Source organism: Siniperca chuatsi, linkage group LG3 (genome assembly GCF_020085105.1).
Source record: "Siniperca chuatsi isolate FFG_IHB_CAS linkage group LG3, ASM2008510v1, whole genome shotgun sequence".
In the NCBI taxonomy this organism is placed as follows: domain Eukaryota; kingdom Metazoa; phylum Chordata; class Actinopteri; order Centrarchiformes; family Sinipercidae; genus Siniperca; species Siniperca chuatsi.
The window spans coordinates 24,665,898-24,797,283 of record NC_058044.1 but is presented as its reverse complement, the minus strand read 5'-3'; the positions used below and the strand labels follow the sequence as shown (position 1 = coordinate 24,797,283).

The following is a 131,386-nucleotide window of genomic DNA, read 5'->3' as shown; positions in this document are numbered from 1 at the left end:
CTCCTGATACCAATGTTTGTGCTAAGCTAGGCTAAACACTTCCTGCACAGAGAGGAGAGGATCTTCTCATGTAATTCCCAGTAAGACAACAAATATTCTTCTCAAACTGTCAGTGTATTCCTTTATAGGTGTGTTAAAACATTTTCAACTTGTGCAGACGCTTCACCTCAGTTGATACCTCCCTGGGCACATTTGTGTGTATTCACGCCTCTCTATTGACCTTACATGCAATCATGCCGTATCTAAAATTCACCTCGCGTTTTGTCTGAACTCACCTTAAGACTTGAAGAAGCTTAGGCAAAGATTAAAAAACAAATGTGACTATCTCCCTCATTCAGGGAGTAGCATCTTTCTGCCCTTTTTGGTTTCTGTTAGTGTGATAAGTGTCTTTGTGTGTATGTAAAGTCACACACATTCACATTTTAATAAGTCTGCAGAGCCGACGCCTCAGTCCAGTGAAGAGGAATGGCTTTGATCCCGAGACCCAAACAGCCATGGCCTCCTCGCTCCACCGTCTGATTCTCATTTCCACCCACACCAGTACAGCCCCACACAGACACTTATTACCAGACAGAACATAAAACATGCTTCTCCCTCAACACGGTCTCCTTTATCCCTCAAGATAGCAAAGGGGACATGAAAAAGAGGGATTGCACATGTACAGATTGTACAGATGATATTTATTAGCCTCTCAGACCTCTCATACTGTGCACCCAAACATTGTTGAAACCTACAGAATATGTCCAGATATTTCAGGCTAAATTTGGGGAAGATGTGTATAAAATGATGCATGAGACATCTAGAATATCTCCATTTGACAGAATGATGTAGCCATAAAAAAACATCCCAAATTCCCTATTAGTGGGTGAACAATCCAACACTTGGTGAATTCTGCTTCACAATGTTAGGAAGAGCCGGTTGATCAAAAAGCAACGTTGCTATGAACGCTTGGCCACCACAAGTGGTAACGTTTCTGACACCTCCTGCTTAAAACCCAAAAAGTCAAAAGGATCGTGAGGCCCCGCTTTCACAGTCTGTATTCGTACTGAAAATCAAGAGCTTTTGCCCTTCTGCTCCACGGGAGGTTTCTGTCCTCCTTGAGCTCGCCTTAGGACACCTGCGTTACTGTTTGACAGGTGTACCGAACCAGTCAAACTCCCACCTGCAACTGTCCCCGGAGCGGGTCACACCAGCAGAGCCGGGTTAGGGTTAGGGTTTGAATATTTCACTCAGAATAACTGTATTAGAGCTTCAATGAAGAGCTGAAACAAGTCGATACATATGCGACACTGTCAGACTGTGTGGATTTAGATGATTTTTCCAACCTTAAAGCTACTTAAGGGGAAATAAAAAGGGGGAAACTGAATGTTAATATAATGACACGTCAAAGTGAGAAATCAATAGAGGGAATGTGAAAATGTGTTTATCGATGAACTGGCAGGCTCAGTTTGTTCTTAGCTCTTTCTATAACAGCATAAAAACTAGTTTTTACACAACACTGCGAGTATTTTAAGACAAGCATGTGTGCAATAATAATTGAATGGCACACTTGAGAAATCTGCTATTTATGCTGATTGGATTGGGACTAACGGCTAAACACCCTCTGATAGCTTTTAGCTATAAATTTCAAATTAATCCCAGAGTTTCTTATAGGAGGCAACATCGTATGCATGGTAGCAGTCACTATTGTTTTTCATATGTTTTTATAGCCTCATAATACTCTCATGTGTTTTCTATGGTTATGAAGAAAGGACAGGGTGGCTAAGGTGAGACTTAAAATAGAAAGTTGAAGCCCTCTTCAAGTTTGAAGCAAAAGGAGGGAGGGCTGTTTCATAACAGGGCTTTTACAGTGGCATTTCAATGGATGCCTCTCACCACACCTTCTACTCAGCAGCATTGCAGAGGTATAAATCTTTGAAGAACTGCAACCTGCGTCACACATGCACACCCAGTGTCGAGGCCGTCCCACCCAGTCAGTGGGCGAGGGGACATGGGCTAATCAGAGACAATCCATGAAGCCCAAGGTCTCAAGGTCTAGGACTGTGGGTGTGTGTAAGTGTGTGGAGCAGCTGCGGGGGTACAAAGATCAACAGACAGTACATCAGCAATTAATCCATCATATCCCTTTAATACACATCTGCACTGTGGCCCTGAGAAGCAAAAGAAAAACATCTCCAAGGAAGAGGTTGAGGTGGCATAACTTTCCGGCCCGTATTGGTCCGGGTTGATCTGTTGATCATGCTACAGAAGAGTCCTCCCCTCATATACCACTACAGAAATCTGTGAATATTCTCTCTTCCATCCTATTACAAATCACAGTGGCTCATCATCATTAATCAGTGGTGGAGGAAGTACTCAGATATTTTACTTAAGTAGAAATGGCAATACCACAACACCACCATTGTATTATTAATCTGCATCTGCATGTTAATAGTAACTATGAATGAGTAAAAAATACGATCTTTTCTACATTTTCCAATAGGGGATCCTTGCCCAAAAAGTGGGCGTTGCCTATAAAATAAACACAATGAAATCATATGCAGCCTCAATAATGTCAAGTCTTTATTGATATGGTGTCATACAGCAATGCATAAGTAGTAATAACAGTAAAGAGAATAGCATGTCAGCTACATTCAATCCCTATGCTTTTATAGTCACGGTAGCTCTAATAAACGCTAATAAATACATGATAATGATTAAACACACAACTAAACAGAATCATACACATCACACACATGGCCAGAAAAAAGTTGCTGGTGTTTTAAGGCATTTTACATCCTACAGTATTTGCTCTATGGGTAAATCTTGATTGTTGCTTTTGGATTGGTGATGTACTTTATTGTCAGAAAATACTTGATGTTTTCCCCATGAAGTGGTGTTGCGTGTGCACTTAGAAAAGTTTGGCAGTGCTGTAGAAGTAGTAGTGACATTTTTTCTTCAGACACCAATGAAAACTCTTGGTTTACAGTGTAAAGATAAAGGCTTGAAATTTGCAACCATGAACCATTCATCCATTGTTATAGCTGTATACTATAAAATGCTGCTTATATTTCTAAGTTCTTGTACATCTGAGATTTTCCCTCTGCTTTTACATTGGAATTCAGTAATTCATTAGACAAAATGCCCAACTTTCAGATTTGCTGCCCCCCAAAATACTTCCAGTTATGATAGGCCACTGTGTAGAGATACAAACACACTCGCTACAGTACTAAGATACTTATTACAAGCCTCAAGTAAAACAACAGGAACCCAATCCAGAACAGTCTGCCATACAGCCAGTCGTTGTTTTTTTGTTTTCATTGTGAGTGCAGTTTGTCAGGGCATCGATCGCCATGACCAGCAGCAGCAGCGGAATAAGATAGCTGTGTTAATGTTGGCGGTGCACAAGCAGAAAGACAAGCTATAAGTCTGTCATACCGAAGGATTTCTAGCAGTGAGGTCATACTACAACAGACATTTTCTCCAGTCATGGCCACAGTTAGAAATAGAGAGGTCAAGTTGTTTTAAACACAGCGTGGTCTGGCAGCTTCTGACTGAATGTGTGATGTACTTTTGAGTGTTGATGGCATGGTTTTCCTCTGGCTTAGTGACATGATATGGTTTCTGGGGCGCAAATGTGCTCCAATCATCATCAATGGCACATGGGAAACGGTGTTAAATGGATGGATCATACAGAATCTTATACATTTGTGCTAAAGCGTAATTTACAATTCAGTCTCTAATTGACTGGACTGTATCAGGGGAAAAAAATATTTCCTCTTTCTTATCATATTAGCTGCATTTTGCCCCTTTTACAGCAACTTTGTATAACTTTTCCTTTTCCCTGTATCAAACTGTTCATCATTACCAAATTAGGTAGTTTTGACATTCCTATATAAGTGCCTTAAAGAGGATCTTTCCTTTTCATCTTCATAGCATCAACAGCAGAGATCTATAGCCTACATAATAGTCTCAGATCTAGCATACAGCTTGTTAGCCTGTAACTGCCTGTAACAGCATGTTAACTGAACATGTCTATTACAGTTATTAATGAGTGTTGTGCGTGATGATGCTCAACAAGGTAGATGGTGAAAAGGAAGGTATGAGCCGACCTTTTAACCCCGACCAACGGAATCGTGCTGAATGAGCAATGGGCTAATGGATTCCATGCAAGCATGACATCTACATACACCATGCAAAATCTATGCGATTAATACATTTGTTTTCTTGTTTGCTTCGAATCCCATTTAAATAGCTACAGCAATCCACTTTTGAGAATGAAACTTCACCGGAAAGCACCGACTGTGATCAAAGAAATTGTGCAGGAAGAGATTTAAGCAGACATTTTGCTTATGAACTCCATTTTTAGTAAAGAGACTCACAATAATGGCTCAGCAAGACACAGTCATATATTATTGTTTATTTTGGCTGGTTTCCTATAACCGTAGACTTTGTGCTTCCTTACTAATCTGCCGTTATTATGTCAGGAATAACTGTATTTGTATTGTTTAAGTGGATGCAGACAGAATAACCGACACCAGCTGATGTGTTTTGAATCTTTTGTCCTTTAAATGTGCACAGTAAAACTCGCACACACACATGCTTCCATTGTAATGTGGAGATTATCTCACAGCTTGTGGTAGAAGGGAATGATGATTATGAGAAAGTTATTATCTACTGTGTTTCAGTATCACATATCGATATAACATTAGCCCAAAGTGTGAAAGACCAGTTGAATATTATATTTAAGACCATACTTCCGTAAGAGATGCTACCTTAGTGCTTGTTATTGTTTGCTGTTGAGTGTGTGAAAAAGACAGAGAGAGAACAACTGTACTGTGGTTTTGAATAGAGTGATGGTTACAGTAGAGTTATAATGGATTTCCTTTGCGGAACACATGTGGGGGATAAAGGGGACAAAGGAAGAACAAACCCACGTAAAACAAACATCTAGCTCCCGCACTCTACACACTTGTGGACATCCAACACAGACTAGTTCAGATAGAAACCATGACAATCTTACTATGCTTATAATAATAAGAAAAAGCAGAGCTATCATCTTAGATCCCCACAAGTGCTTAAGTATAAAGGATGAGGGTTTGTTTTACAATGGGAAATGAAGAGAGGAATGGGTTTGCAGGGTCACGAGAAGCTTCAAGGGTCAAAAGCAGGCTTACAGTAGGCTCTTAGTTTTTCTGATTGGTGGGAATATCGCTGGGGTCTTGCTGCTTCTCCATCTTCTTGGTGGTGACCACTGTCTCCTCATAAACTTCACGCTGGGAGACCTTGGCTCCAGACTTGCTCTGCTGCTCCTGGTCCTCGTCCTTGCTCTCCTTCTTGGAGCCCTTGCTGGAGCTGGTGTACATACGGGCCTGGTAGTTGTAGCCTTGCCCAACACCGGAGCTCATAGATGGATAGGTGATCCCTGTCCCGATGCGGGTCTCCTCCCCTTCCAGCAGTTTCCTGCAGACAGGATGACAGAGGGAAAGGATAAACGGTGAGGTATAGGGCACAGCAATTAAACAAGGGAGAGAATGACAATTTCCCCACTAAAAATCTGCATCTTGGGTTTTTTTGATATTCTGCTCTTTCACTTCCATGTTACAGAGGTTATCATAACTGATAATGTGTGAGTTGTCTTTGAAAGAAGAGCCTACCTGTAAGCTGCAATTTCAATATCCAGTGCCATCTTGACATTCAGCAGATCCTGGTACTCCCTCAGGTGACGAGCCATCTCGCTCTTAGTGGTCCTCAGCTCATTCTCCAGCTCTGCCATGCTGTCCTGATGAAAAATACAACAAGAAAACATTACAACAAAAGTAGGCCATGATTATTATTTTTTTTAAGTCAGAAATAATAGTCTGTGACCACATTGCTTGCAGGGGAATAATCAGTGCCCAAACAAAGACCTCTGTCAGTCCTATTGTTAACCTGTGCCTTGTGTAGCTGGAAATTAGAGTCCTTTATGAGTAAAATGGGTTGGAAATGTTTGTCCTAAAAACATATTCTCTGTTGAGAGTGCTCAATCAAAAACAAGGCTTGTGTGAAATTACTCATTTAGCGCATATACAGTCAGTGGGCGTTGTCAGATGCAGCTGCTGAGCGCGCTGTCCCGTGGGAGTGACTTTCAGCACCACGGACAGAGCCCGAGCGACAACAGCTGCTCCTGATGTTGTTATTGCTCTGACATTCACTTCTTAAGAGAAGAAAACTACAGTGTAGTCACTTCAATGTAAATAAACTTTTATTAGGCTAAAAATAAATGGCTGATTTTCTATTTGTCTATAACCCGTAACAAGTCATGAAAATGTGCTTACCTGGTAGTTTCCAATCTCCGCATTGTGCCTATCCTCCATCTCCCGAAGCTGCTTTTCCAGAGACTCGTTGGTTCCCCTCAGACTCTCTATCTCGATGGTCTTGGACTGCAGCTGCCTCCTGAACTCGTTCATTTCCTCCCTGCTGGCGCGGATGGCCTCATTGCTCCGGTTGGCCTGCTCGGACAAGTCGGCGAACTTGGTCTTGTACCACTCCTCGGCGGACTGCATGTTCTTGGACGCCATAGATTCGTACTGGCCTCGGATCTCTTTGAGGGCAGAGGTGAGATCCGGCTTGGACACCTCCATCTCCACAGACACCTGGGCAGCCTGGATCATGTCCATCAGCTCGGCCACCTCCTCCTCGTGCACCTTCCTGAGGAAGTTGATCTCGTCCAGCAGAGATTCCACCTTCTTCTCCAGGTCCAGGCGCACCATGGTGGCATCATCCACATCTTTCTTAAAAGCCTTGAGGGTGGCCTCCGCCTCCTCTCGGGCACGGAACTCCTCTTCGTATCTCCCCCTGAGCTTCTGCAGCTCGTCTTCAATACTGTCCCTCTCAAGCATGAACTGGGACTTCTCCCCGTTCAGCTCTTCCAGCTGGGAGCGCAGTTCACGGATCTCTTGTTGGTAAAGCTCGGCCAAGCGGGACGGCTCGGTCTGCCGCTGGCGCAAGGTGGTCAGCTCCGTCTCCAGCACTTTGTTGTGCTGCTCCAAGTTGCGCACTTTATCGATGAACATTGCAAAGCGGTCATTAAGACCCTGCATTTGTTCCTTCTCATTGGTGCGGATGATTTTGAACTCATTGTTGAGGACGCTGCTCTGTGTCAGGTCGAAGGTCTCCAGTGGCATGGACGAGAAGGAGCGGCCGGACTTTCTGCTGTACGAGCCCAGGGATGGAACGTTGCTCCGGGATAGAGAGGAGGACCGGTAACCTCCCCGTGATGACACGTTCACCCCAGTCCGCGATGGAGAGGACGCATAACGGGGAGAATCCCCGAAAATCTTCCGGTAGGAGGAGGAGGAAAATACTTCAGATCCGTAGCTCATCTTGGCGTGTATGGAGACAGAACAGAGCAGTGGGCGCGTCCCCTTTATATAGGGGGACCAACCCAATCACAAATGAATGCCCGATGGCAACATCCGAACTCATTCGTTCCACATGCGTCAGGTAGCCCAGTGTATGTGCTGAATATTGTGCCGGAGATGAATTTCCTTTGCTCATAATTACTTCTACAATAATCCTGACATTAGTCCAGATGTGCGCAGCTGACACTGTTTTGTTTTCTGTGGCGCAGATGGAGCTGTCCTTTTTGGTTATGCGTCAGTGTATGATCGCTTGTTGCACATTACACTCAAAACCAAAAAATAACATTGAAATGTTCTTCCAGAACATTGCAAATCTTTAGCTTTTGATATTAAGGTGACCTCCAGCCTACTTTCAGTGTTTCTGTAGCTGAGAACAAATATTGAAAACATTTCCTATAGGATAGCACCCTAAACCAAATTCCCACCAGGTCGACACGTGCGCAAGTGTGTTTTATGCAGAACTACGATGGTGCACTTACTTTCAAAACAGTCTTTCTATTGTAAATAGTCGCAACTGGTAGCTAACAGTACTACTGTGGCAGTGACACTAGCAGCCACAAAATGGCTTCTACATCTGCATTTTCTTCTGATGACATATGAACTTTAAACTTGAAATTTAAAATCGAGCCTACCTTATATAAACCATGTACTGTAATTCCTCAAGTGTCCAACAACATTTTGGACAAATCAGTGTGTTTTTACAGGTTTAAAATGACGCGATCTCGAAGGAACATGTGCGTTTAGTACCGCTTCTTCTCAAACGTCTGAAGTGAGAATGAGGCTAAAATGGATGAATGAAGAGATGCTGAAAATGGTCTTTGTGAGTGGCAGAACAAGACTTTCACTTGAAACATCAACAGTGTAGCTCTTAAATGAGGACTTTCCATTTGAAGATGAGTTTGTTCACACAGCTGTAAGCAACAAACTGCACGTTGTGTCCTGGGGTTGGCCTTGAGGTTGCTCTTTAAGAGTTGAATCTTCAATAAGAAAAAGTTTAAGATCTTAATTTATATTTAAAGTTACTGCTTGAATATACATTAAAGTGGTTTGGTGATTATTTGTTTTGTTTGGTGTATTTTATATAGACCAAACAAAGGTATAGTTCGTTTTAGTTTTCACTGACAGGCCTTTGCTGCCCTCTGTTGTCAAATTGCAGCACACTGAAAGCAAACATGAATATTCAGAATATATGTTAGGACCACTTGTTACTACTTGTTTAAGTACATTAACTATAATAGTGAATGCAGCCTACTGGCTACTGGATGCTCCGATGAATTGATGATGGATGAACTGATAGTGATTTTCCCCATCAAGGAAGCATGGGGCAAAGACAAGCCATCCCTACCAAAACACACTATATGCAGCACCATGGGGCTTCAACAGTCCAGGTTAACACAGGGATCAAACCTGATTGGGTTACTCTCACCCTTTTCCGGTGCCATTTTCAGGCCGACACGAGAAGATCTCATTGCTCATTCTGTTCACCTGAGGAGCTGCAAGCTGAAAGAACACAATATATTTATGCAGAAAATTTAAACCTGAGCCACTGAGATGCCCTCCAAGTGCCCTGGAGATCTTTTTTTTTTTTGCCTTTCTGTACAAATCTGTGCTGATATCAAACAATGTTGTAAAGTCTGTGAAACAATAAAATGACGCCCTGCAAGCCAAAGTAAATCAGCTTGTGGCAGGGGAGGCACGTAGTTATAATGACAATGTCAATAGAAAAGCTTTTTTTCCCAAAAGTTTCCAGAGAAATGCATTTCTGACTTTGTGCTGTGGAGAAGAACCGTGTGATTCTCTTCACATGTTGGTCTCGGTCAAATCGAATCAAATAAGGATAAGTGGTAACCCACACCCTAACCTAAATGAATGGAAGCAAAATACATTTTGCATTTTGTCCTTAAACTGTAACTGAGTATATTTTTGTATTATTTTGGTATTTTTCAAAAACCCTAATTTTACTTACAAGTATTTGGACTAACACAGTTTCTATAGTTTTGCCTCTGTACTCCAGCAGAGGGTATCTGCAATGAAACTATGACTGAGGTCAATGCACTGACTTTTAACTTTAAGGGTGTTTGAGGTTGTACAAATCCATAAGGTAAACAGACTCATAGCCCTTTTTATAGTCCACTTAAGTTTAGAACAGTGTGGCAGGACAATGTAAATACTCTTACTCAAATGGCTTACTGTCACAGTTTAATATCCAGTGGTGGAATATAACAAGCACATTTACTCAAGCACTGTATATAAGTACAATTTTGAGGTTTGTGTTTCCATTTTATGCTACTTTATACTTCTACTCCACTACATTTCATAGAGTAATGTTGTACTTTTTACTCCACTGTCTGACAGCTATATGATAAACCTATAAGATACAATACATTGTTAAAGATAAAACCAGTGCTTCCCAACCCTTTTGGCTTGTGACCCCTTACAAAAAAAAAAACAGCGTGTAGTTTGGGCCTCTTGTCCCATTTCAGATGTCGATGAGTTGTTAGCAGTTTCACCAAGGAGGCATTTCCCCTTTAAACTTCTCAGATGGTTTCATTTAAATAACTGTTTGACGGACAAACAGGTACAATTCTACAATTTCACTAAAAAGCAGAGATAGATAGAGAAATGAATTCAAATTTGTGTAGCAGAACTTCTTCTTTCCGGCCCTATTAATCATCTCACAACCCCTCAGATTCATCTGGTGACCCGTTGGAGGGGATGGGAACCACTGGACTAAACTACCTAACTGCATATGAAGTAGATGAAGGAGCTCCACCTCCAGCAGCTACAACAGTAACATTCTGCTTATTGATTGTTGCATATTAACAATCTAATAATGTCATATATAGGCTATATATATATCAGTCACAGGGGCATTTTTCTGCAGGAGTACTTAGATACTTTATACTTCAGATAGTTTAAGTACATTTGCTCATAATACTTTTGTACCTTTACTTAAGTAGCACTTTGAATGCAGTACTTTGACTGTGTGCACTTTCAATTTTCCATCTTTGTTGTTTTAGTTAAGTTGACCAAATAAATGTCTGCAATGTAACGGCATTTCAGCTTGAGAAGATCACTGAAGTACTCTTTCCACTGCTGCAGGCCAGCTACAAACAAATGAAATCGTGCAACAAGACAATCGGATCCACTTCATCTAGATGTGTCTATGTGCCTTGATGTAGTCAACTGATAAAAGATGCGAGCCCGTGGTGTCACGTGTCTGTACCGTGACTACAGATAGTCCCGCCTCCTCTTGATAGACAGGATCAAACACCGCCCCCTGAATGTCTCATAACAACAGCTGGCAGCAGAAAGAGTGAGAGATAGATACAGAGAGAGAGAGAGAGAGAGAGAGCAGGACCACTCATCTGCCGCCTGGCTTCAGTGTAGACATCACCGCTTTGACAGCTGCTTTCTGTAAGAAAATACACGTTAGCGACTTTCACGCAGTTCAAGGCGCATGCTCAGAGTAACTGACGGTGCAGTTGTTTTATTCAGGAAATCAGAGGTGAGTACAGTAATGCACCGATACTTTGTGGCTTTTGTTTTTGCATCAAAGCCAGCTAACGCGTTAGCTTTGCCCGACTGACGTCTTGGCTGTCCTTCTCATCAATGTCAAATAAAAAGAGCAGAGCAGTGGCTGTTTGAGCGAACTGTTAGCTAGCTTTTACAGTTCAGCAAATAGCTGGAGGTTGTTTTGTAACCCTGCGAACAAGGGGTTTTCTTTGCTGTTAGCTTGTAAAGATACTTTTACAGTAGCTTAAGCTAATCTCTCAGCGTTCGCTGTCGGTTTCGTTGAATAGCCCTTTATATTTATATAGCCAAAGATAACGCTTTAACAAAAATGACAGTTAACGTTACGTGTAGTATTGTTGAGATAAACGTCGACACACTCTCTCAAGACTGACGCATCAAAGTTACGTTCAGCCTTTCTTTCAGTCGCTGTTCGCACTGCAGTTGTGCAGGTTTGCTCACTGCTTGGGAATCTTTCCAAGCCAGAGCTCCCCTCAGACCCCAGTGGACCCGGTTCACACCGTGGGCCAAGGTGTCACAAAGACATTAGCTGGAAAAAAAATAAACATGCAATAGAGTGACTGAAAATAGTCTCCAGTGACAGCAGGAGAATAGAGTTGACACTCTATTAGGAAAACAAACTTACAACTCTGGCCATTAAAACGACAAGGCCAAGACTAGGCTTACATTCCACTAAGGCAGAAATTCATGAGACTTTTCCCAGACTCACAGATGTGCTTATATGGTTGTTTTTCTTGTTTGGCCTCTAAGCTTGTTTGTGTGTGAGCCGATGCATTAACCAAACAAAGATTTAATTCTGTGTTATTTCTGTAACAGCAGCTTACTAGTATGACCCCATGTTAAAGTGGTTTAACAGCTTTCAATTCAGTCTTGTTTGACGTAGTTATTTGACTTTGATGTGTGAGTGAGACGGAATGTCTTTGTGCCAGGCTGTAAGTTTCTACCATAACATGGTCTCAATAATTTCATCTGTCTCTTAAATGAACACACTGAACCCATTGTTCTGACCTCTTATAAATAACCCTCCTGCCTCGCTAAACTGGATCTATTCCGGTGTGATTTGCTTAACAGTTCATATCTCCTTACTGTCAACGTTGAGCACATCACAGCACACACATATTTGAATAATAAGTGCAACCTCTTTAAAGTTATTAAACATTCATAGTTTTTACGGTGTAATGAAAAACACTAAAATTCAGTTTCTTGTAATAAGTAAAAGTCTTCTTAAGGGATAGCATTGGCATTAGCATTTTCAAATTGAGCCCCTCCATATGTGTTACTTTCCTTCTCCACAGACGCTGAAAGGTTTTAAAGATGACAACTTCATGGAGCGATAGACTGCAGAACTATGCAGACTTGCCTGCCAACATGGATGGCCTGACAATGAAAAAATACAGAAGAGAACCATATCACAGGTAAGAAACATGTGTGGAGGTAAAAGGTACACACATCTGAAACTACATCTGGATAGCTAAGCATTTTATGACATAAATTGAGCAGCCAGACTAAATAATTTACCCTTCTGTTGCCATAAACATAAATTACAGTGAAACGCAACTACTGGGGTGGGCAAAATAACAGAAACACCTAGACTTTAACTTTTGAAGGAATTTACAATTACAAAAGTCAGTTCACACAAGTGGGTCATATTTCAAAAAGCTCAATTGTCATAACAAGAAACAAATATATTTTTTGTAACAGTTACAACAAATCAGTACAACAAATTAGACACGTGGACGAACTGCATCAGCAGCAGGAATAGTTTTTTGGAAGTTAAAACTTATTTACATGGTTTGGCGGACTCAGAACAAAATAACTGCTGAACATCAAACTGTCATGTGAATCAACCCCTTTGCAACACAGCCTCAACAAAAAACATAATAAAGATAGTATTCATGATACAATTGTCATTCAGAGAATGATTTTATCTAATTCCTAGACGTAATAAGAACACACAACCTGGTGTAAGGGCATAAAGTATTATCCTCGAAGAAAAAGTTGTTCGATTTGAGTAGTTGTCTTTTTTCATGCTGTTAGATTATGTTTGGAGAAATATACATAGGCCATAAATCCATAGAGTCTGATCCATCCATTTAGCAACGTTTTGGATATGTAATTGTATGAATACCCATCTCATTGGGGTTTAATGAATGATCAGTAACCATCAAGGAAAAAAGGGCCATTCTATGCACAAACATAAGTAAACCAAGACGGCGGTCATTAATGCCTGGATGGAGTCAGGTCCACTGCTCTCCATGGCTTCCCTAATCACAGATCTAACCATCACTGAGCAGTTAGATAAATGGGAGGAGGATTCTCTTCTCTTGGCTTGCCCTTATGTAGAACTGAGTAACAAAGACCAAAAGTTATGTCGCATAATTGTATTTGCTGTCTCACATCGTCTGTCATTAAGTGGAGCAGAACCCTTACTAGGTCATGCCACTTAGGTTTGTGAACTTGAATTGGGATATAAGGGAGGTTTTGCTGGCTGAGATGTCACATACAATCGATTTGTGTCTTGGGTTTGGTTTTCTGGCTGTTATGGCAAAATTCCTCTCTGCCTCATGACAAAATGTCACTGGACTTTTGAGGTCCTGGGAGTGGGTGCATGAATCCAAAGGTTGTAGTTGGCTTAAAGGCAAAATGATGCCCTCCACATTTACTGTATATCAATTGCATTGTTGTGACACACAGTTGTTTTATTAACTCGCACAATAGGTGAGTCTTACCATAGATAGACACCCTAGTTTGTGTACCTGTTGAAATGCCCTGTAGTCATACTGGCTGAAAAGCTGATGTAAGGAGGAATTTCTTGTCAGGTACTTCTTGTCAGAGTAATAAAATGTGTGTTGCTGTTCACTGTTTAACTCAGCCTAAGACATACGTGTCCACTGGGCACTGCTGTTCTTTCACACCCTTATAATGCAATGCAATGCTCACATGGTTTATGAAACTGTCACTCATCTGTTAGCTCTTGTATTTGCTGTGCTGACATAGCCCCCCCCCCCATGCAGACACGCACACACAGACACACAATCACATGTGCAAAGATAACAAAGATGGGGTTGAGCTTGCTAAAACAATATACCTGTGATGGTAGTTCTGTTTAATTTAATTTACCAGGGCTGCTTGATCTTTTCGGTCATTTACTTTTTAAATGTAAGAGACCATTGACGGTGACCTTTTGTTTCTCACAGACAGACAAAGTCCATTCTTCAAAGTAAGTGCTCAGCTGAAACAATGCAGCCTGATAATGAGCTGTGTATCACATAGCAGAGGGCTGACGACTCTGCCCAGCACAGATAAACTTTCTATCACAGGGAGTCCAATCACTGTCTTTGTGAGATTAGAGGGCATTGGAAAAAGTCTGGCAGATTGTCGCACAGCTGTGCTCAGATGGAGTAAAGTTATTAAAGGATTCTGATGTAGGTGTGGTGTGGGCTATATATATAATTTTTTTAGTTTGTTTTGATTGTTTAGTAGTAGCTCTGCTTTAGACAAGTCTATATTCTACGGTTCTACGGAAGCAGAATGAGGCCCTAATAATTACAATTTTATAAGCAACTGAATACCTACATAAATAACCAGTACTGAATATCACTGAAATTATAGCATTGAAAATTCAAGTGTTTGGGGTTTAAAGTCACTCGTCTGAACATGCTTTTCTTGGATCATACGACTGACAGAACATAACGTTATTTCTGGTTCAGGCTTGATTGCTTATCCTCGCTAGCCTGAATGTTCAAGTTCAGAATTTTTCATCTTAAATTTTGGTGTCTGAATGTAATCAATTTAAGCAATTTAAATGTTTAATTTGACTTGAGTTTTATATTAAAAAATGACCAATTGAATTTGAGCAACTTGAACATAATTGCTTTGAATATTGGGCACAATGTTCACTTAAATTATCCAAATTTGTGAACCCTAGTAAAAAAAAAAAAAATTATTTACTAGTGATTACATTTCACAATCAGGTATTCAGTTGCCTATTTTTGCCTTCATAAAATACATCCATGTATAATAAAAGATAAAATGAGAAAAATCTGCTGCCCCTGTGAGATTCTTCTAAAAAACAAGTCAACTTATTCTGCAAGTGTTTACATTGAACCAAATCTCAGTATGTTAAGCAGCTGTCGTTCGGGGCCGGGGCTTGCTTGATTCTACCTGACTTGTGATTGTTCTGGATGTCTTTGAGGGCCCACAAACATCACGCTGCACAACAACAACCCTGACTGACAGCACACAACAACAGAGAATGACGCGGAATGGCCACAATCATTTTTGCAACAAGTCAGAAAATTTTTGAATGGCAAGAAAGCAAAGAGAGGGGGCATTGTTTGTGGGCCAGAGCTACCCATGTGAGCAGGTCGGACTAACGGAGAGTCAAACTGAGGTTTAATTTCGCACAGAATGCATCGCCAGTCGTCTACTGGACTGAGATCTAAATGGGAACTTGTTCACTATGGATCTGCTGCCAGGTATTTCACAACTGATTTAGAGATTGGTGAAGACGAGAAGGTCATTGTCAAAGATTAATGACAAGATAACTTGTCAGAGTCAGTTTTGAGCTTGTGTAGATCAGACTATTGTGCTAGTTAATAGTGACGTAACCTGGTTTTTATTTCAGTGTGACCTTTTTGATTTCCCTATAGCAGATTTAAATCTATTTCCAACAAGAATAAATATTGAGTTGTGTGGAAATAGGCTACCTAGGAACACATCTACAGTCACAGATGTTTAAGATAAGCTATGTAGGTCTGTGCCAGCAGTCAGAGTTAAGCTAGCTGTGTATGATGGTCTTTTCTGTGGAAACCATGTCAGCCAGGCTATGTAAACCTTGTCTCTGTGGCCGCTGTGGACCCCCACTCTCCTGATTGATTTATGAGACAGCACAGTAGAGCTGTTTCCTGGAAGATTGTCAGGCTCAGAGCTAATTCTGTAGAGTTTTACCCCATCCCCTGGTTTACAGTTTTGTAAACTTCCTGTGGTTTAACCAGCCACTGGACTAAAGACATGTAATTTTAGATTACTCAACAATTTTAAGTTCTTGTTACTTAAGTTCCTTTTAGTGCTGCACAATTGATTAATCATATGGTGCAATTCTAGTGAGACTTCGTAGTTTGTGATACATGATTAATTGAAACATTTAATTTAGAATGTGGTCAGCACTGTATGTTGATGTAAAATGCAAAAAGATATTTTGTCTTGTGATATTCAGCGTTTCACTGTACTTTATGTTCCAGTATTTTCGGATATTATTACAACTGATTATCTTTGCCGCAATATCTATCATTTTTCTTTTCCTAAGCTAAGTTTGTTAGTCACTGAGAAGTACCACCCAAATTATAACACATCTTTAAAAAAACATACTAGCAAGAAAAAAAAAAAAACATCCTCTGCAACTGTGTAGAACGATGTGTACAATTAGTCATCATGGCAGAATATTTTGGTGTTGCTTTAAATTGGCCTTATGACAAATGCACTTGCAAAATATTTGTTTCAGGAAAAAAAATGTGTTGGGCATTTTATGAGCATTCAGTCCTAATTTTGATATCAACAAGCTAACCGCAGCTAGGTATTTGTTAACACATGCCAGTGTTTGCTTTTCTTTTTATATGGAGTGGTTCTCTGGGTAGCTTCCCGCAAGTACTACTCATAAGCTGCCTCATGGTACCTCATGCAGTTGTTCCTTTCTTTAACAGTAACAGTAAGAGTAAGTAACTTGGCTATCTTTCTTCAATGGTTGCTGTAAATTTTTTGAATTCTAGCAATCTAATGCAACGTAATTGTTTTCATTATTTAAAACAAAAAGTTGATATGATAAAAACACTGGTGAAAACCAAACTTCAATACTAATTTGATATAATTGATGCCAGATTATTAAATTATGTATGCTTGACATGCCACCTTGTTGGGTTCATGTAGGCTCAGCTTGTGACACAGTGTGCCGTCAAGCCAGACATTAAATGCCACTGTTATTGTCAATAGCAGAAAAATAACTCGAGAGGCTGACTTGGATACATTTTTGATAAAAGCACGTAATGTCAACATAGTTACAACAAAGTTATGAATGCAAATGACACATAGCTTGAGGGCTATATTAATATGTCAGGATGTCCACAACCTCCCTGTGTCCACACACTGACAAAATTATATAGTTACAATATAGGGTATTCAAATTGCTTAATTCTGCTAATAGTTAAAGTACTTTTACTACCAAAGTAAAAATTGACAAAATTACAGAAAAAGAATAACCTTTTATTTCTTCAAGTTTGAACATGTGCACATTTCATTGTGTGTGTAATTGACTTGTTGAGGTGTAGCAGTATTTTGGTACGTTTTCACATTACCATCTTTTTAGGGATACTGAATAGACCCACTATAGTCCACAATCTGGGTTATAGTAGGTCTGTTCTGTTAGTGAAACAGTTTAAATAAATATTTTCACCAGACAATAGTGTCCTCTTTTGAGTCAGAATAAATGCTAATCTTATTGTTGATTGCATTGCAACTAAAACATTTATCTCAACTTGTTTTCTCTAGAGTGTTTGTCAACAGAAGCTTGGCAATGGAGAAGATTAAGTGCTTTGGCTTTGATATGGATTACACTTTAGCAGGTAAGTTGAATACACATTCACCTGACTAATCACCACTGGTGCGGAAACAGTGCAGTTGCTTTGTCGTTTAGTTTCTTTTTATGAAAATTAGGATTGAGGAAAAATACAAATAATTCGCTGGTTACAGTCTCTTAACTGTGAGGATTTAAATGCTTTTATCACTTCCTCATTGTTAGTTGAATGTCTTTGGTTTGAGTTTCAGTTTTACACTTTGGCCTCTGGCAAACATTTGGACAGACATTTGACATTATTTCGAACATTTAGTAGCCTTAACAAATGTTTTTTAAACTAAAAAGACAAATACATGAATTGGTAATTAACATAATTATCAGTTCCAGCCGTAAGCGCTACTATTGGCACTTTCAAATGTTCGGTATTAAGTCCCAGTTGGGTAGAGGGTTGTATTCATATTATATTCAGGGTGAATTTGAGGGAGTATGTATTTTCTGATCATCCTTTTGAATCTGAAAAACAAATCCCTAATTTTTTAATCTCCTTCGTGTGTTTTGTGTAGATGTTAAAGCCTACAGTGTCGCGACTTTTCAACTCTATATTTGGCTACCCTACCATCCCCCCAGAATTGCAGCTTGTTGTCTACAAAATATTATTTAGGTCAATGCCGGTGACACATTGAACACTCTGATAACAAAATGTTAAGCATAGGTCCCTGGTACATATGGAGATGTTCTTTTTTCTACTGACCAGTAACCGGGCCAAAAATATCCTGATTTTTCATGCCACTTTGTTCTGTGACTCGGCTCCAGTTTTTGGTCTCTCCGTCTCTAAAAATAAATCCTCCCTGACTTTGAAAAGCAGGTCACATTTGTTTGTTGAGTTCACTAGTGATGGGTCTCTTGAGAACGGGGATCACTCGTAGTCCCTCGCTGGCTCTGTACCTCTATGCCTGTTCAAAATGCAGGAGATTTTACAGACGCTCAGCTGTTGACATGACTCTCTTTATGGGAGCTCATAACCAAGTGTTAATGCTTGCTAGAAGCGTGGCTATCATGTATCTTTGGAGGGTGTTCAGGTTTTCACCACAGAAGTACTTCATCAAGTCCAGGGAGCTGGTTGTGTCACAGAACGGCTGCTGCTTCACCACAGCACCCTGACTGACTGCAGTATTTGTTTTTAGGGGGTGTTAAAGGCAGTTCAGATGTGCAAAGGTTTTTTTTTTTTCTAATGGTTTTCCTTAGGACTTACTTTCTGGATGAAACTGTCATTATTAAATGTTCACAGAGCTTCTACAAAGTATGGCAATGTGCTGAAAACAAATTTGATGATTTTTTTACATTTTGAAAATTTGTGTGAGGCATGGGAAAAATGTACCATGGTTTCTGATTGACTGGCAGGCATACATTTAAGTTGTGTATCATGACGCCTCAAACATAGTTCCTGTCAACACTTTAATAACTGTTGTCAATCAATACATATGGTAGCCTAGCCTATATTAGACTGTACAATCGATGCTAATGCCTTTACACTATGCCAGTGCTCATACCCAGTATGTAACAGTTCAACTAACTGATGTTTAACCCAAAGAATGCCATATTAGTCAAAAGAAGTTAAGGAAAAGATTCCCAGTTTTTCTTTGATGTTTCCTTTAAAGTGGTCATGATAGAAGCATGATGATGCCTGTGCTAGTGCTAGTGCCTCATCTGTTATTTTTCTGCAGTATTTCTGGACATATTGTTAGGCAGGGTTGAGTAATATGACGATATATACAGTAAGACAAAACATATGCCAACCTTCAGGGATTCTTGTTTTTTTCCCAAAACATCACAAATAACAAGGTTAAAGGGACCGTTCACCCCAAAATCAAAAATACATATTTGTTCTCTTACCTGTAGTGCTATTTATCCATCTTGATTGATGGCATATCATCATCTTGCATCAGTACAAAGGTATACCTTAATTTGTTGGAACAACAGACATTCCTGTGTATTTATTTTATCCAATAAACAGTTTCTCAATAGATTTTTCAAATAATTTACTATGTAACCACACATATTGGTATCACATATTACATATACTGTGATAGAGGATTTTCTCTAAACCGCCCACTCCTATTGCTCAGTCACGATACACAGTTCATGCAGTTTTACACCTTTTGTCATTTTGCACATGACCGTGATGGTGGTGTTGTAAAGCAACACAAAAGAAAAAGAAAAAAACCTAAGCATGAATCTTATTAAACATTAACTTTTTGAGCAATATGTTTATTCGCCACCTTTATCAAGTGTAAGAGGTGAAGCTTAATATCGGTGTATGAAGGTAGGTAGAACATGGCCCAAGACGCTTTTAGTTTACTCCTGTTGTTTCATGGTGCAGTGATGCACTTCCGGTAAATCTATTGATCTTAATTCATCAACCCAAGCATATGAAGATCAAAAGTTGGGCTTTTCAATTGTAAGTCCCTAGTTCTGAAACATGTACAACTCTTACAGTGCGTGCATATACGTCACATGTTTGCTAATATTTTGTAAGGCTTTGTAAACTAAATCAGCATTGTATGTGACAACATTGCCTCATCTGTTCTTTGTGCTCCAAACAGGAGCACAAGATAGCCTGCAGAAAATGTTGCTCAAACACACAATTAGGCCCACATTGTGTTGAGAGATACACACAGTTTTGTCCTAGTTTTCCAACAGACTTTTGGCTTAAATGTAGGGCCCCGGGGCTGTGCTTAGGTTTTCTAATTTTTCCACAATATGCTTGATAGTGTCATAAATCTGTGACAAAGGCCTACATTTGCATATTAGTGGCTACAGATAAATTAAGACGTATTAAGTAAGTAAGGCGTTGGCTTCTAATATAGATTGCTATGTGACATAGTTCAGATAAAGTCTCTGTGTGGGACACTTTATATGACTTGGATTTAGAGGTCTATTAGTTGTAGATTGTGGGTTGTTAATTTTGTGTGTGAGGGGTGTACATTACAGGCCTAAGGTGACCTGGCCTATAAATTCTGGAGAGACACCACACACCTCAGCAATGGGAGCAGTGGGAATATAATTAACTGGCAACAATCTCATCAGAAATACAAAGTAACAGATCCCTGAAGCTAAGGCTGCTTTTCCCCTCCACTCTAAGTAGATGGTCGTGTGTGTGTGTGTGTGTGTGTGCGTGTGCGTGCGTGCACGTGTACATTTGCATACTGAGAGCGGGGGAGCAACGACCCCTATAAACCAGAAATGCGAAAGAGTTAAGGATGCTGCAAGTGACAATAACACAACTTCCGGTCTGCACAAAAAGGCTGTAAACATTCCAGTGTGGCTTTCGTGGAAAAACAGATCTACAAATCTCTCCACAGACTGCTGCTCAAGCCTTCAAACATGTGACATAGTGGGGGCCGTCTAGAATTACTTTTGGAAAGGATACAATGTAAGCCATGGGTGTCATGTGTCTGTGTGGAGTTTTTTAAAGAGGGCTTGTTGTTCAAGTTTTTCAGAAGTAAAATGGTTTTAGTGTCATTAAAGTCACCTCTAATAAATTGATTAATTGTGATTATGGTCTGTGTTGGATTCGGCAGAGTGTTTTTTTTTAAGGCCTGTCAAAGTTAGAACAGTTTTGGTTATGTCACATGAGAGATTTTCTGTATTTGTGTTTTTCTCTGAGCTCTTCTCACTGGTCTGAAGTAGGCGGGGCTCAGATGGAAAAAGGTGATGTCGCATATATCTGTGCACCAATTGGACCTAGCAAGATTTGAATCACAATTGGATGACATTTGGGGGATTGTTTGCAATCTTTTGCCAGCACTGTTGATCAAATCTGATCAAACCATACCCACAGAGTCCTGATAAAGCATATAAGCTGAGTTTTTAATAAATAACTGAAGATGAGTTTTTTCCCCCTCAAATACCTTTTTAATTTTTGCTTATTTTTGACTGTTAAACTCTCAATATGTAAAAACCTAATAATGTTTTTTTTTCCAAAGTTAATTTTATTTTAGTACAGTGTTTAGTGTCATAATTGTGGTCAATAAAGCCTCACAATAGTCCTAAATGACTATCCTGACTCACTTTTATACATGCTACATTGAGATGTGATTTTATTCATTCTACAGTAAGTGTGTAGGGCTGTTTGAAGCTTTGAAGCTTCGTTCATAGCATTGACATTCGAATTCTAAATCAACATTCGAATGCTGCGCAGCTTTTTTTCCCATGTCTATTCATTCTGCAGTGCGCAGGCTGTGAGGTCGGGACTCTATAAAAACGACCAGGTTACATCGCTGTCTCCGTCTCTCTCCTCTGCTCCCTGTCAGGTGTGTGTGTCTGTTTGACTGAGGGCGGGACTGGGTTACACACACACGCAAGCACGCAAGCACAGGAGACAGGATGAACCATGGCTTCGGCTGCAATCATTCACACAAAATCTGGCAATGTGGCTCCTTCCTGCAGGGTTTTGCGGAGTTGTGGCCGTGTTTATTTGCGCTTTAGAATGTAACTGCCATGAAACAATCAGAAAATAACTTTTTATTCCTCTGATTCACTGCTTTGTTCTCTCTCTGTCTCTGTCTGTGTGTGTTTGTGCATGGTGCCAGCTTTGAATCATGTGTTTGCAATTGACAAATTCTAGTCACTCTGCCTGTACTTAACAATAAAAGACTAACTCATTTAGTCCGATGATTCACTTTATTTAAATTGAGGAATTTTTTTTTTGGGAGGGGGGGTGAATTGCAACGTGATTATAATGCAGAAACAGTCTCAGGCTTACAAAGTAGGGGTATCAACAAAAGGACAAAGCTTTAATGAAGATTTTACTGTAACTCGGTGCATGCTCATTATGCTTCTGTGTGTAACCTAGCATTAGACACATGTGCATACTCACATTTTGCAGAGTAGGGCACAGATGTTTTCCTGTTTGTCCTGCAGTGCTGTTCCCCCACGAACTGTCCTCTATCCAAGGATCATCAGCCAATATTTCTTCCCGTCCAGGGGCCTTGCACCACCCCACTGGGAGTGTAGAAAGCAGGCAACAACATAAGCGCATTCTCCGTTTCGTATTTATAACATCTTCTTTTCCCAGTGTCACATAGCATTTTAATCCTCTGCCAGCCTTTTCTTAGCCTAGCATCAATCTCTGTTTTTATTTTCAGAGCCCTCCCCTGCCTCGGTTTTAGTTTGGCCCCAGGGTAAATATCTGGCTCTGGCAGTGACAGGGCGGGGGCTTGTCGGTCTCAGCAGGGCTCATTAGAGCTGCTGCTGAAAGTTGAGAGACTGTTCATTTTCACGCCTGATCCTGTTTCTTTTTGGATTTACGTGCAGAACATCGAGGCCCTTATTGATAGCGAGGAGAGAGAAGGGCAATGACTGTGTGTGTCGGGGAGGAGGGGGGTTTACTGTAGAGTGAGAACATGTTGTTATCAAAATACTGAGGCAACACCACAGACTCTCAAGTGGATGAGGTAGCCTTAGAAAAGTCACATATACGTGTTGCGTAACATGAGTGAGTTCCTCGGACTATATATGTCACCTCTAATGAAACCTTGCTGTAATCGCAGCTTCACCCACAGGCCAGTTTTTATGTAAATTTTACATGTATGCCACATGCTCTACGTGCTCTCCTCTCAGCAGAATACCAGTTTAATAGCTGATTAAGCAGGTAGCGTTATCGTCCACACAGCAAAAAAATGTGTCACTGTGGACTTGAGTTCACCTTTTTTTTAAAGTTTCAACCGTCTGGACAAAATCTCGACATATGTAGTTTGTCATGTTGCCATTATTTGATTTGTATTTATATAAATTCGTTCTCGGTTACCAGAGCCCAAAGTCATATTTTGAAAAATGCTTAAGGTTTTTCTGACCAACATTAGAGATATTCAGCTTATTGCTTCAACTAACAATTATTTTCATTATGATTAATATGTCGGTTATTTTTTAGATTTAGAATAGTGACATCACAAGTTTCCAGAGCACAAGGAGAGGTCCTCAGATTGTTTTTGTCCGACTAACATCCCAAAACATAAAGATATTCAAATTACAATGACATAAGACAGAGAAAAACAGAAAACGCTCACTTTTAAAAGGCTGAAATCAGAGAATGTTTGTCATTTTTGCTTGCTTAGATGATAATAATTCGATTATCAAAATTATTGTATATTAATTGGCTGACGATCGACAAATTTGTTAATGGAATAAATGTTTCTGTTCAAATTCAGTTCACAATTACTAACAACGACTAATGATAAAGCAGTTATCATAATTATTGTCGTCAATAAGCTAGGACTGAAACAATTTAAGAACCTGCACATAGCATTGAACAATTGTTTTAAATGTCTACACCAAAATCTGTGGCTTCTTACAAGAGATTAGACACCAAATTGCACTGTGGCACTATGTGTATTGTGATCTTCTATTGCGGTAAAATTGTTTGTACGTGTGTTTCATTTCTAGTGTACAAGTCACCAGAGTATGAGTCACTAGGTTTTGAGCTCACAGTGGAGCGGCTGGTTTCCATCGGTTACCCCCAGGAGCTGCTCAGCTTCGTCTACGACCCATCCTTTCCCACCAGGTCAGACCAATCGCACCCCACCACACAGACATGATGATGATGATGATGATGATGATGATGATGACCATCAGGTTAATGGTTTAGTCCCTTTAACCTTCTAAACTCAGTGGACATAGCTAGTATATTTAGCAGGGCTATGGGACTGGGTGGAAAAACCCCCATCACCTGTTCAAAGTTCAGTTCTACACTGAACTTATTTGGTGGGACTACCTCTCAGTCAGTCCTGATAGCTTTAATCATATCACAAATGAGAACAGTTAAAATGCCAGTTAGTATGATCAAGAGATAAGTTGAGAAAAGTTAGTTTAATTCTGTATTGTAGACGATTTCCTCCTACTTTCAGGGGCCTTGTGTTTGATACCATGTATGGAAACCTGTTGAAAGTTGACGCCTATGGTAATATCCTGGTCTGTGTCCATGGATTCAATTTCCTCCGAGGGTGAGTGTTTCCAACATTTTCCCCCCTACGATGCATGGATCTCTGAAAAAGATTGTAAATTATACTCTATGTCAAATTAGTATTTTTTTCTGACATTGTCTACATATGTGTATATTTAGTCTTGTGTTTTCTCTTTTCCCAGCCCTGAGATCCGTGAACGGTACCCAAACAAGTTCATCCAGAGAGATGATACAGAGCGCTTTTATATCCTTAACACACTCTTCAACCTGCCAGGTAAGGTCTCTGAACACTGAGGAGAATACCATGGGACTGTCAAAGAGAAATTAAATGAGCAAGAAAGAGCTCTTAACGCTGAATATTACTTTATGGGAGGTTCAAGGTGAACCCATTCCCTGCAGGTTAAAGACAAGTTTGCAAGCTGCTTCATCACTGATGACTTCTCCGTGCCTTTCTGTTTGCTTCACAGAGACCTACCTCTTTGCTTGCCTAGTAGATTTCTTCACCAACTGTGACAGATACACAAGGTAAGGAACTGTTAGTAACATTATCTGTCATGCAACAAGTTTCTGGGCACCGCATGGTGACACAAAGACAGTTACAAGCCAAACTGGGTCAAGAGCAAGCCCTACAGCATGGGAGGGTCCAGGTGTCTTGACTGCTAATCTAAGATTATTGTTTTAAAATGGAAATCAAATGGGAGTTGAGCCAAAGAATCCTTCTTTTTCTATAACAAAGATGTATTAATCTGTTCTACTAATTGTAGAAAAGCATGCATTCTTATCAGAATGAGATAGGAATGAGAAATGTTCTCACTAACTATTTACAGGGAATTAAATCATGGTATAACTATAAGATAATCTTTTAAATGTTACTGTAAAGAGATACAATGACCTGTAAATTTGTTGAGAATGTAATCTGGAATGGCTGCATGTCCTTTGTCCTCTGAAACCTGGTTGTTGGTCTTTTAGGGGGAGAATGCTTTCCTGTTTGGCTGGGGACCCCTCCAACAAGGGAAGGCTATCCCATTTAAAAGCAAACAAAAACCAAATGTCATGTTTTTGAAAACCTTCTGTAAAGATGTGGCCTGTCCGACGGCTGTGTACGTGTGTGTCTCTGCTCCTTTTCCCCAGCTGTGAAACTGGCTTCAAAAATGGCGACCTCTTCATGTCCTATAAGAGCATGTTCCAGGACATCCGTGACGCTGTCGACTGGGTCCACTTCAAGGTAAGACACCTTTTGATTGTTGTGACTTTAATTTTCAGTATGTCAGTCACACATCATGTGTGCTTCACATTCATGCGTGAATGCTACTCAGTGTAACCACAGTCTGTAATGCTCCTGTCTGGACTTGAATATGCTAAGTGCTGATGGCAATCTGGCCTTTAGACTTTGATATTTCTTGCACAAGCAACATCAAGGGCGTTTTCACACCTGTAGTTTGGTTCTTTTGGTCCGTATCAAGGAAAAACTATACATTTATCAAGAGCTGTAAGTTTGGAGTAATACGGGCCAACAGGTACTGATTGGACAGTTTTGATAATGTCATCTTGCATCATCAGCGCTACATGGACCCACAGGGGAAATCAAATTCTGCTGACTGACCGCAAGTCATGCAGCAGTTAGCTAACTCTTACTTCCTCATGTTTGTTTATCTTCTCTGGTGTCACAAGGTGCTTATGAAGAAATAACTGATTATGAACACTACTCACCTCATATATCGTACTGTATTGTAACTAGTGATGAACAGTTAGAAATGGAGAGGTACTATCTATGTTTTACTCATTCTTCACCCTTTTTTGGGGGGGGGGGCACTGCTAAAATAAACTAGTAGGACACAAGCTCAACACACCTCTGTCTTTAAGGAGCAGTGTGTAGGATTTAGTGGTATCTAGTGGTGAAATTGCAGTTTGCAACCATTTTAATACCGCTCGCCTCACCCTCCCCTTTCAAGCATGTAGCAGAAACTACGGTGGCCATGAAACTCGCGAAAAACTGCCCTATCTAGAGCCAGTGTTTGGTTTGTCTGTTCTGGGCTACTGTAGGAACATGGTGGTGCAATATGGCGACCTCCGTGGAAGGGGACCCGCTCCCTCTGTAGATACAAATGGCTTATTCTACGGTAATGAAAACACAACGATTCTTATTTTCAGGTGATTATACACTAATGAAAACATACTTATAAATATGTCTTCCTAAATGTTACACAGACGACCTTTAACTCACTTTCACTTTGTTATGTATCAGACAAAATCCCTGTACTCACGTGCTTTCACGCATATGTATTACTATGGTTACCAAATGATCTTGCATAAATATAAGCTATACAGTACCTTGCCTATAGCCTACAGATCAGGAGGTCGCTTTCTTAACAGTTTACGTTTGTACTCATAGCAGAGTCCGCTTGAAGGCGGTCTCGGTCTGGTTGGAAACACCAGGTTCAATTGAACCAAACGCAACAGGTCAGGTGTGAAAGCAAGCTATGATTTATCTAATGGGGCCATGATCAGCCAATATCAAGACAACTTGTCAAGGGGAAGGCTAACCAGATGGTGGCAATAGACCAAAGGCCAGGGAGTCATCAGAATCATAAATAATCGCTTTCTGGGGCTCTTAATATCCAAGATGGTCAAAACAGCATTGTAAAAAAAATTGCCATCTAAAACATCTGTGGTGGACATACATTAAGTTGTTGTTGTCAGGCCCATAGAATCAAAGAGCAAGGGTTTCAGGATGTCCTGGTGGGCCTAGTGGTTGGGAGGCATACAGTGTGTGCATGAGACATCCCCAGTTCAATTCTGTACAGGGACCTTTGTTGCAATGCATGATATTTTATTCTACATGTACTGGATGCACTTGTGTAAATATATTTTCTGTTATATTGCAATTATGTAGGTAATCACCTTCACATTTCCATTTTTGCAACACTTGAAAAGTTGTGTTTAGAGTTGTGGTTTTTTTAGCTGACCAAAAATCTAGCTTTGCTGTCACTGCTGTTCTCTCCACTTGCACATCCTGTATAACCCACAGCGGAACGCCACAAGTCGTCACGTGTTCTGCGTGGGTTGTCACTGATGACTGTTACTAAACTGTTAACGAACAAAATGACTGGTATTGATGCTTCTAACTTAAGAAGGTGATATTTGTGCAGACTGTGTAATTCATTTATATCTAGATTTTCAGTGTTTAGTCTGACTCCCCCTGTCTCACATGTGCAGGGTACTCTGAAGGAGAAGACGGTTGAGAACTTGGAGAAGTATGTAGTGAAAGATGTAAGTAGTTTGTATTCATCAAGGACGCTACAAGTGTACTGTGTTAGAGAATGCACACACAGTGCCACACATTTTTGTTTGACTCTGAAGAGGCTGGTTTGTAAAGAGCTTCAGTCTTTTCCTTTCTTTTCTTCTTCTTCGTTCCCACCAGGGGAAGCTGCCTCTTCTCCTCAGCCGAATGAATGAAGTCGCCAAGGTTTTCTTGGCTACCAACAGTGACTACAAATACACTTATGTAAGTATAGGCATGCAGTCGTGGTAGACGCTTCACTTCTTAGAGGAACACAGTAATAAGAACATTTAAAAATTGCAGTGATAAGACAGATGATGATGATGAATTAATGTTGAGATCCATTTCTTAGAATTTCTACCAATCTGTTGGCAGCACTAACGGCTGTATTAACTCTGAACAATGATGCGTTTGATTTGACTGCTAGTCTGTGTGTTGTTACAGAAAATCATGAACTACCTGTTTGACTTCCCCCATGGCCCGAAGGTACAATATAGCTTTTTCTTTCCCTTCCCTTTGATCACACTTTGAAATGTGTTAAATATGCAGGTAAAGGTGAAAAACATGCTTTATGTTCATATGTGTATATGTGACTTTATTGCATGTGTGTGTGTTTGTATCCAAAAAAGCCTGGTACCCCCCACCGGCCCTGGCAGTCCTACTTTGATCTGATCCTGGTGGATGCCAGGAAGCCGCTGTTCTTCGGAGAGGGTACGGTGCTCAGACAAGTCGACACGGTGAGCAAACACCAGCCGGGACAGAGAAAACATTACTAATTGCTGCACTGCATGTGAACGCTGACGTATCCGGACATGTTGCAGCCCAGCGGCATGTCAGCTTGTTAAGCTGCTGGCAGTCTCCTGATATATGCATGCATATAGAAGAATCAATTTATTACACGTTCAAAAGGTGACAAAATGTGAACAAATATGACAACAAAATGCATGTTTTGGAATGTCTCTAGAATTACATGTCGTGCCCACAATGACTGAAACATTCATTTGTCACATTATTTCACATTTTGACGTCTTTTGTAATAAATGTATTCTTTTTTTCATTTGAATAGCCTCTTCTGTTTTTTTTTTTCTGTCAGTGTGCAGGCATTTTTTCATATGTTATGGGACTGTTTACCTTGGCTACACACACCTGACACTACTTCTTGAAAAACCTGGATTCAAGACTGGATTTCACATTTGTTTGTCATGACTTATAATTCAAATACACAATAATAACTGCACAGTCTGACAAAAGTAGAGGACTTTTTTTTTTGACATAGTGACATATGGAAAACCAGTTTGACTGTGTGTACATTTCTATTTACATGTGTATGCAATTGCATTCAGACTTTTCCAAGTTTTTTCCAAGTACTGCAGTAGAAAACAGTCTCAACAGGGACCTGACCTAGAACAGCAGCTGCAATGACAGACCTGCAAGTTTTAGAAAAATACATGAGTAGCACATAAGCTAAATGTGATAACAGCTGCACAGTCTGACAAAAGTAGAGGACATATGTTTTTGAGATTTTGACAACTCCTCTGATTCAGCTTCACTTGTGATTGAAGTCAGAGTGGAGAAGGCTACACAGATGTAAAATGGCAAAAATCTCTTGTCTCATTATGGGTTTGTCTTTGTTTGCCAGGACAATGACAATAGTATGTGTAAAAAGTAATTGCGTATGGCGCGAACTGCTAAACAATTGGAGAAATTGTAGCAGTTTACAGGTGGTAAATATGTTTTGACTTAATGACAGGTATTCTCTTTAAGTTAAAGATGAGCTTTCATGCAACTACAGAGCTTGTAACTATTTGAAAAAAAAAAAAGGAAAAGTCTACATGCTGGTCAACAGCTTTCAAGGTTTACCAAATCTAAGCGAATTCCTCAGTTTTTAAAAATACACTCTCTGCATGTGAAAATGTGTTCTAGCATATGGAGTCATTCGTGTCCATGAAACTGACTCTGTTAGTGGTTTACCTCTGTGATTGTGCCAAGGTTCCTCTCGCTAATATGATGTACTGTAACTTTTCCTCATTTCAGACAACAGGGCGTTTAAAGATAGGAACCTACACAGGACCTCTGCAGCATGGTATAGTCTACTCTGGAGGTAAGATTCTATTTTCCTTCAGTGATTCATTCTTTGACCTAGTGTTTAGTTGTCTGTAGTTGTGAAAGATTTTTCAGAGATTTTAATGTCACATCATTCTCCTTTAGGTTCCTCAGACATTGTGTGTGACCTGCTGGGGGCAAAGGGGAAGGACATAGTCTACATTGGGGACCATATCTTTGGAGATATCCTCAAGTCCAAGAAACGTCAAGGCTGGAGGACGTTCCTAGTTATACCTGAGCTGGCCCAGGAGCTGCACGTGTGGACTGACAAGAGCTGTGAGTCTGTAGACAAACACATAAACACAGGCCTACGTACATAGTGACATATGGAAATACCAGTTTGACTGTGTGTGCATTTCTATTTACATGTGTATGCAGTTGCATTCAGACTTATGTTTTTTTCCAAGTACTGCAGTAGAAAACAGTCTCAACAGGGACCTGACCTAGAACAGCAGCTGCAATGACAGTCCTGCAAGTTTTAGAAAAATACATGAGTAGCACATAAGCTAAATGTGATAGACATATAATCAGTAGGTACCAAGTCAAAACACTGACTCGGGATAGTTACATTCTCTCTCACAAAGCGCTCATTCACAGAATCATGAACATTTATACTAGAGCTAACTAATGCTACTACACTGCATATGTACTATTCAGTCTTGTAACAACATGCACATAGTAGTGCAGTAGTGAGCAGACCAATATTAACCCTCTCCTTGTGTTGTCCAGCGTTATTCGAGGAACTGCAAAATGTGAACAAATGTGACAACAAAATGCATGTTTTGGAATGTCTCTAGAATTACATGTCGTGCCCAAAATGACTGAAACGTTCATTTGTCACATTATTTCACATTTCTGCATATGCACTATTCAGTCTTGTAACAACATGCTCATAGTAGTGCAGTAGTGAGCAGACCAATATTAACCCTCTCCTTGTGTTGTCCAGCGTTATTCGAGGAACTGCAGGGCCTGGACATTTTCTTGGCAGAACTCTACAAGTAAGTTATGACCTTTAGCTTCTTTTGTCCCCTCCCTTCACCATATCCCACCTCCCTCCCCTTGCACCAGTTCTGTTGCTCTTTGCTCTCTGCAGTAACAGCGTCTGTTTGCATGCATGTGAGCGTGTGTTTGAGAGAGTTTCAGGGTCAATAGGGTAAAGTCTAAAGGGTCGACTCTTGCTGGCCTCCCTGATAACTGTCTTCACCAACGTTATTCATAGCCTGGCATGACTCGCTGTTGCACCACCTCTTCATTACCTTTCAGCAGACTATCACTGTCCTCCCCCTCCCCCTCCCTCTCTCGTCCTCACCGTCTTTCTCCCTGTCTTTTCTCAGACATCTGGACAGCAGCAGTAATGAGAGGCCAGACATCAGCACTATTCAGAGAAGAGTCAAGGTACGGCCTTAATCACCTCCGTTTCTATGACAACAAGAAACCTGCCCACATGCTTTTAACACTGGTTGCCATAGACGGCCTAGTTATCAATGACCTTATTTCGAGTATGTTTGATACAGTTTATGTGTCTACAATAGTCTAGTTATTAACAATAATCCACCTCCTCATTGTTCTCTCAGTGCCTGCTGGTAATATCTGATTCAGTTGCATCAATGAACAACCACAGCAACATCCCTGATAAAGATACTATACTAGGGTCAGGATAGTAAATCCTTTTAGAAGTAGGTAAATATATCTTCTTTTTTTTGGCATGATTTTTGCAGGCTCACCAGTGTCTTCTCTTCTCCTTCTTGCCTTTTTAGAAAGTGACACACGACATGGACATGTGCTATGGCATGATGGGTAGCCTTTTCCGCAGTGGCTCCAGGCAGACCTTGTTCGCCTCTCAAGTGATGCGTTACGCCGACTTGTACGCAGCCTCCTTCATCAACCTGCTGTACTACCCCTTCAGCTACCTCTTCAGAGCTGCACATGTACTGGTGAGTATCTGAGTGTAAACCACACACCCTCAAAGGTTAGAGCCAACACCACTTCTTTATTTTAGTGGCACAGATATGAAAGTCTTGTCTCATAACAAAGAATTCTAAAAAGTTACAAGACTTTTGGATCTGTAGACATTTCTCTCAGGTCATCTGTGCTTTAACTAATTGAGAGGTCAAGTTTAAAAATGAAAAAAATCTGGGGATGTGGAGTTAGAAAGAAGTGAGCTTACCAGACCTCTATAGCCCGCTACATTAGCTGCTACTAGCATAACACACCCGAATCTCCAACCCAACTGTCGGCGGTTGAGTTGCATTGTAGGTAATGTAGGTGCCAGGTTTTGACAAGGAAGGAGAATGTGTAGAATAAAAAAGATATCTCCATCGTGAATCTGACAATGTTACAGGAGTGCAATGGTAAGACACAGTAGGCTTTTTTTGGAGGCTTAGCAGACAATGATGGATATATCTGCTATTGGAATTGATAAAGTCTGTCTGACACTGAGGGGGAGTGATTAACTTCCTTAGGAAACAGAGACAGACTTTCTGGATTTATAATCTCTGAAGTTTACATCTGAGGGGCGTGAATGAAGATTTTAGCATTTACACCCTGACAAAAGCCCTGTGCCGAAAACCCGCCGGTTTAATAAAGAGCAGACTCTTCCAGTAAGTCGGCTAGTGTTGCCAAGTTGTTCTCTTACAGTTTGTCCTTCCTCTTCCACAGATGCCCCACGAGTCGACGGTGGAGCACGCCCATGTAGACATTGACACAGAGTCGCCACTGGCCACACGCAACCGCACCCACTGCAGCGACTGCAAGGACCTGGAGTGCAAACGCAACCAGCTGACCCGCTCCTTCAGCGAGATCAAACCTCCCAACCTGTTCCCCCAGACTCCCCAGGAGATCACTCACTGCCACGATGAGGATGATGATGAAGAGGAGGAGGAGGAGGAAGAGGAGGAGGAGTAACAAGCTGGACATAGAGAGAGAGGAGAGCCACGTTCCTGTTCCTGCCTTCTTATGTTTCCCAGTAGAGTCAGGTAGTTACCTCTCTCAAAGTGGGGCAGGGAGGAATAACCTCTCCAGTCATTGTGTGTGTATATATACTATATCAATACTGTATGCACACAGACACACACACACACACACACACACACATATACACACACACACACACTGACTGGAGAGGGACAAGGACCAGTATGGAGACAGATCAAATGACTGTTAGAAGACTGTATGCATGTTTGGTCCTCTAAAACCCTCTAAAACCCAACTTTTCCTAACTTAATTTTATTATATATTTTATTACATATATATATATATATATATATATATATATACACTAACCCTAACCCTTAAACTCTGTATGTCAGACAGACATAATATCACACACTTATTATGTTTTATAAGCTGACTTTTAAGATCTGCTGGTGGATGAAATAGATGTAGTCACATTTACACTTACACTTCAGATATTGCCAATAAACTAACAGACTAGCCTTTCTGATATAGTTTGCACATTATAATCAAACGAAAAACCCTTTTCAGTTACGGTGTCAAAAAAAGATGCACATCCTGTATTGTAACATACTTTTTTTTATGCAACATGGGAACAACATACAGTTTTTCATCTGTTTTGTTTCATTTTGTCTGCTTTCTTGTCATTATAGAGGAGTACTTTGTTTTAACTTGTATGTAAGTGTGTGTTTCTGTGTGTGAATCTCCCAAAATAGAATCACTCAGGCTGCAGCATCCTGAGTGACGGATAAGCTAAAAATCCATTGTATTAAACTGAAGCACAGGAGCACTGAAGCACAAGCCGGCGTTAAACCAGTCAATAACCAGATGCATTTTTGTTTGAAGTTTGGTTAAGAGAACATGTTGTGGTACACAAGTGGCTCTTGAACTGATATTTTGTTACCAAGCAACAATGAGGAACTGCACCGTATTTTATGCCGATGACAACCCTGAACAGAAGTGTTTCTGTAAATATCAGGTTGAATGGTTTAACGCCACCAGCAGTATTTTTTCACTTTTATTTAAGGAGATAAAACTTGAGTATTGTACTTGACTATTTCAGAGGGTTTTATTTTGGCAGAGGAGATGTACAATACAAGACTGTTTTGATCAGTTCAAGCTACTTAGAGGTGTGTGAAGTGATCTTTGTCAAGTTTGTAATAGGAGCTTGAAAGTGGCCTCAGTATGCAAGGAAATAAGGTTTTTTAGGACAGTTCAGTTCAGTAGTTCTACCTAGCTACAGACCGTGATTAGCTTGCTTTGTTTATCTCCCTGTTTTTGGGGCTTTGTTGGGCATTTTTTAAAATCTGACTCTGAATTGTTGGCGTCATCCTCTGGGGAAACATGTTGACAAGAGTGTGGGGTGGAGTGTGTACAGTATTCTTCTGTTGGGCCTCTGAACACTGTGAAGTGACCTTTTCATTATAATGTTGATCTTCATCCAGTTCTGAACTAGTAACACAGTTAAAACTGTGTTTCTAGTTCAAAACTGGATGAAACTTGACTTTGCATGTGCTGTGAACTTTAAGGTCAACAAAAGACGAGCATGTTGAACTTAAATGTTGGTAAATCCTGATTGGTAAACGGCAATATGTGACAGCAGCTTTTTCCAACGGAGCCCCGCCCACTTCAAACTAGTGAGAAGAGCACAGAGAAAAACAAAAACTCTCTTGTGCAATAACAAATACTGTTCAAACTTTGTCAGAAAAACAGTGTGTTCATGTAAGACCCTGTCGCCCATAGTGAGTGTGAGCTTTCAGGACCTTTCGCCCAGGTAGCACTGGCATGTCCACTTGTGTCCGTTTAACACGTGTCCAAATGCATAAGGGTTAGTATGCAAAACACCAAGAGAGATGCCTGAATTTCAAACATGGTGACTTGATCTTTTTTTTTCCTTTCCTTTTTGAACATCCAGGGTATTCTGTATGTTCACTTTCCTCACCTTTATATTTAGTCTCGACATGTTGTATCAGTCCTGTAAGTGTTGGATTGGCCTGTTGATTTAGGTCACAAAAGGGAAGGAACATGCCGTCTACTTTTTGCATAATTTTCGGTTTGGCTTGATGTGGTGTGGTGAGAGGTGAATTTGTTTAACTGCAACTCTGTGATCATTCACTGGATAAAACCTTGTAGGATATCAAGAAACATATTACAGCTCTTTTATTCTTTTTTTTTTCTATTCTGTTTTTTTTTTTTTTTACAAATGAAATATTCGTATTCTCAATTTTGATTTTGTTTGTTGAACATAGAATAACTGGATATGCTACAAGGGACAGCTGCATTGCTAACAGGAAATAGTCTACTGTCTTTTCTTTGCATAATTTGCATATGCATGTGAAAATAACAAGCACATCCGATCTGCCAAGGTGGTTATGGTGGCATTGGTTTTACTTCTGTGTGGACTGCATCGTTTTAGGAAAAGCTTTTTTGCCATTTGCCATTGTAGTTTACACAGGGTCAAAACAAAAAAACTGCAAACCTGTAAAAAAAGAAAAACTTACAATGAAGGGAAATGTGAATAGCATGTACCGTAACAAAAATGGTCCTTGTAATCAACACCACTGGGTTATCTTTATTTTTCTAAGCTAGTGTTTTTAAATGGTCTTGGTTTACAGAACTGTAAATAGGCATTTCCATTTCCTTTTCTTATAATTTTTTTTCCAAATACCTTTTTTTTTTCTTTTTTTTTGGTTAACTTTTATACAGTACCACAGACTTTGAACTAACTAAAGCCTGACAAACAGGTTACACAAGATTTTTATCCATTGTTGTGATGCCCCAAATGCATCCACATTAACAAAAGGTGCCAAAACAGTCACCTTTCATTTTCTAAACTATAGTAATCTTCTTCTGTTTTTATGGATATCAATTCATGTTCTCCCAAACAGTGTTTTGTTTGTTTGTTTCCAGATATTATCCTACAGACTGTACATTGAGATAAATTACATAAAAATGTAGAATAAAGATACTAGATAAATAAAGATAGTTTTTCATAATTTTCTTGTTCTGTTTTTTATATCTTACTACTGTGCGAGGCTGGATTACCAAGCGGGCACGGTGGGCAATTAACAGGCTCCAGGTTCACCTTGTGGCAGTTAGTTTGTGGTAATTTAATTAATTGCTCATTTGTTTGTTAATAATATATTCACTACTAAAACACAATATAAACTGAAGTAATAGGGTACTTAAGGCGACACCTGCATTATTACCTAACATGGTACGCTTGAATAAATGTGTGATTAATCAAAAGACCACAAACAAATTGCTACTTTCTAATACACAATGCATGGAAATTGTGAGAAACAGGAGGTCACTAGGGGCCCACGGCTCATTTTAGACCCAAGGTTAATCTTTGCTCTGCGGCCATGGATCGAGAAACATTTGTAATATGGTAAAGCAGTCATGCTGACTAAACGAAAATACAAAGGGGGAGAGGCTGTGGATACTTCTAGAAGGTGATCTTTTCATTGTCCAGAGACTTGTGTAATGTGACTGATGGTGGACATGCATCTCATGGTGGTTCACACACAGGCTAAGATCAAGGACTGTAATGACAAATCACTGTAACTCAGTACAAATTCATGCTGTGCAGCCAAACGCTGTTCAAACCTAAAGAATCTACCTTCTTATTTCTCTCACAGTGTGGAATAAGAATATGTAACTTTTGTTGAAAAGCATCCACTTTGGTCAGAATTCACAATAATAGGATAGTTGTATGCTAAAATGGAAATGCTAGCTTTACAGTAGCACAAGTAGCGAAAAAGTCTTAGTCAGCAAACTGACTGTAATGTCTGTTATATAGCAATATCTACCTAAAGTTTGCTAACATTAGCCACTGTAAACGACTGGTCATAGCAGACCAAGTAAGACCGTAGCAGTGTTTTGTATTGAGTAAGGGTGCATTTTATTGCTAATGAGTTCAACGTATTGTTTGTAAGAGGAAGAGCTACACTGCAGATTGGATTGTTAGAAGCAAGTCATAATCAAAGGAAACAGTCTCCTGGGCTCAATGCTTGGACCTGTAAACTTCTATGGGTTTCATTAACTCACTGCTGCTGCTGCATTTCCTGACTCAGCAATTTTTTTCTCAGTCAGCACAGCAAAGTTACTATCCCCAATAAATGATGACCAACACATCCTGAAAATATGCATAGATCTTTATGTTGCATAAATGTATGTTGGATTAAAATAATGTTATTACTAGTGAATACAACATATTTCATTTATATTCCCTGGCCCATCAGCAGTCTCTTCATGTCATGTCTTCAGTCATGCTTCACTGCGTTGTTGCTTTTCTGTAGGTTTTAAAGCAGGACTATGTAGCTTTAGCTGAACAGCAGCTACTGTAGCCAAACGTGACAATTATGGGATAATAGTGAATGTTAAAACACAGTCTAACAGTAGCACAAGTACAGAAGAGTCATAAAGTCAGCAAACTGACTCAGTGATAGCTATACAGCAATATCTCAAGTTTTCTAACATCAGCTAAAATTAGCCACCACTAGCTACTGGTCATACCAGACCAAGTAAGGCTGTAGCAACAAATCCCCTGAGTACTGAATTGAGTAAGAGTGCATTTTATTTGCTATGAACTCAGCTTTGTAAGAGGAGTTATTTCTTCACTCAAAAGTTACATACTCTTACTTTAATTGCTATATTTGAACGACAAAAAAGTGTGCATATTTTAGTCAGAAGAAACTCATATTCACATTTGTTTTTATTGCTAAAGCAAACCATAAGCCTCATAAGAAAACATTTAGAAGCAGCAGAGCTTTAGATTGAGTACATTGAGCCACCAACTTTCTGTCTGTTAATCATTCACTTTTTTATTAAACCACCAGCTGGTGGAGGCAATGGGAATGTTGTCTTCAGGTAGAAGAAGCATTATGGACAGCACATAGATACAGTAGCAGCATTGGGATGGACAAAGGACCAGTTAAACACAGGCCTGCAAAGCATTCACATAATGGAAGGATGATAATCTCTGTTCAGCAGAGGATGGAGTGTGTGAGAGAAAAAGATCTGTGTGTAAGTGGTAACAGAATATTGAAATAACCCAGTCCCAGATGATGCTTCCCCCAGTGTTTCCTGTTGTGCGTTTGGACTTTTTGAATTGTTATCATGCTTCTTGTTCTCCCGTCAGGCACTGAGATCCACCGGCTTGTAAAGCAAAGCAGAGTATGAATGTCACAAGCACAATTTTACAATCTGATCGTCATTCATTGCTTTATCTCTGGAGTGATTGTCCCTGCAGAGCAGAGTGGGCCTGCTGCATAGGAGCACTTTCAAGTAAACAATAAACAACAGCGGACACAGCTGCAAACAATGCAGAGTACTCTATGTATGGTTATACAACTGAGACGCCCCTCATGGCTAAACAGATGGAAGGGCTGTTTGTCCATGTGTGCTGTTTTCAGAGGCTGTTACACACACACACACACACACACACACACAGACACACACATTGAATTACATGTGGAAACAGCGACCATCAGTGGTTACAAACTGCAAATGAATATTAAAAGAATGGCATTCAGCTTTAGGACACTGATGTTGCCTGTAAGGTGGCAAGAAAATTGCCAGCATACAGTACATATAATGTTTATGTACAGGACTGAAAGTGGAATCAAAGTAATTTTATAGTTAAAGAGTTAAAAATCTACGCCCCTACAGATATGAAGTAAACAATTATTCTACACTAAGACTTATGTAGGAAAAAATTCAAGCACACATACAGTATCTTAAAACTCTTTCCTGTCTTTATGAGGTAAAACAATAAGGGCAAAAAAACATAAACAAACAAAAAAAACACAGACATTTACACTTATATGCTTTCTTGCCGAGAGTAATATGAGAAGATTGATACCATACTTGAATGCTAAATATGAAGTTGGAGCTAGGCGACGTTAGCTTAGCTTAGCATAAAGACTGAAAACCAATGAAGACACAGCTAGCTTGACTCTGTCCAAAAAATAAATAAAGCTTACTAATTACTCACTATTAATCATATAAGGCATATACAGGCATATAACCAACTGTAAAAATCACAACTGTCTTTTTTACACTTCTTTTTTGTATGGATTACAGACAAGATATAACGTGTAAAAACGGTTGTGGTTTTACAGAGGTTATTTTTTGCCCAGAACAGTGACTTCCAGGAGTAATAATGAGCTTTAGGGGTGATGGTAGGCTTTTTTTTTTAACCTTTGGAAAGAGCCAGGCTAGCTAGCTAGCTAGCTGTTTCCCCCTGTTTAGGCTAAGCTAACTAGCTACTGGCTGTAGCTTCATATTTAGCGTAGACATATGAGTGGTATCGACCTTCTTGTCTAACTCGCAGCAAGAATGCAAATTAGCGTATTTCCCAAAATGTCAAACTATTCTTTTATTGTGTGTTCTTGAAATTGTGAAAGAAATAAACATATATGGCTACAGTGTTTCTAAGATAAAATTAAATCAATATAAATATCTCTATTTGATAGCAGCCAACATTTGTGAAGAATATTTTAGATTTTGATCTGAGTTAACTCAATAATTATTAAACATGGATAATAAATCTACATTGTGTGGGGAGCCAAAACAAGTAAAGTCTAGTCTCTTTCACATTCACTGCTGTCAAAAAAGCCTCCATGAACTGAATCACCGGGCTATATTTTGCAGACACAAACATGCACGTACCACATGTGTGAAAAAACAACAACAAACAAACAAACAAAACAAAAAAACACGTTCACACACATAAACAGTGGAAAAGCATAGCTGTGTATCATTCATGGACATGTTTAATGTCGAGGTTACTTTTTGTGACGTTGATGATGCTCAACATGTTAGATGAGGTCATTAATACTGTGCAATTATCAAGTTTGATTATGCGTAAAATTGGCAAAAAAAATATAAGACACATAACCTCAGCATGCATACAGTAGGTGCCGTGTTGGCACTTTCACACACCCCCTGCACCCGGTAAACCCCTCCACCGTAGTGAATAATCTAGGCATCATGACTCCCATATGAACGTATAGTAGACGTTGTGTTGAGGTCAAAGGATGCAAAAACATGAAAGAGACAAAGAGAAAGAGAGACGGACTAAGGATAATTTTGCTTGTGGATGGCTGCAGTTTAGCATTTTTCAAAAACAAATATACATATACATACAGTACATACATACAAATATATCTGTCAATTTATAATACAGTGATTTTTTTTATTCATAATCATCTCTTAAATAAATTGCGGTTCATTGCACTTTGTTAAAATAATTAATTATATGATTTCTCTTAAAGGCAATAGTGTGATTTTTTTAAAAGGTGAAAAAGATAGTGTACCATAAGCCTGATTTAGGATAATAGTAAAAATAACAAGATCTGTAATATACATCCTGTATCTGTAAAAGACCTTCACCTCCTCATATACATGAATGGATGTTCGTCTCCATATATGTAGCATGTCCTTTCTGATATGACACGTGTGCCCCACGCACACCTTTGTGTACATGCTCGTATGCCAGTTTATGTCATATCATGTCTCCACGCATACATATATACACACACAATATTATAAAATAAATAAATACAGGAAAACATTCTTGGTTCATGGTTTAACGGTTTCTTTCAAAGCGGTTTTTGGTGCAGTCTTTGACTAACCGTTGCTCTCTGCTTGTTTGGGTTTGAGTCCTCGCTGATGGGATCAACAGTCGACTGAGCCTCCCTGAAAGATGCATGGGTGGGGGAGTTGCATTTGTGTGTGTGGAAATTAGCCTGTGTTTGTGTATGTGTGCAAAACAGTCTGTGTCCAGTGTAAGAAGGGGGGACCAAAGTCTTTGGCCTGAGGAGAAAATACATTGAGTGTTGTGTTAAGTGTGTGTGTGTGTGTGTGTGTGTGTGTGTGTGTGTGTGTGTGTGTGTGTGTGGGGAAGGGACACGGTTTGCATGCACTCTGTCGTCCTCTGTCGTCCAAGTCACCGCTATGAAAGTGTCAAATTGTCCCAAAAAAGAAGCTGTCACAGGTACTGTCCCAGTGCACCCTCTGTAAGAGGGTGTAGTACAGCAGGGATTCTGACAGCGTTCAGGTGGGGGCGTTCAGGGTGACGCAGCACCCGTCTTCCCCACTGCCCCTCCATGAAAGGGTCTCACTGACTGACTCACTGGGGGCTACTGGTTGGAGCAGAACCCTCACTCCACCCGCCTCCGCTTCCCCACTTTCCCTCATCTCCATCAACGCCACCGCTCCGCGTGTGTCCACGAGACAGGGTGGAGGGTCTGGGTTCGGCGGGGGCTAGATGGGTCCCTCGTTGTGGGTGCTGTGGTTGCTCCTGCTGAGGCCCACACAGTTCTGCTGCTGGTTGAGCAGGTGGGACGTCTCGTTGGCCACAACTACGGACACGGCAGGGGTGGTGCTTGTGGTGCTGCTGGCTGTGGTGGTGACAACGGCGGGGGTCTCCACTCCGTCATGGAGCTCTGTCAGCGTGAGCTCGATCTTAGTGAACTCACTGTCTGTGGATTGGGGCGTTTTGTCCATCCGTGATGCCATTACGGCGTTCTGGTACTGTTGGCGTGTTACCTAGGAAACAGAGAGGATGGAGCCATGATGAGGTCAAATGTCACAGCAGAGGGTTGTGACTGATTGGGCTTGTAGGGCTGGTAGGTACCCACAAAACGTATTTTTATCAAAAGGCTTTTTTTATAACCTCTTTAAAATCTTTTTCCCTCTTTTATATTGCTTCTGAAAACACATTTGCATCTTTAGCCTTTTTATAACCTTTTTTAAATTTGGGTAACTTTGTATGCATGTGTGTATTTATGTGTATATGCAGGTTGGTTTATGTGTGAAATACATATGTAACATGTATGTTTTTCTTTTTTCCATTTTCAACTGTCCAATTAATTTATTAATAAATTGCATAGTAACCATATGCAAGAATCTTCAAGACATCAATAACATGCAGCTTCAATACCTGCATCTGTGTTGGTATTAAACATACATACTGATCAAACCGTTAAGGTTATGTATACACATGTGAGCCTCAGTGTGCCTTTCTTGCTCACCTGTGTGTGTTCTCACCTTTATAAACTGCAGGTCCGAGCGCGCTCTGACTGAGTAGTCAGGCATGTAGATCTGCAGGAAGGAGTTGAGCTGGTTGTTGCTGCTGCCAAGAGTCGGGGTGATAGCGTCTATACGATCGCTCCTGTTCAGAGAGTCTGAGTGGTTGAGACCAAACGGCCGTGGAGGAGATTTGTTTTCTGTAAGGATGTGAGAGGAGAATATATTTAAACCCCCAAAACACGTGAAATACACATGAAAGTCTAGATAAAGAGCAACATAGATATATTACATATTTATTCCTTAAAGGAAAGACAAGGGGAAATAGGAAAAATAAAATAAGACTCTATAATATTGAGATATCACAGATTTGTCTTGCTGCAGGTTATCTCTCATTAGGATTGGTATAGAGCTACTAATGGTGGGATTATCTTTCTGAGATACTCCTTTATTCCTCCACAGTACTGTTGTGTTTCTGTGCCTGTCAGGGATTTTTTTGTCATTGACTGTTTGCTTCTTTCACAACCACAAATGATAAAGACATGCAAAAACAAAACTACATTCATACAACAACAAAGACCTTCTGTCACAGTCTACTCTCTACTAAAACTCATTATTAGGGTGCAGGGTTAACTTAATCTCGTTTGGCTGTGAGAATTTACAGCTCTCATTTTAGAATCATTTTAAGCACGCCAGCAGCTCTAGGGATGGCAATGTCGGCCTGCTGGACTGTCAGTTGGCTGGTCCACCACTTTGTTCCTGACTAAAATATGTCATTAACTGTTGGATGGATTGCCATGAAATTTTGTACAAACATTTGTGGTGACCGGAGGATGAATCATAATCACTTCGGTAATCTCCTGACTTTTCTTCTAGCGCCACCATGAGGTTCAAATTTGGGGTTTTGCAATTAATGTCTTGCTGGATTGCCATGTCCTCCTCAGGATGAATTGTAATAAACTTTGGATATCCTAGCGCTGTCAGAATTTTAATTTGTCCAATACTTTGGCTCATAACCAAATGCCTGCAAAAATAAAGACATTCCCATCAGCCTCAGCGGTACTTTGAGTTTAGTGCTAATTAGCTACTATTTGCATGCTAACATGCTAAACTAAGACTGTGAACATGGTAAACGTTATACCTTCTTAGCATCATATTGTTAGCATTGTCATTGTGAGCATGTTAGCATTAGCTCAAAGCACCGCTGTGCCTAAGTACAGCCAGTACAGAGCCGCTAGCATTGCTGTAGACTCTTCAATCACTCCATATTGTTATTTTGTCTGGCTAGGTGTTCTCTATAGCCTGAACCTATTCATCATCACAGTTATAAGTACAGTACGTTGTGTATTTGGACATATTTTGCAGATTTTGATAGCTATAGATGTGTTTCAGTCGTAGTCATCTGGACACTGTTCAGAATCAAGACGTTTCGGCTCCCATCCGGAAGTCATTCTCAATTGTGAAAAAATTGGACGGGAACTGGAAATTTAAGCTAATCTGAGTTACATAAACCCTGCCCTCAGGAGGGAATCTGCCTGAGTATCTGTTAATAGCTAGTTTCACCTGAAACTGACCTAATAGTTTCAAGATGGCCCAGTGATCGGTAATCAGGCCTATTGTTCTCTGGCTGCATCTACTTCATCACTGTTAAGTGCCTGATTAGCATGTGATAGGCGTGACCAAGGTGATAATACACTCTGATAGACTTTGGGCAGATTAAATCTCAGACCACCATTTCTGTTCAAAGAGGGGTTCTCTTTCTTCACAAAAATGGCTTCCTTGACGCCCCGTTCAAACCAACTCTTCTCTCTACTAAGAATCTTCACCTCGCTGTCTTCAAATGTGTGGTTCCGGATGGGAGCCGAAACGTCTTGATTCTGAAAAACAGTGTCCAGATGACTACGACTGAAACCTTTTCTACGATAGAACACTCCTGGACGAATGAGGGACTACACCGTCATAGCTACAGATGCAAAAACTCTTGTGTTGTACCTGCTCTAACTCACAATTTTCTCTGAAACTACTTGAGCTGCTCAACAGCTTCAGCAGCACTTCCTGTGTGTTGGTGTAATTTTTCCAGGTCAAGTTTTAGATATTAGCACAGATGCTTGTTGAGATGTATGGAAATCTAATTTCTACATAAGTCTTTAGGTGAGGGGGAGTTTCATACAGCAGGTATTGAGTCGGTGGTCTCCAGTGACGCTGCTTCCGTCTATGTGCTACCACATTTAAGACTTGTTCTGTTTTTTTTGTTTTATTACATTTTTAATTAAAGCCAGATTATGTTTTCCACTTCTTAAAGAAGCCTAGTGAAAATCACACACAACAAAGTGGAAACGGCTTGGCCAACGCTAATGCTACTACGCAGACTGGAATGTATGTAATCCCATGTAGGAATATGTGTGTGCATGTGTGTGTGTGTGTGTTTGCAGACCAAGCACAGTGGGCCAAAGACCTGGCATGTGAACTCTTGCGGATTAGTACTCCACTTTCTAGGGCCTGCAGGGGCCAGGTCAATACAGAAAACGGCGGTGTGTGTCACGAATATACACATATTGCATTTATGTACGCGCAGACACACACTCAAACGTGTGCGCAGCGGTGTGCCAAACCGGGTGAAAAAAACATGTTAAGAGGTGCACTGTAGGTCACTGCTAAAGAAAGAAAGAGAGTATTTGTTCAACTGCATTTCCGGATACATGGGTGTGTTTGTGTTCCTGGCAGCATGTCCGTAGTTATGTGTGGAGTGTGTGCGCTCTGTGTACATGTGTCTGTGCATGTGAACATATGTGTACGTGCGTGTCTTTGTATGTGCACTCAGTGGTGTCCGGCAGGGGGCTGTAGCTGTAGGTCTTGTTTATGTAGTCAGAGGGTTAAAGGTTAGGGGCGAGCGGGGCGGAGCCTGGGTCTGCTCTGGGGCCTCCAGTTTCCAACACCATTCAGCCACTTGACTAATGGCTCAGGGGATGAGGGTATTAAGTCTCAATCTGAATCTGTTTTCCTCTCTTTCTCCTTCACTTTGACACATGCATGTACAGTACATGCTGCATTCAGGTACAAACAGACTTTTAGACATCAACACCTTTTTGGTCACAAAGTCACACAAAACAAAAAAACTACTCATGCAGATGATGAAGATCAAAACAACCAAAATTTACACAAAGCATGCGGTTTAAACTTTGAAGAGAATCTTCTATGCAACTTTTTAATTTCAGCAAAAAATTGTATTTTATTTTTTTTCAAACTCACACATATAATTAGTCAATGGGATGATATTATTGTGCTATTACATGTGAAGATAGGTGTATGTATAGACAGAAAAGGCCACTGTACCTGGAGATCCTGCTAATGATTCAGCCCTACTGACCACAAATGTACGAGACAGGGACAGAGGCACTTGAGGGAGAGAGGACAGATACAAGAGAAGGACAAAAGGAGAAGAAAAGGAGAAGGAGAAAAAGAAAAAAGATGGAGTCAAAGAAAATGCACTAGTGGTACACAATCATGTCTAATCATATAGTCTCTGATTTGATTTCTGATTTCTGACTGCTGAGTGCCAGCACATGACAGGAAGGTTATTCTGCTATTTCACCAGTAGGTGTCTCTCAGATCCCACCACCACATGTGAATCAGAATAGTTGAAAAAGGTTTTTGAGTTTATGAATGAAGTGAGCGGATCAGTAGGTGACGCTTTCTCATGATGTCACTGCAGGACAGCCTTGTCAGTCTTACAATCATTGTTCATAAACATTCATCAAAGGAAATGTAGGCTTTTAATCACATCCTAAACTGATCGGTACTTTGCTGGTTTGGTGACACAACCTGGTTACTAACACAAATCAGGAGAGGCAGACAGTGGACAGGTCCATTTCCAAACGATTTGGGACATGGAGTCGACACTGATTTCAGACTGAAATAGCTTTCTCCAACACAATTTACAACAACAAGGCAAATTTGATGTATCTTCACATCAAGCAATGTGTACTGATCTTGAATTTAAAAATATGTAATATTTAATGTGTGTAATATAAGTACAATGACTGGGGCTGAATATCGCTTAAAATTTTTCGATACTAGTGTCGATACAACACCAAAAAAAATACGATAGCTTGAATATCCGCGATCATCCTCTGAATTAAAGCATCTCATCTTCGTAATGGCAACCGTTTCTGGTTTTAAACTTTTGATATTATACTTTGAGGAATATAAACGTGTTTCTCTACAAAACCGTTTTTTAAAATTTAACACAAGGAGCCAAAGTTCTCAAATGTTAAATGTTGTCACGAGCACATACAGGAGCATTTGTGCAATCGCTTCGCTTCAACAAAATACAGGCTAAAATTGCCAAAATTATGATTTAATTAGAAATTGTCACAGCAAAGAATAAATAAAAAGGAGTATGAATCTGAGCATTCAAAGCCAGCTTTTGATACTTGGCGCTATGGACACATTTCTGTCCGTACCAAAAAAAAAGCAGTTTAGTTTGGTGCCCAACCCTATTTGGGACTTTTCTATATTGGACATAAGATCTGCATACAAAGCTGTATTTTTATGGTAAACTCAAAAATGAATAAAAATGTTTCAATCCAACAGGGGATTTTGAGAACGTTAAACTGACAAAACTCTTTGGTGAAACACTTAAGAAGAAGAAAAAGAAGAAACTTGCGTGTGTCGGTCAGGGATCTTACCTGGCGAGGCTGTCAGAGCCATCATCCCATAGAAGGAGAACGGTCCCGCTTCAAACTTCATCCCCTCTTTTCCTGCCTCCACCTCCACTTTCCCCTGTCACGGTAAAACCCACAGATGAAAAAGAACAAAGTGCTACTTAAACAAAATACGTCCTGTACAAAACACTATATTTCAAACAACTTTGTCGACATGTTAAACCACAAATATCTAGTTAGGCTACTCAACTTAATTTTCAGACTGTTTGCATTTTCTGAAATTTTTATCCATCCTTTCAGACTGTACATTTGTTATTACACTTTTTTATTTATAATTAACTCTCAATTGCATATTTTCTGTATGGAGCATTAGTGTTTCATTGCGTCATTCATGATGCCTGTGAGTTTAGAAGAAATCCACCCCCTCCCCCTTTCATTTCCTTTTTACTACTTGCAGAAAATCCGTACTCCGTTTAATAGCTCCAATCTGCTCCTAAACCCAGGGCAGGGCAGTGACCCCACACTTGTCCTACCTGGACCTCATTTGATCCAGGGCTATTACACATATTGACTTAGTGGACTAAAATATACAAAGTATGTGAATGTCAATATATTTGAAAAAAGAAGTGGAGTTCCAACTGCATTCTAAACACTGATTTAAACTTGACAAAGACTTTCAACTCCACTTTAGCGCCAGTGATATGGGACTTCCCTTGATCTTGAGCTGTTTTAAAGACTCGATACTCTCTCTAAGACCAAAGAGGAAGACTCTTTGTTGGCACCAGCAACATATTCAGAGACAGAGCAGACATTCAGACCAGTTTTCAAACTGCAAGGCTACATGAAGGACAGCAGCACTTGTTTTGATCTGCTTTTGAATAAATAATTGTAACTCTATAGCAGGATGTCTTTTAGGTGTCTGCAAAGACAGAGACGCAGAGAGAAAAGAGAGGAATGGGTATACAGCACCACTACTGATACACTATACATGGCATTGGGTTCAATTCTGCCTTGAAAACATGGAAATACATATATTTCACTTTCTATTTGTGGTGTTTTCAAATTAAAACTGGCAATAGTGTTCAATCAATACATAATTTTTTTAGTATAGTATTTTTAAGTGTTATATCTCTTAAGCCAGACATTTGTATCAGTTTTAGGCTGTTTATCTATGGTATTGTTGCTTGCTTTAATCCAAACTGCCCTGTCTGCAGTACAGTCATACCATGCATACCTTCTTAGGATGCGTGGCCCCTGTGGGAACAAACCTGCTGTACAGCTTTGTTAAATGGATGGCTATACTGTGAAAATTGTAGGACCAAGGAAAACAGCAGCTTGTAGTACTAAAAGCAGCATGTCCCTGTCTTAAATGTGTTTCTGTGTAATGCATAGTGTAGTGTAGTTTGGTTCAAGTACAAATACCGTTATTACTTTCTTGATGACTTTAAATATTGTTCTTTAGTAAGGGACAGAAATTAATGTTGTGGAAATCATTTTAAACGCAGGAGTCCATTAGTGGAGCAAAACTTGCGATATGTCCTTCACTTTGTACCTCATTGTGTCCACACACCTGCAGTAAGAGGATGAAATAATCCACGGGCTTGTTCCTGTGAAAGAGGTAGTGCTCTGCTGCCCGCTTGTTCTTCTCATCGTATTTCAGCTCCTGGATGACGTTGGGGTGCTTCAGCAAGCGCAGCAGAATCTTCTCTGACATTTGCACCGGTGCAAACGGCTCAACCTCTGAAGAAACAGAGAGACAGAGAGGGAGACTGTAAGGACATAAATTATAGCCCAAGCGATACTAAATTCTGGGGCTACCAATATCATTATTTGAGAGTTTAAAAAATATTTAGTGATAGTGATATATTGGCCAATAGTCCTTTTAAAAAAACAAAACTGATTGACATGATTTACATTTTTCAATCTAAACTTCTTTATGGTCATAAATGACATATTTTTAAGTTTTGGAATATTGGTTGTACAATACAAGCAATTTGATGATGTCACCTTTGGTTGCGCAATAATTGTGACGGACATTTTTTAATTACTTCTGACATTTCATAGACTGAACATCTAATCAACAAAATGGGCCTCATGCAGGAACCACTCGTACAAACAGATTCTCTCTGCAGGAAAGACTCATTTCATTTGCCTTCAGAATCATAATGCCTTAACCTGAATGATTAAATATGTATATATTATATATGTAACCAGAATCAACTTATGCAAAATGAATATTCTGTTCATATCATCACCATCACAGCTTGCCAAATTACTGCTAGGTTTGACAATTATTTTTCTTTTTTCCTTTTTTATTTTCCGATTTTATGGGCATATTTTGGTCCAGGTGAACATCCAGCATTGCACCAGACAGTGTAACATCACATAAGATAACAAATTTCTCATCTAGTATCTGACTGTCATATCCACTTGACCATCTCTCATCTAAGTTATGGACCACTTTGCTTTAGAAAGGCATTTTATAGCATCTAACTTGGTGTCAAACCATTCCCTTGATATTTCTGTTACTGCTCTAATGACACGTTGTAGGCAGCTGTAGCCTGCTATTAGTATTTGCTGTTTCCGGTCCCCTAATACCGCTACAGACACCGCTAAATTTGTTACCTTTTTTGTCTTGGACTCGAAGCTCTGCTGTGTGAAAATCTTTTTTTTTTTTTACTCTTGGGTGTAATTTTTGTGAATGAAACTTGCCCACAAACAGAGCAGAACATATGGCAATTTTAGGGGCGTCAATTATGCTAATGACGAAATCTCCAATTCTAAGGATAGAGAGTGTTGTATGTTGGATTGATTTTAAAGCCCTTTGAGGCAGATTTGTGATTTGTGATGTTGGCCTATTTAATAAAATTAACTTGACTACATCAAAAACTGACAGACTAAAATTGATTATACTGTATTTTGTTTAAGCTGTTACTGCATCTGTCTGAGTGAACGAACATAAACTCATTTATACCTTTTAAACACTGTATCCAGATTGTGACTGGTCTGCTTCAACCACCTAATGGGCCAATCAGCTTCTTCACTTCAGCGACGGTGATATGTGTCAGCTGGCTGCTGGCTCCACCACCAGGAACTAAACTCCCTAATAGCCTTTAGAGGAACTTAATCAACGCTTAGCTGCTAGGTCAAAGTTCTAAAGCAAATCCAGCTGCAATGAGGCATAATCAACTGCTGCTGCTGCGGTAGTAGTGCTTGGATATTCTGCAGCCTGTTCAGAAATCCATTTCCCAAGGGAAAGCGGGTGAAATATTTCACATTTTACACTAAGTATGTAGACTTGTGTGAGAACCCCGATCATAGGCCAAAAATGCTGGATGTGATGTCACCGAGGAACGAGTGTAAGCAAACAGGGTGGTGTTTTTAAAGCTGTGAGCTAAGATCTCAACATGTAACCTTCAGTGCATGACATGCAAGCAAATAGACGCCTGCGTTTTCTTTGGATCCGTGCGCATTCTGCACAGACATCCCGTGCCGCGCTCCTGAGAGGCCTTCCACCTCTTTTCACACACACACACACACACACACACACACACACACACACACACACACACACACACACACACACAAACACAAAAATGCAAACCAACACGCTTGTTTTGTGTCTTCACACAACTCATTCTTCCACACACAAAAACAACAGAAACTCATTCTACACACATACTCACTCCTCCCTACACCCACTTGCCCAAAACTCAAAGCCCATACGGGCACATGCACACACAAACAGCTCACACACACACTTTCCGCACAGTGAGGGGCTGAGGGCACACTGGGGGAAGTCAAGCAGCAACGCAGCCCACTTGCCTGTTGCTAGGAAACGCAGGGTAGCCAGCAGAAGCTGAGGTGATATTTTAACCTTCATTTCATTGTCAGTAGGCTTGAAGGCCGAGAAATCCTGCTTCCTTTCCCGATGGGTGATTTTCTTCTTCGTCTTGTTGTCAGCTGAGGAGGGAAAATGAAAAATCGAGCGTAAGACACAAACTAAAACTTTTTCTGCAACAGGAAAAGGTCGATCCACTCCGCAGATATTGAGCTAGTCCTCCTGGGTCATAGGGTGACTAAACTTGAGTTACCCAAAGCTTATTGCTTTTTCCGGAAATGTAGCCGTGGCATCCTTCTCAGAACTAAAAGAGAGCTATAGGGGGCTACATTGTTAGCTTACCACATTCTTAACATTGCTTAAAGCCATATGCATTAGGGCAACAAATAGACTGGCACGTACTCCATGTCTGCAGGCCTTTACTGTTACCATTAGAGATGTAACAGTACGGTCAGCTCATGGTTTGGAACGATATATGAAACAGTTTGACAGGGATGAATTGTGACTTTACACCCAGAAAGGAATGAATAATTTTGTACAATGTGAAAGAAAAACATTCACCATTGTTACTTTAAAAAAAATAGCATTATGTTATAAGTTATGGTGCACAACGCGAATAAGCAAATCTCTTAAATGAAAAACATAGAACTGAAGAGTAAAAAAAATGTCATCAAAATTCTGAACTTAGTTGGAGTAGTATTCTCAAAACACCTCAGCTGGCCACAAACCTTAATTGAAACACTGTCACACAAACCGATTTTACAATTCTGGAGTAGGCTGAGGACATTTTTAAAGAAATATTTTTACATAAACAATGATCTACGTGTAATGTGAAAGGGGTCACTCGTAGTGATGAACCCACAGTTCCACCCGGCTCTTCCTCATTTTAGCATCTTTCAGCTCATTGTTTGGGTTTTCCCGCCAGCAACTTTACTGTTTTGGTTCAGTCTCACCGCTCTCTTCAGCGTTGTTTCCAGATGCAGCAGGCAGCTGTTTTCAGCAACAAATCTATAAAAACCAACTGTACGCTACCTGCTCATCCCCCAACAGCAGACAGACAAAGTTAGCGACTAGCTGATGAGCATTTAGTTGCTAAAGAGCCAGATATTTTCTCAGGAGTTGGTGGAGAGCAAACCAGAGCTACAAAGAGAGATAATATTGGATTACATTTGTCAGATGGACACAAACACAACTCCAAATGAATGTTAATGTCTGACAGTTCAATGTTAATGGAGGACAATTTAAAGTAGCCTTAATTGATTTTTTGTTCACTAGGGGCAACGGAACAAGCTGTAAATGCAACATAAATATATAACATATATCATAAGTTGTTATGGCTAATGTGTTAGCTAATTTAATAATTGGTCCACTATTTTCAGCAGCTAGTTGCTAACTTTGTCTGTCTCCTGTTTGGTGCTGAGCAGGCAGTGCACACTGGGTTTGTCAGAGAATCACTGAAAACAGCTGCCTGCTGCATCTGGAAACAGTGTTGATGAAAGCAGAATTTGAGGGCCCTAAATCCAAAACAATGCCCTGAAAGAAGCTAAAATACTCCATAGAGTTGAGGGAAACTACAGGGTCGGGTGATAATTCTCTGTGGGTTCATCACTATATTATTTATATATATATATATATTATATTATATCACTATATTCATTATCATTTGATATAATATTGATTAGTGCAGCTTTAATTATGTACTTTAATTGTCATGTAATGTATGCAAACAAAAATTTGCAGCATTTAGAATTAACAACTGTTCATATTTTGTTAAAAATTAAATACATTTTCATCTCCACAATGCCTTTTATCACATTTTTGTATTATGATATATTGTGCCATGATATACTGTTCCACCCCTAGATACCATAAATGGTAATATGGTTTAAATGGTCACTGTGTAACAGAGCTGTTAAACAGAGCCCAACTGCTGGGCTTGGATCAGTTTATAGCAGGTCATGGATTTTAGACTGGTGCTCTTACTGTGACAGGCAGGAGATGCCTAGAATTAGACTGTAAGACCGTCTAAGGGGCATGAGGTTTGAGAGGGGAACCTACTGTACAAGTCAGTCTCGTCCAGGATCTCCGACTTGATGATTTCTTCAATAACGTCCTCCAGGGTGACAATACCCAGAACCTCGTAGAAAGGGTCTCCCTCACCTTCATTGTTCACCCTTTGAACTATGGCCAAGTGGGATTTTCCTAGCAAAACATAAATGTGCACACACACACACACACACACACACACACACACACACACACACACACACACACAAAGTTATTGTCATAAAATGATAAAGAGAGTTAAATATAGGGCAAGCAGTGATGCGGGGGAGGTTACAAAGGGAACAAACAGGTGGGAACACACATGGCTATTTCTATTTTATAGTGTATCAATTTAACATAAAATAGATACTTTATGAATCATATGTTATACTGGGAAATAGGAACAATAAATCACTCATATCAGATAGTGCTGTGACTGTCATAACACTGAGGCTGCAGTATGTATTACAGCAGTCTGACAATCCAAATCACACACAGAGCAGGTGACACAAAGTGATCTGAAGGAGAAACTGTTAAATGACCAGGGATGCAGGATGATGGTAGTTCAAGTGTTAACAGTGCCAGCAGAAACTCAAGCAGCCAGAGAGACAGACAGACTGACTGACTGTCAAACAGTCCTAAATTTCATCATATGAGTCCCCTTAGCCCTCCTTCCTTCCACATCTGTGTTCCCAGGACCCTCCTGTGAGCTGTACCATCTAAAAAAATGAAGAAAGAAACAAACTGTCGTGTATGCAGAGAATCCTGTCAAGCAAAATGCTAAACAAATTCTTTGCCTTTTCTCAGCTTGTGATCATTTAAAAGGAATTTTCCAGAGGCCCAGGCTAATATTAGCCCCTGCAAAATGAAGTTTCCATTCCGCCCCGGTGATATTCTCACCAAGCAAAGGAACAGAACAGGCGAAGCCTCCGCTGTGTGATCAGATTGTCTCGGAATGGGCCGTTTGCATGCAGATGCACCTGGGTGTAAATAATGGAGGACATCAGTGTGCCTGTGTGTACGTGTGTATGCACGTGTGTCAGAGTGCATGAGTGTATGGGTGCGCGAGCATGTGTGTGTTTATTTTTGGAGAACACAGGTACATCACTGAGTCAGTGCTCAGATGCTGCTTCAGCTAATGTCAGCTGCTTTGGTGCAGGGGAGCACAGACTGAAAGGACTGAGGGCTGATCACCAGAAGCATTTTATTGCACTGCAGCTCACTGCTTCCTCACAACGCTATGACAGCACACTGATGCATGGTGTATAGAGCCGGAGAATCTGAATTTGAGAATGTTGTAAGCATTAAATGCAGAATTGATGCTTTCAAGAAATATACTCAGGTTACACCTAATAGGCTTGCAGGGTAAGATCCCCAAAGAGAGGTATTAATAATGTAAACACCAGAAATCCACCATTACAAAGAGTCTGAAAATGATATGCAAATGCAATTTGTCTAAGTCTTATGTTCAAAGTGTCCAAGAGCAGTAGTCTTTCTATTTCTATTAAGATGTCAATGACATCTTGAGCATGTCGCTTTATCACTGAGAGTTGGTTTTAACTAGGACAAACATAAATAGAGCCTCAGTGGGTTACAGCAATCAAGCCTCAGAAGTCCTTGAGCAAGCAATTACTCTAAACTGCCCAGAGAGGGAAAGGCAAATGGAGTGGCCAGCACAACACAGAACAGTGAAACAGATCAATGCTTACTTCCTTCTCTTTAATGGCATCCACTCCACTCATATCAGGTTTATACACAAAGCTTCTGAATTTAAGTTTCTAGAATGTCGACCTTAATGTCACTTTAACCTCGAAAGTGTGAACTGAAATTAACTGAACATGAAAATTCAGAAAATATGCCAATGAAGTGAGATTACTTGATTTAAAATTATTTGTTTCCAGGACAAAACAACTTTGTACAAAGTAACATTACAGTCTCCTGTATTTGTTTCTTGTCATTTAAAGGAATAGTTCGACATTTTGGGAAATACGCTAATTCTGTTCCTTACTTAGTTAGATGAGAAGATCTGTACCACTTTCATGTCTACATGGTAAATATAAAGCTACTGTCAGCAGCCGGTTAGTTTAGTTTAGCAAAAATACTGGAAACCGGGGGAAACAGCTAGCCTGGCTCTGTCCAAAGGTAACAAAATCCACTTACCAGCACCTCTAAAGCTCACTAATTAACACATTATATCTTTTTTGTTTATTCCATAAAACAAAGTATAAAAAATACATGGTGTGGTTTTATGAGAGAGGGCCATGTACTGAACTATTTCTTGGCCGGGACCAGTAACTTCCTGGAATCTCCTCTGGCTGACTGGCAACCTCATGGTGATGACAAGACAACAAGATATAATGTGTTAATTAGTGAACTTGAGGTGCTGGAATGCAGATTTTTAACCTATGGAGAGAACCAGGCTATTAATATTCACGAGAGACTCCCTAAGACTCTCTAAATCAACATCTCTCTAAAGTAGTCTCAACAAAATGCATTTGTAATAATTCATTTAAGTATCTTATTGTGTCCATCCCGTGTCTAAGGGAATGAGGTTTGTCTGTATCAGAGGAAGAGGAACAAACAGGGTAATGTGTGTCAACATAACCTCACCTTTCTGACACAAAATGAGGCCTGACCTCCGACCTTTAAGTGAGCCAACTGATAAGAGGTGGAGGACATCGCTGAGATCACACACAATCTGTTCTGCTCTTCAAGCAGCTATGTGCTCAGACACACTAAACACACAAATGTAACAGTGCAAGTCACTTGTTTAACGAGTTAAACTAATCCGGATGTTTTCTTCACATCAAGAACACTTTCCATCACCCCCATCTACTGTTCAGAGGCGTTTACTTGGGGTTAACTATTAGAGATGACCCTTTGTAAGAGCTTTATCAGAGGCCACATAGGTCACTAGTAAAAAAAAAAAGAATGACAAACACTGGAAAAAACTGAATGGGAAGCTATTCAGTAGAAGTGACAGAGAAAAACATGTTTATGTTTATTCTAGAATCTGTCCCATGGGTTACAATATAAGGAGAAAGAAATTTCACAAATTTCATGGAACAGACGGCAAAGGGAAAATCATACACCCACCGTTCCCTTTATACTAATTTGTATATTTTCCATGGAAATAATTAGTATTTAACTACTGACTGTTTTGAGCGAATATTTTTCCACGCTAGTGCTATCGCTGTATGGATGGCAATGTCAGTCAGTTGGTCGGTGTAATGACCACTTTGTTCCAGAGTGAAACATCTCAACAACTATTAGATGGATGCCATTAAAGTTTGTGCAGACAATCATGAGGCCCACTAACTTTGTTGATCCCCTGACTTTTCATCTAACGCCACCAGCAGGTTAAATTTATTACTTATCCTGTTAAATATATTATCCCCTGACATTTCCTCTAGCACCACAAGCAGGTCAAAGTTTTCCCTTATCCTGAGATATATCTCAATATATACTTAGTGGATAGGCACAAAATGTGTACAGACATTCATGGTTCCCAGAGGATGAATCCTAATGACTTTGGTGATCCCTTGACTTTTCCATGAGTGATCCCATGACTTTGTGTTATTACTGAAATGTCTCAACAACTAGTGAATGGATTTCCATGAAATTCCGTACACAATTCATGGCATGAATTGTAATCACTTTAGTGATCCCCTGATTTTCCATCTAATGCCATAATTTACATTTTACTTTGGTTTATGACCAAATATCAGCATACTGACATTTACATCAGCCTCAGCTGTAATTTGTGATTAGTGTTAACTAACAAATGTTAGATTGCTAACATGCTAAACTAAGACGACAACCATGATAAATGCTAAGCATCAGAATGTTAGCATTGTTCTTGTAAGCATGTTAGCAAGCTGACATTAGCATTTAGTTCAAAGCACCACTGTGCCTAAGTACAGCCTCACAGAGCCGCTAGCATGGCTGTAGGATGGATCCTACTGACTCTTAGTCTTGGTCTTGGCAAGACTAAGAGTCAGTAGGATCCATCCTCTGGGGACCATGAATGTCTGTACAAAATTTTATGGCAATCCATTTGTTGTTTGTCAACAGTTGTTGAGATAATTTCGGAGCAAAGTGGTGGACTTACTGACGGAAGGTCATGGATGGATAGATAGATTTGGATACTTTCTTGCTCTAATTACATTACATTTATTTGCAGACACTCTTGCCTGAAGCGACTAATAAAAAGTGTATTGAAACTCTGAAATTCAAACTCTCAATCAGCTGACCTTTATGAGTACCACAACCGTTCTAAAATGATGGTAGTTTCAGGTGGGACTATTTTATGTAAATGAAGATCTGAAAGTTGACAATTTAGAGTACAGTACCCATGTAAACTCATTATCGAGTATTGTTGTCGTCTAAAGTCGATCTAAAGTCTATATCTGTCCTTCTCAATGTTACACATTCAAACACACGCACACACACATTTGTCTTTCGCACAGTAGCTCCACTCTAAATCGTTATGTCTTGCTGTCCCACAAGATGAGTGCATACTTTCCAGTTTCCCACAAAGACAAAATACCACACAAGCGACAGAAAAAATGCAGCTTCTCTCTTCCATAAATACATTACGAGACAATGACAGCTTGTTTATTCATAGCTCCTTAGCTGCTGTTATGGCAGTTGGTTTTGTGAGGGGGGACTGGAGGTAGAATGGGGAGGCTGACCCTCTGGAGCCTGGAACTTGGAAGCGGACCACGGGGAGAGCGTGTCCTTGCGAAGACCAGTCGTCTGGGGTCCTATAAGCCACCACTGCAACCTGACATCTGGGGCTATCTAGCTGGGCTGAGGCTGAATGCATGCTGGGTAGTCCAGCACACAGGCACACTGCACACATCAGGGTTGAGGGTCAATTCACTTTCAATTTCATCCATTAAGGAAGCATGTTTTCTTGAGTCAAAAACTGAAATATTTTAGTCATTTTAAGGCTCTCGTGTGCAATTTTTAAAACATTTCTGAGAATAATGGTTGTGTCATTAGACCTGTTTGTAGTTTACAATTGTAATTGGGTGAAGTCAAGACACACACACACACACACACACACACACAGAGGATTATTTTGTTTCCCTTAACAACAAATGAGAAGATGACTAAGGTACCAGGAAGTGCTCATTCTCACTGAGAAGAGAGTCAGGGACCACAACACATTTGTTCAGTGGTGTGCATTAAAACACGGACTGCGAAAGGATGAAGATGCACCGTAAAAGATCTACTCTACAGGGCCGTAGCCAGGATTTTATAACCTTTGTTTAGGATTTTAAAGCTGAGGTCAAAAATATAGGTATAAACCTTTGAAAGTCCCACCATGTATAACTTTAAATTATAAAATGTAAACTAGACTACAGGTCTCTTGATTCCCTGGAAAAAACACAGAGAACATGACCTGTGCTTCCAATGGTGGCTATAGCTCTACTACTACAGTGTTGGAGGCATACACTCTCTGTACAGGTTGATACAGATTTAATATATGACACGCAATTGTTGCAGAAGAAATAAGAACCAGGGGCTCAAAAATACTTTAAAGTATAAATCAACATAACTTTTAATGATGCAGATTGACAAAGGCCCAAATTAAAAGCACTCCAACTCTTGATAGCTGCACCGGGCCAACCCAACCATCTATCTATCTATCCATCCATCCATCCATCCATCCATCCATCCATCCATCCGTAATCCAAAGCCTAGCCTGAGAACCTCCACTCAGGCCTTCAGAGACCAAGCCGTGTGCTCTTTTCCACCATTCCCAGCTTATTTATGGAATGCAGCTTTGTCATATTTTTCCATAGCCCAATTTCCCCCTATAAATAGGCACGTAAGGCTCGGAGAGTTGGGGTGGGAGTATGAGGGGTCAGTATCTGTTGTGGACACTCATCATTGCCCCCCTCCCTTTCTTGCTCTCCCCCCTATTTTTCCAAATATTTGAGCACTGACAAATATAGTGCAATGTCAGGGTGATGGGAACCCATTGGAAAGTCTTTCTTCTAAATCTACCTCCAGCAAAAGTTTCCAGCCATTCTGACCCATTTTTCCATTGACATGGACAAAAACTTTACCCTGATGCCGGTAACATGTCGACTATTTAAAGCTTCTTCATTTACATAAACATTTAGTCTGAATACACAAGCAATAAAATAACATAATTCTGTTTCTTGGCCTGTATTATCTGGAGACATAAGTGGAATGTGTCTCTCTGTATGTTTGTGTGTACAAGTGTCTGTATTATAGATAAAACTGATAAATGAAATGCCTTTTGAGGCATACATAATATTAACATAAATAAGGGTACAAATTAACATTAATCAGTCACTTAAAGGGGAAGTACAGCAGCTGCTCTAGAGAGGCTCTGTAAAATGACACAAGGGATTCTTTGGGTCCCTCTAAGTCACGCTTTTTTGATTCCTGTCAATAAGACTTTATGGTGTGCGAGAACTGTGTTGAAACGGTTACTGTAGAGACTACATGTTTGAAAGGAAAAGCCCAAATTTCCCTTGGAACGCAGAGTTTAGGATAAGCTGGTGTTTATCTGGCAAAGTGCTCCGAGCACTCGTTAAGACACAGGTAGCTAATATTTGAACATGCTAATGCTAATACAAGCTAACACTAGTTTAAACATTGCAATTCAGCCTTATCTGGACATTTTACAAAGCATTTTTCAAACACATTACAGCTGGAACATGTTTCTACAGGATGCCTGTAAGCGAACGTGCCCAGGTGTCATTCACGTGGCTGTTTGTACTACAAACATGAAGGTATTTTTTTCCTGACAGAAAGTTAAATCAACCAATCAGCTTGTTTAAGGTGGCAGGCCAACAAATTGTTGAGCCTCTACGACCAACCGTTACTCACAACACACTTCTCTGCATAGATCTGCAGACGTTTACGTGCATCTTAGCAGAGCTATAATTCCTGTCTGTGGTTAGTTGGTATCCCTCACAACAACAACACTACACGATGGCAACATGGTGTGCAACAGTAGCTTAGCAGCAACAGACATCATTATTCTGACAGCACTACAGAGAAGAGGAAATCAGAACAAGTAAGGCACTTTCTCTCAAGTTGCCTTAGAAAGAATACAAAGACAAACCTCATGGAACAACGTCTCCAAGATATCAGTATTTTTAAGGTCAGGAAAAATAATATAACAAAAGCTGCGTGTTCCACAAATATTTTTCCCGTTTCCCCAAGTTTTGGATTGGGAATGGGACTAAATACTACGTGTCCCTGAGTATCAGCGGCTGGTTTGGCCTATTGTGCCAAAACAGGCTGGCACGCTAACATTTGTGTCACAACGTGCTTTCCCCTACACAACATTCTCACATTCTCACAAACTGCTCTAGAACTCAGATTGTATTAACAGTCATTATTTCCCAGCCTATGTAGAGTAATGCTCAACATGATGAGGAAACAGATTCTAATGTCCAAGACCATCTTATGTCTCATACACAGATAAAATATTTGCACACACACACACACACACACACACACACACACACACACACACACACACACACACACACACACACACACACACACACACACACACACACATCAGACAGAAAAAATTAACCAAGCTAAACAGTAAACAAAAGCAATTACAGATGACAAACTGTAGGTCTATTTATATTTTGTCACCACATTCATATCTCCTACTACTACTGTTGCAGTTAAAATTTTACTGCTATTATTTCGATTGGGTTAGGGTTATGAAACCGGGTTATACATGAAACTGCTCACAACAAATCTGTTGACAATGCTGTCTGTAAATGTTTTTTTTTTAGCGCTTTGAGCACCACAAGCTGAGTGCCATATAGTCCCATTATATTAAAAAAAAGGCAGACATCTCTACGGCCAAAATCTCCAAAACTCGGCAAGTCACGCCAAATCAATCTAGATGGATAAATAGCACTACAGGTAAGAGGAAATATATGTATTTTTGATTTTGGGGTGAACTGTCCCTTTAAGCTTTATACACTCACTGACAACACAAATCACCAAGTTCATTGTGCTTGAAATGAGACAGCAAAAGTCTACCTGCTCACTTCATTTTAACTCTCGGCAGCTGAAGTGCACCATAAAGCAGACTTATTTCGGTGTGACGTCAACCAGCCTGGGGTTTGTGTTCAGTCACTGATGCTTTGATCCTTTTGCCTTGGTTGGCCTTTGGGTCGCAATACACTTAGCATTATATGGACTAATAAGGGTAACACAGAGAAGTTAAGTCTGCTCACAGCTCCTAACTGTCATTAAGGGGCTTTGGTCACAAGATCACTCTGCTGCTACTAGCCAGTGGTGTTTCACTACACACACACACACACACACACACACACATACAGTACAGCCACACACACGCGCACACACACATACAGTACAGCCACACACACACGCACACTGCTGGAATGACATTGTTGTTCATTCAGAGAAGCAGCTTGCTGTCGTAGCTGGCTGCGTTTGTTGTTGAAAGGTCCCCTGGGTGGAGATTCCTTTGGGCCTCAGTCATAAGGAGAGGCATCAATGGGAAACCAGTGGAGATAAATGAATGGGCCTGTGATCAGGTGCTGCTCTGTTATGTGAGTGCAACTGCTGAATGGTGAGCATATCACACAACGATGACAAGAACTGGGGGTGTTTTAAAGTAGCAAAACACATGAAAGTAGAAACTGTTTCCATGAGAATTTCTAACTTTAAGATTTTTGAGTAAAACAAAATTGTGTTCTCATAACCATCGGCAACTAGTTTGCCAGAGCTTAAATCATTATGTTTCATCAGTAGTCTTATATTGATTTCTGATTCTTTCATTAGGTCCAGGTTAGGCTAGGTACAAATTTGGCTGCTCATATGCAGACGTTAGCATACTTTCTTTGAGAATGACATATTTAAAGCTCTATGCGCTAACTTCGTGCAACAGAGACACCCTGGTCAGAATTTGCAACTGCAGTCGGTTGCACTTTGAATAAGGTGTGCGCTATCTAGTGCTTGTGGGTCACACTGAGTCAAGAAACACATGTGGTATAGTAATAACATTGCTTTTACATTATCATTTCTATTTATTGTATAAAAATGCAACACTTCCTGTGTGACACTACAATTTTGTATCAGTGAAGAGAAGATCAATATTAATCTCTTGTCAGCGCATTAAGTACGGAGCTGGAATCAAGAGGTGTTTAGCTTAACTTAGCTTATAGATTGGAAGCAGGGGAAAACAGTTAGCCTGTCTCGGTCCAATGTGAAAAAAAGCCTAAAAACACCTATAAAGCTTACTGTACTGACTGTACTAAGTTGTATCTTGTAACTTTCAAATTTGTTTTCAGATTTGTCAGGACGTTAAATGCTGGAACAATTAACTATGTCTCAGCATGTAAATCCCCCTAAAATCAGAGATACAATGTGTTCATTTGTGAGTTTATGTGTATTGATTGGCGTTTTTTTGTTTTTGTTTTTTACTTTGGACAGAACCAAGCTAACACAATCCCCTTAAAAATGTAATTAATGAGCAATAAAACACAACCTTACTCAATTCAATACATGCAGGGGTTTCGCTGCTACAGCCTTATTTGGTCTGGTATGACCAGTAGCTTATGGTGGTAATGTTAGCTAACTTTAGATTTTGTTCTATCTGATGTTACTAAGTCAGTTTGTTGACTTCATGACTCTTCTCTACTTGGGCTACTGTTTTAATATGTTACAAATAAACATTTCGATGGTTTTATCACAAAAGCAAAACAAGCAACTGACTCAAAGGAACCTTGGAAAATGAAGGGAAATTCAGTAAGTCATTATCTTAATCATTCAGTCATTATTGTAATTTCCACTTGTAGCCACAGCGGCCACTGTTCAGTTAAAGTTACATAGTCTCGAAGAGGTAACGCAAAACAAATCAATACTCTTACCTCATTATTTTTACATTTCTCCCAGGCAAACAGTCCATTATAGCTCTGTATCTCTGTACAGCTCCATATCGCGCCATATTTGCTAAGCCACGTCTGCTTTTGAGCAATCTAATCAAATTAGATTTTAAGCCCTCTCGTAATTATACTCCACCCACTATTCTGCTTCATTTGGAAATACTTCACGTTTTGGAAGCTAAAGACACTCCAACTGCTGTTTCCTTGTGTCTCCACGTCAACTACAGCGCAGGTAAAAAATATTTTACCATGAAAATGTCATCACATAGGAAAGTACTTGCATTTATATAGGACACATTTAAAGTTAAGTACAACACTTGCAAGATTTAGCTTACTTGCCAGATTGTTAGTAAGAGCAAATTTTGTGTGCAGTCCACGAATCACAGGGTAGGCGGTTCGATCCCAGCTCCTTCGGAGTCTTGGGCAAGACTATGAACCCCGAATTGCTCCTGATGGTCAGGCCTTGCAGGGTAGCTTGCCACCATTGGTGAGTGAATGTGTGTGTGACTGGGTGAATGAGAGGCAAATTGTAAAGCGCTTTGGATAAAAGTGCCATGTAAATGCAGTCACTTCTTATAAATAAGTCACTTCTTATTGTGCTTAATCCTTTACAAGCCCATACAGTAAAGCGTGATACTGTATGAAAACAAGGGTGTAATAAATCACTGAAATGTTTAAATGATGCACCCACTAAGCATGCCTTTAAAAAAAAATAAAAAAACTTCTAACAATAAACTTTAGGAGTGAATGTGAACAAAATCAGCAGCAATAATATGTCACATAGCACTGTCACTACTGCAACCGAATCACTTGATGCACTCTTCACTTGTGACACAGAAAGAGCAAGCTAATTAAACACCTGAAAACACGCATTTTTGGCACAGAGTACTTGGAGCTTTAAAACTCATAATTAATACCTCAATAAAAACAATTAGCCGGGGCGAAATCCTTAAAGCTAGAATGAGCTAAGTACTCAATAAAAAAGCTCCCTTGCTTTGTGCAATAAGCTTTGAGAATGTGGGTTGTTGAGGAAAACATGAATGTCCTGCATCCTATGTTGTTTTTATCACATTACTCATCCACACAGAATCATTAAACTGCTGCCAATAGTGAACATTGACTTCTTATTCATTTATTCTCAAACCTGGCTACATAAATCCTCAGGATAAGAAAGGATGATCATGTTTTTCTATAAATATGCACTCCAGTGGAAAGTTTTGAACACTTGATATCACTTTTGGTTAAATCTAAAGAACATTATCGTGGTTAAATCTCATGCACTCCCTGTTCAAATGATGACTTACTTATGGCATTTCCTGCCGTATGGCTGGCTGTAGACTTACTGATGTGAAACAGATTTTAGTTTTCACCTTTAATAATTGTAGCTTAAAGCCATGTTAGTAATATATAGAGTATCAATCAGCTAGTACTGTAAAGGATTTAACCATACAGATGATTAATAATAATTATTACAAGTCCGTTCATGGGTTCATTATTTTTACTGGCTTAAGTTTGTTAATTAAAATACTGCCACCCTGCCACAGAAAGAAGTGCCAATCAACACCACATGCTCTTCATGCATTTCCCAGAATCTGAAATAATTCTGCTTAAACAATAAAAGTCTTGACCCTCTAGGCTAACTCTCAAACGGCCATAAACATTGTTTCTCTCAACATTTAGTCTCTACTGATTAACCATTACTCATAAAAATAACACGTTGCTTCAAACGTGTTACAATTCTTATCCCAAAAAGGAAAACCCACCCTAAAATAGAACTGCTATTCCATGTTGAACAGTAAAGTCAATATCTTCCAAAACTGACAGCTGTCTCCTGAAGCAAGAAATCACTAAACAGAATTCACTAAAATACTATATGAGAACAGCAAAATCACCATCTGCAATGGATGCAAACAGGACAGGATGCAAGCTGGAGGGTCAGCTGTGGATGGGGTTAAAGCTTAAAGCCTGGATCTGGGTCTAGAGGGTCAGCTGCAGACCATAGTGGGGCTCTACTAGAAGTTTCTCCCCTTGCTGTTAGTTAGGAGACACCAGAGAGGGGATAAGTACAGGCATAAGAACTGAATGACCTAAACATGCCCTTGTACATTTACGACAAAGCCGCATAGACAGATATGTGGTTTCTATCCCATTTATTTCTGCAGATGAATGAGGAGCAAAAATGTTCTGAAAACAGTATATTCCATCTGCTTCTTCCCTGTGTACACTTAAATAACATGTCTCATTTGTGTCACATGACATGTAAGGAAAACAATCTGAATTTGGTTTGTTCTAAAGGTATTGTGTTGCAAAAATATCTACTGAAGTTAGCATGCTAACCAGCTAGCCCTGGCCCGTCCCCCCGTAATTTCAGCCAGGAGATGTGTGTGAGTGGTGAGTTTACTATGTTACACAAGGTCTCTTAGCTTTTTTAGTCTAATAAATAAACAATTAACTCACAAAATGTCAAGAAAGGAAATATTCATACACCTATTTTCCTTACTAAACAGAAAAATACAACCGTACACCTTCTGAATTCATTTCTCTCCTTTACCAAACTAAGACCAGCTTGTTAACTCACTATAAAACATACTTCATTCAAACTCGACAGAAACAAAATAAAACTCACCAAAACCATGTTGGTTAGTCTTTAAACTGTTCCAACAATCACCAACTCTGGTTTGGTCGAAATAAATCCTTAATTCACAGAGTGAGATGTCAAAATATTCTGGCTCTACACGCTTTCGCTGCCTCTGATGCCTGACCTCCTGCTTGACGCCTCTCCTGTCTCCACCTGAGCCCACCGTGTCTTTGTCATCCCCGGAGTCAGAGACCTCGTCGGAGCCACTGTAAATCACCTCGATACTGTATTTCTGTCGTCAAACTGGCCTCCATCGTTCCCGTTCCGGCCGTGTTCACTGGGAGGCTGCTGAGCCCGGTACCGTTGCCCACTCGCCTGGCTCCAGTTCTGGTGCCCATTCCAACAACCACCAGCATTCCCTGCTGTGTCGTCCCCGCCCCGGGCCTGAAAACCTCCTCCTCCCGGCGATACAAAGCTCCTGTGCTAGGACCGCTAAGTTAGCTGCACAGCTGACTGAGCTAATGGCAGTTAGCAGCAGTTATGACCTGATATGTGATATGCTGCCCCCTATTTTTTTTGGAGTATGAATTCGACAGGTGCAGAGTAGTCTCAATTCTTATACATTGCATCCTTTAATTAAAATTTGAATTGGTGACTGAGCCATACTTTTCATGTGAGCCGTTACTTCCTAATGGACTTTATGTAAGTGTAGGATAGGAATGACCCGAAACTACCCGATAAAAGTGTGTGTTTCAGAAAGTTAACAAGTGACTAAAATGTCTGCAGTGTTTAAATTTGTAACATGAAAGCAGCAAAAGAACCTCTTTGTTAGGCCTGCAAGGTCAGTGCTTTGCAGGGCAGTAGAAAGAGCTACTTTCAGAAAACTATTAAATGAAAGCTGTGATGCAGGGTATTCATTCATAAAACAGAGATGTTTTAGTTGTCAATCTGTTTTAGGTGGATTTTCTCTTTGATATTACTTTGGCAGTGTGAGGGCATGAAATGGTCACATGCACTTTTGAGAATGACACTTCATGGCCCATTGGCTTTTGCTAATAAATGCTTACAGGTGGCTGGTGCCAATTTCTCAGAAACCAAAACAGTGGTGTGAGAATTTTCCAAATGTCCCCCACAATGACTTTGATTAGTTTCCCACAGACATCTAAAATCCACGAACTTGCATTAATAATTAAATCATAAGGCATCCTGTAAGAGTAAGTATAAAGTCTGGGTGCTCAATCCTTTTGGTTGTTTTATTCATTATTGATGTGTTTTACATGACCAGCTGAAATGAAACACTACCACTGCTGAAGTCTACCACTGAAAAGTAGGCTCCATCAGCTGATTGTAAAAAGCGCTGGTGTCTTTCGGGCCTGTGAAGGGCCCGTCTTGGGCTTTTCCTCCTGCCAGTAAATGGAGAGACGGACAGTGTGCCCGGTGTTATCAATGAAGCCAGCCTCTTGGCTCTCCAAAAAGTGCAGCTTGGAAGGCATCCATGGCAGGGCATTAGGCCTGGAGGTTTGTGTCGTTTGTAATTTATAACACTGAGGGAAATGGGCAAGAGGACAATATGGAGAGAAGAGGGAGAGAGGGAATGTGGGAGGAGGGGGATGGGACTTGCTGCACAAGCAAGTGGCTCTGCTTCCCTGAGTGTGCTGCACAGAGCCTGGTTACTAGGCTGACCAAGCTGGAGGGCTTTCTGTCCCTCTCTGAGGCACAGCCTGAATGGGCCTTATTTTTCCTTTTGCTCAATTCAAAGTTAGACAGAAGCTCTATAAAGATATAGTTGTGTATATAAACATATAGGTGCAAATTCAGAGAAAACTAACTCGTTTACAATAAATTAAATATCGACAGATCTACTACACTGTACGAGATACAATGTGTTTGATAGCAGCTAGTAGCAGCTTTAGTGTGCATCAGAGACTCAGAAGATGTCAAAGAGAAGCCAGTAAATCAAAATGGATGACTTTCATAAAGTAAAGTATCACTACTGCACTGTATCTCTGGAGCTCAGACTGTGAGGAAAATAGGCCTGATTTTCACAGCAAACTTGATATTAGGAGGCACATTTCAGCCTCTGCTAATAGATGATCACTGCAACACAGTGATCATCATTATCATTCTTCCCCTTATCCTAATTATCATACGACACTAAAAGCAGCAATTTTCCTTCATTTCATAAGAATGACATAATGCACAACACCCAAATTACCATGATAATATCTTAAAGACATAACTACAGTCAAAACAAACATGTCTGTGACGTTTTCCCTCTCACCAGAGACAAAAAGAATATGGCTTTTTACTAAAGGCAGTATCAGAGGTTTATCCCCCACCCCCCAAAAAAACTGAATTAACCTTTACTGAGATGAGATCTGCCATTGAATGCTAAATGAGCACCTCTGAGTTGTCTTGTCTTGATTACATTACAGATTACATTCATGGTTTAGTTGTTTTTAGCTTTGGGAGAGAGTTTTTGATGTTCACAGTTTTGACTGAATGGTCTTGAATTAAATTCCATTGCATTCTTCATTGCATTTCCCTTTAGAGCAATGAGATCTGCCATTTAATTCAAGACTGCCTTGGACCATTCAATCACCACTGTGGACATCAACAAGTGTCTTACAAAGCTTGAGACTAACTTACAATTCAAATGCAGACCTATTTTTAACTGAGCAGTTAGTTGTTACACGTGAAGCACTAATCTGTAATCATACAGTATTGCTCAGTCTTAGTCTGCTGTTATGGTAACAGCTCTCCCATCATGTCAATTATAAAGTCTAAATAATCTGTTAACGCCTTTGCCCTTCAAAAAGAAAAATCACATAGGTCCAGTGTGATCTCTGTTTTGGGAAACAGCTTATTAAAAGGAACGTGGGGGTGGTTGCATTTACGATTGCGTAATAACACATTTTCCTCAGTAGTGCATGGCTACAGATCCTTGGCAACATGTGCTGGAAGCAGACTCAGCTCCTTAACTACATCCACAACACAAAACTACCAAAGCCTTTCTTCAGTAATAGCCATCATCAGAGGCTACCAGAAATGAAACGTGTCAGTAATGAGTCTGCGGTCAAGTTATTAAGGAGAAAAGATGTGAACCGACATGTACAACTGTGCTGGAAATAAAACAAAACAACACTGTAGCCTTTGAAATTTGTGCAATGTAGATATTGTGATAACTTGAGATGATACGTTACACTGTTGTGATTTCTGTGCAAGAAATTCTGACCAAAACAGACCATAGTAATACAGAAAGACCACTATACCTGTTACAATGGGTGCCTCAGATTTTTCACTTCCTTGGAACAATATGGGAATTATTCTTAACTGGCTCCATCTTAGTAGACATTCATCAGCCAATTGTCCGTCTACTATAAGCAGTCTTTTGATACATCACATAAATCTGCAATACAGAGGCGAGAAGGCCAGCTCACGGAGGTTTAGATCAAAAGTCTTCCATAAAAGAAATTCACACAATTTGCTCTTCAAAGGGAGGCTTCATAACATGTCATCTTCAAGGCAACAGGGACCTTGTTTTTTTTTTGGATGTCTTGTTTAGACAGTGGCACGCTAATTCTGTTCTGTTGCACCTTTTGTTGGTTGCACACAGGTTTGCCAAGTGGGAGGCCAAAGCATTTCCCAACTTTTGTGTTAAATACGTAGTATGGGGTGCCCAGAAGAAAATAAATGTAAAGTAAAAGTCATAATGCCAGATCAGGCAGGCTTTGGGAATGCACTGCGCCTAGATTCACACTCTTCAACTGTTGTACTAATCGGGTCTTAAAAGCCTACACTCCATGTTGTACCAGAATCTGAAGAATGTAGGCCAATTCAAAAGCCAGACTTTTAACACAACAAACTCAAGAGTTCAATCCAGACAATATCACCAAAAGTCAATCATGTATTAATTCATTTATATGTTACATTGCAATTAACAACTCATATTTTTGACTAAATATTACATCACATGTGGAATTTCTAGAATAATCATACTCTACAATGTCAGCATGTTCAACACAAGCATCCTATATTCACTATACTATATTAATGGATGCAATGGATTTAACACCATTCACTACAAATAGCATATACTTAACATTGCTTCTAAGGATTTCCTAAAGCATACTAAACAACATTTTAGATTGATTTTCTACCTACAGAGCCACCACGGGTTTCCATTCACTTCAGTATAAAAATCAACTTGTAAAGACTTTGAACTTCCAAAATCCATCACAGTGAACATTTTATCAACTTAATTTTTTTTCAAAATTATGTTATTGTAAGGTGCTGAAAAGAGTTGTTACAAGGGACCATTTTGAAAACTCTCCTTGGTTGTGCATTCAAGGACGCATTTACATCCCGAGCTATGTTTTCGTAAAAATCAAACCCAGAAGACAAACAATAGATAACGTCCATCTGGTTGGATGTTTTTCAATTAAAGTTAGGCAAATAAGTCTGAAGTCCACCCTTAAAGCTGCACTTTTCAATATTATAATATAAATGATCAATCATATGGCTACGTGTAATGTGGAGTCACTCATAGTGACAAACCCACTGAGATTATCTCCCAACTCTGCAGTTCTACAGAGCAGTTTAGCATATTTGAGCTTGATGTATTTGTTTTCCAGCCCACAAACTCCACTCTCATTGACTGTGTTTCCAGCAGCGGCAGGCGATTGTTTTCAGTGAAAAGGCTCAGATAAACCTACTAGATGCTACCTGCCCAACATCAAACAGCAGACAGACAAAGTCAGCAACTAGCGGGTGAACATAGTGTAGTATTTAGCAGCTAAAGAGCCAGATATTTCCCTTATGGAGTTGGAGACCGAAAGAATTTTGACTCCAAATGAATTCTAATGTTGCTACATGTCTGCTGGATGTGTAAACGGAAAATTGTTTGCTAAAACATTTGCCACAACAACTATATAGGGTGATAATATGTCCATGTTGTTTTCAGCTGGTTCCACTACTGTCAAGTGGAAGAATCATTACCATATGACGTCAACCCAACTGTGACAAAACGTAAAGACAATGACATTTTAACTGTGATGGATCACCTGCAGTAATTCCAGAAAGTTCCACGTCTCTGCAAAACTATGCTTTGGAAAAAACTGTTGGCAGTGATGTAAAGTATTTGTAGAATAATGAGCTCAAACATGCAAAACAGCTTGTGGTCCTTTAAATTGAGAGTCAAGAGTACAATAGAGGAAAAGTTACCATTCAACAGGTTTCTACAACAGAAGGTTTCGCCTTCTCTCTTAAAGTGCTGCCAAAGGGGTTGCCTTAGTGCATATGAAAACTCAAACACAATATACAGGTATACAGGTGCTAATTACAGAGAAGAAAATGCTCATCAAAAATTTTCAAAAAACTAACTGTGTAGTGAGGCTTAAGTCGAAAAAGGAAGCACAGGTGACTAGAAAACTGAGCAGGAAACAGAAGTGATGTGCTTTTTAAAAAGTACAGTAGTACAGTTTTGTATCAAAATTACATTCCATACAAGAAAAAAATCTACTACTAATGCCGTTTCCTGTAACACAAAGTAAAGTGAAATGCAGACAACCTTTGATTCAAGGTAATTAGTTCTGATAAAGTGAGCGACTGGCAGGAGAAGTCTTGCTGAGTTCAAAGGGGTGTCCCTCATCAGGAAACATTAAGTGTTCTTACCAACATGATGCCATTTAATCCCAACACTTGTTGCAGCATTAGCACCAAGGGTTACCAGGCAAACACACACACACACACACACACACACACACACACACTTTCTAGACATTTGCTATGATATGCTCCACACAAACACACAGAAAGAATAAGTATTTGAAACAAACCACAAAACTCCTGTCAGTATTTCAACAGGGCCAACAGAGAGAAAAAAAGAGTTTCACTTTAAGACAAAGTACTGAGCAAAGAGACCGTGAAGGCTTTTGAATCTGAATTAAGCATAGATTGTCCTATATTGCAGCAATCGGGGAACTAGTTCAAGACGTGCCAGGCCTCATGTAGGCTCTTTTACACTGGGGACCTTACTCTCAAGCCATTTTCTGTGTGTGTAGCATGGCGGGGGCTACAACTGCATTTCATTGTGCAATCCTATTGTATAATGACAAATAAAAAAACCTTGAATCCTTGAAGCATATATACCCTGGGCTATGAAACATGTGCACACCAAGATTACAAGTTAGAGATAAGAAGAACTGAGAGTTTGTGTCTGTGTGTCCGTTGTTAGCAAGGCAGGGAGACAATTGGAGACAAAAAGTTTTCCTTTCCTCTGTTGGGTCAAGTCCCAATCCCCCTCCGGACTCCCATATTCAAGTTAGGCAAGTGGCCTGCGTTCCCCAGTGAAGAAAGCCCAAGTGTGTGGAGAACAATACCTGTGCATGAAATAAAATTAAAATTTATCCTCAACACTCCACCATGTAAAACAGTTTTCATCTCTATGACTTATTATTTATTCACTAATCTACTGCATTACATTTATTTTGAGTAGCATAAAGGGAACTACAAAACAAAATCTTGCTATAAAACCTTGTGTTGTAAAATGATCAATAAATCTATCTTGTCTGTGAATGAGTGAATAACTTTCACTTTCAAGAATATCACACATAACTCAAAGTCAGAAGGGCAGCTAAATTCCTGTTTCTGACTCAGCTACTTGGTTTGATCCCAAATGGCACACACTGACCCACTCATTAACCGGTAAACCTGCAGCTTGACAAGGAGACCCTGGATGACAGTAATTGTTGCAATCGCAGACAGAGAGCAATTAATGAAGGGGTCAGAAGTTTCCAGAGGGGTGTCTGCCTGAATTAAAAAGCTCCTGCATAAATGTGACTGTAACCCCTAACCTAGGGCCTGGGCCAAGCAGGGTAAAACATGAGCATATGCACACAGTTGGGATCGGGACTACTATACTATACTATATACTAACAGGTTTCTTTAATACGTTCCTTTTTTAAGAAAAACATTAAATCACTGTGATTTCTGAGTAGATTGCAAGCCTTAAAGCACGGAAACACGAGTATTACAGTGAATTATGTAATGTTGTAAAGTTGAGAATGTGAATGTAAAAGCATCTCCTACAAATCCACAACTGCAAAGAGAAACCACCTTCCCAGAAAGTTTATTTCCAATGTTGCAACAGAGTCAATATGAGGGTGTTGCAGGTTTCTGTAACAGACTTCAGACGACTATGCAGCTCTGCAAGCGGCATCAAATTAATTAACAATGACTTACAATACAAAGCACTTTGAACTGAGCGTGCGCTGCGAACAGAGCCAGATTGACGGGAAACTTTGACCCCGCAGCCCTCCCTACAACAGTCGCTTATGACTTCCATGAGAGGCTGAAGGCAAATTCCCTCTGGTGCAGGGTCCGCCGCATGTACACTCAGCCACTACACACTGGAACTGGTCCAATATGATGAACTATGATGGCAACATAAAGTGAACATGCCGTGTTTTGTCTTTTAGTGGGAGGAAACAAACAGAATTCACAAAATACCACTAACTTGAGTAAACAGATACGCCTGAGCCCACAACAGAAGCTGTTACCAACATTTGAAGTATTTGAGGTGTCAGTTGATTTTAACATGGAGACAGCATTACACCCTGTATAAGTAAAAGTGATATAATTATATAACAATATATTGTATATCTGCTAACATGTGCAAAATAATGCTACAAATAAACACATTGATTGCATTATACACCCCAGAACCCCACATTTGCTGCACAAAGCTGGATGACTGACAACATTACCTCTAATTTAGACGTGGAACAGATGGCTTAATTAGAGTTACCTTCATCCTGTGCCAGAAACCAACTGAAGTAAATATCAATGTCAGGTACATAGCTAGCAAGAGGGGACGGGACCTGGTGCACCAGGGCACGTGGTGAGGGCAGTAGGAGCACACACACACACACACACACGTTCCAAACCAAAACAACAACTTGGATGCAAACTGAGGAGTGTCCCTAAAAAAATTGATATTGTGAATGAAATTGATTACATAGCTGTGTGGTAGTACTATAAGTCTGCCACACAGTCTATAAGACTAGTTTCAAATATTATTACATACTACATTACTAGCTCCTTGTCTTGAGATCTCCTTTAAGGATAAGTTCACCTTGAATATTGATATTTCATCACAATATACTTGCTTGCTTGTTCAAAAATGACACTTGACTCAGAATAGGTGTTCTCTGGTCAAAATAAATGACAAAGATAATAGTAAGGTCACCGATCCTGCACCAGCACAACAAATTTTGCATGCCTCAGTTTCTGTGAGAGCTAAGAGTGCAGTGTATGTGTCAGTGAATTCAATATATTGTTGCATTCTGTGACTTTTCTGTGATTTTAGTCTATCCTTCTGTTAAATTTCCCAAAACCCACTTTAGTCCTTACACACAGATTCACAGGTGAAGAACAGTCATAGTGCTGAAAAAAGAACATCAGATGTTCACAGTCCACTTGGACTAGTGTAATAAGTGATGTGAGAGACACTGTGAGGGTCATATTTAGTAATTATGTTATTGTAATAATGTAGCAAAACATGGCACAATGCTATACTGTAACACTAGTATTCAGAATAACTTACTTTGTCAAGGGGTGTGATGTTTTCTGCGCTAGTGTATGTCTGTAAATAGTCAACTGTGATGAAAACAAACACCCCCCCCCTCAACTAGTATATTATGCAATGCTAATTTGGCATGGAGAGCTACACCTAATTTCTGGTAATGGAGCTCAATGATTTGTTCTGTTTTTCCTCCTAATTAATCCTCTTAAAGTAAAGTGAATATAATCTAATGAGCATGCAATGCATCAATCGTGCTTTTTTTCACATTTTAAGCATCTGGTGCTGAACAGGTGTGCCCATGTATCACTGGGTTTCTCCTATGGCTGCGTATTTGGGCATAAAGAAAGCACAGACTGATACCAAATCTGCAAACACTGCCAGGAATAACTTAGCCAGAGGCAACAACAGAGAGGGGAATGGCTATGCAAAACATCAGGTAAACCATGGACGAGGTAAACATCTTTCTCAAATGCCATCCGCATACACACACACACATACACACCACATGGGGGGCTCGAGGGTGTTAGAGGCTGTTATTCATTATCCACACGACTGCATTCCAGGGCCGGACAAAAGGAGTTATCGCCACCATCATTCAGAGGCAAGCACAAGAGAGGTAGAGCGGGATTTAAGCAGGTTCTCAAACAAGATGCCCCCACCTGATAACCTTAGCACTGCCTTTGCACCCTTCCCACATGTCCTAATGCATGCAAGAGTGAAAAAGATTGAATGAGAGGGCAAGGTAAGAGGAGGAAAGCAAAACAGAGCAGGAGGCGAGCGAGAGAAACTGTGTGAACATTAACAGTGAATGGGAGCGATGGAGAAAGATAACAACACCTCCTCCTCTTCCCCTTTGACAGGAAGTGACCAGTGAGGCTGTGACAACTGTACCTCACTACTGATGAGGCTGTTTCACTGCTTTGTGAGGCAGGCCTGATAAGAAATGCCAAAACAACCCCATCCTCTTCCTACTCTTTTTCCTTCACTAGTTGGAATTTCTTGTAAAATCTTCAAGGGGACAAGAATCAGCCAAGGGGGAGGGTGGACAGGTGAAAGGCCTGCCTGCTTGACCTTTGTCACACAGGGTCAAGAGAGATTTGACTGAAAATGAAGAAGCTCTCTGACACCATATATCTGAAGGTCTTTTGATTTGGTATCAGAATAATAACTTAACAGTAAAGTTAATATATGAGAACATATGGGTACTCTTTCTAGCTGTCTCACCTTTTTTAAACTCCTCCAGCATTGCGTCCAGCTTGGTGTCATTGAACACAAAATGTAACGGGTGGCTGTAAAACTTTGTGATGGTTTTGAGCGGGGTGCAATCATCCGGGTCCACAAACGCCAGGTCCTTGACAAAGAGCAGATCCACTATGTTGGACCTCTCGCCCTCATAGACCGGGATGCGCGTGTAGCCGCTCTTCATGATCTCGGACATGGTGTTAAAGTCGAGGATGGCATCCCCGGGGATCATGAAGCAATCTCTCAGCGGCGTCATCACGTCCTCCACGGTCTTAGTCCTGAGCTCCAGCGCGCCCTGGATGATGTTCAGCTCCTCCTTCACCAGGTCGTTGTAGGGGTCCGTGACGCGCAGCATCTCCAGAAGCTTCTCCCGGTTGTACACGGTTCCTATCTCCTGTCCCAGAAGGTAGTCTAGCAGCTTGCTCACCGGGTAGGAAGCAGGGAAGGTGAGCAGCATGAAGAACTTGGTGAGGAATATGGTGTTGGCGCCGACAGCGAGGCCGTGTCTGGAGCAGATGGCCTGGGGCACGATTTCTCCAAAAATGACTATTCCAATGGTGGACATGACCACCGCAATCAACCCCGAACCGGCGATATCATCCAGCAGGATGGTCAGCGTGGTGTTCACCAACACGTTCCCGAGCAGAAGCGAGCAAAGCAAGTAATTCCCTTGGCTCCTGACCGGCTCTATTTTTTTGGCGTAATTCTTTTCCTTTTCCGTGCCGCAGTTCTGGACTATCTGGAGCTCCATGGGGTCCAGAGCCATGAGCCCCAGGTTCAACCCGCTGAACATGCCCGACAGGCAAAGCAACATGGAGATGAAGATGACCTGGAGCCAGAAAGGCAACAGAAACCTTTTCTCCTCTACCACTATCACTTTGGTGTCATCACCATCGTGGTAGATCCAGGTGTTCTCCGTCCACGGGTCGTGCATCCCGGCCACGGGCGGTGTCGCGGTGGCGATGCAAAGGTAATACGCTTTACTCCTCTCAGTCTTTCGCAGAGGTTTGACCTCAATTTCAACTATTCCGGACGTCTTTCGATTCAGGATGATGTTGGGCAATATAATTATATCCGAAGTCCTAATACCGCAGGGATGCAAGCTGGACGAGTCCTCTTGGCTCTGGTTATCCCCCGAGGAGCTGTCAAGGCTCCCTACCGTCCGGCTCCGCTCATGTTCCGTGAATGCAATTTTGGACCAGGTCTCGTTGTTGATGTTCTGCCCGTACACCCTTAATTTCACCCGAGACCGCTCACTCACCCGCAGGTAGCCCCTATCCATGAAGGAAATGTCGTCCGTGTCCTCCAGTCTGAGCCCTATGATGACGGTCTCCTCGGACCCTTCCTTGCCACTTGTCGGGGTGACACAACAACCAGTGACAGTTAAGAAAATCATCGCCAAAGCTCGGACCCGGTTAAGTGACGCCATTTTTGCAGCGGTGGGTGCTTGGGATAACGGCTCTGCCATATTGATAACCATTGGCAACCAACCTCCTGAATGAAAAAGGCTTTTAAAAATCAGAGCCAGTCGGAGTCCGCCTTCATCTCCGCTGAGGGTGGCCGTGACTTGTGCATCGGGACCTGCTCGTTCCCACTACGTGTCCGACACTGATGACTCGCGAGCGCAGGCTTATGGGCCAACTCGTGCCTCCCCTGAAGTCCCCGAGACAGGCGACGGTGGCGACCAATCAGGAGGGGCCGCTGACCGGGAGGCGGTGCGTCCGAAGCCTCCTTGGCGAATCAAATTCCAAAACAAGTGCACCTCATGTTAAGAGACAGACAGGACTCTACTCGTGACTTTTTTTTAACATACATGCTACTACAGGAGATAACCGATGTACATGATTAAAATGTATTTGTTAAAAAATTGACATATCAATAAAGACGGACACAGTAACATGAACACCTGCACAATATAATGCAATACAACTGAAATAAATGCTACTTTTTAATGTTCCATTTATATTGAGACTGTCAGAGGTGTTGATTAGACTACATGGTCATTTTGAGGTAGGCCTACTTAATGTTTTTGTATGTGTTTGTATTGCATTACACTGTTTATATAAGGGCCTGCTGATGTGCCTAAATCCCCCCACAGTGATGCAGAACTATGTCTCATACAGCAGTGGTTCCCAAACCTTTTGACAAGTGATCCCTTAAGATGAAGCACTATCTACTTGTGACCTTCCATCACAGCTTAGGGCTGTAATGTGGATGTGAGTTACAGGCAGTTCAAGCAAAGAATACTTTTTCCTTCTCAGATTGTTTTATTTGAAGTATACCATAGAAGAGAACCAGAGTAACTAGTAGTTTAACGGAAATATAGATATTTTTTTTCTTTCTCCTTCTTTTGATCCCTCAGCTTTATCTTAAGACCCCATGGGGTGTCTTGACTCCCAGATTGGGAGCCATTGCCTACAGTATATAGTTTCAGAGTGGGTGGCTATTCAGTGACCAGTACTATAAGACCTATTTCAAATCAACTATGCACCTTCCATTCTTTCGCAGACTTGTTCTTGGCTTAAAAGCACCTCATGCTGATGTAGAGAACCCTTAATATGATGTGTGCAAATATGAAAATAAAACTTTCAATTGATTGACAATATCTATTGTCCTATAACAGAAAAAAACTATAATTAACATAATAATGCTGATATTAGTTAGAACACTGTTGCGAAGCTCACACTACTGCAAAACCTGTGAATATACTTCCTAAACAAATCAATTATAATTAGAGGTATTGCAACAGAAGTACTGTCGTTTGTTAAGGCAAAGGGGGAAAAGTCCTGATGAAGGTGTGAATGACATGGACATGAAATTCAGATGTCCAAGATTGCAGACAAATGGAAAAAATATTAGACTTATAAGACTTCTAAGTATTTTGAAGTGTCCAATACTATTCAACGTACTTATGTACAAGTTTTGAATTTTTGGGTATTTGGATCTTGCCTTGATACAAAGCGAAAGTAATGATATTTATGCAACATTATTTTTATTTATTTTTTTAAGCCCCAAAAATCTCTTTTACGAGAGAGACCTGGTTTATTATTTGAATAAATTAAATTCATTGCATTATCATAGCATTTTCTGTTTCCAGTGGAGGAGAATGACTGGGAAATGTGCACAGATCATCAATAAGACATGTTTATGTGTAAGTAAGGATTCATTTCAATTGCTGAAATCTCATTAGAAATGTTAAAAAGGACACACAACATAATGATATTGCATAAGGCATAATTAAGTCAGTACATTTGAACTACTGTTATTATGCATACACAGTATGATGCTGGGCCTGTATTTCTCAGAGCTCTTCCCACCATCATTTGCAGCAGGCAGCAGACCGTGTACTGCAGCATCCCCCTGTGGCTGAACCTGGACTTTGTTTCTCCAGCTGAAGGACCAGCTCGAAAGGATCCACAATGCCTGCCTGCATCAATAGTTCAACAAGGTAGAAATCATTAGGAGTATGCAGCCTACATCCAGTTCCATTTAAGTATTACATAATAATTGTGTTTCATCCAAGACCACTGTAAGGACTGTAGAAAAGTTTGAAAAGTGAACATTCTATATGATAGCAGAATAAAAAGTTGTTGCAGACTGAGCTTTTAAATGCACGTTTCCTCCTGGTGTATGGCTCAGAGTCTCTTTTATAGGCACTGGTTGTTCATTAAATCAGCATTTCACAGTTGCTGTGCTTTCAAGAACAAGACCAAAGGCTTTTTATTACTAGTATCACCATAGAGTATCTCAGACCTGATTTCACTTCAGAGAGGCAGTCCAAAGGTTGAACCAAGGGACAAATTTTGATAAAATACAGAGATTTTCAATTCACTCCTTCACTCCACAAAAACAAAATGGAAATCCCTAAATAGCAGAATAAAATGTCATGAGTGATTAAAGGATTAGGGTAGTCTTTTTTTAAATGTATAGTGGTGTTTATAGATGTGTGTGTGTGTGTGTGTGTGTGTGTACAGAATAACCATGAGAGCTGATAAGATGGTATTCCATTAGCTGAGAAGAGAACATTCCTTCCTGTTCAAGGTTCCCCAGCATGACTCCACAGTCTGGTTATGACTCCAAGACAGCTGCTTGACCTTGTGTGTGTGGATGTGTGCGTATGTATGTTTGAGTGGGTGTGTGTGTAAGAACTTGCAGCATGCGTCTTGGTGCACACATGCGTGTGCACAGTTAGACAGTGGGGCTCTCTGGGTGTGTCACACACTTGAAACTGATACCACAAACATACTGACCTCTAGTGCTCAAAGAAAAATCAGACAAAGACATTTCCACATTCAGGAATTTAGTTGTGACACTGACCTTAGGTTTGACTCCACAGGGCCCGCAGGGGCCTCCCTGTGGCTGGAAAAAGAAGTCCTCCGTAAATCTGGAATGGCTCAGGATGGTGGCCACCTCTCCATCAACCTCCACCACTTCATCCACCTGTGAAATACACCCACATCTGACATCATTTGCATACAGTGCATGAGCAGAAGACACTGAGCTGTTCTTGTACTGCGGGATCTACAGACCTTGAATGTGTACTGACAGTCAAACTGGAAGCTGTCCTCTACGCCTGTAATGCTCCCGTTATATATAACCTGACAGGGCTTGGTGTTGCCTTTAGGAACCTTGAACAGGCGGTATGTGGCAGAGACAAACTTGAAGTCACCTGTATTGCCAGCACAGGTAAGAGAGAATCAATAAATGCATCCGAGTCAACCTGACCCGAGTCAACCTGAAATACAACAATCTATAATGTCTCCCAATATGAAGTCTATTTAAAATGGAATTTTAAATGGAATTTTTGCATGAGGTGTTGATGTACACTGTCCCACAATGCAACAAACAATGGAAATGTTGGAGCTGGTCACAGCTATTGCAGATGTGGGCTCAGGTGAATCTCTAAAACCAAATAAATAAAGTAGTGGCATTTATACATTTTTCAAATTAGAATATCCCAGTTTGACTGTTCATTGACAAGCATCTTGAATCATTTCCTGTTAAATACAAAACAGTTCTGTACAACAATTTCTTGGACAGTAACTGCCAGAGTAGTCCACTGTCACCATTACTACACAGTGTATATTTTATACCATAAGCATGAAACTCTTCTGAGAAAACTTGTGGGCCAATAGATATTTGGTGACAACAAAACACTGCGGTCGAGAATGTCAATGGATCCACATGACTGAAGGAAAGAGTAGATGTGTATTAACTCATAAAGTTCAACCAAATGACCTCTCAGTTAACACCTTAAAGGCCCTGCACACCCATGCTCCATCCACACAGTGTGTGTGGCCATGTGCAAAGTGTGCTTGATTGACATCTCCCTCACTCTCCTGTTAGCTTTATTGCACCTGTCGGGGTGGGACAACTATCCCTCTTCTTGGTTCATGAAATACACAATAAAACATACATACATACAGCATAATTAAAAGAGGGTTTAAATTTAAGTTTAGTCTTAAAATACATTGCAATGTTGGTGCAACAGGATTCATTTCATCCAGTTTGAACATGAATGCTTGTTACTGCAACCCACCCTGTGTTGTGGTTTAGAAACAAGCAAACATGGCAACATACAAAAAGAAGCAAGTAACAAAGAAAGAAATAGTATCAAACCCAGAATGTCCTGCAATTCTTTGTTGTCTACAGTGATGACACTGGCTGTAACCAGTCGTGGTGGGCTGAAGCCCACTTCTTCAGCCAATCGCAGCAGATCCTTCCACCAGAGCGCTCCACCAAGACACTCACCTGCCAAGATAAACTACATTGTGATATTCTGGCACGTGTCTGTGAGCTTTTATTGCAGTAGGATATTAATTTGACATACCCCATAGGACTTTGTGATTTTTAATTTCCTCTGTTAGTCTTCCATTGCTGTAGATGTCACTGAAGTACAGCTCACCACCATCCTAAAGATCAAAAAGTTATAGTTGTACTGGATGAATGTGCTGATGAATGTGTGTACCTGCCCAGGGACTGCAGATGGGGATTAGCTAATAGCTCAATCTGGCATAAATATCTTCTCATTTTGAGATTAATGTTTATATCAGCATGGTCCTTGTTTAATAAATACTAATGATAGTAATAACAGTTTAACAGTGTATGTAGTGAGTATATCAATGCAAACTGCATAGACTAATAAGTTTAATGATTCATGATTAAAAATGTTTTTGCCTTTTGTCAAAGCATTCTTGTCATGTTTTGTGAGATTTGCTTGGAAAGGGAGGCCAAAGCTCAATTGAAAAGCAGTGTACCTTGAGCGCACTGTGGGCTTCAGCCAGCACTCGCTTCTTGTCTGGAGAGAGATTCACCACACAGTTGGAACTATGGCATAAAATCAACATTTCATCACAATTTCTCTGGCAATTACACAGGAGTCACATACAAAACAAAGAGAGACAAGAAAGATTTCTTACATAATGATATCAAATGAGCTCTTTTCCAGACCCGCTTCTGTTAGGGCCTCAATGTAGCCCCAGACAAAACTGACATTGGGTTTCTTGTAGCCAAACTCTTTCATGTGATAGTCCACATATGTCCTGGCCACTTCAAGCTAGAAGAGAACACAGACTTGTATGAAGCCTCTCCGTTGGGCGCACATTTCATTTTGAACAGCCATGTGGTGCTATTTGTCCAGAGTCTATAATGTTTGGTTGCATATGAGTCTTAAGTAGTACATACACACATACTGGAGAGCAGAATTTTCTCTTTCAAAATCCAGAATGGGAAAGCTGTTGTTTAAGGTGACAACCTTCCCTAACAGTCCCAGGGGAGTCATTTTTACATTTCCATATACATCACTGACAGTTTACTGTGCACTGTAGCCATACTGTGATGCTGATGTACAGTACCTGGTCCTCAGTCATGTCGATGCCAGTGACATGGCCCTTCTCGCCCACCAGCTGGCTCAGCATGTAACAGTCCCTCCCACTTCCACTGCCCAGGTCCAGTATCCTGCAGCCCTCCAAGCACTCTGGCACCACCAGACCACAGCCATAGTACCTGAGGGAGAAGGACGCCCATTGTAAGTATCTGTGGATCAGTGATTGTTGCAGTGCAAATACATCTGAAGCAACAACAGACCAGTGACCTGGCACTGACTTCAGGGTGCACTTTCTTCAGAGCCTGGCGGATGAAGGCAGGGATGGGCTGGGCTGGAGCCACACAGGCATTGCTTCTCAGGTCTGAGGAGTCCTTCAGCACCTTGCCATAATAATCCTGTTTGATCGCAGAAAAGCTGGCTATAACTTAGTTGTTCCTCATCATACTGAAGGTTGTCAGCAGAAATGCAAAATTGACTGTTGACTAATAAGAGACCACTTCAAAGCTGTAACTTTGGTCGGTGAATTCACATTAAGACTAGACAGAGCAGTACTGAACTACAAAATTATGTTTTTAATAATCACTGTCAGTGTTTTAGCTAATAAAAGCACTCGAGCTATGGTAGCGACCGCTCGACATGTGACAGTATCATAAGTGATATATTAAGTTACCTTGACGTCCACGTGAATGGTGCTATCAACGAAGCCCTTTGCACCCGTACTTAAAAAAAGAAGTTTTTATACGTTAATTAACTTCAATTTTACTGGTATAGTTAGCTATCTGCTAACTGCTAACGGCTAACTCGGAAAGTTGGCTAGCTGCAGCAAATTAAGTTATATTCCACAAGTTATAAGTTATTATTTAGTACGTAATATCGTGTAACTAATGTTACTATAAAACAACTGTTAACCGGTGTACGTTATGTGTGAAGGTTCAAATATGACACACGCCACTCGCTCAATTTATAATGCTAGTTACATGGAAATGAGACAAGATACGAGGCTTGTTTTTAGGTTGTTCTTACCTCTTGTCTTCAGCCATTGTCTCGCTGCTAACAAAGTCCACAATTTGTAGAGAAAAGCTTTCTGCAGTGGTTTGCTCTCTGGACAAAATCAGCATCACAGTGTAAAGTCGACTTCCTGCTCAACAGCGGGCCCTGTCCCTCACTGCCTGAAATCACAGCTCAACCCTGACAGGAAATAAAGTCCAAAGAATATGCTGTATGTTATATTTATTATTTAGTTTAAGTCTTGAGAAGTGCAAGTATAGTTTCCCACGCAATAAATAAACTTCACGCAGTCTTGACAACAAAAGAGTCAGCTTGAATTTAAAAGGGTATGTTTATTGAACATACATCCATCTTGGTTGTTGTAATAAATGGCTTATGATCAGAACATTCAGAGAATATGTGCAAAACCACCTTACACACACACTGGTGAAGAAAGAAAACGTGTCTTTGGCAAGATGCCCCTGATCTTGTTAACAAATCATCTACTGTATTGTCTGCCTACTAATACTACTAGTTATCTACTAAAATTGTCAAATGTACCCTTCGCACACCTTCAGGATAAGTCTCAAAAGAAGTTAAATCTTTCCTTAACAGAAAAAAATAATACCCATAATGAGAGAAAAATCTGTCCATAACTATAAAGCTAATGATTTTGTCAAAATTATAAAAGCAACTATTTGGTTCACAAACATGTTACAGAATATTATACACAATTTGCAAATATAAAGTGGTTCTGAAATTTTATACAGATCCATTAATTGTTTTAAGGATTCAGCCGATATGAAAAATAGCTCATCTTGGTACTACATGTACCACAATTATACAATATTACTTTCTAGCTCACAAAAATCATGAACATATACTGTAAAGCACTTCTGTATAATGCTGCACACTATCCGCAGTGCAGCATTATACACATTGCTCTTTTAACTTGTACTGTACCACATGCCTCTTAGAAATATAATGTTGTGCAAACTCTTGTTTATAATAGATATTAAGAATAACCAAGGACAACAAATTGTTATTTTATTACTTTATCTGTTTCTCTGTCATCTGTTTTGGTTTCTTTTTTTATCTAAATTAATTGTTATCTCCTGTCATTCCCAAAGAGGGATTTTTCCACTCAACAGGCTGCAACTGTTCATGATGTTTTGTTCTAAAAAGTGCCTTGTTGGGTTAAACACTTCTATTACAAATTATTTGTGTGCAAACTCTGGCCATTTGTTCCTCAACCATGGCCATTATGGGATTAATCACCTTCATATAAAGTTGAGTAATGTATGAATATCCCTTAAATGATGAAAACCTAATACACATACACTAAAAAATGTTTTTCCCTAAAAAAGGAGCATTTCCTCTATCAGATTAAAAATCAGTTAACAAGCCATATTTTGGTGAAAATCACACTAGTCCAGTTGACAGAAATCAGCCTTAATGGACCGTTCAGGAAGCTGTTATGAATGTGTAATTAATGAATACCACAGCAAAAGCAGGGTAAAATGTGCTAATATGAAAACCCAATACAAAAGAGTATAAATGTTTGTTTTTATACTGTTTAGCTGGTGAAGGTGGTAATCTATAGACATAAAAGTTTGAGGTCTGACGTTGCCCATCTCAGTTGTAATCTTTAAGAAGCTTAATATTCTTTTCTTGGTTTTGGTACCTGCTTTCTTGTGGTCTCTCAGTTTCACTAAAGCTTACCATTGTTCATCAAAATTCTGCATTTGTTTGTGGGTAGGCACATACTACAAAAATTCATAAAATTAATTTAAAAAAATGATTGTGTACAAAGTGAATCTGTTGCATTCCCTACTAACAATACACAGAGGTCCATTTCTTACAAATGTTGCAATAAAACCCTAAGAGACTAATCATGTACGGCAACTTAAGACTGAATTAATGAAAGTAAGCGTTTTCTGTTTTGATTTTTTTTTAGCTAAAAGCTTAATTTATAAAAGATAAATATATTTTGTGCAAATTAGGAACTGCCCATATGAAGATCTGTTAATGAACTTTTTCTTCTCTATCACTAGTGGGGCAGATAGAGAGCAACAACAACACAAGGCAGATCGCTAATCGCTGAAAAAGCACTTTAGAAGCACAAGTCTAACGGGACGTCCTACACGGTTCTAGTGTCCCTGTACTGTATCACTTTGCATAAGCACACATAGCACTCATCCAAAATGTTTTAGTTTAGTTTTGTTTTTTTTACGTAGTTTCCTGCCTGCAGAGAACAGATTTGCAGAATTGTTGCAAGCACCTGGTGAGGAGAGCTGCATTCATCCTGGGCAGTGATTGTCCTGACGTCACAGCTTCAGCTATCGAGTCTTTGACTGTGTATCAGTAGCTTCCGTTGCATGAGGAGGACTACTGAAGGACTGTGTGTGTGTGTGTGCAGTGTGAGAAGTCTCAATTGCCAAAGGCTGTTAATGGGTTTGTGCTGCCCAAATATAACCCCAAATACACAGGTTAAGGCCACTGTTCCAGTGTGGGGAGGAGCAGGCTTTCTCAACCTCTGCATCTCAATCATTTTTAGTTGAGATTCCACTTCCTGCTCCTACACCTGTTTTATCTAAGAAGCACACATTCATAAAAATACTCACTTAGAACGCATTTAGACATAAAACACTTGCTCCGATACAAAAGCGTGTGCCTGTATGCTCTGTCTCAAGTGCCCTCTCCTTTCCTCTATGACACAAAGGTGTGTTAGCTGTGTTTCAGCCCTGCGGTTCAGTGCTGGTGCTGTGGTGCGGTCCCTCCTGCTCGTTGATGGTGTGGAGGAGGAGGCACACTGGAGGGTGGAGGGAAGCACTGCCTATCTGGTGAGCCGGCTGAGGAGGTCCCGACGGCCCACGTGCTACCCGCCTCTCCAGCCCGCCCAGCATCTGCTCCTCCTCCACACTGAAGGAGGCTCGATGACCGCAGCTGTCGCAGAAGTCGCCAGCCTCCTCCTCTTCCTCCTCGTCATGTCCCTCGCACCCCAGCAGGCTCTCTAGCTCCCTCAACTCCTTGCCTTCCTGGCCTGTCCCTCCGGCTCCACTTAAACCACTGCTCCCACGTGTGCCGCACACACACACCTCAATCCCAGAGTCCCCAGTGAATCGCCTCCTCCTTCCATTGGGGAGTCGATCTTTGTCCTCAGCGCAACCCTCTGACAGGTCCTTCAGCAGGGGGTCCTTGCAGGAGTCGTCCCCATTTCCACTTCTTTTCTCCTGGCTGGTAAGTCCCTCCCTATTGAGCCCATCTGACAGCAGTATCATGCCTGAATCTTGTGCTGTCTGCATGGGCTTGTTGTCAGGCTTTGGCCTAAAGTCTAAGGTGGGGGGTTGTGGTTCCTCTATGCTCCCTATGTCCCCTATGTCAGAGACTGGGGGGACTGGAGTGGGCTGGATGGTTGGACAGTGTCCCTCTTGCTGCTCAGGAGCCAGTGGACTAGAAGCCACAGAGGATGGGCCTGTGTGTAAGGCACTGTAGGGAGGGGGAGGAGTCGGTGGCCGGTTGACCACCTCTTCATAGTCAGGCAGGAGGTAGTTTGGCAGAAACCCTGAAGAGAAAAAGATGGAAAAAACAGCTTTAAGTTGAAAAAAAAAAGGTCAAAAAACAAATACATTTTGCAAGGAAAGCAACATATGACCCCTAAACATTTCAGTGTGACCTCACTGAACTTCCCAGACCACTATTCAAGCATTCCCAAAGCAATAGGGGGAAAATGTGACTAAACAAGCTAATTTCTGGGTCAATTCTATGCTGAGCGCCGTTGCAGCACTGTGCGAGATGGTGTTGCAACACTGGCGAGGTATCAAGAGAGCAATGCTGGCTGTTTCCTGAAAACTGGGGCATGCAAACAGGGAAGGTTCTGACGCTGTGTGAAACCAGGGATACATCTCAGTGCAAACATTACACTTGAAGCAGGCACCACCTGCTTTGCTTGTCACTAGTTTTAAATTCCTCAGTTTGATATAACTACAAAACTACTGATTAGAAATTATTCTTGAAAAAAGTAATTCTAGAGTTCAATCCCAAGTTTTTCTTTCCAAGAGACAATGAAGGAAGCTACTGGACTACATGACACCGTCACCTCAACAACAGACCTGACACAGGTGTAAGTCGTACACTGCAGCTGGTAGGTCTAGTAATGGGGTTGAGTAATAAAACATTTCAAACAAATTTAATGACCAAACAATTATACATACACTACACATACAACACAATATACTGTGCACCAGCATTAAATTAATTTAGCTTTAAAGTATTGTATTCGCCAATTAACTGGATGGCTTTATTGTTTCACTCAGTATTTACTAACACAGGGCACTTAAAATGCATCATTTTATTTACAACATTGATAAATACTTTGAACTTATAATTCATTATAAGTCACATCTATAATGTTTTACGACTGTTGATGTAGTGCATCAGAAAGCATTATGTGTGTTTTTGAGTGTAGTTATAAAGCATTATGAATGCATTTTAATTCACTATGAATGCCCCCATAACGCACTATAGATGTGGTCTTTATAGAAAGTGTTACCGAACTTGTTTCTGCAATTACAAAACTAACATTAGTTGGCGTGAATGGATGTTCACTGAGTAGTATTGGGATTGGTACTGGCTCACCTATTTTAAGTAGCAAAAATAGATTCTTTGTTTTGTTTTTGCCACTTGGGGGCAGCGCCACCAAGCTGTAAACACAACATTGATATTATCACCTAATAAAGTTGTTGTAGCAAACAGTTGTCACTCTACACATTCAGCAGAGCAACATTAGCATTCATTAGGAGTCGTGTTTCTGTCCAACTGGCAAATCCAAGTCCAATATTGACTCTGCTTTTAGCTCCGTTTTGCTCTTTACCAACTCCTGAGGGAAATGGCTGGCTCTTTAGCTGCTAAATGCTTCACTATGTACAGCAGCTAGTCGCTAACTGTGTCGGTCTGCTGTTTGGTGCTGAGCAGGCAGCACACAGAAAGTTTATCAGAACTTTTTGCTTGTTGCAGCTGGAAACAAAGTGGATGAGAGTGGTGAGACTGAACCAAAACAAGAAAGCTGTGGGCTGGAAAACCAAAATAATGAGCTGAAAGATGTTAAAAAACGGGTGATAATTCTCTGTGGGTGCGTCACAAACAACCCCTTTCACACCATATATATTGGGTCCATTAATATGAAAATGTTGATTAGTGCAGCTTTAAGTACTCAGTACTCATACCTGTTCTAAGTAACTGTCATCAGTCATCAATAGAATTCATATAGATGTATGAAATGCATACAACCCAAAACATTTAGACATCAAGATTTATCATCATGTTGTGTATGTTTGAGTGGTTAGCTCTTACTGAAGTAGAAGGGCACAGAGGGGTAGTTGTGTGCTTCTCGGTATGCGATGAGGTTGATCTCGTGCTGCCGTTGTTGCTGCTGCAGCCTGTGTTTGGTGCGGCGATGGTGACACACACAGCAGCAGCTCATAATGAAGATGATTGCCCAAACCAACCAAAACCCTAAAGTGAGAGGAAGATCGACACGGTGAAGTAATGTTTACAGTGGAACTCCAACACAATGGATAAAAAGTAAATTTGATTGTTTACTATTCTTATCCCCAAATAAACTCACATGGTGATGAAGAGGTTTAAAGAGTGTGCTCTACAACATCCATAATGTTCAACTGTACTAGCTTGTGGTGACGTAACATAAAGTGCCTGCTGCTAACACAAGCAAAACACTGCAGATCAAATACTGCCGACATCTGGTTCTAACATAGTGAAACATTCACATGCTTGTATAATGTATGTATTGTATGTATTATGATTATTATTTTATGGCATAGAATTCAGTCATCACTGAGAGGTCCAAGTCCGTTCTTATTTCTACGACAAAGCACTGACAGATTTACAGTCTCTCCTGAGTCTTTCTCTATGGAGCAACACCATATTTGACACCACAGCTGTATCACATGCTGAACTCTGAGTTCTCTGGTTTCTCTCTTGGGGAGACATATTTATTAATGTTGTCTAAAATATTCTGGCTCAACCTTGCAGGGAAATAAATGGCAAAAAATAATGGAAGTCATTAATTTCAAAATGTTGAAATCTTGGGAGGACACTGTAATAAACACAATTAGAGAAATCTCATTTGTAGATGCTGTTCTTCTTTGGCATAAACACTGTGACAAAAACACCCCAACACAATGTGATTGTTTAAGAACAATCTTTTTCCATATGGCATGAAGTCCTAATAGAACTGTACTATCTAGAATCCAGTCTAAACAGCAGCAGGGAACAAAAACTGAGTGATGCTTTAAAAACACCCTGGTTTGTGTTTACTGTGTTTGAAATATGTGGAATGCCACTACCTCGACACAAAAAAATATGGGAACTTCACTTCAAGGACTACAGGGCCAGGCAGGCTGTGTCTCTGGAAAATAAGAATGTAAAGTATACAATATGGCACTCAGTGCATCACTGCTGGTGCTGTGCAGTCATCATGATATACCAATTCAGCATTTCAGATTCTGTGCTAAAGTTAATGTCTTGCATGCCTCATTACCAACCATTTTCACATCAAGATTCCTACATGTATTCATGACTGTACATGGATTTTGATATGGAATATGTGTTCTTCTGTTATAGCCACTTAAAAACTTTAGTTGACTATTGCAACATTTTGTGGGCACATGGCTGCCCGTCTACACAAAGGCTACGTTATATCTAAACCAGAAGTGAAGGCAGCAGTGCTGTGTTCTTCATCAAGTCACCAATAAATAGTTAATGTTGTAATATGAATCCGTCTTAAATCAGTTTGAATGTTGCTTATTTCTAAGAACCCACACCAACTGCTATACCAGCCTCCGTCATTGAACCCACTTTTCCACTACCTAGGCCTGGACAAGGTCTGAATCACAGACATTACGAATCTCTTACTGACCCAAATTTACACATATTGTGACAATTAACAGTATTTTGAGATATACTTACAGACAAACAATAAACAGAATGCAGTGGGAAAAATAACACCAGCCCAACCAAGTTGGTCAGGGCTAGTACTAGAGCTAGACCGATAAATCGGCCGATAAGTAACAAAAAAGTGCAGTACAGAGATACCAAACTAGGTTTGAGGAAATTTGAAACAATGTCACCACAGTTTGTATACCAGAGAGCGCTGACAAGTTCATTGCTTTTCACTGTAAAATGCCTTGCTCGGTATGCATCTTCATCAAAATAATTGGAAAAAAAAATCTTCGATATATCAGCCTGGCAAATATATCGGTCTAGCTCTAATTCCCATATTTTCAAAAACACATGGCTGGTATGACACAGTCCCACCCTGGGCTACATCATATTCTAATCAAATACCTCTATGACTATACCTTAAGAAATAAAACTACATAACCTAAATAGGCCTAAATTGTGACATACGATGATGTTGGACCTGAACGCAGGGTATGGTTTAAGATATCTTAAAGGTCCAGTGTGTAGGATTTAGTGGCATCTAGGGGTGAAATTTCAGTTTACAACCATTTGAATACCGCTCGCCTCACCCTCCCGTTCCGAGCGTGTAGGAGAAACTACGGTGGCGGCGAAACTTGCGAAAAACTCAAACGGACCTATCTACAGCCAGTGTTTGTTTTGTCCTTTCTGGGCTACTGTAGAAACATGACGGTGCAACTACATAGATAAAAACGGCTTATTCTAAGGTAATGAATACACAACGATTCTTATTTTCAGGTGATTAAATACTAATTAAAACATACTTATAAAGATCATATTCCATTTCTGCCAATAGCTCCTCCTAAATGTTACACACAACATAACTTACCTCAAAGTGTACAGATAATAACGTAGTAACATGACAGTTCATACATCAATTTATATGCCACCAAATGAGCCGGAATCCAGGTACATAGAAAAGAACATTTTACACCCATGCATTTGATCAGATTGAAATCAGAGCAGTACCTGTCCTCAAAGAAATATGAAATATAGATGATTGCATCTGACTAGCATTCTGATCTGACTGAAGAAAAAACTGTTTTTCTCTGAGATTAGGCAATCAAATTCACAAGTCTGAAATGCCCTTTTCTATGTAACTGGATTTAAGCTCATTTAGTGGCATATAAACAGATGTATGAAGTAAATGTCAGTTGACATTCATTTTTTGATTATCCATCAGGTGGTAACTAATCGCATATACTCATAGTGACTTGATCATTTTATCATTTTGAGCAGGAGGAAGTTACTCAAGATTTGTGCTGGTTTAGTGAATTTAAGAGGTGAGCTTGTCTCAAGTGAAAAGTAAGACATTTAATACTGCACTTAAAAACACATACATGAGGTACAGCTCACACGTAACACACCTTTACTTACAGTTCATTTAACATGTTTAAAGTTCCCCTCCACTCAAAATTGTGTTTTCCTTAGTGTTGCTTCACTGTACAGAAGGATGTATGTGCAGAGTTTGACAGTCAAAGGCTGTTTTCACATTTATCTGCTGAAGGGGGGGGGGATCTTTAACATTTTCAAAAACCGGAATGAAGTACAGCTAATAAATAACATTCAACAAGTAAAGAGCTGTGTATAGTTTTACTGTAGAAATGTAAATTAAACGTCCAATTCCAGGTGCTCAGTTGATGTCCAGGTGACCAGCATGCAGCTCTGCAGCCCCAGGCACATAATTGGCAGCTGGATCTGAAAAAAAAAAAGAGATGTAAAGTGGTTTAAAATGGAGGTTCACAAAAATCTGTCACATTAGTCCAAACACTGCTAATTTCTGGGTCAACATATTTTTCACCCACCTGGAGGTAGTACCCACTCTGCCCGCTGGAAAATTTGACATACTGCCCATCACTCGAGCGTCTGATATCACCATTTGGCCGCCTAAGAAACTCTTCAAGTGACACGGCAGTCTTGAGGGGACACTTAATCTCAAGGAGCCGTGTTGAGTCCAAAATTCCATCTGGGCTGGCTCCAAACCAGGGATGGCCAGGTCACACCACCCAGCCTTTCCTCTCCACAGTATGCCCTTGAGCCTTCAGGAGTTCTATGGCTTTGTCCTCATTTTCTTTTCCATATTTAGTTGCAGTGTTACCAGTGAAGGTGAGGTGCAAGTGTTCATTTAGAAATTGTTTTGTGGGTTAGTATTGCCCAGTTTGGGCTGTGTCGCAGCTTCAGTGCATCATGCCACAGATGTGATGCACTTTGTCTCCCGGTCTGAGTCAACCTCTCCACCTGGACAGGGCTTAGTTTAACTTAGGTCTCATAAAGAGCAGAGCTTTCCATAACTTTATTATATATTAATATTATTATATTAATTTTTGATTCTAATAAAATAGTTTTCATTAACAAGACATTTTACGACCACTAGCCTCCGCTTCAAAACAATGCGAGCATGATGATAGAGAAGCATGCCAGTCCGTCAGTCCGTATCAGTCCTGCCCTCACATGCTCTAGCTGAGAGGTTGTGTCCAGCCGAGCAGAGAGTGGAGAGTCGTCTTCAGTGTTTGACAAATATTAGTAAAATATTTGATGACAAAACACATTAAAAATTGTATGGATTGCACAGACAGGGAACATCCTCATTATGAGGGCTACTTCAGAAAAGGCCGGTGGCAGCAACTTGAAGATTGCGCAGTAAGCATTGACAGAGCACTGCATTTTCCATATACACCACACAGACGTTTATGGGCTTACTGAATGAACGAATGAACGAATTAATTAATTATCTTTATTTACATTGCGCTTTTTACAGCAGAGCCATCTCCAAGACGCATTGCAAACACACACTAAAACAAGCATTGTTGTCAAAGTAACAGGCCTATGTCATATGAGGAAAATGTAGGTTATGCCTCAGCCTCACGCTGTAATTTTACAGTTAAAAATATCTAGAACGCTTTTGTATTTTTTGCCATTGACCAACTATGCAGACTAATGTCAGATGCCCCAAATCAGGTTAACATAAAATATGATGTAATGGAAGTTCCTGCAGTAATATATATGATCAATTATATATGTTTTTCCACATCGTACATTTTATCCATGGTTTACATGTTGTTATCCTGTCATTGAGTAATTTTCTCCTGCTTTGTGTGTAACAAAGTGAACGCTCATTCTTAAATCATACCTGCGCATTGCCCATATGTGTGGAGTATATCAATAGAGAAGAAAAGGGAGAGGAAAGGGTGTAGTGGAAATCAACAGACTCTGACAGGCAAGGCAAACTCATTAAAATATGCAATAATTAAGATCAGTGTATATGATGGAATAGTGGCATTAGAATGTGCCAGAGGCCACCAAATTTGGGCTTTTTACGGTCAAACATTTTCTCCAGGGGGGCATGCCCTGTGACCCCCCTAACTGGCTACTTTTTGCCATTGGCTGGCTACTCCATATCCTTGTGGAAAGCCCTGAAACAGTAAGACACTTCTTACAGGTTAGCGTTGTACCGTGTTGTGTATGGGCTACCTGTTAGATTACACTTGCTCTAAGAGGACTCACTGCTCTCTGAAAGAGACCTGCGACAGCTGAAATAGTGGGGCCATTGAAGCTGACATAACTTTTAAAATCTGAGTGATCCCTGAAAAGTTTTGGGGGGCTTCTGCGGTCTGGTGTTGACTTTGATGAGCTGGGATAAATGCGATCTGGCTTACGATGTTTGACATTTACGTGCTTCACCTTTTTCAGCTCTACATTCTTCCTTGTGCCTGAATTCTACTTCCTCTGCACATCAGTACATGATGTCTTTCCCCGTACGACTGCATTCTCAACCTACATTACTGCTTCTACATTCAGAGTGCAAGCACTGTAAACAGAAATAAACAAGTTATCAGAAGAGAAACCATTTTTACCCTCCACAGTTTTGCAGCTGCGTGGCTGCAAGACCACCCTGGTCCTGCAATAGTCGCGCACCCTTCTGTCTGTATTTCACCCGATGTTGAAACTAAAATCCCTGCCCGGTGATGAGGGACTTTGAGGCTCTGACTTGGCTCCTTGTTTGCTTTTAGACAGACATGGCTGTGTCCCACCTCCTTCAATAAAACGCACCCGACTTCATTACTATGAAGCCTCGGATACTGATACTGATACTGATAAGCCTCGGAGCTTTTCAGATTGTTCATCACTTTGCCGTCGATAGCAACTGAATAAATGAAGTAGCTAAATATTCTACTGTACGTTATCCGGGGCCACCTCTTCAGGTCGTCCTCCCATCACTCGATAGTAGAAGGCAGAGGTCTAACAACAGTATTCCGTTTAAAAAGGTATGACAAGTGGTGTTCCAAGATCATTTATTTTCAAAAAGCTCTGAGAAAATGGAACAAAACTGAAGCATACCGAGAATTCTAGCAGGCGCTAGTTTAACGAAATGAAGGATCGGAAGTCACACCCAAGGAATTGTGGGGGCTAGGAATATTGTGGACACAGAGAGGGAGGTTGAGAAAAAAGATAAATGAAAAAAGCAGGATACTTACACCAGAGCTCATAGTAGTAGCTGCAGCACTGAGATTCCCCGCAGCAGTGTCCAGACTCACAGATGTAGCTCTGGTTGTTAACACCTTCACAGTGCAGTAGGCTCTGCAGGAGAGAAGCAGTGCCACTTTAAGAGAAATGTATTATCAATATCTCAACTCAAAAATAAAACACCAGCTCAAGGCATCTGGTTACAGTGTGCAGTGCCAATAAAAAAAATAACAGAGCGCCCCATGTTTCATGTTTTAATTATTTGACTCACACAGGGTGAAATTACATTTGTTCTGTGTTTTACCCTGGTCAACAGAAACACAGTTTGTCGCCAAGGTAAAAACAAATCTCTAAATTGATCTACATTAAGTCCAACTAAAATCTTTTAGCAACTGTTTTTAGATGCTACATAAGTTAAATTGAGATCGGCAGTGTGTAATTAAGGACGGTAAAGGTAGGTTTAGGTTAAATACAGCACCTTATGTTAATTTTAGCCACTATCTACACAGCCCACTCTAGTGTTCACTGAGCTGGGTAATGATAAAAAATAAAATAGTTAACTAAAACCATAAGATTTTAGTGTTTTTGGAGTGCTGCTGCTGTTCAAGAGCTGTGTACACTTTAGCAGAGCACCATGATCACTCTGAGGACGCGCACCTGTCTTGCATTGGATGTCATTCTAGAAGCCCATCAGAATTATGAACATTTGCAATTTGGCTTATTGTTAGTTTTAGTTGTTCTGAATTTTAATGTTCAATTCAATTATATTTGGTTTCAGTTATTTTCCTGGTGGAACCTGCTCATGTTAGTTCTCTCAGTTTTAGATCTAAAATGTTTCATTCTAGCTTTATTTCAATTCATTTTTTCCCTTTACATTTTAATTTCATGCTCACCTGTTAAAAACGAGTGGTTTGAACTGACCAACTAACAAGCATCGTAAAGCCCCGTGTTCTCACAAGCGTTTCCAAAACTGCCACTACATCTTGGTAGCAATCCTTACAACTGATGGTAGTTGCTAGAGTCATTTCTAGAGTGTCCCCTCTTTTGTTTGTGTTTTGTCATAGTACGAAGAGCACAGGTATTACTAATAACATTAACAGTGCCTCCGCTCTGTATATGCTCTATATATTTCTAAAACAGGTTTTAAGTAGCATGGTACGTAGTATGTACACACTGGAAAAATGACAAAACATAGTATACTCAAAGTCAGCATGCATACTTAAAATCTTTTTTGAGTGTGCTGTTGATGTACACTACTGTCCCATAATGCAATTCATAAAGGAAAAGGAGGCGATACTCAAAGCGGCAAAAAGATTTAAATAATTTGGGAAAGGTGGTGAAAAAGGAGTAAATCTTTTGAAAGACTGCTTTCTCTTAATTTTCAGTGGAATTCTTAAGTTACATTTGATGTCTGATAGCACAGGTATTGTATAATTTCCTGTTAGTGTTGTCGATTTCTTATATACTAACTACAATAAAACAGTATATTAGATCAGAAAATAGTACAACCTTTGTACAGTTAGTATGTAATATAGGATTATGGATAAGAGCAATTTCTTACATGCCTAGCCCTGATCTTTGATTTAGAATAATAATGATAACACTGCCGATATCTAGTTGGCAACATTTATACTTAGCTATGAATCTGGAGTAAACAAGTCCTAAGCACTTGTGCTGGTAAGCTGCTAGAATTTCATCAGTGTTTAAGGCCAATATCAAGTGCAAATTTTTGAATCCCAGCCAGCACAAAACCACTCAGTATGTCGCCCCAAGATCTAGTACACAATTTCAACTTAAAAGTTTAGTTGAGACCTAATAAGAACTAAAATATCAGAAGATGTTTGACACAACAGTCCACTTTCATCCACAATCAATAAGGCATTTGTCTCCACTATCAATACAGCAAACTAGCAGCTCTACCTGATCAAAGGCAAACCTGACTAAGCATATCCATCATACCCGTGAAATGTTAACTTGTGAAAGGACACAGGCTAGATGATAATCAGATCAGCATAGTGCCAAAAGACAAGGGAGCACTGTAATCAAAATCCTCTCATGAGAAAGGTCTATGGATTTTTCCAGGAAAGATCTCTCAGATGTTTTCTTCTAGATTAGCTTAATGATTAGCCAGCCAAAGTTCTATATAAGGATAGTTTGTCTCTCTATAGATTACCAGTGCAGGTCCCAGATTGAGAGGCATGATGATCCAGGGTCCAAAAATCCCAGACAAGTCCCTCCACCTCATGGGTCATTATCCCACAGAAGAAAGTCAGCTCTCAAACATACTCTCACTCTCTCTCCCTCTCTTTCTCTGCCCCCCCCCCACCCCCCACCCCCCACCTCTCAAACACACACACACACACACACACACACACACACGCTCTCTCACCCCACTCCAATCCAGGCCCAAACAGTGGACAAGGATTGCTCTACGGAAATTTCCAAGCAGCAGCGGAGAGCGAGCTCCTGGCTGGGCCGCTGCATGATAATAAGGCGTACAGTGCGGTGAGAGGTGTGTGTAAAGTGTGAGGCAGGGAGAGAACAGCAAGAAAAGCACTGAGAAAGCCAGACACAGAGCAGTAACACAGGAATGATTCACACAACCTCAAACCAGATAGATTAATCATTTCTCAACAGCTGTTTCAACCTTATCAACATGAGGTTTTTTTTCTTAAACACAGCCCAACAGAAGGATTTGATTCTCTGTGTAATAAAAACATGCTGTTCTGTTCTTCCCTCTGATAACTTCAGCTGTTTTCACTGACTCTCTAACTATTCTCCACCATATGCTCTCCACTTGGCAGGCTGAGCCCTTTTTGCAATTCGATACAGATAACCATCTAGTTTGTTTGGGTCTCCAGCCTGTGCTGCATAAAGATAGCCGGTACTGAAGGGGCTCGGGATTTCACAAAGAAAAAGTGCTCCATCTAATCTTTGACTTGCATGTGACTCCACAAAATAAAACTAACTTGTGTGGCAGGAAAAATGAGGGGATAGGATGTCAATCAAACAGCTGCACTGGAAAACAGTCTAGGTCATCTGAGACCTTCCCTGAATAAAAGTTGTTTTTTACTTAACGAGCAAAGAATCTGGACAGACTAGATTCCTCAGTCTCCCATCCAAACAGGCAACAATGAAACAATCCACCTCTCTCATGCTCTACTACCAGATTAAAGGTAGATTTAGTTACCGTCCCAGAAATTATTGCTGCATTAGAAAATAATCAACCTTACTAATGAGAAGCTGTTGAAATGAGCAGACAATGAGAACAGTTCAAAAATCCCCTGGTGACTATCGAATACTGCTCCTAGAGATAAGTGGCTACAGTTCTTAGTTAATTCTTGACCGCACAGTCAGAGTTGATCCACTTAGCACAGGCCTGTAGGACTTGGCAAGTTAGCTGATGCACATAACGACCTCGCTGACCCCTTATTTATTATTCTGTCCTGCAACAAAGAAAGGTGCTCTTTCATAGTCATCAAGGTTAGTCAGAACAAAACACTGCTGACGCATTTCTAGCAACCGTTAATACCAGACATTCCCCCAAAGAACGTTTTCCAAATTTCAACAGCTGAGGTCAGTTCAACAAACTTAAGTTGCCTAATTTTATCTAAAAGTTAGAACGTGCAGTATGTTTGCCAGCACTTTTAGATACAAGATTAGACAAACTCTAGCTTTTACTGTTATTAAAAAACTACAATCAAGACACAGAACTGTTGGTGCTAAGTCAGAGTTAAAGCTGACATTACCAGCATCCTGAAGCCAGACCCTTTAGGCAAAGTCAAGCAGAACATTCATGATGGACTTCACACGCTGAGCTATACCATGCAGGATTATCATTAGCCTACTTAAATTTCACACAATGTTTTATATATTATATATATAGATAGAGTGCAACACAAATATTGTCATTAAGGGGAGACTTTTTAAACTTTTTTTAAGACTGATTTTGCATTTGCAGTGATTTTGCATAAAAGCACAGATGTACAAACATGAAACTTGAAAATGGTTGGGAACCACCACTGTTAAGAAATGACAGTCCTCATTTTCCTGAGAAAAAAGAAAATAAAGTATTTATGCTTTTAAGGTGTGTGTGTGTGTTAATTTACCCCACTATGTCATGGGACTGTAGGAGCTAACTCAGCTTTACAAGCTCTTAGTCAAAGTATTAGGTAAAAAGACAAACCGTCAAGTATGTGCCTGTATAGTCCTTTGTTTCTTATAGCTGCTATAAACAGCTGGGCAAAGAAACAAAGAAGCTGCAACGTTTTTGAGACAACAGCCCCTGAACACATCACGGTGACCAAGTTCATATCAGTGGGAAGTAGGGCTGGACAATATGACCTAAAATCAAAATCTCAATTAATTGAACATATTACCTCGATTATGATTCATGAACGATTATTTGGAGGGGGGGGTTTGCTTTGTTTTTTTTGCCCTCATAGTTCACTGACAGAGTTTGTTACATTGTAAAGTGAAGCACATTGTAACATAGCACATTGAAAGGTGCTCAATGAACAGTTTTTTTTTTTATTGTCACAGTATTTATTTAGTGTGCTGAAGTAAAATATTATTTATATAGCACCTTTTTAAACACATGTAACAAAGTGTTTAACAAGAACATCAGCACAGAAAAGGGAGAATAAAAAACAAAAGTCATATAAAAACATAGACATTATCATTTATGACACATAAACAAACACAGAATAGCAGCCAGTCACCACCCAGATATCCCCAATTAGATTATTGAATATTATAGCATTGTGTCTGTTAAGCTGATGTGCAATTACCAATTGCAAGGTGCAGCCAGTGTCCAAAACACTGCTGCCGTGTTCATTCAAAGTATGGCTCAAGTATGGGTCCATCGTCCTACTTGGCCAGAGATCAGACGTGGCTGCAAAGTGCTGAACAGACTTCAGTTCAGCAGCTACCTTTTTACGACATGTTTTGTACATGTTGGGCAGCGCAGTTTGGGGAAAAATATGTTCGCAATGGCACAGTTTATCTTCTGTCGAGGGTTATAACGAGGTGTTTATACCCACTGCGCTCCACTGTAGCTATGGGAGCCACATCCTTCGTGATGCAGTAACAAATGGCTTCAGTTATTTCTTTCCATTTTCTTGAATCCTTTTCATATTGTGTAGCATTTGTAAATGCTTGTGTTATCGACACCCGCTTTGTGGAGGCACTTGTTGCTGGGCGCTTGTCAGTCTCTTTTTTCTTTTTCGAGCAATGCACTGTTCATATTCGCCCCAAGTGTTGAAACAGATTGGTGGTATTACCCTCGGTCGCTGAAACTGTGTTTCTCAGTGTTTACATTTGACTTTGTTCAGTGTCTTCTTTACTGAAGCCAAAATGTGTCCAAACGACGGACACTGCATCATTCTTTGGTACAAGCTGCTCCTGTTGCTCAGTTGACTTGGTGTTTGAGTTTTCCTCCATGTTGCTTCCATGCCGCTGACTGGATGGGGCGGAGTCACGTGACTACACACACAGTAGTATGTTTTTAAGGGGAAAGTATTAACAGGATTTAAGAAACGAAATAACCGAGGTTCTGAATTATTATTCGATTACTTTCCGATTAATCGTCCAGCCCTAGCAGGAAGTGCACTTTTTTGACAGATCAAGAACTGAAACAATGCATGTCTTGTAGATATACTGGCTGGTAAAACAAGAAGAAATATATATATAATCAGGCTTTAAATAAGATTTAGAAAGTATGCCCAGTTAAAACAGATTGTAGTTATTTTCCATCCTGAAAGCCATATACTGTATCATCCACACTGATATTGAGTCATAGACTCATTTTTGAGTCATTGTTTTGGTTGTGGAGTGTGAATGGGACCTTTTTCAAAAAGTGGACTGTTTAATGGAGTGGAAAGTGCATGCTGTGAACTGCTGATGAGAATAGAGCTAATGAGAAATGTTAATCATAATGTCTGACAATAATGTGATCACTGGTTACGATAATGCTGTGACAGATAAAATATAGCTGGCTGATTCTGTGTTGTATGAAGCGTTCCAGGGGTGAATGCAAAAAGAAGATAAAGCTCCTATTGTCTCCCAGTAGTCAGGGCAATCAGCTTTACATGCACCAACAAATTACATACTTCTGTTCCCAGGCATAATTTCACCACTTTAGTTCTTTTTAAAACAATGTCAAACAACTGCCTGTAAACATGTGTAGTTTCATTACTCTATGGTTTATGCACACATGTGTGCACTGATAACAAAGACACTGCATGTGATACGGCATGTGGTAACAATAGTAATTGGACTTTTTTTTCCCCCCAGAAAAATAAAAATTAAACCCAACTTAGTCCATTAGTTTGTGTCTTGATGTCTTAGCGTCTTAGCCGGACTCTTGGACAGCAGAAAAACTTTCAACACTTATGTGAACCTTCAGAGATATTTTAGCACATCAGCTACTGATAAAACAAAGAGGGTGATATCTTGTATGAAAGTACTGGTCAGGGTGAAAGGACTGATATGGGTGATAACTTTCCTCCCTACTTTTCCATGACAAATAGCTAATATTTACAGTAATGGCAACACAACACAGCAAATGTCTAGAGCCAAAGGACAACAGCAGTGATGGGGATGCCAATGATTGCCTGTATCTTGATTATTATGAAAAAATGTTGTGTCAGATATTAATGTCTATTTAGTCTAGCTCACGAAGAAGTACTTCTCATGCATCGCAGTCTGTAATCAGCAAAAAGGCAGATGCAAGAATGCAAAATGTTGTTACTGCATCTCTTTACTCATGCTACTGTAAGTCAGAAATGCTTGATACAATATAACACTAAATCAGTGCACTGTGCATGCCTTTAAAAATGTCACTGAACGGTCATATGATCAAGAATAATTGCTGACTAAATATACCCGATACTACCTGAAATTCAAATGCTAATAAGGAACAGTACAATTACATCAACCCACCCTCTCAAACTATACATGCAGTGTAGTCATAAGAAACACAACAATATCCAGTATTGCAACCACTGCATGTCTCCAAAACATGTAGCATCAAAAAGGTAATACTGTTCAGGTTGAGAATTTAAAAAAAAAAAAACCTTTTGGCAGGTGCAGTTATTTTTAAGGATGGACAATTATTTAAAAGCTGAATTTCTAATTTCTAGCTCCTGAGGTTATAATGTGACTTCACTCAAATTGAAACAGTGAATTGAACAGTGATTTGTGGACTAAAAATTGTATTCTGATCCCCTACAAATCATCATAAATGCAATTAGTCACTTTTACCACCCTATCATTATCTGTGGAGGTTTACATCAGTGTGACCTGTTAATTTAAAGATGAAAGGAGAAAGCCTGGAGACTGTACTTAAATTCTTACACTTCATATTAAGATACCCCAACACATAGTAATACAGTAATAACTCTTTAAAACATACACATTTCTATAAAAGATAAAACTGCAAGATGACTCGATGACTAGGAGATTATAACGATGTCATTGTCAACTCAATGACATTAACATCTACCATTATCTTGACACAGAATAGCTATTAAGCTCAGTAACTCATAAGAGACATTTTCTGTTTCACTGGGAAAGATTATTACAAAAGTCATGTACCACTTAGTGCTAGTTGTTATGTCTACCGGTGTGATTGCATTCATACCTGAAGAACTGCTTTTGTTGTTTATGCAACTCACTTCTGGCTAAAATGTCAACCTCTACCATAAACACAACAGAGCAAGGCCCTGACTAACGACAGTCCCTTTACTTCAACAATGCTATCGCAGCTAGCAACCGAACTTAGCAAGCATGCTAACATCTTTCTTGACAGCACAGTACAAGTTAAAGCTAGCCAATATGTAAAGACAAAAGATATACTATGCTGCAATGATGATTGGGCTTGTTGTTTAATTCGCCAATAAATGTCGAGTTGGACAGTTCGCTGACTTAGCCGGGTAACTAGCTAGCTAACAGTCCTGTGAGAGAGAGCCTTGTTTTTAACTGCTCAACCTTACCCTGTCTGCTGCGGACTCGGTGGGGGTGACAGAGCCAACAGCGTGCAAAAACAATCCCATTTTAAGAGCCGAACACACGCCTCTCATTCCTCCAAAAAGTGGCTACACCTACGGAAAAAAACATACGCATGTAAACACGGTTGTTCACAAACGGTGTCCAAACATCCTGAACTATTTCTCAGCCCCTGTCGCGCTTAGAGGCCGCTGCATGCGCCGCCTCCTCTGCGTACTGGACATTTCAAGGCACGGTGCTGGCGCAACTGGTTGCTGTCGGTGCCACTGACTGATATAGCTGTTACACAAGCCGTTTCTCCAGCACAGGCTCTCTGCCTCGGTCTGCTGGGTGTGGCGTGGTCACCTAGACCCGATCCATGTGCGCAACGTGATGGGCGTTCAATTGAGTGGATCGCCACTGGTTTTGCGGACTGACCCGCGATTGGAGAGTCCGGGCCAGCTGGGAAGAGACTAACCAATCACTGATCGGTGCGTCTCCAGTGCACGGGCTTGTTATCTTCCTGGGTTCCTCTTTTCTAGTTTATGGGAACACATGTTCAAAAGAGAGTCATCTCTTTTTCGTCATGATCCAATTTCAAAATCTTTTAATTTTGTTATTCACCCTTATTAGACCGTATTCAAAGTAAAAAAGTGATGGGAGAGAGGTTCCACATTGTACCAAACGCCAGTCAAATTCATACTCATTATCTCACTAGTGTACAAGCCAGTTTACACTGCAAATAAAAATCTGTCTTCGTTCTAAGTAAACTAATGTGCAGTTCTGAAAAATTAAGAAAGAAGCGGGAAGAGATTTGCTATGACCCTTTAGTATGTTTTATTATTATTACTCAGCTTTCATAAAATATACAGTGTCAAGCATATCCTATAGTAAAATGTGCCAGTTCACTCTACTTGCAAAATCACACACTTTTCCACTTACCTATAGTGGTATCTAGCCCTGCAGATAGTTTTGGATTTAACTGTTTTGAGATATTCACCTTTGAAATTTTTGCTGCCAGTCTTGTATAATGGAAGTTTTACAAATTGACATTTGTACAATCTAACAGCAGCTTCTTTTTTAACAATGTTCTTAGTTACTCAGCTTAATCCAACTACCTTCTGCTGAAGAAACCGTCCGCACAAAATAAAAATTATAATTTTTAAAGGCTGTGGACCCTACAACAAAATCCCATTCATTGTATTGTATTGGGGTGGTAGCAGAAGTTTTAGAAATGGACATCTCAAAACCTCGGCACATACCACTTAAACAATCTGTAGGGACAGATACAACTAGGGTTAAGTGAGAAGATATGTTGGTTTTGAGACTTGAGTTAACCCAACCTTTAATCTGTAAAGTAAAATTAGCATTCAAGTCAAACAGGGATCTTGCATGATCTGTGGAGCAGTAAAAACATCCTTAAAATTTGTTTTTTGAGCAGTTTCCATTGTCGATCATTCATCATCATCACCATAAAACCAGACAAGGCATTGTGATTGGCTTGGTGACTGGCAAATCATCACCAGTCCCTTTCATGAGCCTCTCTGTACGGTATGCCTAAAAGACTAAAAACATCCTTCTCTGTCGGTGTAGCGAGTGGAGTGCCGCCATACACCTTCAAGTTACCCTGTCGCACCACATCTTTGTTCAGTGAGTGCTCTGATAAGCTCATGTTTTTTGTCTTTGCCAGGGCTCTCATTGAGCGGTTGAAGTGTGCCGACCCGGTGAAATACATGAGAGCACAGGCAAACTCATTGTAGGGCACTACGATGATGTCCAGCCTGCGATGGCGGTGGCTGGGTCCTGGCAAACGGCACACACCCAAGTACTTCTTCTGCTCTCCATTCTCCTCGTGGCTCACCAGGTCGTCTGTCAAAAACCCTTAGAAATAAACAGTTGGGTTTTTCAGTGTCTCTGAAGGAAAACAAACCTATGAATAAGACATGAGGAAATACCTTAGCACCTAAAAAAAGATGGAGCTTACCACTTTCATGGAGGCTCTGTAACACTTTGCTGAAAATGCCCTTGTGGGACTTGCCATCAGGATGAGATATAAGTATGTCAACATCTCCACACGTGGCCTTTCTCCGGCGGTAGGATCCACATGCCATTGCCACCAGGTTTGGGTCTATGGCCTGGGTAGCATCCCTCACCTGCACACACCCCCCAAAAAGACACAGAATAGAGGCTATCATCTATCTTTGAGTGATGGAGCTTTATTAAATCTTTGGCATCTCAGTAATAGAAAAGCAAGGTGTTTACCTTGTATGTCGTCGCCCCCCCCCCCCACACACACACACAGAGGCAAACAAGTAAGCTTTTACCTGTTTCCAGCCAAATACTGGGAGGTAGGTTCGCTGAAGCATCATATATTATTTTGACAAGCCCGAGGGAGTACACATGCTTTAGTCATCTATCTCATGTGCACTTTCTATCTGGCAGCTTTGGAGGAAAAAGAAAATCCAAGTAATACAATATGAAAACAACTAGCGTTGTACTCAACGCTCTGGAGTGAACAGGTATCTGGCTAACTCAAGATGCAGCAAGTTTCAAGAGTTAGTTTTCCCCTTTGGGATGCTCCACTTAGTGAGAACACAGTCTGGTTTTCCCATTACCAAGCAGTCAGGGAAAGCTGACACAAACTTTTTCCTACTTCAAGCCTTCTGCTTCCACATTTTTGAGGGCTAGAGGGGGAATCTTTTTCAAAGATATCACACCTCTATGTAAACTTGACTTAACATATTTCAGTTGTCATCCTAGAATCATACATGTAGATATTACGACAAATTAAGATGCATTACCACTTTCTCAATTGCTGCTGCTTCTTCTCTGGGCATCCGGTCTAGAAAGTCATCGTAGTGCTTGAGTCCTATTTTCTGAGTGTTGCTCAGGTGGGCTTTTGTGCGGATGTCCTCCAATGTGCGAAAACCCTAAAAGACAAATAACATTTTTAAGAAAATCTTCAAAAGACTACAGAATGCTATTTATTAGACATTTGCCTCCCATTTCCTTCTTGCCTTAGTTAGTCAATTAATTAGGATTAAATACTATAGCTCCCAGTTTGACTACTATTCCTAAGGATTCCGATGAAGAGGGCACACTTTCAAACTTGTTTTTTTACTGTTATCTTTGTATAATATATGTTTATAAGGAACTGTGTATATTGTTTTTATTCTATTCTAATATTAAATATTTGTATATATGTTCTGTGCGTGAAGCGTGAAGGGGGACACAACTTTAATTTCATTGTGCAGCCCTGTGCTGTAGAATGTCAAATGAAAGTACCTTGAATAATAAAAGCCTCAGATGAAGAAGCTCCTAATTAAATGGGATCCATAGCGCAACAGATACCAGATTTTTGAGGACGATACTTACATCAATATTTGAGAGTTTGTATAATCTGATAATGATATAACCATATATATGTTTTATCATATAATATAAACATTTTTAGATAAGGATCTCTTCAATTTGGTTTTTAAAGAGTTAAGTCAAAATAAGTACTGAGTGGGACATTTCACAGTTTAAAAATACACTTGTCAGTGCTCTCTGGCGGATAAATTATGTGTTGGAGACACTGTTTCTTATACCTCAAACATACTGTATCTTTGGCCTTTCTGCACTGCAATTTCTTGTAACTTATCAGACAACATATACGCAAATACCAATATATATGCAATAAGCTAATATTGGTACTCTATCAGCCCGGCCGATTTATTAGGCAGGCTATAATCCAGAGTTTCATTCTGGACTGTATTTCTATTATCAGACATATCTTTTAGTACAACCGGATATCTTGCCACCGTGTTGTAAATTGTACTTTGATGTGAATAGCCTACAGGTAGATAAAACAGCCTTGTCACAAAAGAGGAAGTCCTTCAACTTGAAGCTTTCACTTCAAATTCAAGTATGCTTGTAATATTTTGATTCGATGTGTGTGTGTGTGTGCACGCCTTACGTGTTGGTACCACAGCTGTGCAGTTTTAGCTCCTGCGCCCCAGATGTTACTAAAGAGCTCCAACACTGGCACAGCCTCCCCGATGTGATCTAGCTTCCGCAGGTGACCGCTCTCCATGATCTCATCAATTTTGTCGGCCATGCGTTTTCCAATTCCTGGGATCTGACAAGCCTCCTAAAACAAATGAAAAAAGGTTCTGGTTAAAAAGGAATATATGCTAAATAATCCCTGTACTGGGGACTAAAAATAATCTGTGTAATTACCTGTCCTCCAACAAAAAGTACTTGCTGCAGTACATCTGATAACTATACGCATTACTGACACTACTAACAACATAATATTAAAAGCATCTGCAATAGGTTACCTGATATGATGTAATAGGCTTGTGGTAACTCTTCAGTGCGATGACAGCCTTGGAGTAGCCCAGCGCCCTCCACTTGTCCCCCTGGTGTGTGTAGGCCTTGGCCAGCACTTCTAGTTTGTCTGTGATGTGCTTGTTGAAGTTATGAGTTTTGGACTGAGAGGACTGGGCACAGACCCACTTCCCTGAGACCACCTTCTGAGCAGCAGAGTCTGGACTAGGGTCAAGGCTGGGGTCAGAGGTCTCCATTTTGGGGTGCTGGCCAGTGATGAGAGCTTCCAGGTCACTCTGAGAGACCCCGTCTTCCTCTCTTTGCACTTCCTCTTTGGTGTCTGGGACTATCTGAGAGTAAAATGTAATGTAAAACTATAATAACAATCCAACACACACAGACTTGTTGTTTTTATGTGTCCAAGGTCTAGCTTTTGTCCCTTATTGCACCAAATTACTACTGACTGAAAGACTGGAAAAGAAATGTGTAAAACTGTTTTTTCTACACATGACCTGGAAACCTACCATGTCCATGGTTTCCTCATGCTTGGTTTGATCAGACACAGGCTGTGCAATAGTTTCTGCAGCAGGCTTGACATTCGGCAACTCTTCTTTAATATTTTCATGCCGTGTTTCAGATTCCCTAAGTGGAGAGAACATTAAAAGATGTTATAAGACTGAAGACTCCTTGAATTATCTAACATATATTTGCTGTCTCAATGTCAACGCAGTTTTGTAAATACTTCAATTTTAAGTGGTAAATGTGATGAACAAGTGAAAAGTAGATACACTTTCACCATGGCTAGCTTCTCTGTAGTGTATTGACAAGCACAAGTCTATGTATGTGATAAACTGGAAACATTCTAAAAAAGTACTATTAGGTCATTAACCTCTTGGGTAAAAGAAGGCTGTAGCTGGCAACATCCAGCATTTGTTTCTCACTGATGCACAAGCTCAACCAAGTGCATTTCAGCAGCTGGACTCCAGAGGGCATACAATCCACTCTCAGTAAGCGCAGAGCCCTGTCCATGTCCATGTTGTCATCTACAACAACATGAGTGACACTAGGACACAGTGAACTCTCCGTCCGTCCTCCATTCTGCTGAATTTGTCTTTGGAAGATCTGGCATCTGGCATTTCCTATTCCAGCAGGCAGGATGTACACTGTGACACCATTAAAAGTGTTTCCTGGGACAGAAGAAAGGGTACACATTACAATGAGCGAATATGTTGCATTTTATGGCTTTTGCTTTAGTGTTATCAGTTTAGTGTTATTTGTTTTTCTCTTAATCTATCTCTCTTGCACAGCTTCCTGTATTTTTTTAATTCACATTTTTTTCAGTCACACACACACACACACACGCAAACACAAACACAGTAACAACCTGTGACATCACATTCATCAGGTTTCTTCTTTACTGGGGGAGCATCCTTTCCATATAACACTTTGGCTCTTTTAACTTTGGGAAAGGCTTTCATAATCCCGTGACGAGGCTCCATCTTGTCTCTTAAAGGGGGGCGCCAGTGGCCTGTGACATGAAGCAGAATGAAATTATCTTTAACTTTGCAGAGTAAAACCCATCCGCAAATCTGAAACATAAGCTGTGTACAACTAATGTTACACTACAATATACTTATTCTAACAGTATCTGAGTATGTAGTGAGTTCACACTGGAAAATTGACTGGATTTAAGTATTAAAGCTTTGAAAACCTTTTTTTTTTGGCTGCTATTTGTTTGCTTTTCATATTTTGAATTCTGCCATGGTTTTTAAAAGTTACAGTTTGATAGTAATTTCCACTGTCAAAATACTACATTAAAGGTCATGCATTCAAAAAAGTAATTAAGTAAAAGTATGTAAGTATTATCATCTAAATGTACTTAAGTATCAAAAGTAAAAACACACATTATGACATTATGAAGACAGAACGCCCCCTGTCAGTGTTATATTATTGAATATTACTATTAATATAATACCGGCTTACTATTACTAATGCATTAATGTGTAAGTTGCATTTTGATGTTGTTTCTGGTCAAGAAGGAGCTAATTTTAATAACTTTAAAAACTATTAGTTTAATCTATATTAACAACACATATGAATTGGTGACATGATCATTCATGTTGGAAGTAAAGTATTAATCTGCAAAGTAACTCTTAACTGTAGCTGTCACATAAATGTAGTAAACAATACAATAATTCCCTCTGAAGGGTTGTGGATATTTCACTAGCATAAAATCGAAACACTCAAGTGACGTACATGGACCTCAAATTTGTCCTACAGTACTGAAGTAAATGTACTTTGTGCCATTCCACCACTGCAACTTGATTGACGCCTGTTATCTCAAATACCTTACAGTTAGTACAAAACAGTAAAGTACATTTCTCGTACAACTGCTCTGCATTGTCAACATTAGTGTATACTTCATAGTATGAGTAACGTATTGTATATAGGTTAGTATGAAATTTGAACACAGGAATAGCAAAAAGTGGGAGCTGTTTCGGCGCGTACTCAGTGATGATATCCAGCTAGCTAACACAGCAGTTAATCCTGCTTCATAAAACAGGCTGAGAAATCGTTCTTTGTTACAGCAATATAGTGTTAGCTAACGTTAACTACCTTTAGCTTACGATAACGTTACAAACAGCAAACAGTCGGTATTTAGACTATTTCAATTATCATTTTCACTCCATATTTAAATTAGGCTTTAATTCATCCCTACATATCCAAAATGCAATTGTATATTTGAAGCAGAAACTCTTTAAACTGTAATATTTTGGCTCTTACCCCTGTTCAGATTGAACCATACGTACACTTAACCATGAAAACCGGACAACATATGATTAAAATGTTTCACTTCCGGGTCAATGAATTGGCGTAGTTTTGTTAAAATTTGTATCTGAATTATACCCCAAATCTACATATTACACCATGGTTGTTAATACATTTTACAATTAAAAAGTTTTAATTAATTCTATAAATATTTTCCTATTTAATTTGTGTAGCGACCGGTATCGACCGACCTCGGTTGCTGTGGTTACGGGTTGAGTCCGGAAGCGGCCCTGTGCAGCAGACACATCTTTAGAAACATGGCTGTGCAGAGCTGGATTGATATCCTAAAATCATCAAAGAAAACAGCTTTGATACACGATGGTGAGTAACTTACAAAGAAGAAAAACACGTTTTTAAAGATTTGCTTTTGTCAACTCGCCAGAATGAGAATGAGTCTCGTTTTGCCTAAAGTTAGTTATTTTCATCAACTCAGACTGTTAACGTTAGCTACCTTTCCATCTAACATTAATGTTACTAGGCAACAAGCAAGTGGCACAACTGGCCCACCAGGATATTATACACATTGTTTTAATATAGATAGACCGTAAAACACATACAGTAAAAGACGTGTTTATAATTTATCAACAATACGTCGCCAAAATAGCACCATTTCTGAAACGACTGTGACCTAAAAAAGAGGTACAACGTGGCTCTGCTCTCTGGGCGTCTACAGACTAGATAAGCATCTCATTAAAGCATCTAACGCTAGCTAATTGTGAGATCTCTCTAATCAACGAGTCTGGTCTAGCTTCCTGTTAGCATCTCTGCTCACTTTACACTAATCCCTGAGACAGTATCCTTAATCTATCCATGCTGGTTTCTGTGTACAGCAATTGGAGCTGTTTTTATTTGACAAAAAACTGAATTAAATCTTGTACTCACATGATCACATAATCCACGTAATGCTGGATTAGTTCACATTATAGTGTTCTGGTTTTTTGTTTGGTTTTTTGTGTTGTTTTCTAGTTTGTATGATACATCTTTACAAAATCCACCTCCAGGAAAAAGGAAGATCCACTACCTCTTTACAGATGGAAAAGAAATGGCAGAAGAGTATGACTTGAATACAGATGAGCTCATTGGTAAGCAACAGGTTTTGAGTTTTAGACAGCAGCATGTAGCTGCTGGTGTTCTGAATTTTAATGGCTGTTTATGTTTGGTACGTTTGATACTTTTCAGTACGAAAGTGGCGTCATAAAAGCACACTTGGATCTCAGGGCCAATGGCAGGTAGAGGTTGGGGAGCCACTTGCAGGCCCTGTCACTTCTTTGGATTCAGAGGTGATCAAGGAGAACTGCTCCAATGTGAGTTTTCTTCTATGTTCTCTATGACTTTGACTTTAGAATTACAGTTGAACAAATCTATTTTCTAATTCCTTTTAAAGAAAACACTAGTAAATATAATGTCTGTAAAGTGGATTTGAATGTTTCTGTTTCCACAGCCTGTGTTCACGCGTAAAGACACAAAGACCAGCTTTCAGTGGAGAATCCGCAACCTTCCCTACCCCAAAGATGTCTTCAGTGTTTCTGTTGAGCCATCTGAGAGATGCATTGTCATAAAAACCTCAAACAAAAAGTAAATTTGCATGAGAACACTGGTTCTTTTCATTCCAGTGTTGTACACTTGTTGCATGTAATCCTTGTGTCTTCCCTATAGATGGCACTGTTTACAATACATTAGTCTATACAGTGGTGTGATGAACTTATGACATCCTCTCCATGTCTTTGCAGGTATTATAAGAAGTTCAGTGTTCTTGATTTAGATCGCAGTCAGCTGCCATTGGACAGCTCTGCCGTGAGCTTCACTCATGCCAACAACACTTTAATTGTCAGCGTAAGTTCTACACAACAATGAAAAATAAATGATTCTACACCTCTAATGTTATGTTACCTAATTTAAATATAATGTTGAATGCCAGCACCCAGTATCAGCTCAGCAATCTGAATAATTGCAAAAGTAACTGAAAAAATATACACAATTTGTTACAAATCCAAAGGAAATCTCCTAGAAACTATCATCCTTACTGGCATTAGATACTTTTTAAACAATCTTTACGTTATGACATAAAAGTTGAGCTTTGTCTATTAAAGCATTTTATGCAGATTATGAGGATGAGATGCCAGTGTTTTTTTTTTGTTGTTAGATTTTGTACTCCAGTTTTCCCTCTGTGCACCTGTCACTTACTCCTAGGTTTTTTGACATTACAACAACATTTTTTTATGCCTGTGATAATTGCTCTTTTTGCGATATTTGCTATATATATTGCGCACTCTTTTAACATTGATGACAGTGAGGGATTTGCAGGAGGGAGATGGGGAGAATGTTGAAGTAATTATTTTTCTTCTCTCTTGTCCAGTACAAGAAACCCAAAGAGATCTTAACCCTTGAACAGGAGCTACTGAAGGAGCTGAAGAAACTGAAGGGGACCGGTGAAGGGGATGCCGACTGCAAAACTCAGTGAATTCTGACTGTGGGAGCAAGAGAATAATTCTGCGTTGCATTTAAAGCAGAGCCTCACTGCGTCATTTTCCAGTCACATGTGAGCTCTCTTTTATTTTTATTTTCCTTCCTTAAGAAGAACTTTGCACAGTGCCTTGTCAATGGTGTAATGCTTCTAATTGTGTTTTCTAATTGCGGTCCATTTATTAGAGGTGTTAGTGTTGAAATTTTTCCTGCCATTTATATTTGATACAGACATACTTAGTAAAATATATTACATGTAGACGCAGTCTCACAACCAGATTTATTAACTTTGTAGCTGAACCATGAGTGATTTCCCAAATTATTTCTTTCAAATAATTTAACATCTTCAAACAATCTTTGTAGGGAAATTTATAATTGTATTACAACAGTGTCTATTTTTGCTTCTTGTTACCAAACTTACTAGGGAGCAATTTTGATGGGGGTCACATAACCTACCACCCTCCTTTCATTGATGTCCTTGTAAAACACTCAAAACACACAATGCTCATCCCTGTTCGTTCCGGGGTCACTGTTACGAGTACATCCCATTTGTGTTAACTGAATACCCTCATGTTCCTTGCATGTAGTGGGCCACCCTGAAAGCCATTACTGAAACTTTGGTCAGCGAGCAAGCTAGTGTTACTGTTTCCCTTTACAATAGAGGGTCACTCTGACCCTGTGGTCTCTAGCTAAAACTCCATAGACACAAGTTAGAAAAAGGTGCAATTGTTGCAGGGCATTGTTCCAAATGGATTTCATATTATTGTCTAACAAGGACAAACATAAAGACGGTATTTCACGCTTTTGGATTTTTGAAGTCTATGTGTATGACATGTACAGAAGAAACATAATTGTATAGATACATGCTTCAAAATGGGATAATGTACTACTTTTTCACCAAATTCAATTCAGAAAAAACTCTGTCCAGTCAGAAATACTTAGACAGTGGATAAAAAAAGAACAGTGCTGTTTAAAAGAGACAATGGCATTTAAATATAGATTGTTTCAACCTTGTGATTCCTTGCATTTTTTACCACTTGTCCAAACCCGGAGAGCAAGTGCAAAAAGCAGAGACAAAACCACAGGTCTCTCTCACTATTGTGCTTTGTCTTCTTCCAGATGGAAAGAATAGGAATATAAGAAAACATTTTAAACCCAGCCTGTCCTGTTGTTTTGCAAATTCTTGTGAAGGACTTGACAGATTTTTTAAAAAACTTTTGACAAAAATGCAGTTATACATACTTGATTAGGTAGTGTTTGCCTGTTTGGTTGTCAATATATACTACTTAAATATATCGTGTAAGAATTTTATGCTGTTGTTGAGCAGATGCCCTAAATACCAAGCATTCATTCTGAGGTCTTAATTTTGGTTATTTAGTTTAATGCTTTAGTCTTTAGAGCTCGAGCTACTGTCAAAACAAATTCCTGCGGCAGCAAACACCAACTAACAAATTGGACATCCAGCTCATGCACTGTGAGAGCAGCCGAGTCCCTCTGTTCAGGGTCTTCTTCCTCCCCTGTCGTTTGGCCTCTGATGGTCATGCTCAACTGCTTCTGGGAAGAGGGTTTCTTTTCTGCCTCCCTTTCATTCCCAAATGCCTCTTCCCAGCCATTCCCCCTCTTTCAGCCGATGCCACATTTTGCCACATAGGCCCTGCTGCTTTTTCTGCAACCCCTCAACTCCCTCTCTGCAAACCCCCCTCCCTCCAACCCCTTACCCCTCCCTGTGTGACTGGCTTCTTTTTGATAACTGACCCCTCCTCGTGTTATTATTCGAACCCACTATTGTATAACATGCCCTTTTATATGAGGTTTCACAAACGGCCCATTTGATCAGAGGGTTACGGTGTGCGATCGTGAGAAATGCAACTACATGGTGGTAACCTTTGTTTGGGCCAAAATGGTGGGCTGACCTCATCGCTTTTAATGCATAGCTCAGGCCATTCAGGCCCAAGTCTCACTTGCTGAGCACATTGAATTCAGTAGCCTGTCACAGATATTGCCCCTCAGTTATCTGGGTCTCCAGCTTGAAGAAGAAGAAGAAAAAAAACAACAGTTTTTGGGGGCAACCAACAATGTATGCTAGCTTTCCATCCCAAAACAACTACACAAGAGAAAAGCCAAGCAGCTCGTGAACTGATTCTTTAGTGGTTTTAATATACACTCTACAATAAATATTTCCATCATTTGACGTCATTTACATTTTTACAGTAAAAATATATTCATATATGTAGAAAAAAACAGGTTAGAAATTCTCCAGAATGGCCTCCTAAAGGCAAGATAGCATGTCAACTGACACTCAGATGCTGTAACCACAAGAAAATCCACAGATAGCTGCCGTGTCTAGCTTCATTGTACTCATTTCTCTTTTAAACATTCTTTGTTGCTGAGCTGGCTAACTTCTAACCAAAGGTTTTCATTCATGACAATATTGTTGAGGTCTTCAGTACTTTAATTGCCGCCGGATTTAATAAGTAAAAATCTGTCCTAAAGTCTGTCTGAATTGGAAATAACTAGCAGATTAGGTGGTGGTTACATACAATCCAGTACAAAGAATTACACAAAGAAGTCCACAAAATGAGGCAAAAAGTGTATGGGCACTTGACTGTAAAAGTTAATTTCTCTGGGAGCATTTGTTTTCTCTTGTAGTGGTTCTTCTGTGCTGGTTCGTCCACAGTTCTCCCTCACCGGTTTCAGTCCTCAGCGGCCCCCTGAGCGCTGGTGATGGGAATGTTTAGTCCGCTTGCTGAAAGGGTGCACAGGGACAGCGAGAGGAAGGACATCAAAGGGTCTCCTTTCGCTCAGCAAGTGTCCCCTGGGTAGACGCTTCATGAAGTGGGCCTCCCTCTGGTGCTGCTTGGTCTTGGAGGCCTTCCTCGGACGGCCCTTGCGTGTGAAAGCCATGTACCAGCCTTCGTACTTGGCGTTCTGGAGCGCTGTGTAGTTGTTTTCCAGAACAATCTCGGTGAAGATGCAGTCTTTGCCTCGTCCTTTCCGCTGGGAAAGAAAGGGGAGGGGGGGATATGAGGTATTTTGGACAAATTCCAGGAAGCAGAAACATCGTCTTTATTTCCAGACAATCAAAACAATCAAATACTCTTTGAAACCTTAAGAGGGCTGCTCAGACAAATCTCAAAATCAAATTTGTTCTGGCTGTGAATGTGGCTCAACAGTGTGTCGCCATAAGCTGCAAATTTCGAATAACAATTCCAAGAAACAAACAAACTTCAAGATGTTACTGTAGTCATATGCAGCCACAAAACTATGAATTCCAGATTACCTTGCCGATCAGCTTCCCCCTCTTGTTCATACATATGTAGTATCCTGTCTTCACCCCTTTAATGCGAATACGACTGCCAAAAGAGTCCGTCTCCACCTCCAGTTTAGCTGCACAGACAAAACAGATCACAAATAATGAGATGACACAGTTCTGACATGGTGCAGGCATGCAGATTATGATGTTACAGTGTGTGAGACAAATGAGCTCGGCACGTCTTTCCTCTGAATGTACTCTTTATTTATGGCAGACACTATAATAAACTGGAATTACATCATGTCATCATTAAATGGCATTAAATCGTTTTGAAACGATCCTGACCAGTGAACCAGAATCATGAAGATGACATATAAATTCCCTCTTAATCCTTTTATGATCCAGTGGTCGCCTTTAACAAAGCATGCAAACCTTCCAAAATAGCACCAAATGATAGTGATTTTGCACGACGTGATTGTTGTTGAACGTCGGTAAATGCTGTGCTGTGATGCAGTTCAGACTGGGGATAAAGGAGAGTGAGAATACTGCGGTCAGGGACACAGCCACAAGCACAGAGCAGCGGCCAGATTTGGGCCAGTTACAATAGTGACACCCACTTAGGATGTGTAGCCAATGTGTGCATGACTGACTCTCTCTCCCTCTGTGCGAATGTGTGTGTAGGCCGAGAAATTTAAAAGACAAAAGAGCACACAGGAGAGGCAAGGAGAGGAAAAGGTATAAAGTGAAGATGCTGACTTCACCGCTCATACATTGAGTTGTAATGCAATGAAAATTCCTCATAAAAAGCCTCCAAAAAAGCAGGCATTGAGAAGTGGATGGATGGTGGTGGCTGTGGTGGAAACATGGCTAGACACACCAAAATCCAATAGTGACAGGAATTCTGCTCCCTTTAAGTTTAAGGCAGTTTTCCCTGCTAGAAGCAAAGAAAGTCCATCATAACAGGTGTCAAGGACTTTCTAGACTACCAACACACTTAAGAAATAAATCATCTTCATGAGGCCGTAAAAGAAGGCAACACTGATGCCACTAACGATGTTTACAATTGCTACTGCTGTCTCTCTTGGCTCAAACGTTTTCATACAGGCTGCCAAAAACGACATAATTTATACTGCTTTTCAACACCGCCCCGCGCACCATTGGATTTAAACACTTCCCGTGTTTTTAAGATGAACATGCTACCTATTTTATTGTTTGTCCTGAGATTTAAAGGCATAGAAATGTAAGAAACGATGGCCTTTAGCTGTCATCGGTTTGGATTGATCTGGCCATAACACGCAGGGGCTTCAAGTACAGTTGCTTCATCATTTCAGAGACAATAAAAAGTGCTCTCCTTGAATGGATTAACATATGTGGACCTCTGTTCAGCTATATAGTATATAACTATGTTTAAATATGCAGCCTAAGAAATTATACAAGCCACCTCAGGTAACGGTGTTGCTAGGCTATTTAGCTAAATGTTCAAAAGGTAATTTACATGACGTATTCTCGCGATAGTTTTTATATTTCTCTCAAAAATTAAATTAACTTAACTGCCCATGTCCTGCCGCTTACTAAGTCTTACAGTGGTTAAATGGATATTGAATTATGGTTTTAGAAATTATAAATTGTGTAATTTCTAAATCACTCTTTAATTTTTTTTCCTACCGTGCACCGCTCCGTCGTCTCCGTTGGCGTTGACCCTCTTGTTGGCCAGGACCTGGACGTGTTTCCCGCTGGTGCGGCTGTACAGCTGGTAGGTTCGTGTCAACCTGCGGCTCATCCGGTCCGACAGCCGGCTCTGCTCGGTGACATGGTGCTTGAAATTAGGAGGAGACTGCACAGTGTTCTGTCAGACAAAAGGAAACACATGTCAAGAAATACGAAATGACTTTTTAATGTCGCAGAATTTTACCTTGCAACTCGGGGAAGCCTGAAAACTGTCAGCTGTGAGGAGACTAGAGCTTGCCAGTCGAGTAGCCAAGGCCCAGGCCCACAGTTCATTATGTCATTCATCACATTTAATAAGTCATCCTGCTTTTTCTTTCATTTATTTGGACTTGCACAGAATCTTTTTGGAGATGCTTTCATGGACCCTCGGGGATGACATTTCCCTCTGATATGTTGTTTTTACCACCGATGATCTTTCACCCCTTCTTGACTTCTTTTTTTTCCGCAATTCAGCCATTCTCCATACACATGTGTTTTAACAATCACTTTTTAGGCTGGAGCTTACCTCTTTTCAAGATGTTTGAATTGTTGCCAATTGCCATAGCACTCATAATAAAATGTTTTCATTGTTATTGCAGCCTATTGCAGATGCAGAGACGCTGAAGTATAAGCCGCTAAGCACGGCGCCTGCATAACGGTTAAGTTTTGCCTACTTAATTATAGAACTTTACGAAACATTAATGCTTTTTATTGAAGTGAAAATGTGGGTTACCTGTGCGTAAAAGCAAAGCGCCGTGAACTGAATTAACCTGAAGGAAAAAAGAAAAAAGATTAAAGTCCAACCGGTTGCTCGAATTCAATGAGTTCCATTGGCAATTATATTATCTTAACACCTCTTTACTTACAGATAACCTAACCTCGATGTTCTCAGCCTCATCTTGTAATAGTTCAAATATTGCTTCATGAATACTCCACTGATTCGGTGCTGGAAGCTCTCGGAAATAAAGTTCCTCCTGATGGGGATTTCAGCTCAGTTTTATCCCCCTCTTGTTACACATAGAAGTTGATAGCCGTGACAATTAAGAGATCCAAAACTGTCAGGGTCCCATGCCGGAGCAGGATCCACTCTCCACTCTACTGATACAATAAAAAGTCCAGTATATTTAAATGCGCTGCCAATCCAAACTGAAAGTCCGGAGAAAGTGTCGCTGTCACCAAACGACCCCCATCAAATCCTCTTCGTGTCAATCACCCTCTCAGTAATGAAGGTCTTGATTAAGGTTTCAAGTCGAAATAAATCCTCTCTGACTTTCTGTGACAGAGCAGTGGCGATTATTTTAAGTTTTACGCACGGATCTTTACGCATCAGCGGTCAGATGCGCACCGTGCATTTTCCTGAAAATTAGTGATTAAATTAAAAAAAATGTTGAATGAATCCCACGAGCACCTCTGCAGCTTTATTTGTTTTCCGTGCAGTTGCAGCTTGGTGCTACAGCTGTCTCTATAAGATGCACAGATAGTAAAACTCCAACGTCAACTTTCCTCCCACACGTGTATTTCTTGTGGTCGCCTCCAGTCCACATACAGCATCTGTCTCCCTCTACATTTAAATACTTTAACTTGCGGGAAAGTCAATATCCTCGGCGAGAGCAGGCGGAGCGTTCGAGCTGGAGCCAATTTGAAACTGAATACTTGTTAAAACACTTTGCCTGCACCTATTTGCTTACAAATCCATAAACACAGAATTAAGTTCAATGTCTAAACAACCTATAAGATGAAAGATGAAAATATAAACTACAGTCTATCATGAAGAGAGCAGCTCATTAATATGCAGCTCAGATCCACACACAGTAAATCTAATATCAGCATGTCTTCCAGAATGTTTTTAACTAAGCATTTATTCACAATCATACACATTAATCTCATTCATGCACATGTCATGATATTACTGTATCTTCATCCATGTAAAATCACAGGCATTTGGTTTTCTAAAAGCAGAAATGTCCACATGGAAAAATTCCCTGGCATGTACTTAAGAAAATCTACAGTTACATTAAGTTATTCCCTGACTGCAGGTTAGAGGTTGTTTGGTGGTCCCTCAGGATGGACCTTGATGTACTTTTTCATCCTACATATGTAAGTAATATGTATTCCATGTGAACACATGACGCAGAATGGTTTTCACATAACATCTAAAGCCTTTGCCTTGGATACAAATGCTCTCTTGCTCACAATCCTTCTTCCATAACTTTTCACAATCCTGGTTTGATTGTCAAAAGTGTGTTCTGGGCCTGGTCTGCTACTTTCGCAGCATGGTTTCATACACTACATCATGCAATTATATTGTAATTATTCTTTCTGACAACAAAGCGGCAGGGTTTCCTTCAAGGGAACATGACCCTTACATATTCGTCTGATAGGGAAGAAAAGGGGGCGGTTGTAACATGGGGTACTTTGAACTCTGCCTGTCAGGAACAAACTTTAAACTTGATCAATTGTGGAGACGCCCTTTTCAGTCCAACACAAGAGGAGCAAGATGGCTGTGAATAAAGATTTTGAAGTAGCTTTTTTTCCTCTAAATCAAGTATATTTTTTGGAAAAGAGCCACACACTCTCACGGTATTGCATTTGAAATACCGATAGTATAACCTTAATCCAGATTATGCGTACCCCAAAGATGCAACATTTTACCACCTGTGCCAAAGTGTTAATTTCTTTCTTGACTTTGAGATAAAATAACTGTCTTTCTATTTGGTTTAGTGGCAGAAAGATGTAAGATATTTGATTTTAAAAGTTAATTTAACTTCGGTAACCTAAATATGTGAGGAGATATGAATGGAAGTGTGAAACAAATGTTACACTCAACCCCACTCTCTCCACTGTTTCTGTGTGTACAGATTCAAAAATAAATATTAAGAGTGTCATTCACAAATTGTGAGAAACTGTATAGGCCAAAGCTGACATCTCGCATCTGCTTCTAAATCACTTATGTGTATCTGAATCCTCATGACACCAAGAGTGAAACAAATTTTAGGCAACATCAGTGTCCAAACGCACGCTTTAAATCAGAATAGAAGTGTCGATCTACAGTATAGATTTACTGACTTCAAGCCTCAAATCAGATTATTGTCCTAATGGGCCAAAACCAACTTTTCGACATCAACTCTTACCTGTGAGTGCTGAATGCAGGCCCATGTTCTCTGTATAAACAGTATGGGAAACTTTTGCACCCTTCACACAGAACAGCTGTACCAGAATATAATATATATATATATATATATATATATATATATATATATATATATATATATATATATATATATATATATATATATATATATTATTATTATATATATATATATATATAATTATGTGAGTTTGGTCAATGTCTTAGCTGTAAATCAGTCAGTTCAGCCAATACAGGGGATTTAGAGGGTGAAAATGGACCGGCCTTATTAGTTCCAGCGGGACGCTGCAACAAGTGATTTTGCCACCTGGAACAATTCAGCACTTTGTTCTTTTATATTTTGACCCCTATGAAGCACTGATCGCACATCCAAATATGAAATCCACATGCATGATAATTAAAGAGAATGAGTTTTATGAAGACCACACAACGACTCATCAAAAGTGCATGTGTGACTGTCTGAACCCACCAATTAGTCACAAGTCATTTAAAGAAAATTTGATTAAGAAGAGGAAACCTGGAGTCCTCTAGATGGTGGGTCTCTGTATATTTAAAACCCACTGTAACAGTCTACTGTACATAACTCAAACTTAACTTTCTTTTTTAGGAGCAAAGTTAAACACACACATTATTCTTTTTTATTCTCTGAAGTCCCATAGCATACTGTACCTTATGTCAGATTAAAATTGGGTGACTGAATTTCATGTGATATTATCAATGATCAATATTTATTTAGGTTTATGTTTTAGAGAACATAAATGTCATCAGTCTGCTCCCTGAAACTCCCTTCAATCTTGCCACTTCATGCCATTTCTATATCATTCAAAATATGCAGATGCATGAATCAATTCTATCCACTAAAATGTTCATATCGGTCAACATTCCCTCTATAAACAGGCAGCTGAATCTCATATGCTGGAAAGCACGACACTATTTCATTGCAAGATGGCTTTTATTCTGTCTAAGATACTTGCCGGTTTGCTTCCTTGTCCACTCTTGTCGTGGCCTTTGGTCAGCCAGCAGTCCTGCGTCTTGATTGCTAGGAAAGCTGTCTATTTCCCTTAGTGATAGTTGACAATAACAGCCAGTGGGGAAATTTGAGAAGAATTCAAATACCTTCAAAAAAAAATAAAAATAGTTAGGATATTATTGCAGTGGTTGTTAAATATTTATGATGATGAAAAATGCCTACATTAGGTTTTTTCAGTTCTTTTTTAGACAAAATGTGCACTAAATGGTCAGTGTTTGTGAGTATGCTGCCTGAAAATAAACATGGCTTGTCAATTTGTGATTCTATACCATCAGTGTTTAGTTTTTTTATATTTAATCATTATATATTGTTTTTGGGGCAGTCAGTTATGTGAAGTGAGTGAATAGCTTTGATAAAAGTTCTGTAGGAAAGAGAAGTGTTTCTGACAGAAGAAATTAGCATTCATTTTGTTCATAAAGTGCCCCTTGTACTGATGCAGAAAATCCACATCTGTACCTTTGCTGAATCTTACCTGACCTGTGTTCTGAAAGGAATAGTTCGACATTTGCTTTCATGCTGAGGCTTAGATGAGAAGACTGATCCCACTCTTATATCTGTATGCTCAATATAAGTTTACACTTATTGTCTGGCAACATCACAGTGACTCCAGGAACTCACTGCACCCAGCCAAGAAATAGACCCACAAATAATCCCCAGTAAAACCACAACATGTCGTTTTTACACCTCAGTTTTTGTATGGATTAAAGAAATGAGATATAACATGTTAATTAGTGAGTATTACAGGTGCTGGTAGTCGTATTTTGTTACCTTCAGACAGAGCCAGGCTAGCTGTTTCTGGTCTTTATGCCAAGCTAAGCTAACCGGCTGGTTTAGCGTACAGACATGAGAGTGGTCTTCTTATCTAACTCTCGGCAAGAAAGCAAATAAGTGTATTTCCCAAAATGTTGAACATCTTAGTCTTAGCTAGTTATTCTCACATACAGTATCTGCCCCACAGTCTTTACTGCTTTAAAAAACTTGACTGAGAACATTTGGTCCAGTACTGTGCAGTTGATATATCTCTTTCACTTCACTACAGTCTACAAGAGCCACTTACAATTTAGAAACTATTCCGTCTCTGCAAACGTAAATGACATTTGGTTAAAGTGACCTGTCAGACAGGTTTGGCTAAAATTCTCCAGACTGTACATGAAAGGTTCCTCTGAAACATGATCAAAAGCTATCATTTTTTATTCTAGTTTTTTACATACCTAACTGTCTGCTGCCTCACTCCTGAGATTCTCTAGTGACCGGCTTTTCTGGCCTCTTAATGAGTTTGAGAAGAGTTGACACAGGTCCAAGTTTTGCCCCAGATCCCAACTCTTTTGCCTTTTCTCTTAGTCTCCCAATGCTGCTTTTCTCATTTGGATCACAGTTTGCTAACTAATGCAAGGCCCTGGTATCAGCGAATGAGGTTGAAAAACAGCAATCACTGGATGCTGTGAAAAAGAAATCACAGAGAGGAACCTTTTTGGCTAAGATGCACATTGGTTATTCTTAGAAGAGGAGTGACTGAATGTCTGAAAAGGCCCCAGAGCAGACTACCATTCAGTGAGAGGTATTATTCCCCCTAGCTAATGTGACGCATAAAAATACACACTCTTGCATAAGGCAGAGCCAATGGAAAGGTAGACACCCTAGAGGAAGAGAAAAAACAGAACCAGAGAGGAAGACAGGCAGAATCAGAGAGAGAGTGTGTTTGGGTGGAAAGAAAATGTGGGATGTTGTGATTCTCAGTGTCATCTCGCAGCGGTGTCGCTCACCACCTAAACCGCAGTGGCTTTTAAGAAGAGAAACTCTTCAATCACCTGTTGTAATTATGCACTGCTGCTTTGCTGCAACAACGTGAACCACATAACGTGCCTGTAACCACATCACCACACCAGTAACTTACCTTGTGTGCTGGCTTACAACTTCAGCATCACTGAAAGTTACACTTTGCTCCTGGTGCGTTTGCAGGACGACATGGAAGATTAATGGCATACATTGTACTAATGGACTTAAAACACCTAAATTCTCTAATGCCATTTTTTTTTTAAAGATCATTTTGTTCTGGCTTTTTTTTTTTTTGCCTTTATTAGATAGGGACAGCTGAAGAGAGACAGGGAAGGGGGGAGAGAGAGGATGACATTCAGCAAAGGCCCCCGGGCTGGAATAGAACCCGGGCTGCTGCAGTAAGTACTCAGCCTTAGTACACAGTGCACGCTCTACCAGGTGAGATAATGGGGCGCCCCTCTAATGACATTTTTTATATTTAAATATGAAAATTTAACTGACAGTGACAACTGATAGGAAAATGGATACCACCCTTTATAAGTTACCCATTATAAAGGGTTTATTATTATTATTAACTAATGCATTGTAATGAGAATAACTTTTGGGTTGCCAGGTTGTGGCTGGTGTTTATTCTCCTCCAGCACTTGCTTTGTCTTCTTAGCTCATCATGAACACTTCTGCAATGCACCATTTGACCTGTGAGCTTCTGGAAAATGGCTCTGGATCTGGATCTGGAACTGCCGACTTATAGCAGATAACACTTTATTAAAGATAGATGACTTACCAAGGGGCCCCTTGGGGTTCTGGGGCCCAAGGGCAGTTGCCTGCTTTGCATAGTTGGTAATCTAGCCTTGCTATAATACCAGACTTGATGGTTTATTGCTGTTTATTACTGTTTATTAATAACGTACTAACATTAGTGACAGCAGACATGATATTTTATTACCATTTATGAATTACTTATTAACATTTATAACTGCATACTTAATGTTTATTACCCTTTATTAATGACTTACTAATATTTATCACTGCAGATTTGATGGTTTATTAGAAAGAGAGATCCTCTTGACCCTTTATTAACAACTTTATTAATGACTTGACCTTATCTGGCAACTCAAAAGTTGATGTCATTAACATATTGTAGCTGTATCTATAAAGCATTAGTAAATGATTAATTAACATTAACAAAGACATTAGTTACTAGTCATAAACCCTTTATAAGGGGTGACTTATTAAAATGAGTTAACGATAAAGTTTTTTCTCTGAATGTGTAGACAATCTGGAGTCAGAGTTATGTAGACATGTGACTCAGTGAATTTGAATTTTTGTATTTCCTGCATAACTTACTTGCATATCTTGAGCTGTCTGCGACATATTTCTAGGATGCCCAGAAGTAACCATTTTGTTTTTATTCAAATTAGGGCAGACAAGAAGACGTTGCCTATCATCCAATGAAAAGAAGCAAGTCATTCCATAAATGAATTTGGACATGGAAAGACAGCGTGAGAGGGACAGTAATTGTCTGTGCCATTAAAATGAGGTAATCGGGGGGGCTCAGTCACACAGTGATGATTTGGTGAGTGTGTTGTGTGAGTGTGTATGTGGTGGTGTCACAATGCCAGTGCCTGAGAAAATTGTTACTGTGAGAAAATTTGGAAAATCAAGTCAAAGTTCTCTCCACTGAATGACGTTTGAAGTAGTTACTCGTGTTTGAGCGGTGCGGAGAGCTTGAATGACTTTTTAACTGGATGAAACGACTGTCTGGGAATGACCCCGGTGTGTAGAAGTGATTAAGGGGACCCAATTTTGCCATAACCCAAATGTGTTTGCATAACAACTTTGAGTGGTGTTCCTAGTGATATTAAATAAAGCTCTCTGTTGAAACTTTTAACACTTGTTGAGTATAGCAGTTCTGTTTGGCTGTGTCTCTTGGTGGGCTTGTTTTTAAGTATCTGAACAATAGTTTTGTTGTTCAGTAAGTCTTAAATCACTCAGTTGCTCTTGTCAGAACAGATGAAAATGAAAGCGATGAAGACAAAGGGGCCCACAGTGGCATCCCCATCAATTCCCTGTGAGGAAAGGTGTGTGTGTGTGTGTGTGTGTGTGTGTGTGTGTGTGTGTGTGGCGTGAAGTGCTGCAGTGAGGTAGAAAGCCGCAAAGTTGTCATTGGCCCAGTCGAAGTGGTCTTCCTTCCCAGCGACTTAGATGTTTACCCTCTATTTTACCTCACAACCCCCCACCCCGAATGGAGCGTGATTTACTGTCTTGTAAACACATAGGAAGTAGCATTGAAAATGGTTTAACAAAGTCAATAAAAGCAGACATCATTCCTGGTATCAGGGGGTGGTGAGGGGGAGGAGGAGGAGGAGATCTGGGATGGCTGAGGGCAGGTATCCTCCCCTCCCTCTCTGGCTTCCCCCTCGCACCTCCATCCCTCCATCTCCATCTTTTCTCCTTGTCTGTCATCTGTGTCGTCTGTTCCTTCTCTCCCTCTTCTTTGAGTTTCTCTTTATCCCTGTTTTCATGTCCTCTCTTTTCCCTCTCACCCTCTTCTATACTCCCTCCTCTTTCTCTTTCTGCCTTTTTTATTTCATGTGTTGGGCAGTGGACAGCCAGAGCAATGGCTTTAACAGACCTACCTGCAGGGCTGCTTAGGGCGGCTCTTTCATCTGGGCTCTGGAGAAAGAAGCCCCGGCCCTGAAACAGCTGTGTAGACCTGGGAGTGAGGGGACCATGAAAAACGCAGAGAAGAAAAAGAGGGAAATTCAATGGTCCTCTGGGAATCATACCTGCCCATGCCTCTCTCTTGCTCCTTTTCTCCTTCCCTCTATCTCTTTACCTTTATCAACCTCTCTCTGTCTTTATCTCTTTCTCACTTGCTCATTATCTTACAAAGTTTTCCTATTTTTAAGTGATACCGTTTTGATACTCCTTCTGCCTCTCAGTCTGTCCTTCAGTCTTCTTATTTACTTATCTCCATAAAGTTTTCTTGCAACTTAGAACTTGTCTCTCTCAAACCTGAAACAATTCCGGTTTAGATTGACGTGCTCTCTTTCACCACTAAATCATCAAATTGCATGAAAACAAATGATGAAAACAAATGAAGAAATCTTCATCAGTGAAGGTCAATGACGGACTGAAAGAAGGCCAGGAGCAGGGCCAAACTCAGCTTTGAGAAATTTAATTTAGGAAATTAAACTGTTATAGTCTCATAATAATCTGACAAAAAATAAAGTGTAGGTTATTTTTTACTTCATGATTAGTTATTTTCCTTAAAGGTTTGGATCGACTGTAATCTACAAACACTTCAAAGATTTATTAAGCAAATAATAGATTGGAGATTAGAGTTTGAGATATGAATCAACATCATACTCCATCAGTGCAGTATATGTACAGTACATCAGGAGTCTGTAAAGCGTTACCTAATCTCAGAAGATATACAGCATGTGTATGAATAAAAGGGAAACTATTGTCACAATATTCTGCCAAATTCTTGCAAGTTGTCTATATTTTTCCCCTCCAAATATAAATGCTAAAGCATTTTAATTATAACTCATTAAACTATTAAAAACAAACGTTTGAATTTGTATTCACCATTGTCAGTTTATTTCTAAGCATGTCACACCAGAATTGCGAATGCAAGTAAACAGGGTACATACAAATGTGACAATCTTTAGTGTGTATGTGTAATTAATGCAATATGACAGGTAAATGAACATGCAGCTTGCGTTTGTTTACTTATGATCACAGGGTTATGCCTGCACCACAAACATTACAAAAACGCAGAGAAATATATCTCTTTGAACTGAACTTAGTTTCACAGCTAAAGTTTACTTTAAGCTATGGTGCTTGCTAGGTTATTAACTTTATGGCCTGGTTTTTACATCCTAAATATTGTCCATGAAGCCATATTAATTCTTATCTGTATTATACTGCATATAAGAGTTATAATTTGTTTCATATACAGGTTTAAACAAACATATTTTAAAGATTAGGGTTAAACCAGCATTACAGGGAACAATTTGTAACCTCCAGGGCTGCCCTCTCAAAGAAACACAACTGCGATATACTATAGGCTTTTCAAGTAGTTTTGGCTAATGCACTAGCTTACAATTGCCTACTTACACATCCAGCAGACTCAAAGCAACATTATCATCCCACTGGAGTCATGTCTCAGGCCAACTGACAAATGTAATATTCCAACCAATGTTCTCTCTCCTTTAAGATCTGTTTTAAGGTGTGTGCAAACAGAAAGCGAAACTAATTTTCGCCTTGTATCATATGTGCAAAATTGACCACACTGACTGGAAAATCCACAGATTTTACACATCAAAGTGTGTTTACAGGTCTTGCAGATTATGACTGCATGTGAAAAAAAGTTGTATAAACCTTTTTGTGGCTCCAGAGGGAGCTGCACAAAGTCTGATAAATTGCCTCAAGTGACATTGGGGCTTAAGACTACAAGAAAAATCTGGGCATGTGGAGTTAGAAAGAAGTGAGCTTACCAGACCTCTGTAGCCCACCCCTCATCTCTGCTTGAGGCTAGCAGTTCAAGGTTACATTAGCCGCTACTAGCATAACGCACCGAATCTCCGACCAAACTGTCGGTGGTCGAGTTGCATTGTAGGTGGCAGGTTTTTGACAAGGAAGAAGAATGTGTGGAATAAAAAACACGATATCTCTGGTTCTGCTGCATCGATTTGGATCATTTTTTAAACTGTCCACCGTGAGTCCGACAATGTTATAGGAGTGCAATGCTAAATCGGTGGAGTACTCTTTAAAACAAAACATAGAACCTCAAATTGCTCCCAATGTGTATATGTCGTAAAAAGAAATGGAATGGAATATAAAGCCAGAAAACCAAAACAATAGGCTAAAAGAGCCTAAAAGCTAAATATGTATGAGTATGAGTTGGGTGTTAATTCTCAGTAGGGTTGGCACTATAAGTTATCCTTTCACATTCCACATTTATTTCTGTTTAAAAAAATCACTTAATGTTTGTTTATAAAAATAACAGCTCTAAAATAATTATTATCTAAATTGTATTGATTGTTTGAATTGAATTGATCAATATAAGATTTTAATTTTAGATTTCAGCTCAGTATAAATTATAAACAATTATATTTGTCCAGCAGCACTGATACAATAGTGACTCCGGTTTTTGGCTTTAATGTGCACATTAACGGAAACAAACAAAGCAACAAAGACTAATGGATGTCTAGCATAATGTATTTCAGCCTGAGCTTCTGAAAAATAAGAAAGAGGAGCTGGAGTTTTGGAGCTGAACGTAATGTCCCTCATGCATCATCACCATCAGTCCACTCTGTGGTGAGATCACCGTCCTGGTTTTAAAATTCCTCACACTCCTCCAAGAGGTGGGATACAATAAAAAAATGAGCAATTGGTGACAATCCATACCATCCCCATGGGTACTGCTCAAATAGCTTCTCTGTTTTATAACTGCTCCGTTTTAGGCTTTCTAACCCTATCGTTGCCACCCAGTACCTATCAGCCACACTGTCTCTATTAGTTGATTTGTTTGTGTTGGAAAACGTTCTGCTTGCTGGGATGTATCAGTGTAGTGACTTGGTTTCATGATTGCTCTAGATTGCCATAAGTGTGCACTTTGCAAGTTTTCGGATGTGTATCTTTGGTCAGGGTGTGTGTGTGGGAATAAGACTATTGTACGTAGACGCTCAATTTGGTGTAATTGACTTTCCTTGGTGAGCTGAACCTCCTAGCTAACAAGTGCCATGTGTGGTTTTTGTGGTGGATTCACTGATGGAAATGTATTCCTATTAATATCATGTGTTAGCCATGTGTGTTTTCCCTGCATGTACAATATGTTTTTCTGTTAACAGCCGCAGGTAGTATGGTATGGATTCAGCTGCTTCACTTGTCAGACGGTTAGCTTAGCATAAAGACTGGAGCATGGGGAAAGAGCTAAGCTAACAGCTAACACGTTATATTTTTGTTTAATCTGTACAAAAACTATCCTGGTGAGACTTTTTCACTTCAGTTTTTGTACAGTTTAAACAAAGAAAATATAACATGAATTAGTGAGCTGCTGAATTATTGAGGTGCTGCTAGGCTGATTTTTTTTTAAAATTTTGGACAGAACCAGGCCACCCCATTTCCGTTCTTTGTGCTAAGCTAAGCTAGCTAGCTGCTGGCTGTAGCTTCATATTTAGCATACAGACATGAGAGTGGTATCAGTCTTTTCATCTAATTCTTGGCAAGAAAGTGAATACGTGTATTTCCTAAAATGTCAAACTATCCCTTTCAATTAGTTTCAGTGAGCATATACCCCAGTATAGACTCTATATACTCCAGTACCTATGTTGTTAAGTAGGTGTGCTGTCCATAGTATCCTGAATCAGACAGCACATCATGTCTTAAATATTTATTCATAATCATCATCTCCCTCTAAATACATGACAGAATTCTATACAAAAAGGCATGAATATACAGTAGCAATACAGTAGTAATATTCAGCTTCTTCATGGCATTCATGCACAGAATATTAAAAACTACAAAAACACGCTCTTTGCTGACAGGGATGTTCCCATTCTGTCGTGGTAAAACAACATCAACAGAACCTAGAATACCGAGAAGAATCAGATCACACGTTTTCCATTCCCTTATTGTCAAGTGTTTTAAAGGCCACTTAACAGAGGAGACTTTAATAGTATCATAACACTTATGGATTACTAGTTAAGTATTCCAGCAGCTCCGTTTCCCCCCTCAGTTTAAAGCCAACTTTAGAAAATGTAAAAAACTGACCTGTGAATCACCTGGCCCTTCTCTCTCTCCCTCTCTCCTTCCTACTCCCCACCCTTCCACCCCAGGAGAATCTGCAGAGAGAGCAAGACCGCAAAATGTGAAACAAAAAAGGAAGATGAAGGGATGAGAAATATGGGTGGGAGGGTGGCTGGTTAACACAAGGGGCTAAGTACGGCAGGTAACAGAGTGAGAAAGCAGAGAAGGAAAGTCCACTTAAAGGCAGGGAGGAAAGGAGAGTGGACGGGGCTGGTGTTGAGTGCTGTTGTGTTTGTTTAGTCCCCTTCAAAGGCAAGCTTAATTATTTTACCATGCTGTGCCTGCAGAGACTGCAGGATTCATGGGCTGCTTTCAGCCCCTATCTCCTCCAACCTACTGAGGGCTTAACCCTTGCAACACTTCAAACGTTCACGTCCAAGAGAATATCAGATTGAAAGGCTCAGATGATTATCCCTAACAATTGAGATTATCTTGAAATATATATTTAAAATGTAACTTTTTGTTAATTTCATATGTTTTTCAGATCTGGAATCCACTTTTGATTGATAAAATGTCTCACTCTGTCACACTGAGCCAACTGATGACTGTGCACACATTTCCTGTCCAACCCAGCGAAGCATCTTCACAAAGATGAATCACTCTCTTAGGCTGGATTGGTGCTTACTGCCTGCAGAATAGTTTGCTTTTCACCAGTGGATGCAACAAATTTGAATTTGAAACAGTGTCACAGTATGTAAAAGTGTAAACTGCTCATATAGAAGCAGTGTAGATGTTAAAGAAAGAGTTTGACATTTTAGGAAATACGCTTAATTTGCTTTCTTGTCGAGAGTTAGATGAGAAGATTGATACCACTCTCGTTCGTGTCTGTATGGTAAATATGAAGCTACCACCAGCAGCTACTTAGCTTAGCTTAGTATAGAGACAGGCAACAGGGGGAAACAGTTAGACTTGCTCTTTCCAAAGATAAAGAAATCTGCCTACCAGCTCACAAATTAACACATTATATCTCGTTTTTGTTAATTCTGTATAAAAACTGAGGCGTAAAAACGCAGTGTTGTCACAGTGGTTAGCCAACTGTCTTGCCAGCCAGCCTAGTTGCTGTGTTGCTCTCATTACTTTGTTGAATCGCTGGATGGGTTTGGGCTCTATAAATGTGTCGGAATAGAGTCCAATAACCCGTTTGACACATAGTTGAGAAACCAGATTTTACATTATTTCAAGTTCTTTTTAATTTAAAAGATGTGGTAAAGGCTTACATTTACTAGATATTTGACACGTTCATAACACATCTATGAATACACCATTCAACATCTGTAATACATACTTTTCAATACATCTGGACCATAATAGTTTATGCACGACATTACTTGACTGCAGCTGTACTGTAACTTGGCTGAAGGTGTGCATTCTAGGAAAATGGCCCATTTCACAGCTTTAGAGATACCAAAATGACAAAAAGAAATCTAGATTGGTTGGCTGGTGATGGGATGTTTTACTAGTTAAACGCCATTTCTACAGCTGCAGTATCATGTACGAACGCACAAGGATTTTGAACTTAGTGACAAGGACTGAAACTTAGTGACTCCTTCAAATAAATTGTATAACAGCAATAATGTCAGTGATCTTGTTCACTCAGTCCTGGCAAGCACACAGCAGATCACTTTACATCAAATGGGAATGCCAGTCACTTTAGGAATTTATATGTGTTATTACTATGGTCTAGACAGTCTAGGACAGATGTCATGGAGATGTAAAATTGGACCTGCTCCATAAAAGAAATTAACTATGCAAGATGGTGAAGGTGTTTGCAATAAAAAAGGTGTATCATAACAAGGAAATCGTGCTTTTCTTAAAACATGTGAAATATAAATGTCAAGTAATTCCACTTATTCCCAGTTTAGTATCAGGTGTCTCAGATATTTAGCTGAAATAAGAAACAATGTTATAATGTAAAACAAGGCAGATTGCTCCACTAGTATTATAAAGGCATTCATTTAAGAAAACTCTTCAAGAAATTTCAAGTATTTTCTATCTGTATTTGCAATGGAAGTATGTTAAATTACTTCTCCCCACTGGTAGATTTTTTTCAATCTTCTTTTTAAGAAAAATAATATTTTAAGAGCCCTA

At 40.0% G+C, this 131,386-nt stretch overlaps 8 protein-coding genes across 22 annotated transcripts; 2 read left to right on the top strand and 6 right to left on the bottom strand.

Annotated features, from left to right (window-relative positions):
- Nucleotides 1–2,538: 2,538 nt before the first annotated feature.
- inab (internexin neuronal intermediate filament protein, alpha b) lies at nt 2,539–7,471 on the bottom strand. Its single transcript, XM_044190670.1, has 3 exons — nt 6,297–7,471; nt 5,637–5,761; nt 2,539–5,442 (listed from the first exon to the last, which is right to left on the bottom strand). The coding sequence occupies exons 1-3, from the start codon at nt 7,341–7,343 to the stop codon at nt 5,166–5,168; spliced, it is 1,449 nt and encodes a 482-aa protein (XP_044046605.1). The 5' UTR covers nt 7,344–7,471; the 3' UTR covers nt 2,539–5,165.
- Nucleotides 7,472–10,650: 3,179 nt separating this feature from the next.
- On the top strand, nt 10,651–35,776 carry nt5c2b (5'-nucleotidase, cytosolic IIb). Of its 5 annotated transcripts, none has more exons than XM_044190666.1 (18): nt 10,651–10,799; nt 12,212–12,331; nt 17,460–17,533; nt 23,929–24,046; nt 24,390–24,485; nt 24,628–24,719; nt 24,913–24,970; nt 25,577–25,670; nt 27,662–27,715; nt 27,867–27,950; nt 28,170–28,211; nt 28,355–28,462; nt 29,760–29,826; nt 29,934–30,104; nt 30,775–30,826; nt 31,163–31,223; nt 31,586–31,762; nt 32,487–35,776. In XM_044190666.1, exons 2-18 carry the CDS (start codon nt 12,231–12,233, stop codon nt 32,730–32,732), a joined length of 1,695 nt encoding a protein of 564 aa, XP_044046601.1. In that variant the 5' UTR covers nt 10,651–10,799; nt 12,212–12,230; the 3' UTR covers nt 32,733–35,776. The 5 variants fall into 5 exon arrangements, with proteins under 5 accessions (XP_044046601.1, XP_044046603.1, XP_044046602.1 ...); XM_044190668.1 differs by lacking the exon at nt 32,487–35,776 and adding an exon at nt 31,403–31,504 and having other exon boundaries at nt 10,657–10,890; nt 31,586–31,721; XM_044190667.1 differs by lacking the exon at nt 32,487–35,776 and adding an exon at nt 31,403–31,479 and having other exon boundaries at nt 10,660–10,890; nt 31,586–31,729.
- On the bottom strand, nt 34,916–77,530 carry cnnm2b (cyclin and CBS domain divalent metal cation transport mediator 2b). 3 transcript variants are annotated; one of them, XM_044190660.1, is made up of 8 exons: nt 74,683–77,530; nt 52,380–52,523; nt 50,306–50,443; nt 48,051–48,220; nt 46,505–46,598; nt 45,150–45,212; nt 41,838–42,016; nt 34,916–41,336 (listed from the first exon to the last, which is right to left on the bottom strand). In XM_044190660.1, the coding sequence occupies exons 1-8, from the start codon at nt 76,178–76,180 to the stop codon at nt 41,052–41,054; spliced, it is 2,571 nt and encodes an 856-aa protein (XP_044046595.1). In that variant the 5' UTR covers nt 76,181–77,530; the 3' UTR covers nt 34,916–41,051. The 3 variants fall into 3 exon arrangements, with proteins under 3 accessions (XP_044046595.1, XP_044046596.1, XP_044046597.1); XM_044190661.1 differs by lacking the exon at nt 45,150–45,212; XM_044190662.1 differs by lacking the exons at nt 34,916–41,336; nt 41,838–42,016; nt 45,150–45,212; ... (2 more) ...; nt 50,306–50,443; nt 52,380–52,523 and adding an exon at nt 69,146–71,254.
- A 298-nt stretch (nt 77,531–77,828) lies between these two features.
- Nucleotides 77,829–82,697, bottom strand: as3mt (arsenite methyltransferase). Of its 2 annotated transcripts, XM_044190680.1 has the most exons (11): nt 82,550–82,697; nt 82,197–82,245; nt 81,794–81,921; nt 81,555–81,705; nt 81,120–81,256; nt 80,958–81,027; nt 80,531–80,612; nt 80,320–80,451; nt 79,230–79,369; nt 79,018–79,140; nt 77,829–78,127 (listed from the first exon to the last, which is right to left on the bottom strand). In XM_044190680.1, the coding sequence occupies exons 1-11, from the start codon at nt 82,642–82,644 to the stop codon at nt 78,020–78,022; spliced, it is 1,215 nt and encodes a 404-aa protein (XP_044046615.1). In that variant the 5' UTR covers nt 82,645–82,697; the 3' UTR covers nt 77,829–78,019. The 2 variants fall into 2 exon arrangements, with proteins under 2 accessions (XP_044046615.1, XP_044046616.1); XM_044190681.1 differs by lacking the exons at nt 81,794–81,921; nt 82,197–82,245 and having other exon boundaries at nt 82,550–82,685.
- A 149-nt stretch (nt 82,698–82,846) lies between these two features.
- wbp1lb (WW domain binding protein 1-like b) lies at nt 82,847–102,405 on the bottom strand. Of its 8 annotated transcripts, XM_044190675.1 has the most exons (5): nt 101,971–101,987; nt 93,988–94,090; nt 91,110–91,210; nt 87,866–88,027; nt 82,847–86,078 (listed from the first exon to the last, which is right to left on the bottom strand). In XM_044190675.1, exons 4-5 carry the CDS (start codon nt 87,993–87,995, stop codon nt 85,252–85,254), a joined length of 957 nt encoding a protein of 318 aa, XP_044046610.1. In that variant the 5' UTR covers nt 87,996–88,027; nt 91,110–91,210; nt 93,988–94,090; nt 101,971–101,987; the 3' UTR covers nt 82,847–85,251. The 8 variants fall into 8 exon arrangements, with proteins under 8 accessions (XP_044046610.1, XP_044046609.1, XP_044046608.1 ...); XM_044190674.1 differs by lacking the exon at nt 91,110–91,210 and having other exon boundaries at nt 101,971–102,405; XM_044190673.1 differs by lacking the exons at nt 91,110–91,210; nt 101,971–101,987 and adding an exon at nt 96,150–96,292.
- Nucleotides 102,406–102,775: 370 nt separating this feature from the next.
- Nucleotides 102,776–109,192, bottom strand: poll (polymerase (DNA directed), lambda). Its single transcript, XM_044190664.1, has 9 exons — nt 109,058–109,192; nt 107,658–107,801; nt 107,163–107,460; nt 106,798–106,915; nt 106,285–106,623; nt 105,921–106,094; nt 104,764–104,892; nt 103,947–104,115; nt 102,776–103,843 (listed from the first exon to the last, which is right to left on the bottom strand). Exons 2-9 carry the CDS (start codon nt 107,770–107,772, stop codon nt 103,482–103,484), a joined length of 1,704 nt encoding a protein of 567 aa, XP_044046599.1. The 5' UTR covers nt 107,773–107,801; nt 109,058–109,192; the 3' UTR covers nt 102,776–103,481.
- Nucleotides 109,193–109,275: 83 nt separating this feature from the next.
- Nucleotides 109,276–112,579, top strand: dpcd (deleted in primary ciliary dyskinesia homolog (mouse)). The gene is made up of 6 exons (XM_044190683.1): nt 109,276–109,423; nt 110,104–110,184; nt 110,282–110,406; nt 110,544–110,677; nt 110,833–110,935; nt 111,459–112,579. Exons 1-6 carry the CDS (start codon nt 109,360–109,362, stop codon nt 111,561–111,563), a joined length of 612 nt encoding a protein of 203 aa, XP_044046618.1. The 5' UTR covers nt 109,276–109,359; the 3' UTR covers nt 111,564–112,579.
- Nucleotides 112,580–113,702: 1,123 nt separating this feature from the next.
- fgf8b (fibroblast growth factor 8b) lies at nt 113,703–118,301 on the bottom strand. Its single transcript, XM_044190682.1, has 5 exons — nt 117,392–118,301; nt 117,259–117,295; nt 116,484–116,664; nt 114,846–114,952; nt 113,703–114,562 (listed from the first exon to the last, which is right to left on the bottom strand). The coding sequence occupies exons 1-5, from the start codon at nt 117,448–117,450 to the stop codon at nt 114,266–114,268; spliced, it is 681 nt and encodes a 226-aa protein (XP_044046617.1). The 5' UTR covers nt 117,451–118,301; the 3' UTR covers nt 113,703–114,265.
- Between the last annotated feature and the right edge of the window lie 13,085 nt (nt 118,302–131,386).

What these genes read in the sequence shown, in the direction of transcription:
- inab (XM_044190670.1), bottom strand. Translation starts at nt 7,343, where the DNA reads ATGAGCTACGGATCTGAAGTATTTTCCTCCTCCTCCTACCGGAAGATT. An exon ending in CGGAGATTGGAAACTACCAG is followed by an intron (nt 5,762 to 6,296) that starts GTAAGCACATTT and finishes ATTTTTCATCAG; the next exon opens with GACAGCATGGCAGAGCTGGA. An exon ending in ATTGAAATTGCAGCTTACAG is followed by an intron (nt 5,443 to 5,636) that starts GTAGGCTCTTCT and finishes TCCTGTCTGCAG; the next exon opens with GAAACTGCTGGAAGGGGAGG.
- dpcd (XM_044190683.1), top strand. Translation starts at nt 109,360, where the DNA reads ATGGCTGTGCAGAGCTGGATTGATATCCTAAAATCATCAAAGAAAACA. An exon ending in GAATACAGATGAGCTCATTG is followed by an intron (nt 110,185 to 110,281) that starts GTAAGCAACAGG and finishes GATACTTTTCAG; the next exon opens with TACGAAAGTGGCGTCATAAA. An exon ending in TCAAGGAGAACTGCTCCAAT is followed by an intron (nt 110,407 to 110,543) that starts GTGAGTTTTCTT and finishes CTGTTTCCACAG; the next exon opens with CCTGTGTTCACGCGTAAAGA.
- as3mt (XM_044190680.1), bottom strand. Translation starts at nt 82,644, where the DNA reads ATGCTGATTTTGTCCAGAGAGCAAACCACTGCAGAAAGCTTTTCTCTA. An exon ending in ACAATGGCTGAAGACAAGAG is followed by an intron (nt 82,246 to 82,549) that starts GTAAGAACAACC and finishes TCTTTTTTTAAG; the next exon opens with TACGGGTGCAAAGGGCTTCG. An exon ending in AAATCACAAAGTCCTATGGG is followed by an intron (nt 80,452 to 80,530) that starts GTATGTCAAATT and finishes TTATCTTGGCAG; the next exon opens with GTGAGTGTCTTGGTGGAGCG.
- cnnm2b (XM_044190660.1), bottom strand. Translation starts at nt 76,180, where the DNA reads ATGGTTATCAATATGGCAGAGCCGTTATCCCAAGCACCCACCGCTGCA. An exon ending in ATTTCATCCTCTTACTGCAG is followed by an intron (nt 46,599 to 48,050) that starts GTGTGTGGACAC and finishes TTACCGTGACAG; the next exon opens with GGGAAAGTGGAGGTGGAGGC. An exon ending in ATCATTAGCAGGATCTCCAG is followed by an intron (nt 42,017 to 45,149) that starts GTACAGTGGCCT and finishes ACATCCTTACAG; the next exon opens with AAAACAAATCTCCTCCACGG.
- poll (XM_044190664.1), bottom strand. Translation starts at nt 107,772, where the DNA reads ATGGAGCCTCGTCACGGGATTATGAAAGCCTTTCCCAAAGTTAAAAGA. An exon ending in AGCCTTCTTTTACCCAAGAG is followed by an intron (nt 106,916 to 107,162) that starts GTTAATGACCTA and finishes CTCTCCACTTAG; the next exon opens with GGAATCTGAAACACGGCATG. An exon ending in CAGCAGCAATTGAGAAAGTG is followed by an intron (nt 104,116 to 104,763) that starts GTAATGCATCTT and finishes GGGTGTGTGCAG; the next exon opens with GTGAGGGATGCTACCCAGGC.
- fgf8b (XM_044190682.1), bottom strand. Translation starts at nt 117,450, where the DNA reads ATGAAGCAATATTTGAACTATTACAAGATGAGGCTGAGAACATCGAGG. An exon ending in AGACGACGGAGCGGTGCACG is followed by an intron (nt 114,953 to 116,483) that starts GTAGGAAAAAAA and finishes TTGTCTGTGCAG; the next exon opens with CTAAACTGGAGGTGGAGACG. An exon ending in GGGGGAAGCTGATCGGCAAG is followed by an intron (nt 114,563 to 114,845) that starts GTAATCTGGAAT and finishes TTTCTTTCCCAG; the next exon opens with CGGAAAGGACGAGGCAAAGA.
- nt5c2b (XM_044190666.1), top strand. Translation starts at nt 12,231, where the DNA reads ATGACAACTTCATGGAGCGATAGACTGCAGAACTATGCAGACTTGCCT. An exon ending in AACTGTGACAGATACACAAG is followed by an intron (nt 24,971 to 25,576) that starts GTAAGGAACTGT and finishes CCTTTTCCCCAG; the next exon opens with CTGTGAAACTGGCTTCAAAA. An exon ending in AGAAGTATGTAGTGAAAGAT is followed by an intron (nt 27,716 to 27,866) that starts GTAAGTAGTTTG and finishes CGTTCCCACCAG; the next exon opens with GGGAAGCTGCCTCTTCTCCT.
- wbp1lb (XM_044190671.1), bottom strand. Translation starts at nt 91,478, where the DNA reads ATGGAATTTTGGACTCAACACGGCTCCTTGAGATTAAGTGTCCCCTCA. An exon ending in GTTTAATTTACATTTCTACA is followed by an intron (nt 88,028 to 91,109) that starts GTAAAACTATAC and finishes CTCTCACTTTAG; the next exon opens with GGTTTTGGTTGGTTTGGGCA. An exon ending in CTCTGTGCCCTTCTACTTCA is followed by an intron (nt 86,079 to 87,865) that starts GTAAGAGCTAAC and finishes TTTTCTCTTCAG; the next exon opens with GGTTTCTGCCAAACTACCTC.